The 144179-nt window shown below is 44.2% G+C and overlaps 2 protein-coding genes and 1 pseudogene across 5 annotated transcripts; all 3 read right to left on the bottom strand.

Annotated features, from left to right (window-relative positions):
• LOC139160055 (zinc finger protein 135-like) overlaps positions 1-1082 on the bottom strand; it is a 12938-nt pseudogene extending 11856 nt beyond the window's left edge.
• Positions 1083-26950: 25868 nt separating this feature from the next.
• On the bottom strand, positions 26951-102122 carry LOC139160059 (zinc finger protein 850-like). Its single transcript, XM_070737587.1, has 4 exons — positions 102044-102122; positions 93048-93989; positions 63598-64185; positions 26951-29160 (listed from the first exon to the last, which is right to left on the bottom strand). The coding sequence occupies exons 2-4, from the start codon at positions 93694-93696 to the stop codon at positions 27332-27334; spliced, it is 3066 nt and encodes a 1021-aa protein (XP_070593688.1). The 5' UTR covers positions 93697-93989; positions 102044-102122; the 3' UTR covers positions 26951-27331.
• Positions 102123-114851: 12729 nt separating this feature from the next.
• On the bottom strand, positions 114852-139651 carry LOC139160056 (zinc finger protein 135-like). Of its 4 annotated transcripts, none has more exons than XM_070737583.1 (3): positions 139574-139651; positions 128486-130285; positions 114852-115159 (listed from the first exon to the last, which is right to left on the bottom strand). In XM_070737583.1, exon 2 carries the CDS (start codon positions 130102-130104, stop codon positions 128971-128973), a length of 1134 nt encoding a protein of 377 aa, XP_070593684.1. In that variant the 5' UTR covers positions 130105-130285; positions 139574-139651; the 3' UTR covers positions 114852-115159; positions 128486-128970. The 4 variants fall into 4 exon arrangements, with proteins under 4 accessions (XP_070593684.1, XP_070593683.1, XP_070593686.1 ...); XM_070737582.1 differs by having other exon boundaries at positions 128486-130398; positions 139574-139648; XM_070737585.1 differs by lacking the exon at positions 139574-139651 and adding an exon at positions 139444-139508.
• Positions 139652-144179: the final 4528 nt, after the last annotated feature.

The following is a 144179-nucleotide window of genomic DNA, read 5'->3' as shown; positions in this document are numbered from 1 at the left end:
AGGGGTTTATCCTCTGTCCTGGTGCTCCTCGATCTCTCAGCGGCTTTCGATACCATCGAGCATGGTATCCTTCTGCACCGGCTGGAGGGGTTGGGAGTGGGAGGCACTGTTTTACAGTGGTTCTCCTCCTACCTCTCTGGCCGGTCGCAGTCAGTGTTAGTGGGAGGGGTCAGAGGTCGACCTCTAGGTTTGTCCCTTGTGGGGTTCCTCAGGGGTCGGTACTCTCCCCCCCTGCTATTCAATATCTATATGAAACCACTGGGTGAGTTCCTCCAAGGGCATGGTATTTCATAGATTCCTTGGTTTTCAAGTTGGATTTTGTCTTTTGGGTTTCTTAAGATATATATTAAAATGTAGTACAGTACATACTCTATAGAGTGCAGAGAAGTAGGGGGTGATTAGTGGGCTGGAGGCTAAAAGATATAAAGAAGGGTTGCAGGAATTGGATCTGTCTAGTCCAGTGAAAGAAAGGGCTAGCTATGACATGGGAGCCATCTTCCAACACTTGAGGGGTCAAGAACGGGGGTCAACATATTTTGCAATGCACCAGAAGGCAAGACAAGAAGCAGTGGATGGAAACTAATCCAGGAGAGAAGCAGCCCCACAACTAAGGAGAATTTTCCTGACACTGAGAACAATTAACTAGTTGTCTGAAATGGTATTGGGTCACCTGCTTGTGCAGGATGTTGGAATAGAAGTCTTGCAAGGTGCCTTCCAACTCTGTCAAAAACCCCCAGTGATGGAGCACCCACAACCTTTGGAGGAAAGCCATTCTCAAAGAATCAACCTTAACTTGAGACTTTTTCAATCTTCCCACCAGCAGAAAATTGCAGCCATCACTTTCACTGCGTGCAGCACCAGTGGGCTTAAATTTGGGCAGGAGGGGAACCTGCAGCAGCAGCAGAAACTGACAAGCTTCAGCCCGGCTGGTTCTCTGCTTCCAGGCCGTGGAGGAAACCAAACAGCCCGACTTGCTCCCAGACTCTCCTCCCACCTGCCCCAAACTCACCTTCTAGGTGCTGCTTCGATCCTTGCAAGAGCACAAGAGCCGCTCTGCACCCCACCTTCCTCCCATGAGTCTTTCGGAAGAGGAAGTTCCTCTGCGTTTCTTTTCTACACTGATCTTTTCTAGCAATTTAGCACTCGATGGTTTTAACCCCTCTATTATGCACGTTTCAGGCACAGATATTGCATATCTGGCAGCTATCTCTTGATAGCGGCAGAAAAACACTCTTACATTATTACTTGTCCCGTCTCTTGCTAAGGGGTTTGTAAGATGTTTTCACTGTATAAAGTCTGTCAAATCGTTTTTCATTTCTAGCAACTGACCTTTGCAAGTGAGCTTAGTGAAATAGTGAAATATGAGGCTACTAGACTTACCAAGTTTAGATGTATAATGAAACCTAAATTTATATTTGTAATGATTTTTATTGAATTTAAAACAAACCAACATACAAAATATACATATCAACCAGACCAACATACCAAAAAGGGGGGATGGGATGAAGGGGAAATATTTTCCTTTAAATTTATTTTTTAAATAAAATATTTTTATTTTATTTATTTGTCAAAAGGTGGACATGATGACAGGTATAAACATAAACAAAAGAAAAATTGTTATAGGTAAATTCGGACAATAGGACAGTAGGACAGGAACAGTAGGCAAGATGGTGCGCTTATGTACTCCCCTGACAGATCTCTTAGGTAAGGGGCGAGGTCGACTGTAGACAATCTAAGGTTAAAGTTTTTGGGGTTTAGGGAAGAACCACAGAGTCAGGTAGTGCATTCCAGGCATTGATCACTCTGTTGCTGAAGTTGTATTTTCAGCAGTCGAGTTTGAGCCATTTACATTGAGTTGGAATCTATTGTGCGCTTGTGTGTTGTTGTGATTGAAGTTGAGGTATGATAGATAAATTAGTGAGGATTGGACTTAATCCCTGGATAGTTCAGTGGATTTGCAACTGGCTGAAGTGTAGACATCAGAGAGTTGTTGTTAATGGTGAGTATTCTGAGCAGTGACAGGTTACAAGCGGTGTGCCACAAGGGTCTGTTCTGGGTCCTATTCTTTTTAATATGTTTGTGAGTGACATAGGGGAAGGTTTGATAGGGAAGGTTGCCTATTTGCCAATGACTCTAAAGTGTGCAATAGGGGTTGATATTCCTGGAGGCGTCTGTAATATGGTAAATGATTTAGCTTTACTAGATAAATGGTCAAAGCAATGGAAACTGCAGTTTAATGTTTCCAAATGTAAAATAATGCACTTGGGGAAAAGGAATCCTCAATCTGAGGTATTATATTGGCAGTTCTGTGTTAGCAAAACTTCAGAAGAGAAGGATTTAGAGGTAGTGATTTCTGACAGTCTCAAAATGGGTGAGCAGAGTGGTCAGGCAGTAGGAAAAGCAAGTAGGATGCTTGGGCTGCATAGCTAGAGGTATAACAAGCAGGAAGAGGGAGATTGTGATCCCGTTATATAGAGCGCTGGTGAGACCACAATTGGAATACTGTGTTCAGTTCTGGAGACCTCACCTACAAAAAGATATTGACAAAATTGAACGGGTCCAAAGACGGGCTACAAGAATGGTGGAAGGTCTTAAGCATAAAACGTAACAGGAAAGACTTAATGAACTCAATCTGTATAGTCTGGAGGACAGAAGGAAAACAGGGGATATGATCAAAACATTTAAATATGTCAAAGGGTTAAATAAGGTCCAGGAGGGAAGTGTTTTAAATAGGAAAATGAACACAAGAACAAGGGGACACAATCTGAAGTTAGTTGGGGGAAGGTTCAAAAGCAACATGAGAAAATATTATTTTACTGAAAGAGTATTAGATCGTTGGAACAAACGTCCAGCAGACGTGGCTGGTAAATCCACAGTAACTGAATTTTAAACATGCCTGGGATAAACATATATCCATCCTAAGATAAAATACAGGAAATAGTATAAGGGCAGACTAGATGGACCATGAGGTCTTTTTCTGCCGTCAGTCTTCTATGTTTCTATTCATTGACAGGTAAAACATTTTGGCAGATGATTTTATGAATTACATTTAGATCAGATTGAAGGCAACATAGCTCTAAATTTTCCAAGCCCAAAATTTCAAGTCTGGTGGAATTAGGCATTCTGTGAGTAGAGGAATCTTCTTGTGAAATATTTCTGGACTGTCTCAATTGTAAATGTTTTGTGATGCTTTAAAGAATGACACAATCATCTTTGTTAAGGGTCACTCTCAGTGGAAATCAAAACCTCTCTACATCCCTAAACTTCAAGACTGATTTCCCATGGCTCCCAAGGATTTATTACATGGTAGCACCATTAGACGAGACACTCTAAGAGAGCTAACTTCACTCCTGTGGGATGCATCCAAGAGCAACCAGCATGCCTGAAGGAGGAAATTTTATATCTGCTAGATACTAAGTGCTATGTTCCTCTATAAATTGACCTGCAAGGAAGTCTCTAGGGTTTAGAAAATGGGGTCCAGGAAAGAGGGAGTGATAGCCTATATGTATCTTGTTTCCCCGAAAATAAGACACTGTCTTATATTAATTTTTGCTCCAAAGTTGTGCTATGTCTTATTTTTTGGGGGGTGCCTTATATTTCTCAAATAAGACAAATTCACAGGCAGAAAAGCTGACACCCCCAAAGAAAGTGTACCATACGGTACACTGATTACGGTATGGTACCTGTCAGTATGGCACCCACACACACAAACGACGGCACTTATATGGTACAACAGTATACTCCCGCTATTGCAGCTTCCGGCCACCAGAGGAACTACAGTCTACGCACTGTAGTGGAGACTGTAATGGCGGTGAGACAGCAGCAGACTGTGTCTGCTGTACTGGATGGTACAAAGCGATGGAAGGGGCCAGCAGGGGATGCCACATTATTACAGTACCGCTATGAACAGTTTTGAATGGTACCATATGTTTTTCCACTGTACCGTATGTAAACCTGATTACGCCTTATTTTCGGGGGGTGCCTTATATTAGCAAATTCTGCAAAACCTCTGACATGCCTTACTTTCGGGGTACGTCTTATTTTCGGGGAAACAGGGTAGTAGAAGAAATGTTTCCAAAAGGATTTGTAAAAAACAAAAAGTAAAATAGAATACCCCATCCAACCATATGGCTAACTGACAACCAGGCTAATATTTAATAATAATAGTAATAGTCAGTGATTGGCCACCAACATTTTTATTACTACATTGTGGGCATGACTTATTTTGTGGGTGTTGCTTGATGGTCATGTGACGGGGTGGCTTGTTAACCTTGTGACTGGGTGGGAGTGGCTTGCCAGTCATATGACCAGGTGGGAGTGGCTTGACGATCATGTGACCAGAGGTTGGCTTAATGGCCATGTGACTGGCTTAAAAGTGGCCAACTTGACATCACTCATGTTAAGGGTTTGAGTTACGGAGCCTGGCCTCTCCTCGCCTCAAATAAATACAAGATATTTACTATTACTGAACATCCAAAATCCAAATTACGTCCGGGTCAAATAGACCCGAAACAGTATGAACAGTATATAAGTGTACAGTAAATGCGAACAGAACAGCAGAGCTAATCCTATATGTATATATGACATATGATATGTGTATATACATATTACACACAGGCACTGAAATATATATATATATGTACACACACACACTACTATATGTACGCACACACACACACACACGCACACATATGCACAGCTCTTCTAAAATTATACACATTCAACCTCATTTACTGCGATAGGAAAAATATACCATGTCTATTTTCTGCCACACATTTAACCATAACCTCTGTACATTAGAATATTACACGTGCCTTCAGATGTACTTCCCTAGCTTGCACCTCACTATTAGAGCTAGGAAATGTCATGGATTGAATAAAATATGGTGAATCTGACTCTTGAGAAGCAAGAGCAAGAATGATGGTCATAAGTTTTTTTTCTTGCTTGCTTGCTTTTTTCTTTCTTTCTCTTGCTTCCTTCCTTTCCTCCTTTCCTTTCCTTTGTTCCATTTCTTTCCTTCCTTTCTCCTCCCCTTTCCATTCTTTTCCTTTGTTCCATTCCTTTCCTCCTTTCCTTTCCTTCCTTTCTCCTCTCCTCCCCTTTCCTTTCCTTCCTTTCTCCTCCCCTCCCCTCCCCTGTCCTTTCCTCTGTTCCATTCCTTTCTCCCTTCCTTTCCTTTCCATTCCCGTTCCCTTCCTTTCCTCCTTCCCTTCCCTTCCCTCCTGGGTCACGATCATTTGGCACACAGCAAAGGCAGCTCCCTTCTCCTCGGCTGCTTGGACTACACACCCAAAGCCCCATGTGATCGATCACAGCCAGCAAAAGACGGCGGGACCCAAGGCAGACAGCTGCACGGAAGACCAGACGGGGCTCTCTGTCTCTTGCTCTTTGCATCCAGGGCGAGTCAGGGAATCTGGGACAGGGGGCAGGTGGCTGCTTGGCCATCGTTTTTAAAAAAAGAACAAACCTCTAATAGCTATCAATATTTCATTTTGACACACATCATTCTGTATCTCTGTCCCACAGCAACTCTTTAATACTTCAGTGAGAAAGACAGTAAAAGGTTTTTCCTAAAACCAGATCTAGAGATAAAATGCGATCATCCTTCAAACCTTCTTTTCCGAACTGATCTGAAGAGCTCAGGTTTTGGAGCCGGGGAAAGAAAGGGGAGGAAGCGTGGAGTGCCAGGAGCAAAGTCTGGACCTCCCCCAGCAGGAATCCTGCAACCAAACCCTTCCCAAAGCCTCTTCCTCCCTTCCCCAAGTTGTGCCGGCGCTGCTGCCCCACGGCCCTCTGGGAGACACTGAAGTAGACCCAGAGGCAGGGTTGGTTGAGAACGGTACGTTTATTCAGCTCAGAGTAGGTAAGTGACTTTCAGCTAGTACCGTCTGCTCTGCTTGGGAGAAACCGCTTCTTTTATACATTTGCGGTTCCCGCCAAAGCAAGAGCAGAACGCGTCTGAGCCAATCAGGAGCGACTTCCTGATTCCAGCTCAGACAGCGCTTTAGCAAGGAACAAACTATTTACAGAGATACAAGGTAGCCATTACAGGATACAACACCCCTCCCTCCTTAGTTGGATACATCCATCACGAAAGCCATGTGACGAAGTCGTCCAATCTGTTGGGTCGCCGCGAGGCTCGCTCCGACCTGCGCAGTTCAGTTGCGTCCTCGCTACCGACGGTGGAGGTTGGTTCGCTGTTGCTCCCCCGGCGCGGCTGGGGCCTGGTTGGGGCTCCGGCCTGTTGATTCGGCCTGGCAGGCACGACGCTGGCTTCGGAGGAGGACGATGGTTCGGCGTCGCTGGAGGATTCTCCCCTGACCCAATAAGTCCATTTGAATGTCTAGTAAATCGGGTTGCGAGTTATAGTCTGTTGAAATGGGAGAGTCTTTGTCAGCGGTTTGCTCCATGGGGTTTTCCATGCGTTTCCGAATGTGGTCAATGTGCCGCTTCCACATTCGACCATCCTCTAGTTTTACCATATATGTTTTTGGAGCATTCTGTTTAACAACAATTCTCTTCATCCAGTTTACACCCCCATCAAAAATTTTTACAAATACATTTTGTCCCAAATACATTTGTCTTTCCGGGTTTACATATATTGGGTTATTAGTACAAAACCTTGGGTGTAACCTATCCAGTGGGGACCTTAATTTCCTTCCCATTAGTAACTCAGCAGGACTCACGTGCGTGTGAGAGTTTGGGGTAATGTGCTGGGTTAACAAGAACTGGTCCAAATTCTGTTGTACATCTCCTGGGCCTGACCTGCGTAATGCTTCCTTAGCCACGCGAACATAACGTTCCGCCAATCCATTAGCCCAGGGCGAGTAAGGTGAGATGAGTGCATGTCTGACCCCTAGGTTATCTAAGAATAATTCAAACTGCCTGGCCGTTAATTGAGGCCCATTGTCAGACACTAGGATATCGGGGCAACCATGGGTAGCAAACAGCCTGCGCAAAACCTTGATGGTGGCACTTGTGGTTATGTTGTTCATTGCTATGATTTCCACCCATTTGGAAAATGCATCAACCACTATTAGGAAGTATTGTGACCCCACTGGCCCTGCAAAATCAATATGGACCCGGGACCAAGGCCCTGCAGGTTGCTCCCACTCTGCTGGAGTTGTTTTGGGGGGGGGGGTTAGGCCGTGATTCTTGGCATGGATCACATTTGGCTACCCAATTTTCAATATCAGCATCCAAACCTGGCCACTATAAATGCCCTCTAGCTAGGCCTTTCATCCTGACAATCCCAGGATGGCCCACATGTAACATTTCAAGTACCTTTTCCCTTAGGCTTTTAGGAATGATCACTCTATCCCCCCACAATAGACAACCTTTTACATATGACAATTCAAGTCTTTTGGTTTTGAAGTCACACAATTCAGGTTTCACAGAGTCATTTTGCCATCCCTTAAGTACACAGTTAACCACCTGTTTTAGGATTTGATCTTGCTGCGTATGTGCAGCCACCTCCTTTGCGGTAGTTAGTGGGTTGTCTTCGAGCTCTATCATTAAGACATCAGCAGAAGGGGCAGGGTCCTCCACTAACTCTGCCATGGGGCACCTACTGAGGCCATCTGCATGGTTGATGGTTTTACCCCCTTTATGGATGAGCTCGTACTGGTATCCTGAGAGGAAAAGGGCCCATCTGATTAATCTTGGGGACATAAATGGAGGAGTAGGCTTGTTGGGGGCTAAAAGGCCTAATAAGGGCTTGTGGTCGGTAACCAATTCGAAACTCCTCCCAAAAAGGTAATTATGAAACTTTTTAACTCCTGCCACTAGAGCTAGAGCCTCCTTATCTAGTTGGCTATAGTTCCTTTCAGTATTGGTCATCGTTCTGGAAAAGAAAGCAATTGGGGCCTCTGTTTTGTTAGGCAAAACGTGAGCCAAGACTCCTCCCACGCCGTACGGGGAAGCGTCTCACGTAAGCCTGATAGGTAGCGAAGTACTATACTGGACTACCACACTTTTAGAAGTCAATAATTGTTTTATTTGTACAAAGGCTTCGTGTTCAGTTCTCCCCCATGTCCAAGGGGTTTCTTTCTGTAGCAAACGGTGTAGAGTCTCTGCTGCTGTTGCCTTCTGTTTTAAAAAAACGGAGTAAAAATTAAGAAGGCCTAAAAAAGCTTGCAATTCAGTCTTATTTTGTGGCTCTGGGGCTTCTCTAATAGCTCTCAGTTTCTCAGTGGTGGGGTGGATACCTTCCTTGTCGATTTTATAACCTAGGAATTCTACACTGTTGGTTCCCCAGACGCATTTATCAGGCTTAATTCTCAACCCTTTGTCTTGAAGTCTCTGAAGTACTTCCCTTATCCTTTTGTTGAGCTGTTCTTGGTTTTCCCCTGCAATTAAGATGTCATCAAAATAGGGAATGGCCCCTTTAATCCCTGATAACAATCTTTCCATTATGCTTTGGAATATCCCTGGGGCTATGCTTACTCCAAACTGTAATCTGGTACATTTAAAGGCACCCCTGTGGGTCACAATCGTTTGCGCGTTTGCTGTCGCTTCATCGACAGGCAGCTGCTGATAAGCTTGGGCGAGATCGATCTTTGCAAACCTTTCCCCCTCCCCCCAGGGAGTGCAGGAGTTGTTGTACCACCGGAATAGGGTAAGGGTGGTGTTGGAGGGCCTTATTTAGCGTAGATTTATAGTCAGCGCAAACTCTTAAGGAGCCATCCGGTTTTAGAGGGGTGACTATGGGTGTTTCCCATGGTCCCTGCTCCACAGGAACTAAAATGCCTTGGCTTATGAGCTTATCCAGCTGCAGGTCAAGTTTGGGAAGTAGCGGAAGGGGTACCCTGCGAGGTTTGAGCCTGACAGGCGGGACCTTGGGGTCAATGGAAAACGAGATAGGGGGCCCTTTATACGACCCCAAGGTGGGGCTAAACACTTCAGGGAACTCTTGTAAAAAGTTAGGCATGCTATCACAGTTAACAGTACAAATACCAGAAATTTCAATTCCCAAAGGTTCCATCCAAGCCAACCCCAGGAGAGAGTGCTTAGCCCCTGTAACAACAATCATGGGTAGGGTACATTTAACATTGTTAAATACGATAGGTTACATTCACTTTGCCCAGAACAGAGATTATCCCCCCTTGAAAATCTCTAATTACCAACGAGGTTTGCAATAGCTCAGATTTAGACAGGCTAGGCATGTACAATTTAAGCTTTTCCCATGGCATAATGGTGTATTTAGACCCCGTGTCAAGCTCCATAGAACATGGCTTGTTATTTAAAAGTAATGAAATAACAATCTTGCCCCCATTTTTTGTTGCCGTGGTATTCACGGAAAATTGAGTGTTACCTCTTGAGTAGTCGCGGTTAGCGGCTGAGTAGTTCTTACGGCTCGAAAAACGGAAAGGTCGGTTTTCTCGCGGTTGAGGTGTTTGATTCTGGGGTCGTTGGTGGCGCGGCGTGGAGAAGGTTTCCTCCGGTGCAGATGCTCTGCAGGCTTCGGCGATGTGGCCGCGTCGGTTGCAGCGGCGGCATATGGCGTCCCGGAAGGGGCATAGTTGGCGCTGATGGTTTCCTCGGCAGCCGGCGCAGGGGGTGGCGGGGTGAGGAAGTCTGTGTTGTCTCGGCTGGTCTTGCAGCAGGAAACAGCTGTCCTCGTTGCGAGCTGGTGGGCTGCGGTCATCTGGGTCCTCGGTGCGGGAAAACATGGAGTCTATCTTGGCGATGACTTCTTTCTTTTCATGCTCCATCAGCTCTTTAGCAGCGGCGTCGGCGACCTCTGCGGTTTGCGCTAGCTTAATCACTGTTTGTAGGGTCGGTTCGTCTTCGGTGAGGAGTTTGTTCCTGACCGCGGCGTTTCTCATGCCAAAGACTAAGGCATCGGTGAGGCGAGCTTCCGGGTTGTCAAACTTGCATTTCGCAAGCACCGTTCGAAGTCGCGTTGCAAATTGGTTGATTGATTCCGCTTCGCGCTGAGCCATTCTAGAAAACTGGTGCCGGAAAACCATGGCTGGTTTTGTTGGCTTGAAATGGCTCGCGAGCTTGTCTTGTAGGACGTCCCAAGCGACGGATCTTGCTGGCAGCGGGGTCGGTGAGAGTCTGGGCGAGGGCGCGGATTTCTGGACCGCAGTAATTTAGGAAGATGGCCCGTCTTCGATTGGCGTCGGCGTCCCGTATTCCTGCTGCCTCGAGGAAGATCTCGAAGTTGGCTAGGTAGTCGTCCCAGGAAGTCTTTTCGGGGTCGAAGAACTCAGGAGCCCGGCCGATTTGGAGATTGTTCATGTTGCACGCGTAGTTTCTTTCGTCCGTCGTCGCCAGTGAAGTAGACCCAGAGGCAGGGTTGGTTGAGAACGGTACGTTTATTCAGCTCAGAGTAGGTAAGTGACTTTCAGCTAGTACCGTCTGCTCTGCTTGGGAGAAACCACTTTTTTTATACATTTGCAGTTCCCGCCAAAGCAAGAGCAGAGCGCCGTCTGAGCCAATCAGGAGCGACTTCCTGATTCCAGCTCAGACAGCGCTTTAGCAAGGAACAAACTATTTACAGAGATACAACGTAGCCATTACAGGATACAACAGACACACCCTGGGAAGAGCACTCACCTTTGCTGGCGTGCCTGGGCTGGGGGCCTGGAGTCTCCACCACCACCTTCTGCCGCACGAATCCCAGCGACCAGTTAGGTCTCACAGAGTGGGTCTTCTCCGGGTCCCGTCGACTAAACAATGTTGCTTGGCGGGACCCAGGGGAAGAGCCCTTCTCTGTGGCGGCTCCGACCCTCTGGAACCAACTCCCCCCCAGAGATTAGAATTGCCCCCACTCTCCTTCCCTTTCGTAAGCTACTTAAAACCCACCTCTGCCGCCAGGCATGGGGGAATTGAGATTTCTTCTCCCCCTAGGCCGTTACAATGGTATGCATGGTATGTATGTGTGTTTGGTTTTGTATATTAAGGGGTTTTAATTGCTTTTAGTATTGGATGATTATTGTGTACTGTCTATGATTGCTGTTAGCCGCCCCGAGTTTTCGCAGAGGGGCGGCATATAAATCCAATAAAACTTGAAACTTGAAACATTTGGCCTCGCCCCAAAAGCTGCTGATGGTGAGTTGGGCTCATGAAGCGGGTTGAAGGGAGGAGGCTGTGGCAGTGTTCCCTCTAATTTTTTTGGGGGGGCAGAAAAGTATAGTGTCTGAGCGGCAGTCCCTTCAGGACTGGGGGGCACAAAAATAAACAAACAAACAAATAAAAAAACCACCCTGTTTTGCCTCAGAGAATTTCAAAATAAAATTCTGTACTGTGTGTCTATAACAGTGAGCTCATAATAGGGCAACTCTATCAATATCAAAATGCCACTTAAATAGTTGAGCTAGTTTCAAACTAGATTTTGATTTTTTTTCTCTCTTCCTTACTCCCATTCTTTTTCTTTCTCTTTTCCTTCCTCTCTTTTTTCTATCTGTTTCTCTCTCTTCCTCTCTTCCTCTCTCTCTCGTTCCCTCTCACTCTTTCCCTCTCGACTTCTGGGCAGGTTTGGAAAACTCTGAGTTGATGATGATTTTTAAGTGAGCGATTGCTCACTGCTCAGCTTAGAGGGAAATATGGGCTGTGGTAGGTAGATGGGTTCCTTCCTTCACCTTCCCCCCTGCCGTGGGGCAATTTTTTCCATCAGCTTCAAAACAGGGGGGCTGCACTGAGGGGAAGGGTTGGCAAAGGCGGGTTTCATGCTCCAAACTGGGGAGACCCACCAGGTTTGCAGGTTGCGACACAGCTTGGCTGGCCAGTGGACGCTCAGGAGAAATGTCGCGGTCCCTTTGTGAGTTACCCCAGCGCTTGCTTCTCCCAATGCATGGTCACCCCGCTCACTCCGGCTGGGCCAGGTGGCACAAGATGAAACAGGACAGCTGCACCGGGGAGCGACGCCCAAGTTTTAGCCCCGCCAGGAGAGCTTCTCACCTCGCGGATAAGGGCCCAGGCTGCAGACGGAAGAAAGCAGCCCCGCGTCCCGGATTTTCCAAGTTGCCGCCCGCCTCCCTCCAGGCTTCTGTGTAGGGCAGTTTGAGTGAGGAGAAGGTTGAGAGCAGTGTTCCCTCTAATTTTTTTTGGGGGGGTGGACGGAAAAGTATAGTGTCTGAGCGGCAGTCCCTTCGGGAATGGGCGGCGCAGAAATAATAAATAAATAAATAAATAAACAAACAAACAAATAAATAAATAAACAAATAAACAAGCAAGCAAGCAAGCAAACAAACAAACAAATAAAAAACCTACCCTGTTTTGCCTCAGAGAATTTCAAAATAAAATACTGTACACAGTGAGCTCATAATAGGGCAACTCTATCAATATCAAAATGCCACTTAAATAGTTGAGCTAGTTTCAAACTAGATTTTGATTTTCTTTCTCTCTTCCTTACTCCCATTCTTTTTCTTTCTCTTTTCCTTCCTCTCTTTTTTCTATCTGTTTCCCTCTCTTCCTCTCTCTCTCCTTCCCTCTCACTCTTTCCCTCTCGGCTTCTGGGCAGGTTTGGAAAACTCTGAGTTGATGATGATTTTTAAGTGAGCGATTGCTCACTGCTCAGCTTAGAGGGAACTATGGTTGAGAGTCCACTCACATAGCTCAGCCTGTACCTCCTCCATTGTAGCAGGCCGCAGTTGAGGAGGTCCACTGAACTGAACTCCCAGGGCATGAGCAGATCAATTAAATTTTTATTTTAAAAAATATGTTTTAAAAGATGGTGGTAGCACCTGTCAGCTGAAGCTGCACACGCACCTTCATTTTCGCTACCGGAATCGGGTTTCCAACTTTACCGGCTGCTGCCCACCCCTGGTAATAGTAATAGTAACAACAACAACAACAACAAGTTGGAAGGGACCTCAGCTATACATCTCCACCCCATTGCCACTCAGTGAAGCAGTGAAAGTGATGTGCCAGTATCCAGAGGCTGTTAGGGTCTGGATGGGTGCTAACAGACTCAAGCTGAACCCTGACAATACAGAGTGGCTGTGGGTTCTGCCTCCCAAGGTCACTTCTACCTGTCCATCCACCACCCTGGGGGGGGATATTGACCCCCTCAGAGAGGGTCCGCAACTTGGGCGTCCTCCTCGATCCACAGCTGACTTTGGAACATCATTTGTCGGCTAGGGTGAGGGTTAGTGATGTGTCATTGTCTGGAGGCTGTTAGAGTCTGGATGGGTGCTAACAGACTCAAGTTGAACCCTGACAATACAGAGTGGCTGTGGGTTCTGCCTCCCAAGGTCACTTCTACCTGTCCATCCACCACCCTAGGGGGGGGATATTGACCACCTCAGAGAGGGTCCGCAACTTGGGCGTCCTCCTCGATCCACAGCTGACTTTGGAACATCATTTGTCAGCTATGGTGAGGGTTAGTGATGTGTCGGTGTCTGGAGGCTGTTAGGGTCTGGATGGGTGCTAACAGACTCAAGTTGAACCCTGACAAGATGGAGTGGCTGTGGGTTCTGCCCCCCACTTCCATCTGTCTGTCCACCACCCTAGAGGGGGGAATTCTGACCCCCCTCAGAGAGGGTTCACTACTTGGGCGTCCTCTTTGATCCACAGCTGACTTTAGAACATCATCTTTCGGCTGTGGCGGAGCGGGCGTTTGCCCAGGTTCACCAGGTGCACCAGTTGCGGCCCTATTTGGACAGGGAGTCTTTACTCACAGTCATTCATGCCCTCATCACCTGGAGGTTTGACTACTGCAATGCTCTCTACACGGGGCTACCTCTGAAGAATGTTTGGAAACTGCAAATTGTGCAGAATGCAGCCGCACGAGCAGTCATGGGCTTCCCCAGACATGTACATATCTCTCCAACACTCCATGGACTGTATTGGCTGCCAATTGGTTCTGGATGCAATTCAAAGTGTTGATTATGACCTATAAAGCCCTACATGGCATAGGGCCAAAATACCTATTGGACAGCCTTCTGCATGAATCCCAGCGACAGGTCAGTTCCCACAGAGTTAGCTTTCTCCAGGTCCCGTCAACTAGACAATGTTGGTTGACAGGTCCTAGGGGAAGAGCCTTCTCTTCCCCGGGGCCTGGCCTCTGGAATCAAATCCCCTGCAAATTCATACTGCCCTCACCCTCCTTGCCTTTCACAAGAGTCTTAAGATTCATTTATGCCACCAGGCTTGGGGCTATTAGATTCCTGCCTCTGGCCAATGAATATGCTGACAGAAAGTTGATTGAATAGGAATGAATGCTTTTTATGGCCTGGGTTTTTAGATTTTATATTTAATTAATGGGATCTAAAATGTTATACAGTGATACCTCGTCTTACGAACTTAATTGGTGAAAAGTTCGTAAGACGAAACAATGTTTCCCATAGGAAACAATGTAAAACGATTAATGCGTGCAAGCCAGAAAAAAAATATTGCAAAAATGGCGCTCCGCTGGGCAACGCCGCCCGGCTGTCACCTTCTGAAACAGCTGGGCGCTTCTCGGCGTTCTCCCAAACACTGAACCTGGAAGTTTGGCAAAAGTTCGGGTTTGGGTTCAGGAGGCCGCCAAGAAGCGTTGCCACCCGGCTGTTACCTTCCGAAACAGCCGGGGGACTTCTCGGTGTTCTCATGAAGGCCAAACCCGGAAGTTCGGCAAAAGTTCGGGTTCGGCGTTCGGGTTCGGGAGAACACCGAGAAGCACCACCACCCGGCTGTCACCTTCGCAGAAGAGCCGTGGAGCTGTCAACCGGTCGGGAGGCTGAAACGGAGGTGGGGAATCCCAATAGGGAATTCCAGGGGTGAAGCTTTGACGTCACGGAGACGTCCTTCCTGGCCGGCCGAAACGTGGACTCCAGGAAGGACGTCTCCGTGACGTCAAAGCTCCACCCCTGGAATTCCCTATTGAGATTCCCCACCTCCGTTTCAGCCTCCTGACCGGCCGACAGCTCCATGGCTCTTCTGCAAAGGTGACAGCCGGGCAGCGGCGCTTCTCGGCGTTCACCTGAACCCAAACGCTGAACCCAAACTTTTGCCGAACTTCTGGGTTCGGCATTCAGGAGAACGCCGAGAAGCCCCCCAGCTGTTTCAGAAGGTGACAGATGGGCAGCGGCGCTTCTCGGTGTTCTCCCGAACCTGAATGTTTGCCTAACTTCCGGGTTCGGTGTTCAGCGGCAGGATCATAAGGTGAAAAAAATTCGTAAGAAGATGCAAAAAAATTCCGAACCCCAGGTTCATATCTTGAAATGTTCATAAGACGAGGGGTTCGTATCACGAGGTACTACTGTACATTGTTTTATTATATGTTGTAAGCCGTCCCAAGTCTCAGAGAGGAGTGATATGAAAGTCCAATCAATCAATCAATCAATCAATCCGAAGTTTTTTTGGTGACACCAACCCTTTAACCAGTGGTTCACTTGTAGAATTCTTTGTTCTCTTGCTGGATGTTGTCCTCTTGTTGGTAATATAGACAAAAAAACTACTTGTGCACCTGTCTTTGACTTTCTTGGCTAGCTGGTCATAGTCCCTCATTAATGTTTTCAAATCCTTTTTGGTGTTGTTTCTTCCTACCAGGAGTCTGCGGAGAGGGGCGGCATACAAATCTAATCAATCAATCAATCAATCAATCAATAATAAATACATGCATGCATGCATGCATGCATGCATGCATAAATAAATAAATAAATAAATAAATAAATAAAAATAGTAGGAGGTAATAGTCTGTGGGTTTTATTATTTCGGTTGCTTTCTCTGCTATGTCTATGATTTTGGCTCCGGGGAGGCAGCATACCTCTCTGGATTGCTTGTGTGGTCTACAGATGGTGGGTTCAGTTCCTCTGAGGATTGAATCTCCTATTATGAGTTCTCTCCTTTTCTTTTTGCCTAGGGTTGTTTGGGGAGTTTCTGTCTTTGTTGTAATGATCTTTGGTGGCGCTGCTTTGTTGAGTGTTCTTTCTGATTTTCTTTTTTGTGTGTCTGTGCGTTATCCTCTATTGGAGGTTGGTGGTACAGTATTGGTTGCTTAGAGCCAGTGGAGTTGGATCTGGGTGGGTGGGTTTGGTCAGTGGTTTTGTATTTGGTTTGTGGTTTTATTTCTGTGAGCAACATGTTTTCATCTGTTTTCTTTCTTTAAGGGATTGTCTCTAATAGAAGTGGCTTGTTCATGTGTGCGTTCAATTTGTGTGTGTTCTTTTTGTAAAGTTTGGAGTTTCTCATTTTGTTGAGTTTCAAGGTGCTTAGAGTTTTCTCTGAGTTATTTATGTATTCATTTATTTGTTTATATTTGTATGCCGCCCACTCCCTAAGAACTCAGGGCATCTTACAGCAATTTAATATAAACAATATAAATAATCAGAGCAAAACATTTCATCATAATAAAAACCCTTCAATATAATCACTATACTCATACCGCAAACAACCCAATCAATTCTTGTCTCAGCTGGATTAAGAGATATCAATTCTCACGGCCTCCAGGCCAGCTGGCAAAGCCAGATTTTCAAGACCTTTCAGAAACCCAGTAGAGTAGGGGATGTGCGGAGCTTGGGGGGAAGTTGGCTCCAAAGAGCTGGGGCCACCACAGAGAAGGTCCTCCTCCAGGGCCCCACCAACCAACACTGTTTAGTCAATAGAACCTGGAGAAGGCCAACCATGTGGGCTCTAATCAGTCGCATGGAACTATGCAGCAGGAGACAGTCCCGTAAATAGTTATACTTTTTCTTATAGTAGTTTGATTAATTTGCATTTGGTGCATATGTAGTTTTGGTATTTGTGGGCATAAGCGTGTACCCGAAACAAGTTCTGCAGATCACAGTGGTGTCTGTGCCTTCTTCCATGTGTGATTTTAGTTGAGAGAGGGGTGTAGCGTGTTTTACCCTGTTTTCTAAGGTAGTCCAATTGGGGATTGAAGTGTTCCCCCAGTTCAGTTGAGATTTTGAATTTGAGGAATCCCAGCCTAGTTAAAGTTGAAAGTTTAAGTGACTAATGAGTGCCTAGTATCAGGTTTTCGAGTACCTGTCTAGTTTGAAACTTTGGTTTCTAGTTAATTCCTTATTTGCAGGTATTCAATATGTGGGGCAATCAATCAATTAGTTAACTGGTTGGATAGTTTTTCATCAATTGGAGTTATCTATTCAATTAATCTGGCTGTTAGTCTAGTAGATGATCCTCTATCAACTAAACAATCAAATCTTAATGAACTAATAATCGCTGGTCCAATGGCCTTCCCCAATCTTTCAATCAATTAAAATAGTAAATTAAACTGTGTGTGATTAGTTCCCATCTATTAGTCCCAATTTATCATAGAAACACAGAAACGTAGAACACTGACGGCAGAAAAAGACCTCATGGTCCATCTAGTCTGCCCTTATACTATTTCCTGTATTTTTATCTTAGGATGGATATATGTTTATCCCAGGCATGTTTAAATTCAGTTATTGTGGATTTACCAACCACGTCTGCTGGAAGTTTGTTCCAAGGATCTACTACTCTTTCAGTAAAATAATATTTTCTCATGTTGCTTTTGATCTTTCTCCCAACTAACTTCAGATTGTGTCCCCTTGTTCTTGTGTTCACTTTCCTATTAAAAACACTTCCCTCCTGGACCTTATTTAACCCTTTAACATATTTAAATGTTTCAATCATGTCCCCCCTTTTCCTTCTGTCCTTCAGACTATACAGATTGAGTTCATTAAGTCTTTCCTGATACGTTTTATGCTTAACACCTTCCACCATTATGTATAAAGCCCTACATGCCTTAGGACCAGAATATTTACAGGACCGTCTCCTGCCTCATAGAAACATAGAAGTCTGACGGCAGAAAAAGACCCCATGGTCCATCTAGTCTGCCCTTATACTATTTTCTGTATTTTATCTTAGGATGGATATATGTTCATCCCAGGCATGTTTAAATTCAGTTACTGTGGATTTACCAACCATGTCTGCTGGAAGTTTGTTCCAAGGATCTACTACTCTGTCAGTAAAATAATATTTTCTCATGTTGCTTTTGATCTTTCCCCCAACTAACTTCAGATTGTGTCCCCTTGTTCTTGTGTTCACTTTCCTATTAAAAACACTTCCTTCCTGAACCTTATTTAACCCTTTAACATATTTAAATGTTTCGATCATGTCCCCCATTTTCCTTCTGTCCTCCAGACTATACAGACTATACAGATTGAGGTCGCAAAGGCGCAATCCGGTCGAGAGCCTCCGCTGCGGCCTTGTTCCAGGCTTCCACAAGAGACTCTGCCGAACTGTGGACAAGTGCCTCTGGTATAACCCCAAGCGCCGTCTGAAAGCCCTCTGGGTCCATCAGGCGTCTGGGGCTTGCTTCCAGACTTGTGCAAATGCCAATCTTGCCGATATAAGTACAGTGGTACCTCATGATACGAACCCCTCGTCTTACGAACAACCTGAGATACGAACCCGGGGTTTAGAAATTTTTTGCCTCTTCTTACGAACTTTTTCCTTCTTACGAACCCCCCGCCACCGCCGCCACGAAGCCCCGCCGCCCGGCTGTCGCTTTTTGAAACAGCCGGGGGGCTTCTCAGCAACCTCCTGAACCCGAACATGGAAGTTCGGGTTTGGCGTTCGGGTTCGGGAGGATGCTGAGAAGCCCCCCGGCTGTTTTAAAAGGTGACAGCCGGGGCGGCGGGGATTCGTGGCGGCGGCTGTCACCTTTTGAAATAGCCGCCGCCTGGCTGTCACCTTTTGAAATAGCCGGGGGGCTTCTCAGCGTCCTCCTGAACCCGAATGCCAAACCCGAACTTCTGGGTTCGGCGTTCGGGAGGCCGCCGAGAAGCCCCAACACCCGGCTGTCACCTTTTAAAACAGCCAGGGGGCTTCTCGGCGGCCTCCCGAACGCCGAACCCAGAAGTTCGGGTTTGGCATTCGGGTTCAGGAGGACGCTGAGAAGCCCCCCGGCTATTTCAAAAGGTGACAGCCGGGCGGCGGCGTTTTTTGCGGGGGGTTTTTTGTTGCACGGATTAATTGATTTTACATTGTTTCCTATGGGAAACAATGTTTCGTCTTACAAACTTTTCATCTTATGAACCTTTCCCGGGAACCAATTAGGTTTGTAAGATGAGGTATTACTGTATATGATTTATTAAATAATAATTTTCTTTACTGTGTTGGCCTCTAATTATTCCTAATAAATACATTTCTGGTTTCGTCTCTAATTTGTAATCCAATATTTCTTCTAGCCAGGTCTGAATTTTGATCCAAAATTTTCTTGCTTCCGAACATAGCCACCAAATATGATAATATGTTCCTGCACCTTTTTTCCACTTCCAGCATTTGTTACTTATATTCGCATTTATTTTAGCTAAACGTGATGGAGCGTAGTGCCATCGGAAAAACATTTTATATAAATTTTCTTTATAGGGTATAGATAGAGTCATTTTATAATTTACTTTCCATAATTTTTCCCAGTCTTCCAATTGGATAGTATAGCCAAAATTAGTCATCCACGCTATCATATTTTGTTTGACTATTTCTTCTATATTTTCGTAATTTAATAGAAAGTTATACATTTTAGTAATGAATTTTTTATCTGGGCCTGTTAGAATTTTATCTATTTCATTTGGTTTTTTACATATTCCGAATTCTACTAGATCTTTTTTATATCTACTTTGTATTTGGTAGTATGGCAACCAATCTATTTCTATACCTTCATTCTTAAGTCTTTCCCTAGTTTTTATACCTCCCTTAGTATTTAAGAGGTCTTCATATGTTATTACAGTGATCCCTCGATTTTTGCGGTCTCGATTTTCGCGAAACGCTATACCATGGTTTTTCAAAAAATAATAATTTAAAAATAGTCCGTGTTTTTTTTCTACACCACGGTTTTTCCCGCCCGATGACATCATACGTCATCACCAAACTAACGTCTGCCATTGCTGAGTGGCTGAAATCTCGGCCAATCAGCTTTGCCATCGCAAAAAAAAAAAGCAAAAATTTTGCCCGACTGCTGATGGACAGAAATCTCGGCCAATCAGTGTTGTTTGCCCCGCGTGGTTTGGAACTTTTGGAACTTGTTAAGACTTGTTGGAAGATGGCTCCTAAACGTTGCACGCGGAGTGGAGGCGGCGACGCTAAAAAGAGCAGGAAGATGCTGACAATTAAGGAGAAAATTGAACTTTTGGATATGCTGAAAGTGGGACGCTCTTATGCAGATGTTGGTCGGCATTATGGGATCAACGAATCGAGTGTGCGATACATTCGGAAAGACGAAAAGAAGATAAGGCAAACTTCTCTGATGACATTCAACAAGGCTGCAAAAAGAATGGTGACGCCTAGAAACAAACGCCTTATGAAGATGGAAGCTGCTTTGTCCGTGTGGGTACAAGACTGCCGCAAAAAGAGCATTGCGTTGGATACCAGCACCATACGGACAAAGGCACAGCAACTGTACAACCGTCTTGCAAACACAGAAGGAGGCGATGCAGATGAGGGAAACGCAGGTGAGGGCTGGGGTTTTTTATTCTGTCATTATTTAAGTGCTTTTTAAGAAAGGAAGGAGGGAGGGAAGGAAGGAAGGAGGGAAGGAAGGAGGGAAGGAGGGAAGGAACGAGGGAAGGGAGGAAGGAGGGAGGGAAGGAAGGAGGGAAGGAAGGAGGGGGGAGGGAAGGAGGGAAGGAAGGAGGGAAGGAAGGAGGGAGGGAGGGAAGGAAGGAAGGAGGTGGGCATTTACCATACAGTACTGTATGCTTTCATTCAAGTCACTTCTCTCTCCCTTTCCTGTCATTCTCTGCAGATGCAGGTGCTGGTGAAGGTGCTGATGACTCTGAAGACCCCCAGCCATCAACATCTTCTGCTTCTTCAGCCCCATACACATTCACAGAAAGCAAAGGGTGGTTCGAGAAAGTTCAATGGCGGTATGGCCTGAAGAGTGTGTCCTTGCATGGAGAAGCTGCCTCAGCAGATACAGGTGCAGCCGAAAAGTACGTCCAGGGCACGTTTAAAGGCCTAATTGAAGAAGGGGGCTACCTTCCAGAACAGGTGTTCAACATGGACGAAACAGACTTGTTCTGGAAGAGGATGCCTTCACGGACTTTCTTGATGCAAGATGAAGCCAAAGCCCCTGGCTTTAAGGCCATGAAAGATCGGGTGACTTTGATCATGTGTGGGAATGCAGCAGGCTTTTTGATGAAGCCAGGGCTAATTTATAAGTCACGAAATCCAAGAGCCCTCAAGAACAGAAATAAGAATGCATTGCCCGTGTACTGGATGCATAATCCTAAAGCATGGATTACAAAACCCCTCACGCGGGACTGGTTTCATCAGTGCTTCATCCCACAGGTGAAGGATTATTTGGCTGGCAAAGGACTCAATTTCAAAGTGCTGCTCCTAATGGACAATGCTGAGGCCATGATGACCTGGCACATGAACATGCTGGGGTGCAAGTCGAATTCTTGCCACCAAACACCACATCGCTTATCCGAAGAAATTCAGGATGCTGCAGAACTCTGTGAAGCTGGCACAGGCACTGGGTGGAGAAGGCTTCGTTGACATGACACCAGATGAAGTCAATGGTTTGCTTGATGAGCATGGCCTACCGCTGACAGACAAAGATCTGGAGGAGCTGACCAGGTCAGCGAGTGAAGAAGAGGAGGAAGAGGAAGCTGAACAAGCTGAGGAAGAAGAAGATGTTGGCCTAACACTTGAGCGGCTTGCAGAACTGAACAGAGCTGCTGCACATGTACAACGCATGGTGGAACTTTGGGATCCAAACATGACTCGCTCTATACAGTTTAAGGCCTCCCTTGACAACACCTTTGCACCATACAGAGCCATGTTAGCCCAGAAAAAGAAACTGCGCCAACAACTGCCCATAACTATGTTTGTCACGAAAACCAAGAGGTCTGTCACACCATCACCTGCAGCGTCCATTGTAGAAGTGCCCGATGAAATGGTGATAGAAGAAGATCCCGAGTAATCCTAGTTATGCTAACACCCCCCCCCCCAAAAAAAATGTAAATAAACATTGTTATCATTTATAACTTAAGTGTCTTATTCAATGTGTACAGGTACAGGTAGAGGTAATGGGAAGGGGAAATGGTAATTAAGGGGATGGTAAATGGTAATTTATGGGTTAAAAGTGTTGGGACTGAGTGGCATACAGAAGAATGAATGAATGACTGAGTGAATGAAATTCAAACACAGGTGAGGGCTGGGGTTTTTTATTCTGTCATTATTTAAGTGCTTTTTAAGAAAGGAGGCAGGGAAGGAAGGAGGAAGGAGGGAAGGAAGGAGGGAAGGAAAAAAGGAGGGAAGGAAGGAGGGAATGAAGGAAGGAGGGAAGAAAGGAGGGAAGGAAGGAAGGAGGGAAGGAAGGAAGGAGGGAGGGAAGGAAGGAAGGAAGGAAGGAAGGAGGGAGGGAAGGAAGGAAGGAGGGAAGGAAGGAAGGAAGGAGGGAAGGAAGGAGGGAAGGAAGGAGAGAGGGAGGGAAGGAAGGAAGGAGGGAAAGAAGGAGGGAGGGAAGGAAGGAAGGAAGGAGGTGGGCATTTACCATACAGTACTGTATGCTTTCATTCAAGTCACTTCTCTCTCCCTTTCCTGTCATTCTCTGCAGATGCAGGTGCTGGTGCTGATGACTCTGAAGACCCCCAGCCATCAACATCTTCTGCTTCTTCAGCCCCATACACATTCACAGAAAGCAAAGGGTGGTTCGAGAAATTTCAATGGCGCTATGGCCTGAAGAGTGTGTCCTTGCATGGAGAAGCTGCCTCAGCAGATACAGGTGCAGCCGAAAAGTACGTCCAGGGCACGTTTAAAGACCTAATTGAAGAAGGGGGCTACCTTCCAGAACAGGTGTTCAACATGGACGAAACAGGCCTGTTCTGGAAGAGGATGCCTTCACGGACTTTCTTGATGCAAGATGAAGCCAAAGCCCCTGGCTTTAAGGCCATGAAAGATCGGGTGACTTTGATCATGTGTGGGAATGCAGCAGGCTTTTTGATGAAGCCAGGGCTAATTTATAAGTCACGAAATCCAAGAGCCCTCAAGAACAGAAATAAGAATGCATTGCCAGTGTACTGGATGCATAATCCTAAAGCATGGATTACAAAACCCCTCACGCGGGACTGGTTTCATCAGTGCTTCATCCCACAGGTGAAGGATTATTTGGCTGGCAAAGGACTCAATTTCAAAGTGCTGCTCCTAATGGACAATGCTGAGGCTATGATGACCTGGCACATGAACATGCTGGGGTGCAAGTCGAATTCTTGCCACCAAACACCACATCGCTTATCCGAAGAAATTCAGGATGCTGCAGAACTCTGTGAAGCTGGCACAGGCACTGGGTGGAGAAGGCTTCGTTGACATGACACCAGATGAAGTCAATGGTTTGCTTGATGAGCATGGCCTACTGCTGACAGACAAAGATCTGGAGGAGCTGACCAGGTCAGCGAGTGAAGAAGAGGAGGAAGAGGAAGCTGAACAAGCTGAGGAAGAAGAAGATGTTGGCCTAACACTTGAGCGGCTTGCAGAACTGAACAGAGCTGCTGCACATGTACAACGCATGGTGGAACTTTGGGATCCAAACATGACTCGCTCTATACAGTTTAAGGCCTCCCTTGACAACACCTTTGCACCATACAGAGCCATGTTAGGCCAGAAAAAGAAACTGCGCCAACAACTGCCCATAACTATGTTTGTCACGAAAACCAAGAGGTCTGTCACACCATCACCTGCAGCGTCCATTGTAGAAGTGCCCGATGAAATGGTGATAGAAGAAGATCCCGAGTTATCCTAGTTATGCTAACACCCCCCCCCCCCAAAATGTAAATAAACATTGTTATCATTTATAACTTAAGTGTCTTATTCAATGTGTACAGGTACAGGTAGAGGTAATGGGAAGGGGAAATGGTAATTAAGGGGATGGTAAATGGTAATTTATGGGTTAAAAGTGTTGGGACTGAGTGGCATACAGAAGAATGAATGAATGACTGAGTGAATGAAATTCAAACACAGGTGAGGGCTGGGGGTTTTTATTCTGTCATTATTTAAGTGCTTTTTAAGAAAGGAGGCAGGGAAGGAAGGAGGGAGGGAAGGAGGGAAGGAAGGAGGGAAGGAAGGAAGGAGGGAAGGAAGGAAGGAGGGAAGGAAGGAGGGAAGGAAGGAAGGAGGGAAGGAAGGAGGGAGGGAAGGAAGGAGGGAAGGAGGGAGGGAAGGAAGGAAGGAGGGAAGGAAGGAAGGAAGGAGGGAAGGAATGAAGGAGGGAAGGAAGGAGGGAAGGAAGGAGAGAGGGAGGGAAGGAAGGAAGGAGGGAAAGAAGGAGGGAGGGAAGGAAGGAAGGAGGGAATGAGGGAGGGAGGGAAGGAAGGAGGGAGGGAAGGAAGGAGGGAGGGAAGGAAGGAAGGAGGCGGGCATTCTAAAAGCCGAGAAGCCGTTGCCGCCAGCGCTGCTGCAGGAGGACTCGTGCCCCAAGAAAGCTGGTGAGAGGGGCGAATCGGGCGGGCGGGGGGTAGCGGCGAGGAGGCCGGAGGTGCTGGGGGGGTGGCCGACATTAAAAACAACCATTGCCAGCCTCCGAACTTTTGTCACTCCCCGCCTCCACCTGCAAGCCCTTGCACAGCCACGGAAAAGCTGCACGCATGCGCAGATGGTGTTTTTACTTCCGCGCCGCTACATCGCGGAAAATCAATTTTTGCGGGAGGTCTTGGAACGTAACCCCCACAAAAATCGAGGGATCACTGTATATTTTATAATCTACGTTTAGTAGATATATTGGTCTGTAATTTTTAATATAGTTTGCATCTGTTTCTTCTTTGTGTATCAATGTTATACTGGCTTCTTGCCATGATGGCGGCCATTCACCATTTTTAACATATTGTTGTAAATTTCTAATAATAATTCTCCCATTATGTGGAACGTTGCTTTATAAAATTCAATTGGGAGCCCATCTGGACCTGGTGTTTTATTGTTATTCTGTTTCATAATTATTTTTTCTAGTTCTTCTTTAGTTATTTCTTTATTCAACATTTCTTTATCTTCTTTACTTATAAATTTAATTTTACATGTCTCCAAGTAAGTTAATATATCTTCTTCTTTAATAATATCTATATTATATAATTCTTTATAATATTCTAGTGCTATCTCTTTCTTTTTTTCCAATTGATAATGTGTTATTTCATTCTTATCTGTTAATTGTTGGATCAGGTTTTTCCCCCCTTTCTTTCCTCAATTTATAGGATAACCACTCTACCAGGTTTGTTCGCATGCTCAAATTGATTTTGTTTTACTGCTCTTAATTTCCTCAATCATCCATTCTCTTTTGAGCTGTCCCAAATTCCATTACTTATATATTTTCCCTTTCCCCACTTCTTCTCTTAACTTTTTCTTTCTCTTGTTGCTATACCAATAATTCCTTTCCTTCCAAATTTCTTTCCTTCCTTCTATATAATTTCTTCCTTCCTCTATACCGCGGAGCTCCTAGGGAAGCTCCAGCTGGGCGGGGCGCTGCCGGTGCCGGTGCGGGCTTTCCTGAAACAGACGGAGAATGCCCTCTCTCGCAGCCCCCTGGCTGGGAGCGGTTTCGCTGCAAGAGAGGGCTTTCTCCGTCCGTTTTGGGCATGCCCGCCCCACCCCTCTCGCATGCGCGCCGCTCCCCTTTTCTCTCAGCTCTCCCTGGCTTTGCTTCTCAATCCCTCCCTCCTTCCGTCTTTCCTTCCCCTCAGCCGTTCTGTCTGGGGGTCTCCCGCTCTTCCCTTCCCCGCCTCCCAGGCTTTGCCTTCACCACCCCCACCCCCTTTTTGGTTGACAAGGAGTCCTTTGCCGCATCCTGCAGTTCGCACTCGGCTCGAGGCCGCTTTCCCTGGCTGCGCTCTTTCTTTCTCTCTCTCTCTCTCCCGTGAGGCGGGGGGAAGGAAAAAAACAAACAAACAAAAACTTCTTGCAGCGGGCCCACGCGCGCGCTCGTGCCCACGCTCGTCCCTTCAGCAGCGAGGGAGGGAAGTCAGAGGGCGAGGGAGCGAGCGAGCGCTCTTGTCCTCGGTGCCCTCTGCAGCCTGCCTTCCTTCTTCTTTGCCGCCGCTGAGGGACGGAGAGAAGGATAGAAAGGAAAGAGGGAGGGAGAGATAGAAAGAAAATAGATAGAAAGGAAAGAGGGAGGGAGAGATAGAAAGAGGGAGGGAGGAAAGAGGGAGGGAGAGATAGAAAGAAAATAGATAGAAAGGAAAGAGGGAGGGAGGAAAGAGGGAGGGAGAGATCGAAAGGAAAGAGGGAGGGAGGAAAGAGGGAGGGAGAAATAGAGTGAAATGGAGGAAGAGATATTTTTTGTCCAAACTTTTCTTTAGCCCCCCCGCCCCCCCCCCCGCCCGAGAGAGAGAGAGACATAGCAAGAGAGAGAAAAAGAAAGAAAGAGATAGCGAGAGAGAGATTGCAAGAGAGAGAGAAAGAGATAGCAAGAGCGACACAGAGACAGAGAAAGAGAGAAAGATAGAGAGCGAGAAAGACAGATAGCAAGAGACACAGAAAGAGAAAGAGAGATAGCAAGAGAGAGAAAGAGAGACAGAGAGAGAGAGAGAGATAGCAAGAGAGACAGAGAAAGAGAGAGAGAGAAAGAGATAGCAAGAGAGACAGAGACAGAGAAAGAGAGAGAGAGAAAGAGAAAGAAAGAGAATGAGAGATAGCAAGAGAGGCAGAGAGAGAGCAAGGGTGAGAGAAAGACATAGAGGGAGGGAAGGAGGGAGAGAGAAAGAGAGCAAAAAAGAGAGGAAGAAAGAAAGAGGGATGGAGAGAGAGAAAGAAGGGAAGGAAGGGAGAGAAAGAGGGAGGGAGAAATAGAGTGAAATGGAGGAAGAGATATTTTTTTTGTCCAAACTTTTCTTTAGCCCCCCCGCGCGCCCCCCGTCCCCCCGTTCAGTGTTCCCCAGGATTTTGAAAATATGAATAATGTGCCGTGGCTCAAAAAAGGTTGGGAAACACTGATCTATACTTACCTTTTCCTAATTTCTTCTCCCTATTACCCCTCTTATTTTTACATTGCTTCCACTGAACTCAATTATCCCCTCTTGCTCTTTTAATATCACTGTAAATGCCAATGTAATCATCAGTCTGTTTATTATTTTCAATTCTCTTTTCATTTTTCTTGTCGCTATAAATTCCAATGTTGTTATCAGTCTGTTCTTTGTTTTCTGTTTCCTTTTCATCCCTGGTTTTCTTTTTCTTCATCTTCTTTCCCCCTCATTATGTATTCTGTATAATCTTTATATGCCAACTTCATTTCCACTTTCTTTTCACCAGTAGTTTCCAGGAGATAATTTTTAATCCCTTCATAATTTTTTTAACATCTGTGGTGTATCAAGACATGTGAATTATGACTGAAACCTTTCCCACAACGAGGAGGTTCATTCTCTCCTGTATGAGTCCTCTGGTGTTTCACCAGGCTGGAATAATGACTAAAAGCTTTTCAACAATCAGGACATTAAAAGTGTTTCTCTCCTGTGTGAGTCCTCTGGTGTATCACGAGATGGGAATTCTGACTAAAACTTTCCCCACGGTTAAGACATTCATAGGGTTTCTCTCCTGTGTGAGTCCTCTGGTGTATCACGAGATGGGAATTATTATTAAAACTTTTCCCACAGTCAGGGCATTCAAAGGGTTTCTCTCCTGTGTGAGTCCTCTGGTGTTTCACCAGGTCAGAATTCTGACTAAAACTTTTCCCACAGTCAGGACATTCAAAGGGTTTCTCTCCTGTGTGAGTCCTCTGGTGTATCACGAGATGGGAATTATTATTAAAACTTTTCCCACAGTCAGGGCATTCAAAGGGTTTCTCTCCTGTGTGAGTCCTCTTGTGTTTCACCAGGTCAGAATTCTGACTAAAACCTTTCCCACAGTCAGGGCATTCAAAGGGTTTCTCTCCTGTGTGAGTCCTCTGGTGTTGCACCAGGCTGGAATTGTTACTGAAACGTTTCCCACAATAAGGACATTCATAGGGTTTCTCTCCTGTGTGAGTCCTCTGGTGTGTCACCAGGCTGGAATTATGACTAAAACTTTTCTCACAGTCAGGACATTCAAAGGGTTTCTCTCCTGTGTGAGTCCTCTGGTGTTGCACCAGGCTGGTATTATGACTAAAACTTTTCCCACAGTCAGGACATTCAAAGGGTTTCTCTCCTGTGTGAGTCCTCTGGTGTCGCACCAGGCTGGTATTATGACTAAAACTTTTCCCACAGTCAGGACATTCAAAGGGTTTCTCTCCTGTGTGTGTCCTCTGGTGTTGCACCAGCCTGGAATTCTGACTAAAACTTTTCCCACAGTAAGGACATTCATAGGGTTTCTCTCCTGTGTGAGTCCTCTGGTGTTTCACCAGGTTGAAATTATATCTAAAACTTTTCCCACAGTCAGGACATTCAAAGGGTTTCTCTTCTGTGTGAGTCCTCTGGTGTTGCACCAGGTGGGAATTCTGACGAAAACTTTTCCCACAGTCAATACATTCAAAGGGTTTCTCTCCTGTATGAGTCCTCTGGTGTTGCACCAGGTGGGAATTCTGACTAAAACTTTTCCCACAGTCAATACATTCAAAGGGTTTCTCACCTGTGTGAGTCCTCTGGTGTTGCACCAGGTGGGAATTCTGACTAAAACTTTCCCCACAGTTAAGACATTCAAAGGGTTTCTTGCCTGTGTGAATCCTCTGGTGTGTAACGAGGGTGGAATTATGTCTAAAACTTTTCCCACAGTCAGGACATTCAAAGGGTTTCTCTCCTGTATGAATCCTCTGGTGTTGCACCAGGTGGGAACGCTGACTAAAACTTTTTCCACAGCCAGGACATTCAAAGGGTTTCTCTCCTGTATGAATCCTCTGGTGTTGCACCAGGCTGGAATTATGGCTAAAACCCTTACCACAGTCAGGACATTCAAAGGGTTTCTCTCCTGTATGAATCCTCTGGTGTTGCACCAGGTTGGAATGATCGCTAAAACATTTCCCACAGTCAGGACATTCAAGGGGTTTCTCTCCTGTGTGAGTCCTCTGGTGTTGCACCAGGCTGGAATTATGGCTAAAACCCTTACCACAGTCAGGACATTCAAAGGGTTTCTCTCCTGTATGAATCCTCTGGTGTTGCACCAGGTTGGAATGATCGCTAAAACATTTCCCACAGTCAGGACATTCAAGGGGTTTCTCTCCTGTGTGAGTCCTCTGGTGTTGCACAAGGTTGGAATTATGACTGAAACATTTCCCACAGTCAGGACATTCAAAGGGCTTCTCTCCTGTGTGAGTCCTCTGGTGTTGTACCAGGTTGGATTTACCACTAAAACCTTTTCCACATTCAGGACATTCAAAGGGTTTCTCTCCTGTAGGAACACTCTGGTGTTTCATGACTGAAATTGTGACAGAATTTAAATGTCAGTACATTTAAATGTTTTCTCTTGTTTGCGAGCCTTGTTTAGTGATGCTTTCATTCAAGTCATTTTCTTCCTCCCAAGGAGACGCCTGCATTCCTGTTTGCTTTTCTCTCTCTTCTCTAACAGCTGCTGGAAGAGAATTGTATGGTTTTCTGAAAGAAATGGAAAATATTTTGATTTTTTTTTTTGCTTGATTTTCTTTCCTTTTCAATGTTGCTTGTTATTTACAATTGTCCCAAGTGTTCTTATTGCCATCCTCTTTGTCTCTGAGATTCAAAGAAAAGTAGAACTTTAATTGTTTATAAAATAGAGATGATGTGTGGGAAAAAGTACAGTGGAACCCCGACATACGAGCTGCTCTACTTACGAGCTACTCGAGATAAGAGCTGGGAGGGGAGAGACATTTTTGTTCGTCTCCCGAGCTCAAATCCGCGATACGAGCCGAGAAGAGCCGGGCTGGCTTACTTTCCTTCCTTCCCGCGCTGATGCAGAGCCACTCGAACAAAGCGTCACGCCCCTCTGACGCTTTCGGCGGCTTCCGAAGCGACGCTGGGCTCTTTTGCCGCCAAATGCGTCAGGGGGGCGTGATGCTTTGTTCGAGTGGCTCTGCATCAGCGCGGAAAGGAAGGAAAGTAAGCCAGCCCGGCTCTTCTCAGCTCGTATCCCGGCACTTGGTGAGTGGAGAGGCGGTCGCCTCCCTTGCCGCCCCACTCTGGGGGTCCTTGGCTTCGGCTGGGGGTTGGGGGATCCGAACGCTGTTTTGAATTTCACATTCCGAGTGGGCTAGCAGGGAGATAGGAAGCCCCCCATCCCGGCAGCGACCTTTTAAAACAGCCGCGCCGCTTCTGAAGCCAAACGCCAAAGGCGAACTTCCGCGCCTCAGGAGTTAGTTCGGAAGCGGCGCGGCTGTTTTAAAAGGTCGCTGCCGGGCTGGGGGGCTTCCTAGCCCCCCACCGAACCCGGGTTGGGGGTTGGGGGGGTTCTGGAAAGCCCCCCAGGCCGGCAGCGACCTTTTAAAACAGCCGCGCCGCTTCTGAAGCCAAACGCCAAAGGCGAACTTCCACACCTCAGGAGTTAGCTCGGAAGCGGCATGGCTGTTTTAAAAGGTCGCTGCCGGCCTGGGGGGCTTCCTAGCCCCCCACCGAACCCGGGTTGGGGGTTGGGGGGGTTCTGGAAAGCCCCCCAGGCCGGCAGCGACCTTTTAAAACAGCCGCGCCGCTTCTGAAGCCAAACGCCAAAGGCGAACTTCCGCGCCTCAGGAGTTAGCTCGGAAGCGGCGCGGCTGTTTTAAAAGGTCGCTGCCAGCCTGGGGGGCTTCCTAGCCCCCCACCGAACCCGGGTTGGGGAGGTTCTGCAAAGGCCCCCAGGCCGGCAGCGACCTTTTAAAACAGCCGCGCCGCTTCTGAAGCCAAACGCCAAAGGCGAACTTCCGCGCCTCAGGAGTTAGCGGCGAAGTAATGTGAAGGATTGGAAAGCTGAAACCGCCCGGTTTCAGCTCCCCAATCCTCCACGTTACTTCGCTCCTGTCCTGGCTAAATCGTGTGGCAGCAAACATGCTTTGGGGGTTTGGCTGGGGGGGAGGGAGTTAGGAAGGTGCTACTTCTCCCCCCCAGCCAAACCCCCAAAGCATGTTCGCTGCCACACGATTTAGCGGCGAAGTAACGTGAAGGATTGGAAAGCTGAAACCGCCCGGTTTCAGCTCCCCAATCCTCCACGTTGGTTCGCTCCTGTCCTGGCTAAATCGTGTGGCAGCAAACATGCTTTGGGGGTTTGGCTGGGGGGGAGGGAGTTAGGAAGGTGCTACTTCTCCCCCCCAGCCAAACCCCCAAAGCATGTTCGCTGCCACACGATTTAGCAGCGAAGTAACGTGAAGGATTGGAAAGCTGAAACCGCCCGGTTTCAGCTCCCCAATCCTCCACGTTACTTCGCTCCTGTCCTGGCTAAATCGTGTGGCAGCAAACATGCTTTGGGGGTTTGGCTGGGGGGGAGGGAGTTAGGAAGGTGCAAAGCATGTTTGCTCCCACGGGGAAGGGAAAAGGCGGCGGCTTAAGCCCTTCCCTGTGCTTCGGAAGCCGCTGACGCGCCCCTCTGACGGTGTTCGGCGGCTTCCGAAGCACAGGGAAGGGCATTGAAAAGGCGCGATGCTTTTCCGGGCAGCCGGCTTGCTGGCCGGAGAAGCAAGCGATCCGGGAGTCCAGGAGGGGGAGAGAAAGAGAAAGAGAGAGGGGGGGGGGAGAGAGAGAGAGAGGGATAGAAAGAGAGAGAGAGAGAGAGTGAGAGATGCTCAGTGAGCCTTTCTTTGAAGTTGCCTTTCTTTCTTTCTTGCTCTTTTTCTTTCTCTCTTTTACCTTCCCTTCCTCTATTTCTTCTTTTCTTTCTCCTTCCCACCTTCTTCCCTCCCTCCCTCCCTTCACTCATTCCTCTCTTACTATCCCCTTTCATAAGTTTCCTTGCTTCCTTCCTCTGTTCCTGTCCCTTCCCCCTTTCTTTCTTTCTTTCTTTCTTTCTTTCTTTCTTGCTCTTTTTCTTTCTCTTTTACCTTTCCTTCCTCTATTTCTTCTTTTCTTTCTCCTTCCCACCTTCTTCCCTCCCTCCCTCCCTTCACTCATTCCTCTCTTACTCTCCCCTTTCATAAGTTTCCTTGCTTCCTTCCTGTTCCTGTCCCTTCCCCCTTTCTTTCTTTCTTTCTTGCTCTTTTTCTTTCTCTCTTTTACCTTCCCTTCCTCTATTTCTTCTTTTCTTTCTCCTTCCCACCTTCTTCCCTCCCTCCCTCCCTTCACTCATTCCTCTCTTACTCTCCCCTTTCATAAGTTTCCTTGCTTCCTTCCTCTGTTCCTGTCCCTTCCCTCTTTCCTTCCTTCCCACCCTCTGTCCATTCATTCACCCATTCCTCTCTTGATCGCTTAAAGCCGGTCCCTGGTGCAAAAAGGGTTGGGGACCTCTGTTCTACAGGATTGGGTGGCAGAGAAGTTGAACATATGTAAATTTAAAAGTTTAAGAAAGTTTACAAGTTAAGTGAAAGAAACTTCATTATTCATTTATATGTACATGTACATTTCTTCATTAAAAACATGTCTTTCTGCATAATTTAGACTAACTTTGTGAGTTTTTTGAGGGCTGGAACCAATTAAAATTATTTACATTAATTCCTATGGGGAAAAGTCGTTCGAGATAAGAGCTGCTCGACTTAAGAGCCCAGGTCCGGAACGAATTAAACTCGTATCTCGAGGTACCACTGTATATATTACAATGAAGAAGCAAATATACCCTAATACTAATTGCTTACATTATTTATGATTCATAGAACCCTGCTGTTCAGTTAAAAAAAAACCCCATATCTTATGTTCCCGGGTCTATTTGACCCGGACTGCAAATTGATCATTTAGGTACTTATATTTGGTCTTTTTGAAAGCTTTTTTTCACCTGGAAACAAGTTTGAACATTTCTGCACACAATGGAATGAAAATTGAACTGAATAAATTAATGCTTATTGGTTTATTTTGCACATAAATGTGCCTCCCCCCACCGTTTTTGTAAATTTATTTTAGGTTTATTGATAATTTTGCCTGCAAAATGCATTGTATTTTACTAAATTGGTGTGGGACTGGTAGCTTGAACATTTCTGAACATAATGATATGAAACTTGAACTGGAAAAATTGATGCATATTCATTTATTTTGCAAATAAAAGTCTTTCCCGGCCTATTTCAATTGATATAAAAATTATGCTGTTAATTTCAAACTTACATACTTGGTTTTAGTAAAATGGATTTCTTTCATACCATTAGTTGTCTGGCTACAATATGCTTGCTTTTCAAAGGATATTCCAAATATTTCTAGCCAAATATATATAAAAAGTGAAAATAATGGCAAACAGCAAGGCCTGAGAGGGGGGTGGCCCTTTTGTGGCAAAAATAAATCAATAAGAATCATTTTTTTCAGTTCATTTCTATTTTTCTTAGGTTTAGGATTGTTCAATTTAGTATATCAAAACTTTTGGGGGAATATTCCTTAGAGATTTGTAGCCTAAAAAAATATAAATTGACAAAAAAAATTAATTGACAATGGGGGAGGGGCTTTTTGATCAAAATAAAAATATAAGCCTCAATTTTTTCAGTTCAACTTTCATATCATTATGTTCATAAATGTTCAAACTAGTTTTCCAGTAAAAAAGTTTTCAAAAAGACCAAATTCAAGTACCTAAAAAAAATCATTTTGGTCCGGGTCTATATGACCTGAAAAGAGTAAACGTGACTTTTTTTCCCCCCAGAAAAAAATCCCCCCCTACTCCCACAAATATTGTTATGATGATCAGCCATGTTAAAGTGAGTAAATGAATGCATAAGATATTAAAAATATTTCGGATTTGAAGCCTACGTAAATATAAAGTGAAAATGTTTGCAAGCAGCCAAGGGGGGGGAGGGCTTATTTATGATTGTAAACAACCAATAAGAAGCATTTCTTTCAGTTCATTTATATTTTTCTTATATTCAGAAATGTTCAAACTACCAATCCCACACCAACTTTAGTAAAATTGAACACATTTTGCAAGCAAAACTATCCATAAATTGAAAAATATTTCACAAAAACGGGGGGGCATGCATTCTATCAGCAAAATAAACCAATAAGAATTCCTTTTTTTCATTTCAATTTTCATATCATTGTGTGCAGAAATGTTCAGACTACCTTCCAAGTGAAAAAAGTTTTCAAATTGACCAAACATAAGCACTTCAAATGAAAAGTTTTCAGTCTGGGTCAGGGTGACCTGGGAACAGAAGAAGTGTGACTTTTTGTTTTTCAGCAAGAACCCCCCCCCCCCCAAAAAAAAAAAAATTCTCATAGAGAGAACCCCTGAAATGATGAAAAGTCATGAAATTTCAAGTTTCAGATATGCAGGGGAAATTTTTTACAGGGACTCAAACTTGGCTTCGGGTCACATACGCCCCGAACAGAACAGCAGGGGTTAATTGGGTCAATCAAGCATTCTTAGCAATGCAAAGGACTATCATCAAATATATATTGAAGTGCTGGGGATAGATTATATAATTGTAGATACTGTGCTTCCCCGAAAGTAAGACAAGGGCCCGTCTTGTGATGGGACCCAATTTGGGGGTGGCAGGGAGGGCGGAACAGAGCAGCGCAGGGGTGGGGTGAGAGACAGGTGTCTTAACGGTACTGGAGTTTGGCAGCTCTGTGTGTCTCTCAGCTGGTCTCTTTACAGAAAAAAACCTTGCATGGTACAGAAACTCTTCTCACTGCGAGAAGTTGTTAATTCCTTGCCCTCACGAGAAGAGTTTCTGTATTTTCAAGCTGTATATTTTTTTCCCCTAAAGAGACCAGCCGACAGACACACAGAGCTGCTAGACTCCAGTACCGGTAAGGATGCCCTGCATTTTATTTCAACATCCTTCAGTGCAAATTGGGTGCTCTGGGGTGGAGCTCCATTTTTGCTACCCCACTGCGTTTCCCCCCATTCGGGCAGTAGCCCATCCCTGGATGTGTAGCTCCATCACGTTCCTGGTGTTGCGTCCACTGACCCACCTCTGGAGGTAGGGGAAAGAAACTTTTGAGGGCTGCCTGAGGAAGCGCTGACAGCCAAATTTCTAGCCAAGCTCAGTGGCAAAAGTAGCTGGGTATGCAGTTAATAATAATAATAATAATAATAATAATAATAATAATAATAATAATAATAATAATTTTCTGTATTTTATCTTAGGATGGATATATGTTTATCCCAGGCATGTTTACATTCTGTTACTGTGGATTTATCAACCATGTCTGCTGGAAGTTTGTTCCAAGGATCTACTACTCTTTCAGTGAAATAATATTTTCTCACGTTGCTTTTGATCTTTCCCCCAACTAACTTCAGATTGTGTCCCCTTGTTCTTGTGTTCACTTTCCTATTAAAACACTTCCCTCCTGGACCTTATTTAACCCTTTAACATATTTAAATGTTTCGATCATGTCCCCCCTTTTCCTTCTGTCCTCCAGACTATACAGATTGAGTTCATTAAGTCTTTCCCGATACGTTTTATGTTTAAGACCTTCCACCATTCTTGTAGCCCGTCTTTGGACCCGTTCAATTTTGTCAATATCTTTTTGTAGGTGAAGTCTCCAGAACTGAACACAGTATTCCAAATGTGGTCTCACCAGCACTCTATATAGTGGGATCATAATCTCCCTCTTCCTGCTTCTTATACCTCTAGCTATGCAACCAAGCACCCTACTTGCTTTCCCTACCGCCTGACTGCACTGTTCACCCATTTTGAGACTGTCAGAAATCACTACCCCTAAATCCTTCTCTTCTGAAGTTTTTGCTAACACAGAACTGCCCATACAATACTCAGATTGAGGATTCATTTTCCCCAAGTGCATTATTTTACATTTGGAAACATTAAACTGCAGTTTCCATTGCTTTGCCCATTTATCTAGTAAAGCTAAATCATTTACCATATTACAGAAGCCTCCAGGAATATCAACCCTATTGCACACTTTAGAGTCATCAGCAAATAGGCAAACCTCCCCTACGAAACCTTCCCCCATGTCACTCACAAACATATTAAAAAGAATAGGACCCAGAACAGATCCTTGTGGCACACCGCTTGTAACCTGTCTCTGCTCACCATTAACAATAACTCTCTGATGTCTATGCTTCAGCCAGCTGCAAATTCACTGAACTATCCAGGGATTAAATCCAATCTTCACTAATTTATCTATCAGCTCATTATGTGGAACCGTATCAAAGGCTTTGCTGAAGTCCAGATAGGCAATATTCACGCACCATCTTCATCCAACACCTTTGGTGTTCAAGGTGTTGGTTATTACTTATAATGCCCTATATGGCTCAGGGCCAGACTATCTACGAGACTGTCTCTTGCCGCATATCTCCCAGAGGCCAATTAGAGTTGGCCTCCTCCAGGCATGTCGACTAAGCGATGCAGGTTGACAGGGCCACTGGCGAGGGCCTTCTCTGTTGCCGCCCAGGCTCTATGGAATTAACTCCCCCCCCATTTCCATACTGCTCCCATCCTACTGGCTTTCCATAAGGCAACAATGGCCTGGCTTTGCCAGCAGGACTGGGGACCTTGAATTAAAAACTAGCACGGCCAAGTGTATGCGTTTTAATTAGGGTTTTAGAGTTTGTAATTTTTTTGCTTCTTTTGATTTTGTTTTTGTATTTTATATTGTGGTAAACCGCCCTGACTCCTTCGGGGTTGGGCGGCATAGAAGTCAAATTAAATAATAAACAAATAAACAAACAAATAAAGAGGAAAGTAAGCAGTGAAGTACTCCAAGGTTCGATCTTACTCCAATATTCTTCAATATCTTAATAAACAATTTCAATGAATGACTAGAAGGGGAACTCATCAAATTTGCAGACAACACTAAGCTGACAGGAATAGCCAACGCCCCTTAAGAAAAACTCAAGATACAAAAGAATTTCTATAGATTTGAACACTGGGCCTATCCAACAAAAGGAAATTAAATAGAGGGGAAAAATAGGTTGTACACTTAGCCAATAAAAACCGAATGGCAAGGTTCAGACCTAGCTCAATAGCAGTAATTCAATAGCACTGTGGTAGGATCTTGAAGTCCTACTTAGTGAACAATCAACTAAAAGGAGCCAACAGTGTAATGCAGAAGCCACAAAAGCTAACGCAATCCTAGGCTACCTTAACAGAGGGCTAGAATGAAGATCATATGTGAAGTGTTAGTTTAATGCTTTGGCAAAATCACACTTGGATTACTGCAACTAGTTTTCATTGCCATATTTTTTTTAAAAAAAGTTTAGAGACACTATAAAGAGTGCAGAGAAGACAATACGGGGCTGAAAGCTAAAAAATATGAAGAAGGGTTACAGGAATGGAGTATGTCTACTTTAGTGAAAGGAAGGACTAGGGGTGACCTGATAGCAATGTTCCAATTGTTGAGGGGTCAAGAGGAAGGGATTCAATTTATTTTGCAATGCACCAGAAGCAGCAGCCTACAATTTAGGAGAATTTTCCTGATACTGAGAACAATTAACCAATTGTCTGAAATGATATTGGTTCTCCTGCTTGAGAAGGGTGTCCGAATTAAAAAAAAAAAAAGGCTTGCAAGGTCCTTTCCAGCTCTGTCAGAACCCTCCCCCCCCGTGATGGAGCACCACAACCTCTGGAGGGAAGCCATTCCCAAAGAATCAACCTTAACTTGAAAGAGACTTTTTTCAGTCTTCCCACCAGCAGAAAATTGCAGCCACCAGTTTCACAGCGTGCAGCACCAGTGGGTTTAAATATGGGCAGGAGAGGAACCCGCAGCAGCAGCAGCAGCAGCAGGTCACACGCTTCAGCCCAGTTGCTTTTCTGCTTCCAGGCCGTGGAGGAAAAACAAACAGCCCGACTTGCTCCCAGACTCTCCTCCCACCTACTCTCAACTCACCATCCAGCTGCTGCTTCGATCCTCGAAAGAGCACAAAAGCCGCTCTACAGGACACCTTCCTCCAACGTCTCTTCCAGAAGAGGAAGTTCCTTGCGTTTCTTCTCTAGCAATTCAGTACTCTATGGTTTTAACTCCTCTATTATGACGTTTCAGGCACAGATGTTGCATATCTGACAGCCATCTCTTGATAGCAGCAGAAAAACGCTCTTGTCCTATTTCTAAGGCGTTTGCAAGATGCTTTCACTGTATAAATGCTGTCACATCGTTTTTCACTTCTAGCAACTGACCTTTGCAAGTGAGCCTAGTGAAACAGTCAAATGTGATGCTACTTAGCTTACCAAGATTAGATATGTCCTGAGCCCTAATTTTATGTTTTTTTAAAAAAAATATATTTTTATTGAATTTAAAACAAACCAACAGACAAAATATACATATATACAAGACCAACATACAAAAAAAGGGGTAGAATGGGGAATTATTTCCCCCTAAAATTATTTTTTGAAGGAAATATTTTTATTTTATTTATTTGTCAAAACATGTACACGATGACAGGTATAAACATAAACTAAAGCAAAATAGGTATAGGTAAATTTGGACCATAGGACATGGCAGGAACGATGGTGCGCTTATGAAAGGGTTGAAGTCAACTGTAGACAGTCTAAGGTTAAAGTTTTTGGGGTTTGGGAAAGAAACACAGAATCAGGTAGTGGCCCCGGCCCTCTGGAATCATCTCCCCCCCCCCGGAGATCAGAACAGCCCCCACCCTCCTTGTCTTTCGCAAATTACTCAAGACCCACCTATATCGCCAGGCATGGGGGAACTGAGACACTTCCCCCAGGCTCTTATATTTTATGATTGGTACGTATGTGTTGTATGTTTTTTTTTAACTATTGGGGTTTTATATGTGTGTGTGTGTGTGTGTGTGTGTATTTCAATATTAGATTTGTCTTACTATTATGGTATTTTACTATTGTTGTGAGCCGCCCTGAGTCTTCGGAGAGGGGCGGCATACAAATCTAATAAATAATAATAATAACAACAACAACATTAATATTACTATTAATAATAATAATTCCAGGCACTGATCACTCTGTTACTGAAGTCGTATTTTCTGCAGTCATATTTGGAGCAGTTTGTATTTGAATCGATTGTGTGCTTGTGTATTGTTGCGGTTGAAGGTGAAGAAATCATTGACAGATTTTATGAATTACATTTAAGGTCATATCAAAGGTGACAAACTTCTAGGCTATCTGAGCTCAAACTTTCAAGTATCGTGGAATAAGGTATTGCATTGTGAGTAGAGTAGTAGAGAAGTGTATGAGCCAGGGTGGAGCAGTGGTTAAAGTGCACCACAGCAGGCTACTTCAGCTAACTGTTAGCTGTAGTTCAGCAGTTCAAATCTCACCATGGCTCAAGATTGACTTAGCCTTCCATCCTTTTGAGGTGGGTAAAATGAGAAACCAGATTTTTGGGGGAAATATGATTCTGTAAACCACTTAGAGAGGGCAGTAAAAGCGGAGGCACACTCCCAACATGGTATTCCTCTCAGAACACTTGAATAATGATGATAATAATAATAAAGAGGCTTAAAAACGGCAGTGGCGCAGGATCTTGAACAAATTGCGCCGTTGCAACCACTTTGTGGCAGTAGACTCTGGAGATCTCCTTGGTTCACTGAGGGGGATGAAATGCCAGAAGAGGTGTCAGAGAAGTGTTGGAGGAGAAGTAAATCCAAATCTAACCGAGCACTTGTAAGTGCTTATATTAAGACTTACTAAGTGGAGCTCAGGGCAACATACAATAAATAAATAAACAAGATGCGCGTATCATGTCACCCTGATTGCATCTGCATAAAACCATCCAGCCGCCCTGTTTAGAGTGACTCGCTCCCTCCTTAGCATATATATATATTGTTTGTTTATTTAATGCCGCCCTTCTCCTTAGACTCAGGGTGGCTTACAACATGTTAGCAATAGCACTTGTTAACAGAGCCAGCATATTGCCCCCACAATCCGGGTCCTCATTTTACCCACCTCGGAAGGATGGAAGGCTGAGTCAACCTTGAGCCAGTGATGAGATTTGAACCGCTGACCTGCAGATCTACAGTCAGCTTCAGTGGCCTGCAGTACAGCACTCTACCTGATGCGCCACCCTGGCTCTTACATATATATATATATACAGATATTTATATATATACAGATACAGTCAAAATTTCAAAAAGATAGTAAAATATATATATTTAATAAGAGTAAAAACTTTTTAGGTAGTTTATTAACTGCAAATAAAAAAATTAATAGGGAAAGCATATAAATATGTGATGGAATACAAAAATATAGATTTGACTCTCAAAGATAATATGATAAATTGGTGTAAAAATATTGGCAGAGAAATCGACGTAGAAACATGGGAGAAAGTATGGATTACAAATTGGAAAATGACAAAATCAGTTTCTTTAAAAGAAAACCAAATTAAGATGTTTTATAGGTAGCATCTCCCACCAAATAGAATTGCCAAAATGTTCCCAAATATATCCCCAAAGTGCTGGAAATGCAAAAAGGAAATAGGTTCTTATTACCATCAATGGTGGACCTGTAATAAAGTTAAGACATATTGGAAAATGATAGAAAAAATGTTAAAACAGATTGCACTACAAGAAATAGAAAAAAACCCCAGAATTTTATTTGTTAGGCATAACTAAGCGGAAATATAAAAAAGATATTTTTTTTATTTAGTTGTACATATTTTAACAGCGGCTAGGATAGTTTATGCACAAAATTGGAAGGGGGAAAATATCCCCATAAAAGAAGATGTAGTAAAAAAAAAAATTAGACTGTGCAGAGATGGATATGATGACAAGAAGGCTGAATGACCAAGAAGAATCTCAATTTTATACTTTGAAATAAAGTTTATAAGTGGATAGATAAAAAGAAAAAAAAAAGAATGTTATGAGAAATGTATGAATATATTAAAATGACTTTATAATTTTTTTTTAAATTAACTTAATTTTATGTTACTAGAATGTTTAAACAAAATTCTTATTTTCATCTATATTAATATGAATGAATTAAGAATATATTCTTTTTCTGTATTAAAAATTAACTTCTAAGAAGAGAGGGGCAATTATAACCCCTACTATGTGTTTAAATGTTTGTATGTTTGTGTGTTTTTTTATGAAAATCAATAAAGTTTTATATATAAAAAAAAGTAAGTGCTTATATTAAGACTTACTAAGTGGCGCTCAAGGCAACAAGATGTGCATATCAAGTCACCCTGGTTATATCTGCGGAATCCTGCCCAGCCGCCCTGTTTAGGGTGATTCGCTCTCTCCTTAAACAGGGGAGGGGTTTGACGAACCTTTGCAGTGTATTGCTGAGGATTTTAATACGTTTTTCACAGATAAAATCACCCAGATCCGGACGGACTTTGACTCCAACTGGAATGCAGTGTTGGTTGACAACGAGTCAGTGGAGGTGACACAGCCCTGCCTTAGTTCCGTTGTGTGGGAGTAGTTTGACTTGGTAACACCTGATGGACAAGGCCATGAGAGCTGTGAGCTCCGCCACCTGTTTGTTGGACCCATGTCCCTCCTGGCTGATCTCGGCCAGCAGGGAGGTGACATACAGCTGGGTCCAGGAGATTGTCAACGTTCCTTGGGGGAGGGGTCCTTTCCGGCTCCCTACAAGGAGGCACTTGTGTGCCCCCTCCTCAAGCTTTCCCTGGATCCAGCTGTATTCAATAACCATCGTTCGGTCTCCAACCTTCCCTTTATGGGGAAAGTTGTCGAAAGGTGGTATTGCTCCAGCTTCAACAGTTTTTGGATGAAGCCTCAACAGTCAAGGTTCAGGCCTGGCTACAGCACAGAAACTGCTTTGATTGCACTGATGCAGGAACGATGCACTGATGCCTGGTATAGGGGTTTATCCTGTGCTTCTCAACCTCTCAGCGGCTTTCGATACCATTGACTACGGTATCCTTCTATGGATAGTTGAAGGCATTGGGAGTGGGAGGCAACTTTTTATGGTGGTTCTCCTCCTACCTCTCCGGTCAGTCGCAGTCGGTGTTAGCACTGGGTCAGAGGTCGACTCCTAGATCCCTCCCTTGTGGGGTTCCTCAGGGATCGGTCCTCTCCCGCCTACTGTTTAATATTCATATGAAACCACTGCATGAGGTCAACCGAGGGCACAGGGTGTGTTACCATCAGTATGCTGATGATACTCAGCTATACATCGAATCCTTGGAGAGGGGCGGGATAAAAGTCCAATTAATAAATTAGTTTATTAGTTTATTTATTTATAATTTAGTTTATTTGTTAATTAGTAAATTAATAAATTAAATGAAGGACACATACATAACCAAGGCAGAATTTCAACAAACAGCCAGTATCTGCAAACAAAAAATAACAAAAGCCAAGCCCCAACATGAACAATACCTTGCAATGAAAGTCAACGACAATAAACAACAAGAAGTAAATCAAGGAAACAGTCGCTACACTAAAAAATGAAGACGGTAAAGAAATCACGGATAACAGAAATAAAGCACAGCTGCTCAATGCCTATTTTGCATCAGTTTTCACACAAAAAGAAACCACCAACCAACCTGCAACACAGCTGCAAAAAACAGCCTCGGAACTGAACTCAACATAAATAAAAACACAATAAGGGACCAGTTGTGGGAGGTCAATGAGTACAAATCGCCACTATGCTGCGTCTCATGTAAAGTCATGGAATCAATTATAAATCAATCAATTACTCTTCACTTAGAATCTAATAACCTACTCTCTAACAAACAATTTGGATTCAGAAGGAAATTATCCTGTAACCTACTTCACTGCAAAAACATATGGACTACCCACCTAGATCAAGGAAAATCCATTGATGCAACTTATATTGACTTCTGCAAAGCCTTTGGTTCAGTGGTCCATGACAAACTACTCCTAAAACCTAAATCCTATGGATGGCATCTCAGGATTCCTCCACAGCTGGATTACAGCATTCCTGTCAAACAGACAAGTTGTCAAAATTGGAAGCGCCATTTCCACCCTCGTCCCTGTTAAAAGTGGCGTTCCCCAAGGCAGCGTACTAGGATCTACTCTTTTCATTCTCTACATCAACGACATCTGCGACCATATCACAAGCAACTGTGTTCTTTTCGCCGACAATGTAAAACTCTTCAATACCACAGACAACACAGCTATTCTCCAAAAAGACCTTGACTTTGTCTCAGATTGGTCTAACACTTGGCAACTTCAAATATCAACTAGCAAATGTTCTGTCCTCCACATCGGCAAAAAGAATCCGAACCTTGTATACAAACTAAATAAACAAAATCTCATAAACAATCTCCATTCAGTAAAAGATCTTGGAATACTAATATCAAATTATTTAAGTGCCAAAGCCCACTGCAACAATATCGCCAAAAAGGCTTCTAGAATTGTTAACCTGATCCTACATAGCTTCTGTTGAAGCGTGGAACTCATTACCGGACTCCGTGGTGTCAACCCCCAACATTTTCCCCTTAGACTATCCACGACTGACCTCACCAGGTTCCTTAGATGTCAGTAAGGGGCGAGCATAAGTGCACTACGGTGCCTTCCGTCCCCTGTTCAATTGTCCCTCCTATATTTTATATATCTTTTCTCCCATTCATATATCTTTTCCTCTACTCTTCATTGACGTATTCTATTCTCATATCTTTTCTTCTATCCTTTCCCGGATATTTACTACTACATGTTTTTATCCTCTTTAACTTTCAATTTGTATTGGACAAAATAAATAAATAAATAGAAATAAATAAATAGAAATACTGGAAAAAATAATCAAAAAATAGCTTTGCCACTACCTAGAAACAAACAAGATAATAGCCAACAGCCAACATGGGTTTGTCAGAAACAAATCATGCCAAACCAATCTCATATCATTTTTCAACACCATAACCAAATCAGTAGACCAACACAACGCAGTAGACCTAATATACTTGGACTTCAGTAAAACTTTTGATAAACTAGATCACAGTCTCCTAATCCACAAATTAGAAAAAAAATGGGCTAGATTATAACACATGTAGGTGGATAAACAGCTGGCTGACAAACCGCACCCAACAAGTTGTCCTCAATTGCTCCAAATCCACATGGAAGGAGGTAGGCAGTGGAGTAGCACAGGGTTCATTCCTGGGCCCTGTTCTCTTCAACATTTTCATTAATGGCCTAGATGAGGGAATAGAGGGGGAACTAATCAAATTTGCAGACAACAGCAAGATGGCAGGGGTAGACAACACCCTAGAGGATAGGCTCAAAATACAGAAAGACCTAGATAGATTAACACTTGGGACCAAACTAACAAAATGATGTTCAATGTCGAGAAAAGTTAAGTCCTCCACCTAGGTAAAAAAAAAAACCCTAGACACAAATACAGATAGAAACATAGAAGATTGGCGGAAAAAGACTTCATGGTCCATCTAGTCTGTCGTTATACCATTTCCTGTATTTTATCCTGGTCACACTTGGAGTATTGCATTCAGTTCTAGTCCCCACACTTCAAAAGAGACATAGAAACTCTGGAAAAGGTGCAGAAAAGAACAACCAAAATGATAAGGAGACTAAAAACCAAGATATACAAAGAGAGGTTGCTGGAACTGGGCATGGATAGTCTAGTGAAAAGAAGGGCCAAGGGGGACATGATAGCCGCATACAGGTACTTGAAGGGTTGCCAAAGAGAGGAGGGGTCACACTATGCCGCCCCGAGTCTCCGGAGAGGGGTGGAATGCAAATCCAAGAGAGAGAGAGAGAGAGAGAGAGAGAAGAGAGAGAGAGAGAGAGAGAGAGAGAGGAGAGAGAGAGAGAGAGAGAGAGATAAAAATAATTTCCAGGGCCAGATGAAGAACAATGGAGGGAAGCTGACCAAGCAAAGATTCAACCTTGAAATGAGAAACTTCCTGGTGGTCAGAGAGATCAACCAGTGGAATGGCCTGCCAGCAGAGGTTATGAACGCCCCAACTTTCAACATATTCAAGAGGAGATTGGACTGCCATCTGACTGGGGTGGTGTAGGGTTTCCTGATTGAGCAGGGTGTTGGATTTGATGACCTGCACAGTCCCTTTCAAATCTAATAAATAGATAAATAGATAAATAAATAAATATTTATTAATTAGATTTGTATGCTGCCCTTCTCCGAAAACTCAGGTCGGCTCACAGAATAAGCATAAAAACACAGCGTACAAGACAAATCTAATATATTAAAAAGTACAACTAAACCCCCTATATGTTAGTCATACAATCCAATCACACAATGCATCACATTTATTGGCCTGAGGGGCTAAATCTAATAGCCTCAGGCCTGGCAACATAGGTGAGTCTTAAGACTCTTGTGGAAGGCGAGGAGGGTGGGGGCAGTACAAATCTCTGGGGGGAACTGATTCCAGATATAATAAATCTAATTTTAATAAATAATAAATCTAATTTTAAAAAATTATAAAATATCTCTTGACATATTTATTTATTTATTTATTTATTGGATTTGTATGCCGCCCCTTATGTTGATTAATTATACATACATATCTACACTAATATTGTTAACACAATTATAATAGCACAATTATTGTAATTCTAGGAAGGAAAAGAGAAATCTTATCAACGATCTGTCATACATTCTCTTTTGAACACTTCCAAATTCAATTTCTTATTTTATTTATTCCATTTATTCCATTTTTATGCCGCCCTTCTCCTTAGATTCCCTTCCTTTCCTTTACATTCCCGGTCCCTTCCTTTCCTCCTTCCCTTCCCTTCCCTCCTCGGTCAAGGCCATTTGGCAAACAGCAAAAGCAGCTCCCTTCTCCTCGGCTGCTTGGACTACACACCCTGTTGTATCTTGAAATGGCTACCTTGTATTTCCTGTAGATAGTTTGTTCCGTCTCCCAGCGCTGTCTGAGCTTAAGCAGGAAGTCGTTCCTGATTGGCTCAGACGCGGCTGGCTCTTGCTTTGGCGGGAGCCGCAAATGTATAAAAGAAGCGGTTTCTCCAAGCAGAGCCAGTCGGTACTAGCTGAATTGTCACTTGCCTTGCTGAGCTGTCACTTGTTCTCTGAGCGAAATAAAAGTACCGATTTTGTTTGAACCCTGCCTCTGGGTCTACTTCACTGACGACGAACGGACGGAAGAAACACCGCGTGCAACATGAGCAACGTCCAGATCGGCCGGGCTCCAGAATTCTTCGACCCCGAAAAAACGTCCTGGGACGAATACATGGCCACCTTCGAGATCTTCCTCGAGGCGGCAGGGATACAAGACGCCGAAGCCGATCGCAGACGGGCTATTTTTCTGAATTACTGCGGCCCAGAAATCCGTGGCCTTGCCCAGACTCTCACCGACCCGCAGCCAGCAAGAACCGTCGCTTGGGACGTCCTACAAGACAAGCTAGCGAGCCACTTCAAACCGACCAAACCAGCCATGGTTTTTCGGCATCAGTTCTCCATGATGGCTCAGAAGGAAACGGAATCAATCAACCAGTTTACAACGCGACTTCGGACGGTACTTGCACAATGCAAGTTTAAAGACCCGGAAGCTCGCCTCACCGATGCCTTGGTTTTCGGCATGAGAAGCGCCACGGTGAGGAACAAACTCCTCACCGAAGACGAGCCGACTCTACAAACCGTGATTAAACTAGCGCAAACCGCAGAAGCCGCCGACGCAGCAGCTAGAGAATTAAAAGAACACGGAAGGCGAGAACTCATCGCCAAGATTGACTCCGCGTCTCCCCGCGCCGTGGAATCAGACGACCCCAGCCAACCAGCTCACAATGGGGACAACTGTTTCCTGGTACAAGACCAGCCAAGACACCACAGAGCTACTCACCCCCCAGCCCCCTGCGCGGGCTGCCGAGGGAACCACCAGCGCCATCGATGCCCTTTCCGAGACGCCACATGCCGCCGCTGCAACCGTCGAGGCCACATCGCCATCGCATGCAGAGCAACGGCACCAGAGGAGACATTCTCCTCACCGCAACACCAACGACCACAAAACCAGACGCCCCAACCGCGAGAAAATCGACCGTTCCGCTATTCGGGTCAAAGGAACTACTCAACCACTAACCGCGACTACTCTAGAGGTAACACTCAATTTTCCGTGAATAACACGGCAACCAAAAAAGGGGCCAAAATTGTTATCTCGCTGTTACTAAATAACCAACCATGCTCGATGGAGCTTGATACAGGGTCTAGGTATACCATTATGCCTTGGGAGAAGTTTAAACTGTATATGCCTAATCTGTCTAAATCTGATCTAAAACAAACCTCTTTAGTGATCAGAGATTTTCAAGGGGGGGTAATCTCGGTCCTGGGAATAGCAAATGTACCTATTGTATTCAAGAATGTCAAATGTACCCTACCCATGCTTGTTGTAACGGGGGCTAAGCACTCCCTCCTGGGGTTGGCTTGGATGGAACCTTTGGGGATTGAAATTTCGGGTGTGTGTAATGTAAACTGTGATAATATGCCTAACTTTGTGCAAGAGTTCCCCGAAGTGTTCAGCCCCACTTTAGGATCGTATAGGGGGCCCCCTATATCATTTTCTATTGACCCCAAGGTCCCACCAGTCCGTCTCAAACCTCGCAGGGTACCCCTTCCGCTTCTCCCCAAACTAGACCTGCAGCTGGATAAACTTATTAACGAAGGTATTTTGGTCCCTGTGGAACAAGGGCCATGGGAAACGCCCATAGTTACGCCTCTTAAGCCAGATGGTTCTTTAAGGGTTTGCGCTGACTATAAATCTACCCTTAATAAGGCCCTCCAACATCACCCCTACCCCATCCCGGTGGTACAACAACTCCTGCATTCCCTGGGGGAAGGGAAAAGGTTTGCAAAAATCGACCTCGCGCAAGCTTACCAGCAGCTTCCGGTCGATGAACAAACAGCAAACGCACAAACAATTGTAACGCACAGGGGGGCTTTCAAATGCACGAGGTTACAGTTTGGGGTAAGCATAGCCCCAGGGATATTCCAGAGCATTATGGAACGCCTATTGTCAGGGGTAAATGGGGCCATCCCATATTTTGATGACATCTTAATTGCAGGGGAAAACCAGGAACAAGTAAACAAAAGAATAAGGGAAGTACTTAAGAGGTTACAGGATAAAGGCTTAAGAATCAAGCCTGACAAATGTGTCTGAGGAACCAACAGTATAGAATTCCTAGGATATAAAGTAGACAAAGAAGGTATCCACCCCACAACAGAGAAATTGAGGGCCATTAGGGAAGCCCCAGAGCCACGAGACAAGAATGAGCTGCAGGCATTTTTAGGCCTCCTTAATTTTTACTCCGTTTTTTTAAAGCAGAAGGCAACAGTAGCAGAGCCTCTACATCGTTTACTCCAGAAGGAAACCCGTTGGACCTGGGGGGAAACTGAACGTGAAGCCTTTTTCCAAATAAAGCAATTACTAACTTCTAAAAGTGTGGTAGTCCAATATAGTGCTTCACTACCCATTAGGCTCACGTGCGACGCTTCACCGTACGGCATAGGAGGAGTCCTAGCTCACGTTCTGCCTAATAAGACAGAGGCCCCAATCGCATTTTTCTCCAGAACCATGACCAGCACAGAGAGGAATTATAGCCAGTTAGATAAAGAGGCTCTAGCTTTAGTGGCAGGGGTGAAGAAATTTCACAATTACATTTTTGGAAGAAGTTTTGAATTAGTTACAGACCACAAGCCTTTACTGGGTCTGCTAGCCCCCAATAAGCCCACTCCGCCATTTATGTCTCCAAGACTGATCAGGTGGGCTCTTTTCCTCTCAGGGTACCAGTATGATCTCACCCACAAGGGGGGGAAGGAAATCAATCACGCAGATGGCCTCAGCAGGTGCCCCATAACAGACTTAGTGGAGGACCCTGCTCCTTCCACAGATGTACTAATGATAGAACTCGAGGATAACCCACTAACCACGGCCAAAGAGGTAGCTGCACACACGCAGCAAGATCAAATCCTTAAACAAGTGGTCAACTGTGTACTTAAGGGATGGCAAAATTATTCTGTGAAACCTGAATTGTGTGACTTCAAAACCAGAAGACTAGAGTTATCTTATGTAAAGGGTTGTCTGCTGTGGGGGGGATAGAGTGATCATCCCCAAAAGCCTAAGGGTAAAGGTACTCAAAATGTTACATGTGGGCCATCCTGGGATTGTCAGGATAAAGAGCCTAGCAAGAGGGCATTTATGGTGGCCAGGTCTGGATGCTGATATTGAGAGCTGGGTATCAAAGTGTGACCCATGCCAAGAATCACGGCCTAATCCCCCCAAAACAACTCCGGCTGAGTGGGAGCAGCCTGCTGGGCCTTGGTCAAGAATCCACATTGATTTTGCTGGTCCAGTGGGGTCCCAGTATTTCTTAATAGTGGTTGATGCGTTCTCCAAGTGGGTGGAAATAATAGCAATGAACAACATAACCACAAGTGCCACCATCAAGGTCTTGAGTAGACTGTTTGCCACCCATGGTTGCCCAGATATCTTAGTGTCTGACAATGGGCCACAGCTAACAGCCAGGCAATTTGAATTGTTCCTAGATGGCCTAGGGGTCAGGCATGCCCTCATCTCGCCTTACTCGCCTTGGGCTAATGGATTGGCAGAACGTTACGTTCGTGTGGCAAAGGAGGCATTGCGCAGGTCAGGCCCTGGGGATGTACAACAAAATCTGGACCAATTCTTGCTCACCCAACACATCACCCCTAACTCTCACACACATGTAAGCCCTGCAGAATTATTAATGGGAAGAAAATTAAGGTCACCACTAGATAGGTTGAACCCAAGATTCTGTATTAATAATAATCAAATGTGTGTAAAACCTGAAAGAGAAATGTATTTGGGTCAAAATGTATATGTAAAAAGTTTTGATGGAAATGTAAACTGGATGAAAGGAATTGTTGTTAAGCAAAATGCACCAAAGACTTATATAGTAAAACTAGAGGATGGTCGTATGTGGAAACGACACATCGACCACATTCGGAAACGAACAGAAAATCAGTTGCCACAACCCGCGGACATGGACTCTCCCCCTTCAACAGACTTTAACACATTGCCCGAATTAAGAGACACGCAAAGGGACTTATTGGGCCAGGGAGAGCCATCCAGCGACGCCGAACCATCCTCCTCTTCCGAAGCCTTCGTGGGGCCCGCCAGGCCAAGTCCACCGCACCGGGAGAACAGCGGCGACCCATCCTCCACAGTCAGTGTCGAAGGAGAAATTGAACTGCGCAGGTCAGAGCGAGCTTCACGGAGATCCCACCGATTGGACGACTTTGTCACGTGGCTTTCGTGATGGATGTGTCCAACTATGAGGGGAGGGGTGTTGTATCTTGAAATGGCTACCTTGTATTTCCTGTAGATAGTTTGTTCCGTCTCCCAGCGCTGTCTGAGCTTAAGCAGGAAGTCGTTCCTGATTGGCTCAGACGCGGCTGGCTCTTGCTTTGGCGGGAGCCGCAAATGTATAAAAGAAGCGGTTTCTCCAAGCAGAGCCAGTCGGTACTAGCTGAATTGTCACTTGCCTTGCTGAGCTGTCACTTGTTCTCTGAGCGAAATAAAAGTACCGATTTTGTTTGAACCCTGCCTCTGGGTCTACTTCACACCCAAAGCCCCATGTGATAGATCACAGCCAGCAAAAGATGGTGGGACCCAAGGTAGACAGCTGCACGGAAGACAAGACGGGGCTCTCTGTATCTCGCTCTTTGCATCCAGGCCAGTCCGGGAATCTGGGACAGGGGGCACGTGGCTGCTTGGCCATCGTTTTTTTTAAAGAACAAACCTCTAACCTTTTTTCTAAAGAACAAACTGAAACTCTGGAGAAGGTGCAGAAAAGAGCAACCAAAATGATCAGGGGTCTAGAAACCACGACTTATGAAGAGAGACTGAGGGAACTGGGCATGGATAGCCTAGAGGAAAGGAGGGCCAGAGCGGACATGATAGCAGTCTACAAGTATACGAGGGGTTGCCACAGAGTGGAGGGGTTCACTTTATTCTCCAAGGCACCGGAGGGCCGGACGAGGAACAACGGCTGGAAGCTGACCAAGGAGAGATTCAACATGGAAATAAGGAAGAACTTCTTGACGGTCAGAACGATTAACCAGTGGAACAACCTACCAGCGGATGTTGTGAACTCCAATAATCTGGACATTTTTAAGAGGAAATTGGACTGCCATTTGGCTAGGATGCTATAGGGTTCCTGCTTAGGCAGGGGGTTGGACTTGATGACCCGCATGGTCCCTTCCAACTCTAACAATAAATAAATAAATGAATGAATGAATGAATGAATGAATGAACGAACGAACAAACAAACAAACAAACAAACAAACAAACAATAGCTATCAATATTTCATTTCGACACACATCATTCTGTATCTCTGTCCCACAGCAGCTCTTTAATACTTCAGTGAGAAAGACAGTAAAAGGTTTTTCCTAAAACCAGATCTAGAGATAAAGTGCGATCATCCTTCATTCCTTCTTTTCCTAACTGATCTGAAGAGCTCAGGTTTTGGAGGCGGGGAAAGAAAGAAGAGGAAGCGCGAAGTGCCAGGAACGAAGTCTGGACCTCCACCAGCAGGAATCCCGCAACCAAACCCTTCCCAAAGCCCCTTCCTCCCTTCCCCAAGTTGTGCCGGCGCTGCTGCCCCGCGGCCCTCTGGGAGACACACCCTGGGAAGAGCACTCACCTTTGCTGGCATGCCTGGCTGGGGGCCTGGAGTCTCCACCACCGCCTTCTGCCGCACGAATCCCAGCGACCAGTTAGGTCCCACAGAGGGGGTCTTCTCCGGGTCTCATCAACTAAACAATGTCGCTTAGCAGGAACCAGGGGAAGAGCCTTCTCTGTGGTGGCCCCGGCCCTCTGGAACCAACTCCCCCCAGAGATTAGAATTGCCCCCACCCCCCTTGCCTTTCGTACGCTACTTAAAACCCACCTCTGCCGCCAGGCATGGGGGAATTGAGATTTCTTCTTCCCCTAGGCCGTTACAATGGTATCCATGGTATGTTTGTATGTGTGATTGGTTTTGTATATTAAAGGGTTTTAATTTGCTTTTAGTATGGGATGATTATTGTATACTGTCTATGATTGCTGTTAGCCGCCCCGAGTTTTCGGAGAGGGGCGGCATATGAATCCAATAAAACTTTAAACTTTAAACTTTTGTCCTCGCCCCAAAAGCTGCTGACAGTGAGTTGGGCTCATGAAGCGGGTTGAACGGAGGCGGTGGTGGTAGGTAGATGGGTTCCTTCCTTCGCCTTCCCCCCCTGCCGTGGGGCAATTTTTTCCATCGGCTTCAAAACAGGGGGGCTGCACTGAGGGGAAAGGTTGGCAAAAGCGGGTTTCATGCTCCAAACTGGGGAGACCCACCAGCTTTGCAGGTTGCGCAACATTTTTCTCCAGTGGAGGCTCAGGAGAAACATGTCGCGGTCCCTTTGTGAGTTACCCCAGCGCTTGCCTCTCCCAATCCATGGCCACCCCGCTCGCTCTGGCTGGGCCAGGTGGCACAAGATGAAACAGGCGCCCAAGTTTTAGCCCCGCCAGGAGAGCTTCTCACCTCGCGGATAAGGGCCCAGACTGCAGACGGAGGAAAGCAGCCCCGTGTCCCGGATTTTCCAAGTTGCCGCCCGCCTCCCTCCAGGCTTCTGTGCAGGGCAGTTTGAGTGAGGAGAAGGTTGAGAGCAGTGTTCCCTCTAATTTTTTTGGGGGGTGGACAGAAAAGTATAGTGTCTGAGCGGCAGTCCCTTCGGGAATGGGCGGCACAGAAAAAATAAATAAATAAATAAATAAATAAATAAGCAAGCAAGCAAACAAACAAACAAATAAAAAACCCACTCTGCTTTGCCTCAGAGAATTTCAAAATAAAATACTGTACTGTGTGTCTATAACAGTGAGCTCATAATAGGGCAACTCTATCAATATCAAAATGCCACTTAAATAGTTGAGCTAGTTTCAAACTAGATTTTGATTTTTTTTCTCTCTTCCTTACTCCCATTCTTTTTCTTTCTCTTTTCCTTCCTCTCTTTTTTCTATCTGTTTCCCTCTCTTCCTCTCTCTCTCCTTCCCTCTCACTCTTTCTTTCCCTCTCGGCTTCTGGGCAGGTTTGGAAAACTCTGAGTTGATGATGATTTTTAAGTGAGCGATTGCTCACTGCTCAGCTTAGAGGGAACTATGGTTGAGAGTCCACTCACATAGCTCAGCCTGTACCTCCTCCATTGTAGCAGGCCGCAGTTGAGGAGATCCACTGAACTGAACTCCCAGGGCATGAGCAGATCAATTAAATTTTTATTTAAAAAAATATTTTTTAAAAAGATGGTGGTAGCACCTGTCAGCTGAAGCTGCGCACGCACCTTCATTTTCGCTACCGGAATCGGGTTTCCAACTTTACCGGCTGCTGCCCACCCCTGGTAATAGTAATAGTAACAACAACAACAAGTTGGAAGGGACCTCAGCTATACATCTCCACCCCATGGCCACTCAGTGAAGCAGTGAAAGTGATGTGCCAGTATCCAGAGGCTTTTAGGGTCTGGATGGGTGCTAACAGACTCAAGTTGAACCCTGACAATACAGAGTGGCTGTGGGTTCTGCCTCCCAAGGTCACGTCTACCTGTCCGTCCACCACCTTAGAGGGGGCAATTCTGACCCCCCTCAGAGAGGGTTCACTACTTGGGCGTCCTCCTCGATCCACAGCTGATTTTAGAACATCGTTTATTGGCTATGGTGAGGGTTAGTGATGTGTCGGTGTCTGGAGGCTGTTAGGGTCTGGATGGGCACTAAGACTCAAGCTGAACCTTGACAAGATGGAGTGGCTGTGGGTTCTGCCTCCCACTTTCATCAGTCTGTCCACCACCCTAGAGGGGGGAATTCTGACCCCCCTCAGAGAGGGTTCACTACTTGGGCGTCCTCTTTGATCCACAGCTGACTTTAGAACATCATCTTTCGGCTGTGGCGAGGGGGCGTTTGCCCAGGTTCACCAGGTGCACCAGTTGCGGCCCTATTTGGACAGGGAGTCTTTACTCACAGTCATTCATGCCCTCATCACCTGGAGGTTTGACTACTGCAATGCTCTCTACATGAGGCTACCTCTGAAGAATGTTTGGAAACTGCAAATTGTGCAGAATGCAGCCGCACGAGCAGTCATGGGCTTCCCCAGACATGTACATATCTCTCCAACACTCCATGGACTGTATTGGCTGCCAATTGGTTTCTGGATGCAATTCAAAGTGTTGATTATGACCTATAAAGCCCTACATGGCATAGGGCCAAAATACCTATTGGACAGCCTTCTGCATGAATCCCAGCGACAGGTCAGTTCCCACAGAGTTAGCTTTCTCCAGGTCCCGTCAACTAGACAATGTTGGTTGACAGGTCCTAGGGGAAGAGCCTTCTCTTCCCCGGGGCCTGGCCTCTGGAATCAAATCCCCCTGCAAATTCATACTGCCCTCACCCTCCTTGCCTTTCACAAGGGTCTTAAGATTCATTTATGCCACCAGGCTTGGGGCTATTAGATTCCTGGCCTCTGGCCAATGAATATGCTGACAGAAAGTTGATTAAATAGGAATGAATGCTTTTTATGGCCTGGGTTTTTAGATTTTATATTTAATTAATGGGATCTAAAATGTTATACAGTGATACCTCGTCTTACGAACTTAATTGGTGAAAAGTTCGTAAGACGAAACAATGTTTCCCATAGGAAACAATGTAAAACCGATTAATGCGTGCAAGCCAGAAAAAAAATATTGCAAAAACGGCGCTCCGCTGGGCAACGCCGCCCGGCTTTCCCCTTCTGAAACAGCTGGGCGCTTCTCGGCGTTCTCCCAAACACTGAACCTGGAAGTTTGGCAAAAGTTCGGGTTCGGGTTCAGGAGGCCGCCAAGAAGCGTTGCCACCCAGCTGTTACCTTCCGAAACAGCCGGGGGACTTCTCGGTGTTCTCATGAAGGCCGAACCCGGAAGTTCGGCAAAAGTTCGGGTTCGGGTTCGGGAGAACGCCGAGAAGTACCACCACCCGGCTGTCACCTTCACAGAAGAGCCGTGGAGCTGTCAACCGGTCAGGAGGCTGAAACGGAGGTGGGGAATCCCAATAGGGAATTCCAGGGGTTGAGCTTTGACGTCACGGAGAAACGTGGACTCCAGGAAGGACGTCTCCGTGACGTCAAAGCTCCACCCCTGGAATTCCCTATTGAGATTCCCTACCTCCGTTTCAGCCTCCTGACCGGCCGACAGCTCCACGGCTCTTCTGCAAAGGTGACAGCCGGGCAGCGGCGCTTCTCGGCGTTCACCTGAACCCAAACGCTGAACCCAAACTTTTGCCGAACTTCTGGGTTCGGCGTTCAGGAGAATGCCGAGAAGCCCCCCAGCTGTTTCAGAAGGTGACAGATGGGCAGCGGCGCTTCTCAGTGTTCTCCCGAACCCGAATGTTTGCCTAACTTCCGGGTTCGGTGTTCAGCGGCAGGTTCATAAGGTGAAAAAAGTTCGTAAGAAGATGCAAAAAAATTCCGAACCCCAGGTTCGTGTCTTGAAATGTTCATAAGACGAGGGGTTCGTATCACGAGGTACTACTGTACATTGTTTTATTATATGTTGTAAGCCGTCCCAAGTCTCAGAGAGGAGTGGCATGAAAGTCCAATCAATCAATCAATCAATCCGAAGTTTTTTGGTGACACCAACCCTTTAACCAGTGGTTCACTTGTAGAATTCTTTGTTCTCTTGCTGGATGTTGTCCTCTTGTTGGTAATATAGACAAAAAAACTACTTGTGCACCTGTCTTTGACTTTCTTGGCTAGCTGGTCATAGTCCCTCATTAATGTTTTCAAATCATTTTTGGTGTCGTTTCTTCCTACGTGGAGTCTGCGGAGAGGGGCGGCATACAAATCTAATCAATCAATCAATAATAAATACATGCATGCATGCATGCATAAATAAATAAATAAATAAATAAAAATAGTAGGAGGTAATAGTCTGTGGGTTTTATTATTTCGGTTGCTTTCTCTGCTATGTCTATGATTTTGGCTCCGGGGAGGCAGCATACTTCTCTGATTGCTTGTGTGGTCTACAGATGGTGGGTTCGGCGTTCGGGAGGCCGCCGAGAAGCCCCACCGCTCAGCTGTCACCTTTTAAAACAGCCAGGGGGCTTCTCGGCGGCCTCCCGAACGCCGAACCCAGTTCGGGTTTGGCATTCGGGTTCAGGAGGACGCTGAGAAGCCCCCCGGCTGTTTCAAAAGGTGACAGCTGGGCGGCGGCGTTTTTTGCGGGGGTTTTTTTGTTGCACGGATTATTTGATTTTACATTGTTTCCTATGGGAAACAATGTTTCGTCTTACAAACTTTTCGTCTTATAAACCTTTCCTGGGAACCAATTAGGTGCGTAAGATGAGGTATTACTGTATATGATTTATTAAATAATAATTTTCTTTACTGTGTTGGCCTCTAATTATTCCTAATAAATACATTTCTGGTTTCGTCTCTAATTTGTAATCCAATATTTCTTCTAGCCAGGTCTGAATTTTGATCCAAAATGTTCTTGCTTCCGAACATAGCCACCAAATATGATAATATGTTCCTGCACCTTTTTTGCACTTCCAGCATTTGTTACTTATATTCGCATTTATTTTAGCTAAACATGCTGGAGCGTAGTGCCATCGGAAAAACATTTTATATAAATTTCCTTTATAGGGTATAGATAGAGTCATTTTATAATTTATTTTCCATAATTTTTCCCAGTCTTCCAATTGGATAGTATAGCCAAAATTAGTCATCCACGCTATCATATTTTGTTTGACTATTTCTTCTATATTTTCGTAATTTAATAGATAGTTATACATTTTAGTAATGAATTTTTTATCTGGGCCTGTTAGAATTTTATTGGTTTTTTACATATTCCGAATTCTACTAGATCTTTTTTATATCTACTTTGTATTTGGTAGTGTGGCAACCAATCTATTTCTATACCTTCATTCTTAAGTCTTTCCCTAGTTTTTATACCTCCCTTAGTATTTAAGAGATATTCATATGTTATTACAGTGATCCCTCGATTTTTGCGGTCTCGATTTTCGTGAAACGCTATACCACGGTTTTTCAAAAAATAATAATTTAAAAATAGTCCGCGGGTTTTTTTTCTACACCACGGTTTTTCCCGCCCGATGACGTCATACTTCATCACCAAACTAACGTCTGCCATTGCTGATTGGCCGAAATTTCGGCCAATCAGCTTTGCCATCGCAAAAAAAAAGGAAAAATTTTGCCCGACTGCTGATGGACTGAAATCTCGGCCAATCAGTTATGTTTGCCCCGCGTGGTTTGGAACTATTGGAACTTGTTAAGACTTGTTGGAAGATGACTCCTAAACGTTGCACGCGGAGCGGAGGTGGCGACGCTAAAAAGAGCAGGAAGATGCTGACAATTAAGGAGAAAATTGAACTTTTGGACATGCTGAAAGAGGGACGCTCTTATGTAGATGTTGGTCGGCATTATGGAATCAACGAATCGAGTGTGCGATACATTCGGAAAGACGAAAAGAAGATAAGGCAAACTTCTCTGATGACATTCAACAAGGCTGCAAAAAGAATGGTGACGCCTAGAAACAAACGCCTTATGAAGATGGAAGCTGCTTTGTCCGTGTGGGTACAAGACTGCCGCAAAAAGAGCATTGCTTTGGATACCAGCACCATACGGACAAAGGAACAGCAACTGTACAACCGTCTTGCAAACACAGAAGGAGGCGATGCAGATGAGGGAAACGCAGGTGAGGGCTGGGTTTTTTTATTCTGTCATTATTTAACTGCTTTTTAAGAAAGGAAGGAGGGAGGGAAGGAGGGAGGGAAGGAAGGAGGGAAGGAGGGAGAGAAGGAAGGAGGGAAGGAGGGAAGGAAGGAGGGAAGGAGTGAGGGAAGGAAGGAGGGAGGGAAGGAAGGAGGCGGGCATTTACCATACAGTACTGTATGCTTTCATTCAAGTCACTTCTCTCTCCCTTTCCTGTCATTCTCTGCAGATGCAGGTGCTGGTGAAGGTGCTGATGACTCTGAAGACCCCCAGCCATCAATATCTTCTGCTTCTTCAGCCCCATACACATTCACAGCAAGCAAAGGGTGGTTCGAGAAATTTCAACGGCGCTATGGCCTGAAGAGTGTGTCATTGCATGGAGAAGCTGCCTCAGCAGATACAGGTGCAGCCGAAAAGTACGTCCAGGGCACGTTTAAAGACCTAATTGAAGAAGGGGGCTACCTTCCAGAACAGGTGTTCAACATGGACGAAACAGGCCTGTTCTGGAAGAGGATGCCTTCACGGACTTTCTTGATGCAAGATGAAGCCAAAGCCCCTGGCTTTAAGGCCATGAAAGATCGGGTGACTTTGATCATGTGTGGGAATGCAGCAGGCTTTTTGATGAAGCCAGGGCTAATTTATAAGTCACGAAATCCAAGAGCCCTCAAGAACAGAAATAAGAATGCATTGCCAGTGTACTGGATGCATAATCCTAAAGCATGGATTACAAAACCCCTCACGTGGGACTGGTTTCATCAGTGCTTCATCCCACAGGTGAAGGATTATTTGGCTGGCAAAGGACTCAATTTCAAAGTGCTTCTCCTAATGGACAATGCTGGAGGCCATGATGACCTGGCACATGAACATGCTGTGGTGCAAGTCGAATTCTTGCCACCAAACACCACATCGCTTATCCAGCCGATGGATCAAGGTGTTATCCGCGCATTTAAGGCACTGTACACGTGCAATTCCCTTCGAAGCATCGTGGAAGCAATGGATGCTGATGAAAACTTCAGATTGAAGGCCTACTGGCGTCAGTACACGATTGCATCGTGTCTGAAGAACATTCAGAATGCCTTAATGGATATGAAGTCACAGACAATGAATGCCTGCTGGAAGAAATTGTGGCCAGCAGTGGTGCATGATTACAAGGGATTTGCTCCCGAAGAAATTCAAGATGCTGCAGTCCAGAACTCTGTGAAGCTGGCACAGGCACTGGGTGGAGAAGGCTTCGTTGACATGACACCAGATGAAGTCAATGGTTTGCTTGATGAGCATGGCCTACCGCTGACAGACAAAGATCTGGAGGAGCTGACCAGGTCAGCGAGTGAAGAAGAGGAGGAAGAGGAAGCTGAACAAGCTAAGGAAGAAGAAGATGTTGGCCTAACGCTTGAGCGGATTGCAGAATTGAACAGAGCTGCTGCACATGTACAACGCATGGTGGAACTTTGGGATCCCAACATGACTCGCTCTATACAGTTTAAGGCCTCCCTTGACAACACCTTTGCACCATACAGAGCCATGTTAGCCCAGAAAAAGAAACTGCGCCAACAACTGCCCATAACTATGTTTGTCACGAAAACCAAGAGGTCTGTCACACCATCACCTGCAGCGTCCCCCCCCCAAATGTAAATAAATACAGTGATCCCTCGAGTTTCGCGATCTCGATCTTCGTGAAACGCTATATCGCGATTTTTCCACCCGGTGACGTCACTCTCTTCCTTCTTTTCTCCTCTTTCTTTCTCTCTCTCTTTCTCTATCTTGCTTCTTCCTCTCTCACACTCTCTTCCTCCCACCCTCTCTCATCTCTTTCTTTTCTTCTCTCTCTTTCTCTATCTCTCCCCCTCTTGCTCTCGAGTGGCAAGCGAGCAGCCGGGCGGGCGGGTGAACGGGCAAGCGGAGCGGCCGGGCGGGCGGGTGAACGGGCAAGCGGAGCGGCCGGGCGGGCGGGTGAATGGGCAAGCGGAGCGGCCGGGCGGGCGGGTGAATGGGCAAGCGAGCAGCCGGGCGGGCGGGTGAACGGGCAAGCGGCAAGCGATCTTGGGGTTTCCCCTTTGCCTGGGCGGCGGGAAGACCCAGGGAAGGTTCCTTCGGCCGCCCAACAGCTGATCTGCTCCACAGCGCGGCAGAAGCGAGGAGCCGAAGATGGGGTTTCCCCGTTGCCTGGGCAACGGGGAAACCCCATCTTTCGCTCCTCGCTGCTGCCGCGCTGCGGAGCAGATCAGCTGTTGGGCGGCCGAAGGAACCTTCCCTGGGTCTTCCCCGCCGCCCACACGCAAACTCCACCATCTGCGCATGTGCGGCCATGAAAAAAGGGTGCGCATGCGCAGATGGTGTTTTTACTTCCGCACCGCTATATCGCGAAAAATCGAGTTTCGCGAGGGGTCTTGGAACGGAACCCTCGCGAAACTCGAGGGATCACTGTATTGTTATCATTTATAACTTAAGTGTCTTATTCAATGTGTACAGGTACAGGTAGAGGTAATGGGAATGGGAAATGGTAATTAAGGGGATGGTAAATGGTAATTTATGGGTTAAAAGTGTTGGGACTGAGTGGCATACAGAAGAATGAATGAATGACTGAGTGAATGAAATTCAAACACAGGTGAGGGCTGGGTTTTTTTATTCTGTCATTATTTAAGTGCTTTTTAAGAAAGGAGGGAGGGAAGGAGGGAAGGAAGGAGGGAGGGAAGGAAGGAAGGAGGGAAGGAAGGAGGGAAGGAGGGAGGGAAGGAAGGAGGGAGGGAAGGAAGGAGGGAGGGAAGGAAGGAGGGAAGGAGGGAGGGAAGGAAGGAGGGAGGGAAGGAGGGAGGGAAGGAGCGAGGGAAGGAAGGAGGGAAGGAAGGAGGGAAGGAAGGAAGGAGGGAGGGAGGGAAGGAGGGAGGGAAGGAAGGAGGGAACGAGGGAGGGAAGGAAGGAAGGAAGGAGGCGGGCATTCTAAAAACCGAGAAGCCGTTGCCGCCAGCGCTGCTGCAGGAGGACTCGTGCCCCAAGAAAGCCGGTGAGAGGGGCGAATTGGGCGGGCGTGGGGTAGCGTCGAGGAGGCCGGAGGCGCTGGGGGGGGGGTGGCCGACATTAAAAACAACCATTGCCAGCCTCCGAACTTTCGTTGCTCCCCGCCTCCACCTGCAAGCCCTTGCGCGGCCATGGAAAAGTGGCGCACATGCGCAGATGGTGTTTTTACTTCTGCGCCGCTACATCGCGGAAAATTGATTTTCGCGGGAGGTATTGGAACGTAACCCCCACAAAAATCTAGGGATCACTGTATATTTTATAATCTACGTTTAGTAGATATATTGGTCTGTAATTTTTAATATAGTTTGCATCTGTTTCTTCTTTCTGTATCAATGTTATATTGGCTTCTTGCCATGATGGCAGCCATTCACCATTTTTAACATATTGTTGTAAATTTCTAATAATAATTGTCCCATTATGTGGAACGTTGCTTTATAAAATTCAATTGGGAGCCCATCTGGACCTGGTGCTTTATTGTTATTCAGTTTCATAATTATTTTTTTCTAGTTCTTCTTTAGTTATTTCTTTATTCAACATTTCTTTATCTTCTTTACTTATAAATTTAATTTTACATGTCTCCAAGTAAGTTAATATATCTTCTTCTTTAATAATATCTATATTATATAATTCTTTATAATATTTTAGTGCTATGTTTTTCTTTTTTTCTAATTGATGTGTTATTTCATTCTTATCTGTTAATTGTTGGATCAGGTTTTCCCCCCCTTTCTTTCCTCAATTTATAGGATAACCACTCTACCAGGTTTGTTCGCATGCTCAAATTGATTTTGTTTTACTGCTCTTAATTTCCTCAACCATCCATTCTCTTTTGAGCTGTCCCAAATTCCATTACTTATATATTTTCCCTTTCCCCACTTCTTCTCTTAACTTTTTCTTTCTCTTGTTGCTATACCAATAATTCCTTTCCTTTCAAATTTCGTTCCTTCCTTTTATGTAAATTGTTTGCATAATCTATACCAGCGTTTCCCAACCGGTGTGCCGTGGAGCTCCTAGGGAAGCTCCAGCTGGGCGGGGCGCTGCCGGTGCCGGTGCGGGCTTTCCCGAAACGGATGAAGAATGCCCTCTCTCGCAGCCCCCTGGCTGGGAGCGCTTTCTCTGCGAGAGAGGGCTTTCTCCGTCCGTTTCGGGAATGCCCGCCCCGCCCCTCTCGCGCGCGCGCTGCTCCCCTTTTCTCTCAGCCCTCCCTGGCTTTGCTTCTCAATCCCTCCCTCCTTCCGTCTTTCCTTCCCCTCAGCCGTTCTGTCTGGGGGTCTCCCGCTCTTCCCTTCCCCGCCTCCCAGGCTTTGCCTTCACCACCCCCACCCCCTTTTTGGTTGGCAAGGAGTCCTTTGCCGCATCCTGCAGTTCGCACTCGGCTCGAGGCCGCTTTCCCTGGCTGCGCTCTTTCTTTCTCTCTCTCTCTCTCCCGTGAGGCGGGGGAAGGAAAAAAACAAACAAAAACTTCTTGCAGCGGGCCCGCGCGCGTGCTCGTGCCCGCGCTCATCCCTTCAGCAGCGAGGGAGGGAAGTCAGAGGGCGAGGGAGCGAGCGCTCTTGTCCTCGGTGCCCTCTGCAGCCTGCCTTCCTTTTTCTTTGCCGCCGCTGAGGGACGGAGAGAAGGATAGAAAGGAAAGAGGGAGGGAGAGATAGAAAGGAAAGAGGGAGGGAGGAAAGAGGGAGGGAGAGATAGAAAGAAAATAGATAAAAAGGAAAGAGGGAGGGAGGGAGAGATAGAAAGGAAAGAGGGAGGGAGAGATAGAAAGGAAAGAGGGAGGGAGGAAAGAGGGAGGGAGAGATAGAAAGGAAAGAGGGAGGGAGGAAAGAGGGAGGGAGAAATAGAGTGAAATGGAGGAAGAGATATTTTTTTGTCCAAACTTTTCTTTAACCCCCCCGCACCCGCCCCCCCGCCCGAGAGAGAGAGAAAGAGAGACATAGCAAGAGAGAGAAAAAGAAAGAAAGAGATAGCAAGAGAGAGAGAAAGAGATAGCAAGAGAGAGAGAGAGAAAGAGATAGCAAGAGAGACGGAGAGAGAGACAGAGAGAAAGATAGAGAGCGAGAAAGAGAGATAGCAAGAGACACAGAAAGAGAGAGAAAGAGAGATAGCAAGAGAGAGAAAGAGAGACAGAGAGAGAAAGAGATAGCAAGAGACAGAGAAAGAGAGAGAGAGAAAGCAAGAGAGACAGAGAGAGAGACAGAAAGAGAGAGAGAGAAAGAGAAAGAAAGAGAATGAAAGAGAGATAGCAAGAGAGGCAGAGAGAGAGAAAGGGAGAAAGACATAGAGGGAGGGAAGGAGGGAGAGAGAAAGAGAGCAAAAAAGAGAGGAAGAAAGAAAGAGGGATGGAGAGAGAGAAAGAAGGGAAGGAAGGAAGAGAAAGAGGGAGGAAGAAATAGAGTGAAATGGAGGAAGAGATATTTTTTTTGTCCAAACTTTTCTTTAGCCCCCCCGCACCACCACCACCCCGTTCAGTGTTCCCCAGGATTTTGAAAATATGAATAATGTGCCGAGGCTCAAAAAAGGTTGGGAAACACTGATCTATACTTACCTTTTCCTAATTTCTTCTCCCTATTACCCCTCTTATTTTTACATTGCTTCCACTGAACTCAATTATCCCCTCTTGCTCTTTTCATATCACTGTAAATGCCAGTGTGATCATCAGTCTGTTTATTATTTTCAATTCTCTTTTCATTTTTCTTGTCGCTATAAATTCCAATGTTGTTATCAGTCTGTTCTTTGTTTTCTGTTTCCTTTTCATCCCTGGTTTTCTTTTTCTTCATCTTCTTTTCCCCTCATTATGTATTCTGTATAATCTTTATATGCCAACTTCATTTCCACTTTCTTTTCACCAGTAGTTTCCAGGAGATAATTGTTAATCCCTTCATAATTTTTTTAACATCTCTGCTGTATCAAGACATGTGAATTATGACTGAAGCCTTTCCCACAACGAGGAGGTTCATTCTCTCCTGTATGAGTCCTCTGGTGTTTCACCAGGCTGGAATAATGACTAAAAGCTTTTCAACAATCAGGACATTAAAAGTGTTTCTCCCCTGTGTGAGTCCTCTGGTGTATCACGAGATGGGAATTACGACTGAAACCCTTACCACAATCAGGACATTCGAAGGGTTTATCTCCTGTATGAGTCCTTTGGTGTCTCACCAGGTGGGAATTCTGACTAAAACTTTTCCCACAGTCAGGACATTCAAAGGGTTTCTCTCCTGTGTGAGTCCTTTGGTGTCTCACCAGGCTGGAACTATGACTAAAACCTTTCCCACAGTCAGTACATTCAAAGGGTTGCTCTCCTGTGTGAGTCCTCTGGTGTATCACGAGATGGGAATTATTATTAAAACATTTCCCACAGTCAGGGCATTCAAAGGGTTTCTCTCCTGTATGAGTCCTGTGGTGTGTAACCAGGCTGGAAATCTGACTGAAACTTTTTCCACAGTTAAGACATTTAAAGGGTTTCTCTCCTGTGTGAATCCTCTGGTGTGTCATCAGGATGGAATTCTGACTAAAACTTTTCCCACAGTCAGGACATTCAAAGGGTTTCTCTCCTGTGTGAGTCCTCTGGTGTTGCACCAGGTGGGAATTATGACTGAAACATTTCCCACACTCAGGACATTCGAAGGGTTTCTCTCCTGTGTGAGTCCTCTGGTGTTGCACCAGGTAGGAATTCTGACTAAAACTTTTCCCACAGTCAAGACATTCAAAGGGTTTCTCTCCTGTGTGAGTCCTCTGGTGTTGCACCAGGTGGGAATTCTGACTAAAACCTTTCCCACAGTCAAGACATTCAAAGGGTTTCTCTCCTGTGTGAGTCCTGTGGTGTTCCAGCAGGCTGCTATTATGACTAAAACTTTTCCCACAATCAGGACATTCAAAGGGTTTCTCTCCTGTGTGAGTCCTCTGGTGTTGCACCAGGTGGGAATTCTGACTAAAACTTTTCCCACAGTCAGGACATTCAAAGGGTTTCTCTCCTGTGTGAGTCCTGTGGTGTTGCACCAGGTGGGAATTCTGACTAAAACTTTTCCCACAGTCAGGACATTCAAAGGGTTTCCCTCCTGTGTGAATCCTCTGGTGTTGCACCAGGCGGGAATTCTGACTAAAACTTTTCCCACAGTCAAGACATTCAAAGGGTTTCTCTCCTGTAGGAATACTCTGGTGTTTCATGACTGAAATTGTGTCAGAATTTAAATGTTAGTACATTTAAATGTTTTCTCTTGTTTTCGAGCCTTGTTTAGTGATGCTTTCATTCAAGTCATTTTCTTCCTCCCAAGGAGACGCCTGCATTCCTGTCTGCTTTTCTCTCTCTTCTCTAACAGCTGCTGGAAGAGGAGAATTGTATGGTTTTCTGAAAGAAATGGAAAATATTTTGATTTTTTTTTTTGCTTGATTTTCTTTCCTTTTCAATGTTGCTTGTTATTTACAATTGTCCCAAGTGTTCTTATTGCCATCCTCTTTGTCTCTGAGATTCAAAGAAAAGTAGAACTTTAATTGTTTATAAAATAGAGATGATGTGTGGGAAAAAGTATATATTACAATGAAGAAGCAAATATACCCTAATACTAATTGCTTACATTATTTATGATTCATAGAAAACAACTGAGATCCATGTTCAAATATCCATTCAAATTAATTAACCCAGCTGTTCAGTTCGGAAAAAAACCCATATCTTATGTTCCCGGGTCTATTTGACCCGGAATGCAAATTGATCATTTAGGTACTTATATTTGGTCTTTTTGAAAGCTTTTTTCACCTGGAAACAAGTTTGAACATTTCTGCACACAATGGAATGAAAATTGAACTGAAAAAAATTAATCCTTATTGGTTTATTTTGCACATAAATGTGCCTCCCCCCGCCGTTTTTGTGAATTTTTTTTAGGTTTATTGATAATTTTGCCTGCAAAATGCATTATATTTTACTAAATTGGTGTGGGACTGGTAGCTTGAACATTTCTGAACATAATGATATGAAACTTGAACTGGAAAAATTGATGCATATTCATTTATTTTGCAAATAAAAGTCTCTCCCGGACTATTTCAATTGATATAAAAATTATGCTGTTAATTTCAAACTTACATACTTGGTTTTAGTGAAATGGATTTCTTTCATACGATTAGTTGTCTGGCTACACAATATGCTTGCTTTTCAAAAGCATATTCCAAATATTTCTAGCCAAATATATATAAAAAGTGAAAATAATGGCACACAGCAAGGCCTGGGAGTGGGGTGGCCCTTTTGTGGCAAAAATAAACCAATAAGAATCATTTTTTTCAGTTCATTTCTATTTTTCTTATGTTTAGGATTGTTCAATTTAGTATATCAAAACTTTTGGGGGAATATTCCTTAGAGATTTGTAGCCTAAAAAAATATAAATTGACAAAAAAAATAAATTGACATGGCGGAGGGGCTTTTTGATCAAAATAAAAATATAAGCCTCAATTTTTTCAGTTCAACTTTCATATCATTATGTTCATAAATGTTCAAACTAGTTTTCCAGTCAAAAAGGTTTTCAAAAAAACCAAATTCAAGTACCTTAAAAAAATCATTTTGGTCCGGGTCTATATGACCTGAAACAGAGTAAACGTGACTTTTTTTTTCCCAGAAAAAAATCCCTCCCCACCCCCACAAATATTGTTATGATGATCAGCCATGTTAAAATGAGTAAATGAATGCATAAGATATTAAAAATATTTCGGATTTGAAGCCTACGTAAATATAAAGTGAAAATGTTTGCAAGCAGCCAAGGGGGGGGTGCTTATTTATGATTGTAAACAACCAATAAGAAGCATTTCTTTCAGTTCATTTATATTTTTCTTATATTCAGAAATGTGCAAACTACCAATCCCACACCAACTTTAGTAAAATTGAACACATTTTGCAAGCAAAACTATCCATAAATTGAAAAATATTTCACAAAAACGGGGGGGGGATGCATTCTATCAGCAAAATAATCCAATAAGAATTACTTTTTTCATTTCAATTTTCATATCATTGTGTGCAGAAATGTTCAGACTACTTTGCAAGTGAAAAAAGTTTTCAAATTGACCAAACATAAGCACTTCAAATGAAGAGTTTTCGGTCCGGGTCAGGGTGACCTGGGAACAGAAGAAGTGTGACTTTTTGTTTTTCAGCAAGAAAGAACCCCCCCCCCCCCAAAAAAAAAAATTCTCATAGAGAGAACCCCTGAAATGATGAAAAGTCATGAAATTTCAAGTTTCAGATATGCAGGGGAAATTTTTTACAGGGACTCAAACTTGGCTTCGGGTCACATACGCCCCGAACAGAACTGCAGGGGTTAATTGGGTCAATCAAGCATTCTTAGCAATGCAAAGGACTATCATCAAATATATATTGAAGTGCTGGGGATAGATTATATAATTGTAGATAATGTGCTTCCTCGAAAGTAAGACAAGGGCCCGTCTTGTGGTGGGACCCAATTTGGGGGTGGCAGGGAGGGCAGAACAGAGCAGCGCAGGGGTGGGGTGAGAGACAGGGGTCTTAACGGTACTGGAGTTTGGCAGCTCTGTGTGTCTCTCAGCTGGTCTCTTTACAGAAAAAAACCTTGCATGGCAAAGAAACTCTTCTCACTGCGAGAAGTTGTTAATTCCTTGCCCTCACGAGAAGAGTTTCTGTATTTTCAAGCTGTATATTTTTTCCCCCTAAAGAGACCAGCCGACAGACACACAGAGCTGCTAGACTCCAGTACCGGTAAGGATGCCCTGCATTTTATTTCAACATCCTTCAGTGCAAATTGGGTGCTCTGGGGTGGAGCTCCATTTTTGCTACCCCTCTGCGTTTCCCCCCATTCGGGCAGTAGCCCACCCCTGGATGTGTAGCTCCATCACGTTCCTGGTGTTGTGTCCACTGACCCACCTCTGGAGGTAGGGGAAAGAAACTTTTGAGGGCTGCCTGAGGAAGCGCTGACAGCCAAATTTCTAGCCAAGCTCAGTGGCAAAAGTAGCTGGGTATGCAGTTAATAATAATAATAATAATAATAATAATAATAATAATAATAATAATAATAATTATTATTATTATTATTATTATTATTATTATTATTATTATTATTCATTGGACTTGCATGCCGCCCCTCTCCGAAGACTCGGGGCGGCTCACAACAATAATAAAACAATTTAGCAGTAAAACAAATCCAATATTAAAAAACATATATAAAACCCCAGCAATTAAAACCATACAGCACATACATACCAAACATAAAATATAAAAGCCTGGGGGAGGATGTCTTAGTTCCCCCATGCCTGGCGATATAGGTGGGTCTTAAGTAATTTGCGAAAGACAAGGAGGGTGGGGGCCGTTCTAATCTCTGGGGGGAGTTGATTCCAGAGGGCCGGGGCCGCCACAGAGAAGGCTCTTCCCTGGGGCCCGCCAAACGACATTGTTTGTTCCTTGTCCCTTCTCTCTTGCATGCCCCCCTCTCTCTTGGCATTAAGGAGCGGGGAAGAGTCCACCTAAGACAAAGCACCAGAAGGAACCTTTGGGCTGAACGTAAGAAATCTTTCCCCTTTTGATCCAGGAATCTCACGAACACCCATTTCTGCCCGAGTTTTGAAGAGGGAAAGATTTCTTACGTTCAGCATGTTTGGAAAAGACAAGGAAGCGCAGTTCAGCCCAGCTAGAGGTTTGGCTGTCAGCTCGGCTTTTTAAAATTATTATTATTTATTGGATTTGTATGCCGCCCCTCTCCGCAGACTCGGGGCGGCTAACAACAATGATTAAAAAAACAGCATGTAACAATCCAATTAATAAAACAACTAAAAACCCTTATAGTAAAACCAAACATACACACAAACATACCATGCATAACTTGTAATGGCCTAGGGGGAAAGAATATCTTAACTCCCCCATGCTTGGCGATAAAGGTGGGTCTTGAGTAATTTGCGCAAGACAAGGAGGGTGGGGGCCGTTCTAATTTCTGGGGGGAGTTGATTCCAGAGGGTCAGGGCCGCCACAGAGAAGGCTCTTCCCCTGGGGCCCGCCAAACGACATTATTTGGTCGACGGGACCCGGAGAATGCCAACTCTGTGGGAACCTTATTGGCCGCTGGGATTCGTGCGGTAGAAGGCGGTTCCGGAGGCTTTCTTATGCAGCCTGCGAGAATGTCTTCTCCTCCAGTTTTGCTCAAGAGCCGGAGGCGGAGGAGGATCCATGTCTTGCAGGGCATTCAAGTGTTCCGCCATTGCCTGCATCCCGTCTGAAGGGAGGGAGGTGGAGGATGAAGAGGCCCAAGCCAGCGAGTGAGCAGGAGGTGTTGCAAACTGATGTAGGCAGATCCCAGGTGAGCAGAGAGCCTGAGAAGCAGACGTTCCTGTCACCATAGTTCCCTCTAAGCTGCGCAGTGTGCTATAGCGCAGAGGTTTTTACCTCTGAGCCCGGGGAATTTCAAATTTAGCACGGAGGACCGACCTCCGCGCTGAAATTTGAAATGAGAACTGCTGCTGCTCTACAACATAGGACAGCAACAGTTCCTTAAGGAAAGGCGGGAAAGAAAGGGGCCAGCCAATTGTAGGCCCACTTTCTTCCCCGCCCCTTAAATTCCGGATTTTCTCCTCCCCGGCCTGGCCACGCCCCTCGGCAGCCAAACAGTTGTTTAGCTGCCGGCTGGGTAAGGTAAAGTAATCCTCCATGGGGGGGGGGTGTTTGCCGACGAAGAGGACTGGCGGCTGTCCTGCCGCTAGGCCTCTAAGCCTCTGTGTGTGGGGGTTTGCCAACGAAGAGGGCTGGCGGCCGTCCTGCCGCTAGGCCTCTAAGCCTCCATGGGGGGTGTTGCCAATGAAGAGGACTGGTGGCACGGCCCGCCGCTAGGACTCTAAGCCTCCATGGGGGGGACGACGAGCGGGCCTCTTACTTCTCCGCAGGGGCCCTCGTGTCAGGTGTGCCGCGAGCCCGGCCCGGCGGTGACAGCAGCCATCCACCCCATCGCCCTCCCAGGCGTCCATGGCGCCCGGCCACGCGCCGCCTCCACCTCCCGGTAGCCCGGCCGACTTTTACCTGCTGCCGGAGCCGTTTTGTTTTCATGTCGCAAAGCCACACAGTCCCGGACTCCCAAATCGCTGCCTTCTCCGGTCAGCAAACCCATCTGCCCAGGAAAGCGCCGTGCATTGAAAAAGCGCGATGCTTTCCCGGGCAGCCGGCTTGCTGGCTGGAGAAGCGAGCGATCCGGGAGTCCGGGACTGTGTGGCTTTGCGCCATAAAGACAAAACGGCTCCGGCAGCAGGTAAAAGTCGGCCGGGCTACCAGGAGGCAGCTGCGCCGCGTGGCCGGGCGCCCGGGACGCCTGGGAGGGTGAGGGGGTGCATGGCTGCTGCCTCTTAGCTGGAGAGCCGGGCGTAGGCGAAGACAACGGCGCCCTCCACTCTCTCTCCATCTCTCTCTCTCTCTTTTTCTCTCTGTTGCCGGCGTGGTGAACGAGAGAGAGAGAAAAAGGAGGGGAGAGAGAATGAGAGCCAGACTTTTTTGACTTATTAAATACATTTATGAATACATTGGATATTGATAATGTTTTTAATCTGAGACTGACAGACTAAACCTAAAGTTCTCAAATACATCTTGGTATTTCTAGAAGGAAAGATTTATAATTTGCAATGGCTGTTGTGAGAGGCTAATCTTAGGTAGTTTGGAGTGTTGAATGATTACTGTGTATTTGAAAATAAACTATTGAAAATATAGAATTATGGATGCAAGAACTCGCTCATGTGTGATAGCGCACACCCATACTTTATTTGTTTGTTTGTTTGTTTATTCTTATATGCCACCCAGTCCCGAAGGGACTGCCGCTCAGACACTATACTTTTCCGCCCACCCCGAAAAAAAATTAGAGGGAACACTGCCTGTCACCATCCCTTTTGCCTTTGCCTCTTGCCGCTGCCTCCCTTAGTTGCTGGACTGGCTCAGCTGCTCTTGGCTGCCTTTGGCAGCATTTTGAAACATGCTCCTTGTTCTTCATAGGCGGAAGCACCTTTCAAACTGACTTAGGCAGAGTCCAGATGAGCTTATCTAGTCCCATAGTGTGTGTGTGTGTGCACCTGCCCCTCGCTTGCTATCGTTCTCCTGGTCAAGAGTGCCCACCGGAGAAAGAACAGCTCTCGACATGTCCCCTCCTTTCCCCAGAAAAGGGGAGGGGGGGTATTTGGGGGCAGGGCTTATTTCAAAGTATGTCCTGAAAAGCCCTGTTGGGCTTATTTTCAGGATATGTCTTATTTTGGGGGAAATTCAGTACAGTGGAACCCCGACATAAGAGCTGCTCTACTTAAGAGCAACTCGAGATAAGAGCTGGGAGGGGAGAGATATTTTTGTTCTACTTACAAGCCCAAATTCGAGATACAAGCGCCAAGGAGCTGTCTCCTGAAGCCAAACGCTAACTTCCGCGTTCGGCTTCAGGAGACAGCTGCGAAGCGGCGCGCGTGTTTTAAAAGGTTGCAGCCGGCCTGGGGGGCTCGTGGGGGTGCTTGCAGCTTTCTTTCTTGCTCTTTTTCTTTCTCTCTTTTACCTTCCCTTCCTCTATTTCTTCTTTTCTTTCTCCTTCCCACCTCCTTCCCTCCCTCCCTCCCTTCACTCATTCCTCTCTTACTCTCCCCTTTCATAAGTTTCCTTCCTTCCTTCCTCTGTTCCTGTCCCTTCCCTCTTCCCTCTTTCCTTCCTTCCTTCCCACCCTCCGTCCATTCATTCACCCATTCCTCTCTTGATCGCTTAAAGCCGGTCCCTGGTGCAAAAAGGGTTGGGGACCTCTGTCCTACAGGATTGGGTGGCAGAGAAGTTGAACATATGTAAATTTAAAAGTTTAAGAAAGTTTACAAGTTAAGTGAAAGAAACTTCATTATTCATTTATATGTACATGTACATTTCTTCATTAAAAACATGTCTTTCTGCATAATTTAGACTAACTTTGTGAGTTTTTTGAGGGCTGGAACCAATTAAAATTATTTACATTAATTCCTATGGGGAAAAGTCGTTCGAGATAAGAGCTGCTCGACTTAAGAGCCCAGGTCCGGAACGAATTAAACTCGTATCTCGAGGTACCACTGTATATGCATTGATAGAAAAACAGATACACCCACCTAAACATACACACACAGAGAGAATCTGTGTCTTCCAAGCTTGACAAAATGTCACAAAATGGTTAATGAGAAAACCTTTGAGCTAAGTTAAGAGATGTGGGGGCTTTAACTGATTTTCCTGCTAAGTACTTGTATTTCAATACATTGTTAAGATGACTGGCTTGGTGCAGTGTAACATTTGTTTGGCTGTTGTCTTCCGTAGTACCTTCTGGAACTTGGGGTACTGCCCTCTTTGCATAAGGACATCTAGGTTAGATGGCGAGATCTCTAGACTGCAGTCCTTAGTTTGTAGCTTGCAGTCAGAAGTGGAAAGATTGTCCCAGCCACGTGCTGTAATGCAGCCATGTGTCCAGCCTCCACTTCCACAGCGCCCCCCGAGGAGGAGGGCTGTGTGGACAACTGTCGGTTCAGGAAGATTGCGTGCAGTTGAGCAAAAACATAGCAATTTTGGTCTCTCTGTATCGAATTCCTATAGTGTTCTTGCGGATTTAAATAGTAAGGATGTTGGAGATATTAGCAAGGTCCCTCAGGCAGAGAATGAGGGGATGTTCAAAGGGGAAGTTGTCGTAAATGTCACCAAACCATCAAGTACAGTTAGTAGAAATAAAAAGAGGACACATTTTCTTGTGGGTGATTCGACCGTTAGAGGTGTTGATTTGGGACAGAGCAAGGATGTGGTTAAGGTGCTGAGGTGTCTCCCAGGGGCCACTGCCAGCAGGGACAGGAGGCGGATTACAAACATTGTTAAGACTGTGAGTAAAGGTAATAACGTTGATGTGGTGGTGCATCTTGGCACAAATTATTTGTCCCAGAGAAATGTTAATGTAGTAAAAAGAGATTTTCAATGTCTAAGTGTGGAGCTGGGTAAAATAACTGATTCAGTGACTTTCTCAGAGGTGTTACCGGTTTGTTGCCAAGAGGATAAAACAACGTGTATCAGAGAGTTTAATGTGTGGTTAAGGCAGTGGTGTAAAGCTGAAGGTTTTGGCTATGTAAGTCATGATGTCAGTAGGTGGTCTAATAGGGAGTTGTTTAAGAGGGATGGTTTGCATCCATCATACAGAGGTACCCAGGTGCTCGGTGAGGAATTCAGAACTTTTTTGGACAGGCATTTAAACTAGGTAAAGGGGACAGAGATGTAACTGATGTGGGTGATTTCTGTCCCCGACCAATGAGGATAAAGCAGTTTTTGGAAGCTTATGAAAAGGGAGCTGCAAATAATATAGATGTAGTTGTTGATGATAAGGGGCAAACTAATAACGAAAATAATGTTCTTCGGGTAATGTGCACAAATGCTCGAAGCTTGAGCAACAAGCTCTGTGAATTAATGGCCATAATATCTAGAGACAATTTGGACCTGGTTGCCATAACTGAGACATGGTTTAAGGATTCTAATGAATGGGAAATATCCATACCAGGATATACACTGTATAGGAAGGATAGAATAGAGAGAAGGGGAGGTGGAGTAGCCATTTATATTAAAGAAAGTCTAAAAACAACACTAATTCAAAATACGTGTCAAGATCTAGAGACTCTCTGGATTTGCATGCAAAATAAAGAAGGTTCTGTCATTAGAATTGGGGTGATCTATAGGCCTCCAGGGCAATCCGAGGAATATGACAACAAGATGGTGGATGAAATTACCCAAATGGCAGTAAAGGGAGATATTGTGGTTATGGGTGATTTCAACATGCCTGATGTTGTCTGGAATATCCCCAGTGCCCTTACATGCAAAAGTAAGAATATAGTAGAGGCCTTTACAGGAGCAGCTCTGGCACAGCTGGTTAAGACACCAACTAGAGGGGAGAATATTCTAGATTTAGTTTTTACGAATGGGAATTGGGTTTCAGATGTCAAGGTGGGAGAAAATTTAGGTTGCAGTGACCATCTATGTTTGTGGTTTGATGTAAAAACTCATTGTGAGCAATCCTATAATGCAACCAAAGTATTGGATTTCAGAAAAACAAATTTTAATGCAATGGGAGAATATTTAGATAATGAATTAAAGGGGAGGGATAAAATGGCAGGAGCGAGCATCCAGTGGACTGTATTAAAAAAGGCCATCTTAAAAGCCACTGGACTGTATGTAAGACAAATAACTAAAGGTAAAAGGAAGAAGAAACCGCTATGGTTTAGCAATGATGTAAGGGCTATAGTCAATGAAAAAAAGGCTGCCTATAGGAGGTATAAAGAGTCTGGAAGTATAGCTGATAGGGAGGTTTATAAAATGAGACAGAAGGAGGCGAAACAGATAATATATGCTGCTAAAGCCTCAAAAGAGGAAGAAATTGCCAAATCTGTAAAGAAGGGGGATAAAACCTTCTTCAGATATATTAATGATAAGAAGAAGAAAAACTGCGGCATCACGAAGCTTAGTACCGGGAATAATACATGCATTAATGGGAATAAGGAGATCGCTGACCATTTCAATAGCTACTTCTGTTCAGTTTTCTCAAAAGACACCTTACAAAATAATACTATAGAGAGATATAGCATTGCTTCCAGCTGTACGGATTCAGCTCCAGTGATCTTAGAAGCCGATGTCTTAGAAGAACTTGAACGATTAAAGATAAATAAGGCAATGGGTCCAGATGGCATCCACCCGAGTTCTTAAAGAACTCAGATCTGTCCTTGCTACCCCCCTGACTGATTTGTTTAACCAATCCTTGTTAACAGGAGAAGTTCCTGAGGATTGGAGAATGGCCAGTGTTGTGCCTATTCACAAGAAGGGCAGTAGAGAAGAAGCTGGTAACTACAGGCCAGTTAGCTTGACATCAGTTGTAGTTAAAATGATGGAGACTCTACTCAAAAAGAGGATAAATCAGCACCTAAAAAACAATAACTTATTAGACCCAAATCAGCATGGCTTTACTGAAGGCAAATCATGTCAGACTAATCTCATTGATTTCTTTGACTATGTCACAAAGGTGTTGGATGAAGGTGGTGCCGTGGATATTGCCTACCTGGACTTCAGCAAAGCCTTTGATACGGTTCCACATAAAGAGCTGATAGATAAATTAGTGAAGATTGGACTTAATCCCTGGATAGTTCAATGGATTTGCAGCTGGCTGAAGCGTAGACATCAGAGAGTTATTGTTAATGGCGAGTATTCTGAGCAGAGTCAGGTTACAAGCAGTGTGCCACAAGGATCTGTTCTGGTTCCTATTCTTTTTAATATATTTGTGAGTGACATAGGGGAAGGTTTGGTAGGGAAGGTTTGCCTATTTGCCGATGACTCTAAAGTGTGCAATAGGGTTGATATTCCTGGAGGCGTCTGTAATATGGTAAATGATTTAGCTTTACTAGATAAATGGTCTAAGCAATGGAAACTGCAGTTTAATGTTTCCAAATGTAAAATAATGCACTTGGGGAAAAGGAATCCTCAATCTGAGTATTGTATTGGCAGTTCAGTGTTGGCAAATACTTCAAAAGAAAAGGATTTAGGGGTAGTGATTTCTGACAGTCTCAAAATGGGTGAACAGTGCAGTCAGGCGGTAGGGAAAGCAAGTAGGATGCTTGGCTGCATAGCTAGAGGTATAACAAGCAGGAAGAGGGAGATTATGATCCCACTATATAGAATGCTAGTGAGACCACATTTGGAATACTGTGTTCAGTTCTGGAGACCTCACCTACAAAAAGATATTGACAAAATTGAACGGGTCCAAAGACGGGCTACAAGAATGGTGGAAGGTCTTAAGCATAAAACATATCAGGAAAGACTTAATGAACTCAATCTGTATAGTCTGGAGGACAGAAGGAAAAGGGGGGACATGATCGAAACATTTAAATATATTAAAGGGTTAAATAAGGTCCAGGAGGGAAGTGTTTTTAATAGGAAAGTGAACACAAGAACAAGGGGACACAATCTGAAGTTAGTTGGGGGAAAGATCAAAAGAAACATGAGAAAATATTATTTTACTGAAAGAGTAGTAGATCCTTGGAACAAACTTCCAGCAGATGTGGTAGATAAATCCACAGTAACTGAATTTAAACATGCCTGGGATAAACATATATCCATCCTAAGATAAAATACAGAAAATAGTATAAGGGCAGACTAGATAGACCATGAGGTCTTTTTCTGCCGTCAGTCTTCTATGTTTCTATGTCCCTTTCAAATCTAATAAATAGATAAACAGATAAATAAATATTTATTAATTAGATTTGTAAACTGCCCTTCTCCGAAAAATCAGGTGGGCTCACAGAATAAGCATAAAAACACAGCGTACAAGACTAATCTAATATGTTAAAAATTACAACTAAAAACCTTATATGTTAGTCATACAATCCAATCACACAATGCATCACATTTATTGGCCTGAGGGCCAAATCTAATAGCCTCAGGCCTGGCAACATAGGTGAGTCTTAAGACTCTTGTGGAAGGCGAGGAGGTTGGGTGCAGTACGAATCTCTGGGGGGAGCTGATTCCAGATATAATAAATCTAATTTTAAGAAATAATAAATCTAATTTTTAGAAATTATAAAATATCTCTTGACATATTTATTTATTCATTTATTTATTTATTTATTTATTTATTGGATTTGTATGCCGCCCCTTATGTTGATTAATTATACATACATATCTACACTAATATTGTTAACACAATTGTAATAGCACAATTATTGTAATTCTAGGAAGGAAAAGAGAAATCTTATCAACGATCTGTCATCCATTCTCTTTTGAACACTTCCAAATTCAATTTCTTATTTTATTTATTCCATTTATTCCATTTTTATGCCGCCCTTCTCCTTAGACTCCCTTCCTTCCTTCCCTCCTTCCCTCCCCTTCCCTCCTCGGTCAAGGCCATTTGGCAAACAGCAAAAGCAGCTCCCTTCTCCTCGGCTGCTTGGACTACACACCCAAAGCCCCATGTGATAGATCACAGCCAGCAAAAGATGGAGGGACCCGAGGCAGACAGCTGCACGGAAGACCAGACGGGGCTCTCTGTCTCTCGCTCTTTGCATCCAGGCCAGTCCGGGAATCTGGGACAGGGGGCACGTGGCTGCTTGGCCATCATTTTTTTAAAGAACAAACCTCTAACCTTTTTTCTAAAGAACAAACTGAAACTCTGGAGAAGGTGCAGAAAAGAGCAACCAAAATGATCAGGGGTCTAGAAACCAAGACTTATGAAGAGAGACTGAGGGAGCTGGGCATGGATAGCCTAGAGGAAAGGAGGGCCAGAGCGGACATGATAGCAGTCTACAAGTATACGAGGGGATGTCACAGAGAGGAGGGGATCACTTTATTCTCCAGGGCACCGGAGGGCCGGACGAGGAACAACGGCTGGAAGCTGACCAAGGAGAGATTCAACATGGAAATAAGGAAGAACTTCTTGACGGTCAGAACGATTAACCAGTGGAACAACCTACCAGCGGATGTTGTGAACTCCAATAATCTGGACATTTTTAAGAGGAAATTGGACTGCTATTTGGCTAGGATGCTATAGGGTTCCTGCTTAGGCAGGGGGTTGGACTTGATGACCCGCATGGTCCCTTCCAACTCTAACAATAAATAAATGAATGAATGAATGAACGAACGAACAAACAAACAAACAAACAAATAATAGCTATCAATATTTCATTTCGACACAAATCATTCTGTATCTCTGTCCCACAGCAACTCTTTAATACTTCAGTGAGAAAGACAGTAAAAGGTTTTTCCTAAAACAAGATCTAGAGATAAAGTGCGATCATCCTTCATTCCTTCTTTTCCTAACTGATCTGAAGAGCTCAGGTTTTGGAGGCAGGGAAAGAAAGAGGATGAAGCGCGAAGTGCCAGGAACGAAGTCTGGACCTCCACCAGCAGGAATCCCGCAACCAAACCCTTCCCAAAGCCCCTTCCTCCCTTCCCCAAGTTGTGCCGGCGCTGCTGCCCCGCGGCCCTCTGGGAGACACACCCTGGGAAGAGCACTCACCTTTGCTGGCATGCCTGGCTGGGGGCCTGGAGTCTCCACCACCGCCTTCTGCCGCACGAATCCCAGCGACCAGTTAGGTCCCACAGAGTGGGTCTTCTCCGGGTCTCATCAACTAAACAATGTCGCTTAGCAGGAACCAGGGGAAGAGCCTTCTCTGTGGTGGCCCCGGCCCTCTGGAACCAACTCCCCCCAGAGATTAGAATTGCCCCCACCCCTCTTGCCTTTCGTACGCTACTTAAAACCCACCTCTGCCGCCAGGCATGGGGGAATTGAGATTTCTTCTTCCCCTAGGCCGTTACAATGGTATCCATGGTATGTTTGTATGTGTGATTGGTTTTGTATATTAAAGGTTTTTAATTTGCTTTTAGTATTGGATGATTATTGTGTACTGTCTATGATTGCTGTTAGCCGCCCCGAGTTTTCGGAGAGGGGCGGCATATGAATCCCATAAAACTTGAAACTTTAAACTTTTGTCCTCGCCCCAAAAGCTGCTGACAGTGAGTTGGGCTCATGAAGCGGGTTGAACGGAGGCGGCGGTGGTAGGTAGATGGGTTCCTTCCTTCGCCTTCCCCCCCTGCCGTGGGGCAATTTTTTCCATCGGCTTCCAAACAGGGGGGCTGCACTGAGGGGAAGGGTTGGCAAAAGTGGATTTCATGCTCCAAACTGGGGAGACCCACCAGCTTTGCCGGTTGCGCAACATGTTTCTCCAGTGGAGGCTCAGGAGAAACATGTCGCGGTCCCTTTGTGAGTTACCCCAGCACTTGCCTCTCCCAATCCATGGCCACCCCGCTCGCTCTGGCTGGGCCAGGTGGCACAAGATGAAACAGGCGCCCAAGTTTTAGCCCCGCCAGGAGAGCTTCTCGCCCCGCGGATAAGGGCCCAGACTGCAGACGGAGGAAAGCAGCCCCGTGTCCCGGATTTTCCAAGTTGCCGCCCGCCTCCCTCCAGGCTTCTGTGCAGGGCAGTTTGAGTGAGGAGAAGGTTGAGAGCAGTGTTCCCTCTAATTTTTTTGGGGGGTGGACAGAAAAGTATAGTGTCTGAGCGGCAGTCCCTTCGGGAATGGGCGGCACAGAAATAATAAATAAACAAACAAACAAACAAACAAACAAATAAAAAACCCACCCTGTTTTGCCTCAGAGAATTTCAAAATAAAATACTGTACTGTGTGTCTATAACAGTGAGCTCATAATAGGGCAACTCTATCAATATCAAAATGCCACTTAAATAGTTGAGCTAGTTTCAAACTAGATTTTGATTTTCTTTCTCTCTTCCTTACTCCCATTCTTTTTCTTCCTCTCTTCCTTCCTCTCTTTTTTCTATCTGTTTCTCTCTCTTCCTCTCTCTCTCCTTCCCTCTCACTCTTTCCCTCTCGGCTTCTGGGCAGGTTTGGAAAACTCTGAGTTGATGATGATTTTTAAGTGAGCGATTGCTCACTGCTCAGCTTAGAGGGAACTATGGTTGAGAGTCCACTCACATAGCTCAGCCTGTACCTCCTCCATTGTAGCAGGCCGCAGTTGAGGAGGTCCACTGAACTGAACTCCCAGGGCATGCGGAGATCAATTAAATTTTTATTTAAAAAAATATTTTTTTAAAAGATGGTGGTAGCACCTGTCAGCTGAAGCTGCGCACGCAGCTTCATTTTCGCTACCGGAATCGGGTTTCCAACTTTACCGGCTGCAGCCCACCCCTGGTAATAGTAATAGTAACAACAACAACAACAACAACAACAAGTTGGAAGGGACCTCCGCTATACATCTCCACCCCATGGCCACTCAGTGAAGCAGTGAAAGTGATGTGCCAGTATCCAGAGGCTGTTAGGGTCTGGATGGGTGCTAAAAAACTCAAGTTGAACCCGGACAAGACAGAGTGGCTGTGAGTTCTGCCTCCCAAGGTCACTTCTACCTGTCCATCCACCACCCTGGGGTGGGGGAATATTGACCCCCTCAGAGAGGGTCCGCAACTTGGGCGTCCTCCTCAATCCACAGCTGACTTTGGAACATCATTTATTGGCTATGGTGAGGGTTAGTGATGTGTCGTTGTCTGGAGGCTGTTAGGGTCTGGATGGGCATTAACAGACTCAAGCTGAACCTTGACAAGATGGAGTGGCTGTGGGTTCTGCCCCCCACTTCCATCTGTCTGTCCACCACCCTAGAGGGGGGAATTACTGACCCCCTCAGAGAGGGTTCACTACTTGGGCGTCCTCCTTGATCCACAGCTGACTTTAGAACATCATCTTTCGGCTGTGGCGAGGGGGCGTTTGCCCAGGTTCACCAGGTGCACCAGTTGCGGCCCTATTTGGACAGGGAGTCTTTACTCACAGTCATTCATGCCCTCATCACCTGGAGGTTTGACTACTGCAATGCTCTCTACACGGGGCTACCTCTGAAGAATGTTTGGAAACTGCAAATTGTGCAGAATGCAGCCGCACGAGCAGTCATGGGCTTCCCCAGACATGTACATATCTCTCCAACACTCCATGGACTGTATTGGCTGCCAATTGGTTTCTGGATGCAATTCAAAGTGTTGATTATGGCCTATAAAGCCCTACATGGCATAAGGCCAAAATACATATTGGACAGCCTTCTGCTGCATGAATCCCAGCAACTGGTCAGTTCTCACAGAGTTAGCATTCTCCAGGTCCCGTCAACTAGACAATGTCGGTTGACAGGACCTAGGGGAAGAGCCTTCTCTTCCCTGGGGCTTGGCCTCTGGAATCAAATCCCCCTGCAAATTCATGCTGCCCTCACCCTCCTTGCCTTTCACAAGAGTCTTAAGATTCATTTATGCCACCAGGCTTGGGGCTATTAGATTCCTGGCCTCTGGCCAATGAATATGCTGACAGAAAGTTGATTAAATAGGAATGAATGCTTTTTATGGCCTGGGTTTTTAGATTTTATATTTAATTAATGGGATCTAAAATGTTATACAGTGATACCTCGTCTTACGAACTTAATTGGTTCCGGGAGGAGGTTCGTAAGGTGAAAAGTTCGTAAGATGAAACAATGTTTCCCATAGGAAACAATGTAAAACCAATTAATGCGTGCAAGCCGGAAAAAAAAATTGCAAAAACGGCGCTCCGCTGGGCAACGCCGCCCGGCTTTCCCCTTCTGAAACAGCTGGGCGCTTCTCGGCGTTCTCCCAAACACTGAACCTGGAAGTTTGGCAAAAGTTCGGGTTCGGGTTCAGGAGGCCGCCAAGAAGCGTTGCCACCCCGGCTGTTACCTTCCGTAACAGCAGGGGGACTTCTCGGTGTTCTCATGAAGGCCGAACCCGGAAGTTCGGCAAAAGTTCGGGTTCGGCGTTCGGGTTCGGGAGAACGCCAAGAAGCACCACCACCCGGCTGTCACCTTCGCAGAAGAGCCGTGGAGCTGTCAACCAGTCAGGAGGCTGAAATGGAGGTGGGGAATCCCAATAGGGAATTCCAGGGGTGGAGCTTTGACGTCACGGAGACATCCTTCCTGGCCGGCCGAAACGTGGACTCCAGGAAGGACGTCTCCGTGACGTCAAAGCTCCACCCCTGGAATTCCCTATTGAGATTCCCCACCTCCGTTTCAGCCTCCTGACCGGCTGACAGCTCCACGGCTCTTCTGCAAAGGTGACAGCCGGGCAGCGGCGCTTCTCGGCGTTCACCTGAACCCAAACGCTGAACCCAAACTTTTGCCGAACTTCTGGGTTCGGCATTCAGGAGAACGCCGAGAAGCCCCCCAGCTGTTTCAGAAGGTGACAGATGGGCAGCGGCGCTTCTCGGTGTTCTCCCGAACCTGAATGTTTGCCTAACTTCCGGGTTCGGTGTTCAGCGGCAGGTTCATAAGGTGAAAAAAATTCATAAGAAGATGCAAAAAAATTCCGAACCCCAGGTTTGTATCTTGAAATGTTCATAAGACGAGGGGTTCATATCACGAGGTACTACTGTACATTGTTTTATTATATGTTGTAAGCCGTCCCAAGTCTCAGAGAGGAGGTGACATGAAAGTCCAATCAATCAATCAATCAATCCGAAGTTTTTTGGTGACACCAAACCTTTAACCAGTGGTTCACTTGTAGAATTCTTTGTTCTCTTGCTGGATGTTGTGCTCTTGTTGGTAATATAGACAAAAAAACTACTTGTGCACCTGTCTTTGACTTTCTTGGCTAGCTGGTCATAGTCCCTCATTAATGTTTTCAAATCCTTTTTGGTGTCGTTTCTTCCTACGTGGAGTCTGCGGAGAGGGGCGGCATACAAATCTAATAAATCAATCAATCAATAAATCAATAAATAAATAATAAATACATGTATGCATGCATAAATAAATAAATAAATAAATAAATAAATAAAAATAATAGGAGGTAATAGTCTGTGGGTTTTATTATTTCGGTTGCTTTCTCTGCTATGTCTATGATTTTGGCTCCGGGGAGGCAGCATACCTCTCTGGATTGCTTGTGTGGTCTACAGATGGTGGGTTCAGTTCCTCTGAGGATTGAATCTCCTATTATGAGTTCTCTCCTTTTCTTTTTGCCTGGGGTTGTTTGGGGAGTTTCTGTCTTTGTTGTAATGATCTTTGGTGGCGCTGCTTTGTTGAGTGTTCTTTCTGATTTTCTTTTTTGTGTGTCTGTGCGTTATCCTCTATTGGAGGTTGGTGGTATTGGTTGCTTAGAGCCAGTGGAGTTGGATCTGGGTGGGTGGGTTTGGTCAGTGGTTTTGTATTTGGTTTGTGGTTTTATTTCTGTGAGCAACATGTTTTCATCTGTTTTCTTTCTCTAAGGGATTGTCTCTAATAGAAGTGGCTTGTTCATGTGTGTGTTCAATTTGTGTGTGTTCTTTTTGTGAAGTTTGGAGTTTCTCATTTTGTTGAGTTTCAAGGTGCTTAGAGTTTTCTCTGAGTTATTTATTTATTCATTTATTTGTTTATATTTGTATGCCACCCACTCCCTAAGAACTCAGGGCATCTTACAGCAATTTAATATAAACAATATAAATAATCAGAGCAAAACATTTCATCATAATAAAAACCCTTCAATATAATCACTATACTCATACAGCAAACAACCCAATCAATTCTTGTCTCAGCTGGATTAAGAGATGTCAATTCTCACGGCCTCCAGGCCAGCTGGCAAAGCCAGATTTTCAAGACCTTTCAGAAACCCAGTAGAGTAGGGGATGTGCGGAGCTTGGGGGGAAGTTGGCTCCAAAGAGCTGGGGCCACCACAGAGGTCCTCCTCCGGGGCCCCACCAACCAACACTGTTTAGTCAATGGAACCTGGAGAAGGCCAACCATGTGGGCTCTAATCAGTCGCATGGAACTATGCAGCAGGAGACAGTCCCGTAAATAGTTATACTTTTTCTTATAGTAGTTTGATTAATTTGCATTTGGTGCATATGTAGTTTTGGTATTTGTGGGCATAAGCGTGTACCCGAAACAAGTTCTGCAGATCACAGTGGTGTCTGTGCCTTCTTCCATGTGTGATTTTAGTTGAGAGTGGGGTGTAGCGTGTTTTACCCTGTTTTCTAAGGTAGTCCAATTGGGGATTGAAGTGTTCCCCCAGTTCAGTTGAGATTTTGAATTTGAGGAATCCCAGCCTAGTTAAAGTTGAAAGTTTAAGTGACTAATGAGTGCCTAGTATCAGGTTTTCGAGTACCTGTCTAGTTTGAAACTTTGGTTTCTACTTAATTCCTTATTTGCAGGTATTCAATATGTGGGGCAATCAATCAATTAGTTAATTGGTTGGATAGTTTTTCATCAATTGGAGTTATCTATTCAATTAATCTGGCTGTTAGTCTAGTAGATGATCCTCTATCAACTAAACAATCAAATCTTAATGAACTAATAATCGCTGGTCCAATGGCCTTCCCCAATCTTTCAATCAATTAAAATAGTAAATTAAACTGTGTGTGATTAGTTCCCATCTATTAGTCCCAATTTATTATAGAAACACAGAAACGTAGAACACTGACGGCAGAAAAAGACCTCATGGTCAATCTAGTCTGCCCTTATACTATTTCCTGTATTTTTATCTTAGGATGGATATATGTTTATCCCAGGCATGTTTAAATTCAGTTATTGTGGATTTACCAACCACGTCTGCTGGAAGTTTGTTCCAAGGATCTACTACTCTTTCAGTAAAATAATATTTTCTCATGTTGCTTTTGATCTTTCTCCCAACTAACTTCAGATTGTGTCCCCTTGTTCTTGTGTTCACTTTCCTAAACACTTCCCTCCTGGACCTTATTTAACCCTTTAACATATTTAAATGTTTCGATCATGTCCCCCCTTTTCCTTTTGTCCTTCAGACTATACAGATTGAGTTCATTAAGTCTTTCCTGATACATTTTATGCTTAATACCTTCCACCATTATGTATAAAGCCCTACATGCCTTAGGACCAGAATACTGTACTTACAGGACCGTCTCCTGCCTCATAGAAACATAGAAGTCTGACGGCAGAAAAAGACCCCATGGTCCATCTAGTCTGCCCTTATACTATTTTCTGTATTTTATCTTAGGATGGATATATGTTCATCCCAGGCATGTTTAAATTCAGTTACTGTGGATTTACCAACCACGTCTGCTGGAAGTTTGTTCCAAGGATCTACTACTCTGTCAGTAAAATAATATTTTCTCATGTTGCTTTTGATCTTTCCCCCAACTAACTTCAGATTGTGTCCCCTTGTTCTTGTGTTCACTTTCCTATTAAAAACACTTCCTTCCTGAACCTTATTTAACCCTTTAACATATTTAAATGTTTCGATCATGTCCCCCATTTTCCTTCTGTCCTCCAGACTATACAGACTATACAGATTGAGGTCGCAAAGGCGCAATCCGGTCGAGAGCCTCCGCTGCAGCCTTGTTCCAGGCTTCCACAAGAGACTCTGCCGAACTGTGGACAAGTGCCTCTGGTATAACCCCAAGCGCCGTCTGAAAGCCCTCTGGGTCCATCAGGCGTCTGGGGCTTGCTTCCAGACTTGTGCAAATGCCAATCTTGCCGATATAAGTACAGTGGTACCTCATGATACGAACCCCTCGTCTTACGAACAACCTGAGATACGAACCCGGGGTTTAGAGATTTTTTGCCTCTTCTTACGAACTTTTTCCTTCTTACGAACCCCCCGCCACCGCCGCCACGAAGCCCCGCTGCCCGGCTGTCGCTTTTTGAAACAGCCGGGGGGCTTCTCAGCAACCTCCTGAACCCGAACATGGAAGTTCGGGTTTGGCGTTCGGGTTCGGGAGGATGCTGAGAAGCCCCCCGGCTGTTTTAAAAGGTGACAGCCGGGCGGCGGAGATTCGTGGCGGCGGCTGTCACCTTTTGAAATAGCCGCCGCCTGGCTGTCACCTTTTGAAATAGCCGGGGGGCTTCTCAGCGTCCTCCTGAACCCGAATGCCAAACTTGAACTTCTGGGTTCGGCGTTCGGGAGGCCGCCGAGAAGCCCCACCACCCGGCTGTCACCTTTTAAAACAGCCAGGGGGCTTCTCGGCGGCTTCCCGAACGCCGAACCCAGAAGTTCGGGTTTGGCATTCGGGTTCAGGAGGACGCTGAGAAGCCCCCCGGCTATTTCAAAAGGTGACAGCCGGGTGGCGGCGTTTTTTGCGGGGGGGGTTTTGTTGCACGGATTAATTGATTTTACATTGTTTCCTATGGGAAACAATGTTTCGTCTTACAAACTTTTCATCTTATGAACCTTTCCCGGGAACCAATTAGGTTCGTAAGATGAGGTATTACTGTATATGATTTATTAAATAATAATTTTCTTTACTGTGTTGGCCTCTAATTATTCCTAATAAATACATTTCTGGTTTCGTCTCTAATTTGTAATCCAATATTTCTTCTAGCCAGGTCTGAATTTTGATCCAAAATTTTCTTGCTTCCGAACATAGCCACCAAATATGATAATATGTTCCTGCACCTTTTTATCACTTCCAGCATTTGTTACTTATATTCGCATTTATTTTAGCTAAACGTGATGGAGCGTAGTGCCATCGGAAAAACATTTTATATAAATTTTCTTTATAGGGTATAGATAGAGTCATTTTATAATTTACTTTCCATAATTTTTCCCAGTCTTCCAATTGGATAGTATAGCCAAAATTAGTCATCCACGCTATCATATTTTGTTTGACTATTTCTTCTATATTTTCGTAATTTAATAGAAAGTTATACATTTTAGTAATGAATTTTTTATCTGGGCCTGTTAGAATTTTATCTATTTCATTTGGTTTTTTACATATTCCGAATTCTACTAGATCTTTTTTATATCTACTTTGTATTTGGTAGTATGGCAACCAATCTATTTCTATAACTTCATTCTTAAGTCTTTCCCTAGTTTTTATACCTCCCTTAGTATTTAAGAGGTCTTCATATGTTATTACAGTGATCCCTCGATTTTTGCGGTCTCGATTTTCGCGAAACGCTATACCATGGTTTTTCAAAAAATAATTTAAAAATAGTCCGCGTTTTTTTTCTACACCACGGTTTTTCCCGCCCGATGACGTCATACGTCATCACCAAACTAACCTCTGCCATTGCTGAGTGGCTGAAATCTCGGCCAATCAGCTTTGCCATCGCAAAAAAAAAAAGCAAAAATTTTGCCCGACTGCTGATGGACAGAAATCTCGGCCAATCAGTGTTGTTTGCCCCGCGTGGTTTGGAACTTTTGGAACTTGTTAAGACTTGTTGGAAGATGGCTCCTAAACGTTGCACGCGGAGTGGAGGCGGCGACGCTAAAAAGAGCAGGAAGATGCTGACAATTAAGGAGAAAATTGAACTTTTGGACATGCTGAAAGTGGGACGCTCTTATGCAGATGTTGGTCGGCATTATGGGATCAACGAATCGAGTGTGTGATACATTCGGAAAGACGAAAAGAAGATAAGGCAAACTTCTCTGATGACATTCAACAAGGCTGCAAAAAGAATGGTGACGCCTAGAAACAAACGCCTTATGAAGATGGAAGCTGCTTTGTCCGTGTGGGTACAAGACTGCCGCAAAAAGAGCATTGCGTTGGATACCAGCACCATACGGACAAAGGCACAGCAACTGTACAACCGTCTTGCAAACACAGAAGGAGGCGATGCAGATGAGGGAAACGCAGGTGAGGGCTGGGGTTTTTTATTCTGTCATTATTTAAGTGCTTTTTAAGAAAGGAAGGAGGGAGGGAAGGAAGGAAGGAGGGAAGGAAGGAGGGAAGGGAGGAAGGAGGGAATGAAGGAAGGAGGGAAGGAGGGGGGAGGGAAGGAAGGAGGGAAGGAAGGAGGGAGGGAGGGAAGGAAGGAAGGAAGGAGGTGGGCATTTACCATACAGTACTGTATGCTTTCATTCAAGTCACTTCTCTCTCCCTTTCCTGTCATTCTCTGCAGATGCAGGTGCTGGTGAAGGTGCTGATGACTCTGAAGACCCCCAGCCATCAACATCTTCTGCTTCTTCAGCCCCATACACATTCACAGAAAGCAAAGGGTGGTTCGAGAAATTTCAATGGCGCTATGGCCTGAAGAGTGTGTCCTTGCATGGAGAAGCTGCCTCAGCAGATACAGGTGCAGCCGAAAAGTACGTCCAGGGCACGTTTAAAGACCTAACTGAAGAAGGGGGCTACCTTCCAGAACAGGTGTTCAACATGGACGAAACAGGCCTGTTCTGGAAGAGGATGCCTTCACGGACTTTCTTGATGCAAGATGAAGCCAAAGCCCCTGGCTTTAAGGCCATGAAAGATCGGGTGACTTTGATCATGTGTGGGAATGCAGCAGGCTTTTTGATGAAGCCAGGGCTAATTTATAAGTCACGAAATCCAAGAGACCTCAAGAACAGAAATAAGAATGCATTGCCAGTGTACTGGATGCATAATCCTAAAGCATGGATTACAAAACCCCTCACGCGGGACTGGTTTCATCAGTGCTTCATCCCACAGGTGAAGGATTATTTGGCTGGCAAAGGACTCAATTTCAAAGTGCTGCTCCTAATGGACAATGCTGAGGCCATGATGACCTGGCACATGAACATGCTGGGGTGCAAGTCGAATTCTTGCCACCAAACACCACATCGCTTATCCGAAGAAATTCAAGATGCTGCAGAACTCTGTGAAGCTGGCACAGGCACTGGGTGGAGAAGGCTTCGTTGACATGACACCAGATGAAGTCAATGGTTTGCTTGATGAGCATGGCCTACCGCTGACAGACAAAGATCTGGAGGAGCTGACCAGGTCAGCGAGTGAAGAAGAGGAGGAAGAGGAAGCTGAACAAGCTGAGGAAGAAGAAGATGTTAGCCTAACACTTGAGCGGCTTGCAGAACTGAACAGAGCTGCTGCACATGTACAACGCATGGTGGAACTTTGGGATCCCAACATGACTCGCTCTATACAGTTTAAGGCCTCCCTTGACAACACCTTTGCACCATACAGAGCCATGTTAGCCCAGAAAAAGAAACTGCGCCAACAACTGCCCATAACTATGTTTGTCACGAAAACCAAGAGGTCTGTCACACCATCACCTGCAGCGTCCATTGTAGAAGTGCCCGATGAAATGGTGATAGAAGAAGATCCCGAGTTATCCTAGTTATGCTAACACCCCCCCCCAAAATGTAAACAAACATTGTTATCATTTATAACTTAAGTGTCTTATTCAATGTGTACAGGTACAGGTAGAGGTAATGGGAAGGGGAAATGGTAATTAAGGGGATGGTAAATGGTAATTTATGGGTAAAAGTGTTGGGACTGAGTGGCATACAGAAGAATGAAAGAATGACTGAGTGAATGAAATTCAAACACAGGTGAGGGTTGGGGGTTTTTATTCTGTCATTATTTAAGTGCTTTTTAAGAAAGGAGGCAGGGAAGGAAGGAGGGAGGGAAGGAGGGAAGGAAGGAGGGAAGGAAGGAAGGAGGGAAGGAAGGAAGGAAGGAAGGAGGGAAGGAAGGAGGGAAGGAAGGAAGGAGGGAAGGAGGGAGGGAAGGAAGGAGGGAAGGAGGGAGGGAAGGAAGGAGAGAGGGAGGGAAGGAAGGAAGGAGGGAAAGAAGGAGGGAGGGAAGGAAGGAAGGAGGGAAGGAGGGAGGGAAGGAAGGAAGGAGGGAGGGAAGGAAGGAAGGAGGCGGGCATTCTAAAAGCCGAGAAGCCGTTGCCGCCAGCACTGCTGCAGGAGGACTCGTGCCCCAAGAAAGCTGGTGAGAGGGGCGAATCGGGCGGGCGGGGGGTAGCGGCGAGGAGGCCGGAGGCGCTGGGGGGGTGGCCGACATTAAAAACAACCATTGCCAGCCTCCGAACTTTTGTCACTCCCCGCCTCCACCTGCAAGCCCTTGCGCGGCCATGGAAAAGCGGCGCGCATGCGCAGATGGTGTTTTTACTTCCGCGCCGCTACATCGCGGAAAATCGATTTTCGCGGGAGGTCTTGGAACGTAACCCCCGTGAAAATCGAGGGATCACTGTATTTGTTTTTGGTTAATTATATTTGGGTGGATTTGGGCTTCCAGTGTGGATAGCCATCTAGGTATTTCACTATAGTGTTTTTTCCTAACTTTCCACCAATGTTCCAGCAAGGTGTTCTGTATGTGATGTTATTTGAAATGTGAGTGCTTTATATCTTCTTTTTCCCATAAATGTGCATGCCAGCCTTCATTGATATTATGGCCTTCTATTGTTAATATTCTAGAGTTTTCTAGATTAACCCATTCTTTGATCCATAGTAATTTGGCAGCCTGATGGTATAATTCTAGATTAGGCAGGCCAAATCCTCCTCTTATTCTCAAATCTTGTAAAGCTTTCATATTTATTCTTGGTTTTTTATTACGCCAAATAACTTTTGAAATTATTCTATTTATTTTTGTAAAAAATGATTTGTCTAATTGTATTGGGGCTGTTTGAAAGAGGTAAAGCCACCTTGGGAGTATATACTGGTTTTTATGGTGTTGATTCTTCCCATTAGCGAATAAATAAATATTGTTATCATTTATAACTTAAGTGTCTTATTCAATGTGTACAGGTACAGGTAGAGGTAATGGGAAGGGGAAATGGTAATTAAGGGGATGGTAAATGGTAATTTATGGGTTAAAAGTGTTGGGACTGAGTGGCATACAGAAGAATGAATGAATGACTGAGTGAATGAAATTCAAACACAGGTGAGGGGTGGGGTTTTTTATTCTGTCATTATTTAAGTGCTTTTTAAGAAAGGAGGGAGGAAGGGAGGGAAGGAGGGAAGGAAGGAGGGAAGGAAGGAGGGAAGGAAGGAGGGAAGGAAGGAGTGAAGGAAGGAGGGAGGGAGGGAAGGAAGGAGGGAGGGAGGGAAGGAAGGAAGGAGGGAAGGAAGGAAGGAAGGAAGGAGGCGGGCATTCTAAAAGCCGAGAAGCCGTTGCCGCCAGCGCTGCTGCAGGAGGACTCGTGCCCCAAGAAAGCTGGTGAGAGGGGTGAATCGGGCGGGCGGGGGCAGCAGCGAGGAGGCCGGAGGCGCTGGGGGGGTGGCCGACATTAAAAACAACCATTGCCAGCCTCCGAACTTTCGTCGCTCCCCGCCTCCACCTGCAAGCCCTTGCGCGGCCATGGAAAAACTGCACGCATGCGCAGATGGTGTTTTTACTTCCACGCCGCTACATCGCAGAAAATCGATTTTCGCGGGTGGTCTTGGAACGTAACCCCCACGAAAATCGAGGGATCACTGTATATTTTATAATCTACGCTTAGTAGATATATTGGTCTGTAATTTTTAATATAGTTTGCATCTGTTTCTTCTTTGTGTATCAATGTTATATTGGCTTCTTGCCATGATGGCGGCCATTCACCATTTTTAACATATTGTTGTAAATTTCTAATAATAATTCTCCCATTATGTGGAACATTGCTTTATAAAATTCAATTGGGAGCCCATCTGGACCTGGTGTTTTATTGTTATTCTGTTTCATAATTATTTTTTCTAGTTCTTCTTTAGTTATTTCTTTATTCAACATTTCTTTATCTTCTTTACTTATAAATTTAATTTTACATGTCTCCAAGTAAGTTAATATATCTTCTTCTTTAATAATATCTATATTATATAATTCTTTATAATATTCTAGTGCTATCTCTTTCTTTTTTTCTAATTGATAATGTGTTATTTCATTCTTATCTGTTAATTGTTGGATCAGATTTTTTCCCCTTTCTTTCCTCAATTTATAGGATAACCACTCTACCAGGTTTGTTCGCATGCTCAAATTGATTTTGTTTTACTGCTCTTAATTTCCTCAATCATCCATTCTCTTTTGAGCTGTCCCAAATTCCATTACTTATATATTTTCCCTTTCCCCACTTCTTCTCTTAACTTTTTCTTTCTCTTGTTGCTATACCAATAATTCCTTTCCTTCCAAATTTCTTTCCTTCCTTCTATATAATTTCTTCCTTCCTCTATACCGCGGAGCTCCTAGGGAAGCTCCAGCTGGGCGGGGCGCTGCCGGTGCCGGTGCGGGCTTTCCTGAAACAGACGGAGAATGCCCTCTCTCGCAGCCCCTTGACTGGGAGCGGTTTCGCTGCAAGAGAGGGCTTTCTCCGTCCGTTTCGGGCATGCCCGCCCCGCCCCTCTCGCACGCGCGCCTCTCCCCTTTTCTCTCAGCTCTCCCTGGCTTTGCTTCTCAATCCCTCCCTCCTTCCGTCTTTCCTTCCCCTCAGCCGTTCTGTCTGGGGGTCTCCCGCTCTTCCCTTCCCCGCCTCCCAGGCTTTGCCTTCACCCCCCCCACCCCCTTTTTGGTTGACAAGGAGTCCTTTGCCGCATGGTGCAGTTCGCACTCGGCTCGAGGCCGCTTTCCCTGGCTGCGCTCTTTCTTTCTCTCTCTCTCCCGTGAGGCGGGGGGAAGGAAAAAAACAAACAAACGAAAACTTCTTGCAGCGGGCCCACGCGCGCGCTCGTGCCCACGCTCGTCCCTTCAGCAGCGTGGGAGGGAAGTCAGAGGGCGAGGGAGCGAGCGAGCGCTCTTGTCCTCGGTGCCCTCTGCAGCCTGCCTTCCTTCTTCTTTGCCGCCGCTGAGGGACGGAGAGAAGGATAGAAAGGAAAGAGGGAGGGAGAGATAGAAAGAAAATAGATAGAAAGGAAAGAGGGAGGGAGAGATAGAAAGGAAAGAGGGAGGGAGGAAAGAGGGAGGGAGAGATAGAAAGAAAATAGATAGAAAGGAAAGAGGGAGGGAGGAAAGAGGGAGGGAGAGATAGAAAGGAAAGAGGGAGGGAGGAAAGAGGGAGGGAGAAATAGAGTGAAATGGAGGAAGAGATATTTTTTGTCCAAACTTTTCTTTAGCCCCCCCGCGCCCACCCCGCCCGAGAGAGAGAGAGACATAGCAAGAGAGAGAAAAAGAAAGAGATAGCGAGAGAGAGATAGCAAGAGAGAGAGAAAGAGATAGCAAGAGAGACACAGAGAGAGACAGAGAAAGAGAGAAAGATAGAGAGCGAGAAAGACAGATAGCAAGAGACACAGAAAGAGAAAGAGAGATAGCAAGAGAGAGAAAGAGAGACAGAGAGAGAGAGAGAGAGAGATAGCAAGAGAGACAGAGAAAGAGAGAGAGAGAAAGAGATAGCAAGAGAGACAGAGACAGAGAAAGAGAGAGAGAGAAAGAGAAAGAAAGAGAATGAGAGATAGCAAGAGAGGCAGAGAGAGAGCAAGGGTGAGAGAAAGACATAGAGGGAGGGAAGGAGGGAGAGAGAAAGAGAGCAAAAAAGAGAGGAAGAAAGAAAGAGGGATGGAGAGAGAGAAAGAAGGGAAGGAAGGGAGAGAAAGAGGGAGGGAGAAATAGAGTGAAATGGAGGAAGAGATATTTTTTTTGTCCAAACTTTTCTTTAGCCCCCCCGCGCACCCCCCGTTCAGTGTTCCCCAGGATTTTGAAAATATGAATAATGTGCCGTGGCTCAAAAAAGGTTGGGAAACACTGATCTATACTTACCTTTTCCTAATTTCTTCTCCCTATTACCCCTCTTATTTTTACATTGCTTCCACTGAACTCAATTATCCCCTCTTGCTCTTTTAATATCACTGTAAATGCCAATGTAATCATCAGTCTGTTTATTATTTTCAATTCTCTTTTCATTTTTCTTGTCGCTATCAATTCCAATGTTGTTATCAGTCTGTTCTTTGTTTTCTGTTTCCTTTTCATCCCTGGTTTTCTTTTTCTTCATCTTCTTTCCCCCTCATTATGTATTCTGTATAATCTTTATATGCCAACTTCATTTCCACTTTCTTTTCACCAGTAGTTTCCAGGAGATAATTTTTAATCCCTTCATAATTTTTTTAACATCTCTGCTGTATCAAGACATGTGAATTATGACTGAAACCTTTCCCACAATGAGGAGGTTCATTCTCTCCTGTATGAGTCCTCTGGTGTTTCACCAGGCTGGAATAATGACTAAAAGCTTTTCAACAATCAGGACATTAAAAGTGTTTCTCCCCTGTGTGAGTCCTCTGGTGTATCACGAGATGGGAATTACGACTGAAACCCTTACCACAATCAGGACATTCAAAGGGTTTCTCTCCTGTATGAGTCCTTTGATGACTCACCAGGTGGGAATTCTGACTAAAACTTTTCCCACAGTCAGGACATTCAAAGGGTTTCTCTCCTGTGTGAGTCCTTTGGTGTCTCACCAGGCTGGAACTATGACTAAAACCTTTCCCACAGTGAGTACATTCAAAGGGTTGCTCTCCTGTGTGAGTCCTCTGGTGTATCACGAGATGGGAATTATTATTAAAACATTTCCCACAGTCAGGGCATTCAAAGGGTTTCTCTCCTGTATGAGTCCTTTGATGTCTCACCAGGTCAAAATTCTGACTAAAACCTTTCCCACAGTCAGGGCATTCAAAGGGTTTCTCTCCTGTGTGAGTCCTCTGGTGTTTCATCAGGCCGGAATTCTGACTAAAACTTTTCTCACAGTCAGGACATTCAAAGGGTTTCTCGCCTGTGTGAATCCTCTGGTGTGTAACGAGGGTGGAATTATGTCTAAAACTTTTCCCACAGTCAGGACATTCAAAGGGTTTCTCTCCTGTATGAATCCTCTGGTGTTGCACCAGGTTGAAATGATCGCTAAAACATTTCCCACAGTCAGGACATTCAAGGGGTTTCTCTCCTGTGTGAGTCCTCTGGTGTTGCACAAGGTTGGAATTCTGACTGAAACATTTCCCACAGTCAGGACATTCAAAGGGCTTCTCTCCTGTGTGAGTCCTCTGGTGTTGCACCAGGCTGGAATTCTGACTAAAACTTTTCCCACACTCAGGACATTCAAAGGGTTTCTCTCCTGTGTGAGTCCTCTGGTGTTGTACCAGGTTGGATTTACCACTAAAACCTTTTCCACATTCAGGACATTCAAAGGGTTTCTCTCCTGTAGGAACACTCTGGTGTTTCATGACTGAAATTGTGACAGAATTTAAATGTCAGTACATTTAAATGTTTTCTCTTGTTTGCGAGCCTTGTTTAGTGATGCTTTCATTCAAGTCATTTTCTTCCTCCCAAGGAGACGCCTGCATTCCTGTTTGCTTTTCTCTCTCTTCTCTAACAGCTGCTGGAAGAGAATTGTATGGTTTTCTGAAAGAAATGGAAAATATTTTGATTTTTTTTTTTTGCTTGATTTTCTTTCCTTTTCAATGTTGCTTGTTATTTACAATTGTCCCAAGTGTTCTTATTGCCATCCTCTTTGTCTCTGAGATTCAAAGAAAAGTAGAACTTTAATTGTTTATAAAATAGAGATGATGTGTGGGAAAAAGTACAGTGGAACCCCGACATACGAGCTGCTCTACTTACGAGCTACTCGAGATAAGAGCTGGGAGGGGAGAGACATTTTTGTTCGTCTCCCGAGCTCAAATCCGCAATACGAGCCGAGAAGAGCCGGGCTGGCTTACTTTCCTTCCTTCCCGCGCTGATGCAGAGCCACTCGAACAAAGCGTCACGCCCCTCTGATGCTTTCGGCGGCTTCCGAAGCGACGCTGGGCTCTTTTGCCGCCAAATGCGTCAGGGGGGCGTGACGCTTTGTTCGAGTGGCTCTGCATCAGCGCGGAAAGGAAGGAAAGTAAGCCAGCCCGGCTCTTCTCAGCTCGTATCCCGGCACTTGGTGAGTGGAGAGGCGGTCGCCTCCCCTGCCGCCCCACTCTGGGGGTCCTTGGCTTCTGCTGGGGGTGGGGGGATCCGAACGCTGTTTTGAATTTCACATTCCGAGTGGGCTAGCAGGGAGATAGGAAGCCCCCCAGCCCGGCAGCGACCTTTTAAAACAGCCGCGCCGCTTCCGAGCTAACTCCTGAGGCGCGGAAGTTCGCCTTTGGCGTTTGGCTTCAGAAGCGGCGCGGCTGTTTTAAAAGGTTGCTGCTGGCCTGGGGGGCTTTCCAGAATCCCCAACCCCCAACCCGGGTTCGGTGGGGGGCTAGGAAGCCCCCCAGCCCGGCAGCGACCTTTTAAAACAGCCGCGCCGCTTCTGAAGCCAAACACCAAAGGCGAACTTCCGCGCCTCAGGAGTTAGCTCGGAAGCGGCGCGGCTGTTTTAAAAGGTCGCTGCCGGGCTAGGGGGCTTCCTAGCCCCCCACCGAACCCGGGTTGGGGGTTGGGGGGGTTCTGGAAAGCCCCCCAGGCCGGCAGCGACCTTTTAAAACAGCCACGCCGCTTCTGAAGCCAAACGCCAAAGGTGAACTTCCGCACCTCAGGAGTTAGCTCGGAAGCGGCGTGGCTGTTTTAAAAGGTCGCTGCCGGCCTGGGGGGTTTCCTAGCCCCCCACCGAACCCGGGTTGGGGGTTGGGGGGGGTCTGGAAAGCCCCCCAGGCCGGCAGCGACCTTTTAAAACAGCCGCGCCGCTTCTGAAGCCAAACGCCAAAGGCGAACTTCCGCGCCTCAGGAGTTAGCTCGGAAGCGGCGCGGCTGTTTTAAAAGGTCGCTGCCGGCCTGGGGGGCTTCCTAGCCCCCCACCAAACCCGGGTTGGGGGTTGGGGAGGTTCTGGAAAGGCCCCCAGCCCGGCAGCGACCTTTTAAAACAGCCGCGCCGCTTCTGAAGCCAAACGCCAAAGGCGAACTTCCGCGCCTCAGGAGTTAGCGACGAAGTAATGTGAAGGATTGGAAAGCTGAAACCGCCCGGTTTCAGCTCCCCAATCCTCCACGTTACTTCGCTTCTGTCCTGGCTAAATCGTGTGGCAGCAAACATGCTTTGGGGGTTTGGCTGGGGGGGAGGGAGTTAGGAAGGTGCTACTTCTCCCCCCCAGCCAAACCCCCAAAGCATGTTCGCTGCCACACGATTTAGCGGCGAAGTAACGTGAAGGATTGGAAAGCTGAAACCGCCCTGTTTCAGCTCCCCAATCCTCCACGTTGCTTCGCTCCTGTCCTGGCTAAATCGTGTGGCAGCAAACATGCTTTGGGGGTTTGGCTGGGGGGGAGGGAGTTAGGAAGGTGCAAAGCATGTTTGCTCCCACGGGGAAGGGAAAAGGCGGCGGCTTAAGCCCTTCCCTGTGCTTCGGAAGCCGCTGACGCGCCCCTCTGACGGTATTCGGCGGCTTCCGAAGCACAGGGAAGGGCATTGAAAAGGCGCGATGCTTTTCCGGGCAGCCGGCTTGCTGGCCGGAGAAGCAAGCGATCCGGGAGTCCAGGAGGGGGAGAGAAAGAGAAAGAGAGAGGGGGGAGAGAGAGAGAGGGATAGAAAGAGAGAGAGAGAGAGTGAGAGATGCTCAGTGAGCCTTTCTTTGAAGTTGCCTTTCTTTCTTTCTTTCTTTCTTTCTTGCTCTTTTTCTTTCTCTCTTTTACCTTCCCTTCCTCTATTTCTTCTTTTCTTTCTCCTTCCCACCTTCTTCCCTCCCTCCCTCCCTTCACTCATTCCTCTCTTACTCTCCCCTTTCATAAGTTTCCTTGCTTCCTTCCTCTGTTCCTGTCCCTTCCCCCTTTCTTTCTTTCTTTCTTGCTCTTTTTCTTTCTCTCTTTAACCTTCCCTTCCTCTATTTCTTCTTTTCTTTCTCCTTCCCACCTTCTTCCCTCCCTCCCTCCCTTCACTCATTCCTCTCTTACTCTCCCCTTTCATAAGTTTCCTTGCTTCCTTCCTCTGTTCCTGTCCCTTCCCTCTTTCTTTCCTTCCTTCCCACCCTCTGTCCATTCATTCACCCATTCCTCTCTTGATCGCTTAAAGCCGGTCCCTGGTGCAAAAAGGGTTGGGGACCTCTGTTCTACAGGATTGGGTGGCAGAGAAGTTGAACATATGTAAATTTAAAAGTTTAAGAAAGTTTACAAGTTAAGTGAAAGAAACTTCATTATTCATTTATATGTACATGTACATTTCTTCATTAAAAACATGTCTTTCTGCATAATTTAGACTAACTTTGTGAGTTTTTTGAGGGCTGGAACCAATTAAAATTATTTACATTAATTCCTATGGGGAAAAGTTGTTCGAGATAAGAGTTGCTCGACTTAATAGCCCAGGTCCTGAACGAATTAAACTCGTATCTCGAGGTACCACTGTATATATTACAATGAAGAAGCAAATATACCCTAATACTAATTGCTTACATTATTTATGATTCATAGAACCCTGCTATTCAGTTCAAAAAAAACCCCATATCTTATGTTCCCGGGTCTATTTGACCCGGACTGCAAATTGATCATTTAGGTACTTATATTTGGTCTTTTTGAAAGCTTTTTTTCACCTGGAAACAAGTTTGAACATTTCTGCACACAATGGAATGAAAATTGAACTGAATAAATTAATGCTTATTGGTTTATTTTGCACATAAATGTGCCTCCCCCCACCGTTTTTGTAAATTTATTTTAGGTTTATTGATAATTTTGCCTGCAAAATGCATTGTATTTTACTAAATTGGTGTGGGACTGGTAGCTTGAACATTTCTGAACATAATGATATGAAACTTGAACTGGAAAAATTGATGCATATTCATTTATTTTGCAAATGAAAGTCTCTCCCGGCCTATTTCAATTGATATAAAAATTATGCTGTTAATTTCAAACTTACATACTTGGTTTTAGTAAAATGGATTTCTTTCATACCATTAGTTGTCTGGCTACAATATGCTTGCTTTTCAAAGGATATTCCAAATATTTCTAGCCAAATATATATAAAAAGTGAAAATAATGGCACACAGCAAGGCCTGAGAGGGGGGTGGCCCTTTTGTGGCAAAAATAAATCAATAAGAATCATTTTTTTCAGTTCATTTCTATTTTTCTTAGGTTTAGGATTGTTCAATTTAGTATATCAAAACTTTTGGGGGAATATTCCTTAGAGATTTGTAGCCTAAAAAAATATAAATTGACAAAAAAAATTAATTGACAATGGGGGAGGGGCTTTTTGATCAAAATAAAAATATAAGCCTCAATTTTTTCAGTTCAACTTTCATATCATTATGTTCATAAATGTTCAAACTAGTTTTCCAGTAAAAAAGTTTTCAAAAAGACCAAATTCAAGTACCTAAAAAAAATCATTTTGGTCCGGGTCTATATGACCTGAAAAGAGTAAACGTGACTTTTTTTCCCCCCAGAAAAAAATCCCCCCCTACCCCCACAAATATTGTTATGATGATCAGCCATGTTAAAATGAGTAAATGAATGCATAAGATATTAAAAATATTTCGGATTTGAAGCCTACGTAAATATAAAGTGAAAATGTTTGCAAGCAGCCAAGGGGGGGGGGAGGGCTTATTTATGATTGTAAACAACCAATAAGAAGCATTTCTTTCAGTTCATTTATATTTTTCTTATATTCAGAAATGTTCAAACTACCAATCCCACACCAACTTTAGTAAAATTGAACACATTTTGCAAGCAAAACTATCCATAAATTGAAAAATATTTCACAAAAACGGGGGGGCATGCATTCTATCAGCAAAATAAACCAATAAGAATTACTTTTTTTCATTTCAATTTTCATATCATTGTGTGCAGAAATGTTCAGACTACTTTCCAAGTGAAAAAAGTTTTCAAATTGACCAAACATAAGCACTTCAAATGAAAAGTTTTCAGTCTGGGTCAGGGTGACCTGGGAACAGAAGAAGTGTGACTTTTTGTTTTTCAGCAAGAAAGAACCCCCCCCCCCCAAAAAAAAATTCTCATAGAGAGAACCCCTGAAATGATGAAAAGTCATGAAATTTCAAGTTTCAGATATGCAGGGGAAATTTTTTACAGGGACTCAAACTTGGCTTCGGGTCACATACGCCCCGAACAGAACAGCAGGGGTTAATTGGGTCAATCAAGCATTCTTAGCAATGCAAAGGACTATCATCAAATATATATTGAAGTGCTGGGGATAGATTATATAATTGTAGATACTGTGCTTCCCCGAAAGTAAGACAAGGGCCCGTCTTGTGGTGGGACCCAATTTGGGGGCGGCAGGGAGGGCGGAACAGAGCAGCGCAGGGGTGGGGTGAGAGACAGGTGTCTTAACGGTACTGGAGTTTGGCAGCTCTGTGTGTCTCTCAGCTGGTCTCTTTACAGAAAAAAACCTTGCATGGTACAGAAACTCTTCTCACTGCGAGAAGTTGTTAATTCCTTGCCCTCACGAGAAGAGTTTCTGTATTTTCAAGCTGTATATTTTTTTCCCCTAAAGAGACCAGCCGACAGACACACAGAGCTGCTAGACTCCAGTACCGGTAAGGATGCCCTGCATTTTATTTCAACATCCTTCAGTGCAAATTGGGTGCTCTGGGGTGGAGCTCCATTTTTGCTACCCCACTGCGTTTCCCCCCATTCGGGCAGTAGCCCACCCCTGGATGTGTAGCTCCATCACGTTCCTGGTGTTGTGTCCACTGACCCACCTCTGGAGGTAGGGGAAAGAAACTTTTGAGGGCTGCCTGAGGAAGCGCTGACAGCCAAATTTCTAGCCAAGCTCAGTGGCAAAAGTAGCTGGGTATGCAGTTAATAATAATAATAATAATAATAATAATAATAATAATAATAATAATAATAATAATAATAATTTTCTGTATTTTATCTTAGGATGGATATATGTTTATCCCAGGCATGTTTACATTCTGTTACTGTGGATTTATCAACCATGTCTGCTGGAAGTTTGTTCCAAGGATCTACTACTCTTTCAGTGAAATAATATTTTCTCACGTTGCTTTTGATCTTTCCCCCAACTAACTTCAGATTGTGTCCCCTTGTTCTTGTGTTCACTTTCCTATTAAAACACTTCCCTCCTGGACCTTATTTAACCCTTTAACATATTTAAATGTTTCGATCATGTCCCCCCTTTTCCTTCTGTCCTCCAGACTATACAGATTGAGTTCATTAAGTCTTTCCCGATACGTTTTATGTTTAAGACCTTCCACCATTCTTGTAGCCCGTCTTTGGACCCGTTCAATTTTGTCAATATCTTTTTGTAGGTGAAGTCTCCAGAACTGAACACAGTATTCCAAATGTGGTCTCACCAGCACTCTATATAGCGGGATCATAATCTCCCTCTTCCTGCTTCTTATACCTCTAGCTATGCAACCAAGCATCCTACTTGCTTTCCCTACCGCCTGACTGCACTGTTCACCCATTTTGAGACTGTCAGAAATCACTACCCCTAAATCCTTCTCTTCTGAAGTTTTTGCTAACACAGAACTGCCCATACAATACTCAGATTGAGGATTCATTTTCCCCAAGTGCATTATTTTACATTTGGAAACATTAAACTGCAGTTTCCATTGCTTTGCCCATTTATCTAGTAAAGCTAAATCATTTACCATATTACAGAAGCCTCCAGGAATATCAACCCTATTGCACACTTTAGAGTCATCAGCAAATAGGCAAACCTCCCCTACGAAACCTTCCCCCATGTCACTCACAAACATATTAAAAAGAATAGGACCCAGAACAGATCCTTGTGGCACACCGCTTGTAACCTGTCTCTGCTCACCATTAACAATAACTCTCTGATGTCTATGCTTCAGTCAGCTGCAAATCCACTGAACTATCCAGGGATTAAATCCAATCTTCACTAATTTATCTATCAGCTCATTATGTGGAACCGTATCAAAGGCTTTGCTGAAGTCCAGATAGGCAATATTCACGCACCATCTTCATCCAACACCTTTGGTGTTCAAGGTGTTGGTTATTACTTATAATGCCCTATATGGCTCAGGGCCAGACTATCTACGAGACTGTCTCTTGCCGCATATCTCCCACAGGCCAATTAGAGTTGGCCTCCTCCAGGCATGTCGACTAAGTGATGCAGGTTGACAGGGCCACTGGGGAGGGCCTTCTCTGTTGCCGCCCAGGCTCTATGGAATTAACTCCCCCCCCATTTCCATACTGCTCCCATCCTACTGGCTTTCCATAAGGCAACAATGGCCTGGCTTTGCCAGCAGGACTGGGGACCTTGAATTAAAAACTAGCACGGCCAAGTGTATGCGTTTTAATTAGGGTTTTAGAGTTTGTAATTTTTTTGCTTCTTTTGATTTTGTTTTTGTATTTTATATTGTGGTAAACCGCCCTGACTCCTTCGGGGTTGGGCGGCATAGAAGTCAAATTAAATAATAAACAAATAAACAAACAAATAAAGAGGAAAGTAAGCAGTGAAGTACTCCAAGGTTCGATCTTACTCCAATATTCTTCAATATCTTAATAAACAATTTCAATGAATGACTAGAAGGGGAACTCATCAAATTTGCAGACAACACTAAGCTGACAGGAATAGCCAACGCCCCTTAAGAAAAACTCAAGATACAAAAGAATTTCTATAGATTTGAACACTGGGCCTATCCAACAAAAGGAAATTAAATAGAGGGGAAAAATAGGTTGTACACTTAGCCAATAAAAACCGAATGGCAAGGTTCAGACCTAGCTCAATAGCAGTAATTCAATAGCACTGTGGTAGGATCTTGAAGTCCTACTTAGTGAACAATCAACTAAAAGGAGCCAACAGTGTAATGCAGAAGCCACAAAAGCTAACGCAATCCTAGGCTACCTTAACAGAGGGCTAGAATGAAGATCATATGTGAAGTGTTAGTTTAATGCTTTGGTAAAATCACACTTGGATTACTGCAACTAGTTTTCATTGCCATATTTTTTTTAAAAAAAGTTTAGAGACACTATAAAGAGTGCAGAGAAGACAATACGGGGCTGAAAGCTAAAAAATATGAAGAAGGGTTACAGGAATGGAGTATGTCTACTTTAGTGAAAGGAAGGACTAGGGGTGACCTGATAGCAATGTTCCAATTGTTGAGGGGTCAAGAGGAAGGGATTCAATTTATTTTGCAATGCACCAGAAGGAGCAGCCTACAATTTAGGAGAATTTTCCTGATACTGAGAACAATTAACCAATTGTCTGAAATGATATTGGTTCTCCTGCTTGAGAAGGGTGTCCGAATTAAAAAAAAAAAAAGGCTTGCAAGGTCCTTTCCAGCTCTGTCAGAACCCCCCCCCCCCCCCCGTGATGGAGCACCACAACCTCTGGAGGGAAGCCATTCCCAAAGAATCAACCTTAACTTGAAAGAGACTTTTTTCAGTCTTCCCACCAGCAGAAAATTGCAGCCACCAGTTTCACAGCGTGCAGCACCAGTGGGTTTAAATATGGGCAGGAGAGGAACCCGCAGCAGCAGCAGCAGCAGCAGCAGCAGCAGCAGCAGCAGCAGCAGCAGCAGCAGCAGCAGCAGCAGCAGCAGCAGCAGCAGCAGCAGCAGCAGCAGCAGCAGCAGGTCACACGCTTCAGCCCAGTTGCTTTTCTGCTTCCAGGCCGTGGAGGAAAAACAAACAGCCCGACTTGCTCCCAGACTCTCCTCCCACCTACTCTCAACTCACCATCCAGCTGCTGCTTCGATCCTCGAAAGAGCACAAAAGCCGCTCTACAGGACACCTTCCTCCAACGTCTCTTCCAGAAGAGGAAGTTCCTTGCGTTTCTTCTCTAGCAATTCAGTACTCTATGGTTTTAACTCCTCTATTATGACGTTTCAGGCACAGATGTTGCATATCTGACAGCCATCTCTTGATAGCAGCAGAAAAACGCTCTTGTCCTATTTCTAAGGCGTTTGCAAGATGCTTTCACTGTATAAATGCTGTCACATCGTTTTTCACTTCTAGCAACTGACCTTTGCAAGTGAGCCTAGTGAAACAGTCAAATGTGATGCTACTTAGCTTACCAAGATTAGATATGTCCTGAGCCCTAATTTTATGTTTTTTTAAAAAATATATATTTTTATTGAATTTAAAACAAACCAACAGACAAAATATACATATATACAAGACCAACATACAAAAAAAGGGGTAGAATGGGGAATTATTTCCCCCTAAAATTATTTTTTGAAGGAAATATTTTTATTTTATTTATTTGTCAAAACATGTACACGATGACAGGTATAAACATAAACTAAAGCAAAATAGGTATAGGTAAATTTGGACCATAGGACATGGCAGGAACGATGGTGCGCTTATGAAAGGGTTGAAGTCAACTGTAGACAGTCTAAGGTTAAAGTTTTTGGGGTTTGGGAAAGAAACACAGAATCAGGTAGTGGCCCCGGCCCTCTGGAATCATCTCCCCCCCCCCGGAGATCAGAACAGCCCCCACCCTCCTTGTCTTTCGCAAATTACTCAAGACCCACCTATATCGCCAGGCATGGGGGAACTGAGACACTTCCCCCAGGCTCTTATATTTTATGATTGGTACGTATGTGTTGTATGTTTTTTTTTAACTATTGGGGTTTTATGTGTGTGTGTGTGTGTGTGTGTGTGTGTATTTCAATATTAGATTTGTCTTACTATTATGGTATTTTACTATTGTTGTGAGCCGCCCTGAGTCTTCGGAGAGGGGCGGCATACAAATCTAATAAATAATAATAACAACAACAACATTAATATTACTATTAATAATAATAATTCCAGGCACTGATCACTCTGTTACTGAAGTCGTATTTTCTGCAGTCATATTTGGAGCAGTTTGTATTTGAATCGATTGTGTGCTTGTGTATTGTTGCGGTTGAAGGTGAAGAAATCATTGACAGATTTTATGAATTACATTTAAGGTCATATCAAAGGTGACAAACTTCTAGGCTATCTGAGCTCAAACTTTCAAGTATCGTGGAATAAGGTATTGCATTGTGAGTAGAGTAGTAGAGAAGTGTATGAGCCAGGGTGGAGCAGTGGTTAAAGTGCACCACAGCAGGCTACTTCAGCTAACTGTTAGCTGTAGTTCAGCAGTTCAAATCTCACCATGGCTCAAGATTGACTTAGCCTTCCATCCTTTTGAGGTGGGTAAAATGAGAAACCAGATTTTTGGGGGAAATATGATTCTGTAAACCACTTAGAGAGGGCAGTAAAAGCGGAGGCACACTCCCAACATGGTATTCCTCTCAGAACACTTGAATAATGATGATAATAATAATAAAGAGGCTTAAAAACGGCAGTGGCGCAGGATCTTGAACAAATTGCGCCGTTGCAACCACTTTGTGGCAGTAGACTCTGGAGATCTCCTTGGTTCACTGAGGGGGATGAAATGCCAGAAGAGGTGTCAGAGAAGTGTTGGAGGAGAAGTAAATCCAAATCTAACCGAGCACTTGTAAGTGCTTATATTAAGACTTACTAAGTGGAGCTCAGGGCAACATACAATAAATAAATAAACAAGATGCGCGTATCATGTCACCCTGATTGCATCTGCATAAAACCATCCAGCCGCCCTGTTTAGAGTGACTCGCTCCCTCCTTAGCATATATATATATTGTTTGTTTATTTAATGCCGCCCTTCTCCTTAGACTCAGGGTGGCTTACAACATGTTAGCAATAGCACTTGTTAACAGAGCCAGCATATTGCCCCCACAATCCGGGTCCTCATTTTACCCACCTCGGAAGGATGGAAGGCTGAGTCAACCTTGAGCCAGTGATGAGATTTGAACCGCTGACCTGCAGATCTACAGTCAGCTTCAGTGGCCTGCAGTACAGCACTCTACCTGATGCGCCACCCTGGCTCTTACATATATATATATATATATACAGATATTTATATATATACAGATACAGTCAAAATTTCAAAAAGATAGTAAAATATATATATTTAATAAGAGTAAAAACTTTTTAGGTAGTTTATTAACTGCAAATAAAAAAATTAATAGGGAAAGCATATAAATATGTGATGGAATACAAAAATATAGATTTGACTCTCAAAGATAATATGATAAATTGGTGTAAAAATATTGGCAGAGAAATCGACGTAGAAACATGGGAGAAAGTATGGATTACAAATTGGAAAATGACAAAATCAGTTTCTTTAAAAGAAAACCAAATTAAGATGTTTTATAGGTAGCATCTCCCACCAAATAGAATTGCCAAAATGTTCCCAAATATATCCCCAAAGTGCTGGAAATGCAAAAAGGAAATAGGTTCTTATTACCATCAATGGTAATCAATAAAGTTAAGACATATTGGAAAATGATAGAAAAAATGTTAAAACAGATTGCACTACAAGAAATAGAAAAAACCCCCAGAATTTTATTTGTTAGGCATAACTAAGCGGAAATATAAAAAAGATATTTTTTTATTTAGTTGTACATATTTTAACAGCGGCTAGGATAGTTTATGCACAAAATTGGAAGGGGGAAAATATCCCCATAAAAGAAGATGTAGTAAAAAAAAAATTAGACTGTGCAGAGATGGATATGATGACAAGAAGGCTGAATGACCAAGAAGAATCTCAATTTTATACTTTGAAATAAAGTTTATAAGTGGATAGATAAAAAGAAAAAAAAAGAATGTTATGAGAAATGTATGAATATATTAAAATGACTTTATAATTTTTTTTAATTAACTTAATTTTATGTTACTAGAATGTTTAAACAAAATTCTTATTTTCATCTATATTAATATGAATGAATTAAGAATATATTCTTTTTCTGTATTAAAAATTAACTTCTAAGAAGAGAGGGGCAATTGTAACCCCTACTATGTGTTTAAATGTTTGTATGTTTGTGTGTTTTTTTATGAAAATCAATAAAGTTTTATATATAAAAAAAAGTAAGTGCTTATATTAAGACTTACTAAGTGGCGCTCAAGGCAACAAGATGCGCATATCAAGTCACCCTGGTTATATCTGCGGAATCCTGCCCAGCCGCCCTGTTTAGGGTGATTCGATCTCTCCTTAAACAGGGGAGGGGTTTGACAAACCTTTGCAGTGTATTGCTGAGGATTTTAATACGTTTTTCACAGATAAAATCACCCAGATCCGGACGGACTTTGACTCCAACTGGAATGCAGTGTTGGTTGACAACGAGTCAGTGGAGGTGACACAGCCCTGCCTTAGTTCCGTTGTGTGGGAGTAGTTTGACTTGGTAACACCTGATGGACAAGGCCATGAGAGCTGTGAGGTCTGCCACCTGTTTGTTGGTCCCATGTCCCTCCTGGCTGATCTCGGCCAGCAGGGAGGTGACATACAGCTGGGTCCAGGAGATTGTCAACGTTCCTTGGGGGAGGGGTCCTTTCCGGCTCCCTACAAGGAGGCACTTGTGTGCCCCCTCCTCAAGCTTTCCCTGGATCCAGCTGTATTCAATAACCATCGTTCGGTCTCCAACCTTCCCTTTATGGGGAAAGTTGTCGAAAGGTGGTATTGCTCCAGCTTCAACAGTTTTTGGATGAAGCCTCAACAGTCAAGGTTCAGGCCTGGCTACAGCACAGAAACTGCTTTGATTGCACTGATGCAGGAACGATGCACTGATGCCTGGTATAGGGGTTTATCCTGTGCTTCTCAACCTCTCAGCGGCTTTCGATACCATTGACTACGGTATCCTTCTATGGATAGTTGAAGGCATTGGGAGTGGGAGGCAACTTTTTATGGTTGTTCTCCTCCTACCTCTCCGGTCAGTCGCAGTCGGTGTTAGCACTGGGTCAGAGGTCGACTCCTAGATCCCTCCCTTGTGGGGTTCCTCAGGGATCGGTCCTCTCCCGCCTACTGTTTAATATTCATATGAAACCACTGCATGAGGTCAACCGAGGGCACAGGGTGTGTTACCATCAGTATGCTGATGATACTCAGCTATACATCGAATCCTTGGAGAGGGGCGGGATAAAAGTCCAATTAATAAATTAGTTTATTAGTTTATTTATTTATAATTTAGTTTATTTGTTAATTAGTAAATTAATAAATTAAATGAAGGACACATACATAACCAAGGCAGAATTTCAACAAACAGCCAGTATCTGCAACAAAAAATAACAAAAGCCAAGCCCCAACATGAACAATACCTTGCAATGAAAGTCAACGACAATAAACAACAAGAAGTAAATCAAGGAAACAGTCGCTACACTAAAAAATGAAGACGGTAAAGAAATCACGGATAACAGAAATAAAGCACAGCTGCTCAATGCCTATTTTGCATCAGTTTTCACACAAAAAGAAACCACCAACCAACCTGCAAAACAGCTGCAAAAAACAGCCTCGGAACTGAACTCAACATAAATAAAAACACAATAAGGGACCAGTTGTGGGAGGTCAATGAGTACAAATCGCCACTATGCTGCGTCTCATGTAAAGTCATGGAATCAATTATAAATCAATCAATTACTCTTCACTTAGAATCTAATAACCTACTCTCTAACAAACAATTTGGATTCAGAAGGAAATTATCCTGCAACCTACTTCACTGCAAAAACATATGGACTACCCGCCTAGATCAAGGAAAATCCATTGATGCAACTTATATTGACTTCTGCAAAGCCTTTGGTTCAGTGGTCCATGACAAACTACTCCTAAAACCTAAATCCTATGGATGGCATCTCAGGATTCCTCCACAGCTGGATTACAGCATTCCTGTCAAACAGACAAGTTGTCAAAATTGGAAGCGCCATTTCCACCCTCGTCCCTGTTAAAAGTGGCGTTCCCCAAGGCAGCGTACTAGGACCTACTCTTTTCATTCTCTACATCAACGACATCTGCGACCATATCACAAGCAACTGTGTTCTTTTCGCCGACAATGTAAAACTCTTCAATACCACAGACAACACAGCTATTCTCCAAAAAGACCTTGACTTTGTCTCAGATTGGTCTAACACTTGGCAACTTCAAATATCAACTAGCAAATGTTCTGTCCTCCACATCGGCAAAAAGAATCCGAACCTTGTATACAAACTAAATAAACAAAATCTCATAAACAATCTCCATTCAGTAAAAGATCTTGGAATACTAATATCAAATTATTTAAGTGCCAAAGCCCACTGCAACAATATCGCCAAAAAGGCTTCTAGAATTGTTAACCTGATCCTACATAGCTTCTGTTGAAGCGTGGAACTCATTACCGGACTCCGTGGTGTCAACCCCCAACATTTTCCCCTTAGACTATCCACGACTGACCTCACCAGGTTCCTTAGATGTCAGTAAGGGGCGAGCATAAGTGCACTACGGTGCCTTCCGTCCCCTGTTCAATTGTCCCTCCTATATTTTATATATCTTTTCTCCCATTCATATATCTTTTCCTCTATTCTTCATTGACGTATTCTATTCTCATATCTTTTCTTCTATCCTTTCCCGGATATTTACTACTACATGTTTTTATCCTCTTTAACTTTCAATTTGTATTGGACAAAATAAATAAATAAATAGAAATAAATAAATAGAAATACTGGAAAAAATAATCAAAAAATAGCTTTGCCACTACCTAGAAACAAACAAGATAATAGCCAACAGCCAACATGGGTTTGTCAGAAACAAATCATGCCAAACCAATCTCATATCATTTTTCAACACCATAACCAAATCAGTAGACCAACACAACGCAGTAGACCTAATATACTTGGACTTCAGTAAAACTTTTGATAAACTAGATCACAGTCTCCTAATCCACAAATTAGAAAAAAAATGGGCTAGATTATAACACATGTAGGTGGATAAACAGCTGGCTGACAAACCGCACCCAACAAGTTGTCCTCAATTGCTCCAAATCCACATGGAAGGAGGTAGGCAGTGGAGTAGCACAGGGTTCATTCCTGGGCCCTGTTCTTTTCAACATTTTCATTAATGGCCTAGATGAGGGAATAGAGGGGGAACTAATCAAATTTGCAGACAACAGCAAGATGGCAGGGGTAGACAACACCCTAGAGGATAGGCTCAAAATACAGAAAGACCTAGATAGATTAACACTTGGGACCAAACTAACAAAATGATGTTCAATGTCGAGAAAAGTTAAGTCCTCCACCTAGGTAAAAAAAAAACCTAGACACAAATACAGATAGAAACATAGAAGATTGGCGGAAAAAGACTTCATGATCCATCTAGTCTGTCGTTATACCATTTCCTGTATTTTATCCTGGTCACACTTGGATTATTGCATTCGGTTCTGGTCCCCACACTTCAAAAGAGACATAGAAACTCTGGAAAAGGTGCAGAAAAGAACAACCAAAATGATAAGGAGACTAAAAACCAAGATATACAAAGAGAGGTTGCTGGAACTGGGCATGGATAGTCTAGTGAAAAGAAGGGCCAAGGGGGACATGATAGCAGTATACAGGTACTTGAAGGGTTGCCAAAGAGAGAAGGGGTCACACTATGCTGCCCCGAGTCTCCGGAGAGGGGTGGAATGCAAATCCAATAGAGAGAGAGAGAGAGAGAGAGAGAGAGATAAAAATAATTTCCAGAGCACCAGAAGGCCAGATGAAGAACAATGGAGGGAAGCTGACCAAGCAAATATTCAACCTTGAAATGAGAAACTTCCTGATGGTCAGAGAGATCAACCAGTGGAATGGCCTGCCAGTAGAGGTTATGAACGCCCCAACTTTCAACATATTCAAGAGGAGATTGGACTGCCATCTGACTGGGGTGGTGTAGGGTTTCCTGATTGAGCAGGGTGTTGGATTTGATGACCTGCACAGTCCCTTTCAAATCTAATAAATAGATAAATAAATAAATATTTATTAATTAGATTTGTATGCTGCCCTTCTCCGAAAACTCAGGTCGGCTCACAGAATAAGCATAAAAACACAGCGTACAAGACAAATCTAATATATTAAAAAGTACAACTAAAACCCTTATATGTTAGTCATACAATCCAATCACACAATGCATCACATTTATTGGCCTGAGGGGCTAAATCTATTAGCCTCAGGCCTGGCAACATAGGTGAGTCTTAAGACTCTTGTGGAAGGCGAGGAGGGTGGGTGCAGTACAAATCTCTGGGGGGAGCTGATTCCAGATATAATAAATCTAATTTTAATAAATAATAAATCTAATTTTACAAAATTATAAAATATCTCTTGACATATTTATTTATTTATTTATTTATTTATTTATTTATTTATTTATTGGATTTGTATGCCGCCCCTTATGTTGATTAATTATACATACATATCTACACTAATATTGTTAACACAATTGTAATAGCACAATTATTGTAATTCTAGGAAGGAAAAGAGAAATCTTATCAACGATCTGTCATCCATTCTCTTTTGAACACTTCCAAATTCAATTTCTTATTTTATTTATTCCATTTATTCCATTTTTATGCCGCCCTTCTCCTTAGACTCCCTTCCTTCCTTCCCTCCTTCCCTTCCCTTCCCTCCTCGGTCAAGGCCATTTGGCAAACAGCAAAAGCAGCTCCCTTCTCCTCGGCTGCTTGGACTACACACCCAAAGCCCCATGTGATAGATCACAGCCAGCAAAAGATGGTGGGACCCAAGGTAGACAGCTGCACGGAAGACCAGACGGGGCTCTCTGTCTCTCGCTCTTTGCATCCAGGCCAGTCCGGGAATCTGGGACAGGGGGCACGTGGCTGCTTGGCCATCGTTTTTTTAAAGAAAAAACCTCTAACCTTTTTTCTAAAGAACAAACTGAAACTCTGGAGAAGGTGCAGAAAAGAGCCACCAAAATGATCAGGGTCTAGAAACCACGACTTTTGAAGAGAGACTGAGGGAACTGGGCATGGATAGCCTAGAGAAAAGGAGGGCCAGAGCGGACATGATAGCAGTCTACAAGTATACGAGGGGATGTCACAGAGAGGAGGGGATCACTTTATTCTCCAGGGCACCGGAGGGCCGGACGAGGAACAACGGCTGGAAGCTGACCAAGGAGAGATTCAACATGGAAATAAGGAAGAACTTCTTGACGGTCAGAACGATTAACCAGTGGAACAACCTACCGGCGGATGTTGTGAACTCCAATAATCTGGACATTTTTAAGAGGAAATTGGACTGCTATTTGGCTAGGATGCTATAGGGTTCCTGCTTAGGCAGGGGGTTGGACTTGATGACCCGCATGGTCCCTTCCAACTCTAACAATAAATAAATGAATGAATGAATGAATGAATGAATGAATGAATGAATGAATGAACGAACGTACAAACAAATAAATAAATAATAGCTATCAATATTTCATTTCGACACACATCATTCTGTATCTCTGTCCCACAGCAGCTCTTTAATACTTCAGTGAGAAAGACAGTAAAAGATTTTTCTTAAAACCAGATCTAGAGATAAAGTGCGATCATCCTTCATTCCTTCTTTTCCTAACTGATCTGAAGAGCTCAGGTTTTGGAGGCAGGGAAAGAAAGAGGATGAAGCGCGAAGTGCCAGGAGCGAAGTCTGGACCTCCACCAGCAGGAATCCCGCAACCAAACCCTTCCCAAAGCCCCTTCCTCCCTTCCCCAAGTTGTGCCGGCGCTGCTGCCCCGCGGCCCTCTGGGAGACACACCCTGGGAAGAGCACTCACCTTTGCTGGCATGCCTGGCTGGGGGCCTGGAGTCTCCACCACCGCCTTCTGCCGCACGAATCCCAGTGACCAGTTAGGTCCCACAGAGGGGGTCTTCTCCGGGTCTCATCAACTAAACAATGTCGCTTAGCAGGAACCAGGGGAAGAGCCTTCTCTGTGGTGGCCCCGGCCCTCTGGAACCAACTCCCCCCAGAGATTAGAATTGCCCCCACCCTCCTTGCCTTTCGTACGCTACTTAAAACCCACCTCTGCCGCCAGGCATGGGGGAATTAAGATTTCCTCTTCCCCTAGGCCGTTACAATGGTACGCATGGTATGTTTGTATGTGTGATTGGTTTTGTATATTAAAGGTTTTTAATTTGCTTTTAGTATTGGATGATTATTGTGTACTGTCTATGATTGCTGTTAGCCGCCCCGAGTTTTCGGAGAGGGGCGGCATATGAATCCCATAAAACTTGAAACTTTAAACTTTTGTCCTCGCCCCAAAAGCTGCTGACAGTGAGTTGGGCTCATGAAGCAGGTTGAACGGAGGCGGTGGTGGTAGGTAGATGGGTTCCTTCCTTCGCCTTCCCCCTGCCGTGGGGCAATTTTTTCCATCAGCTTCAAAACAGGGGGGCTGCACTGAGGGGAAAGGTTGGCAAAAGCGGGTTTCATGCTCCAAACTGGAGAGACCCACCAGCTTTGCAGGTTGCGCAACATGTTTCTCCAGTGGAGGCTCAGGAGAAACATGTCGCGGTCCCTTTGTGAGTTACCCCAGCGCTTGCCTCTCCCAATCCATGGCCACCCCGCTCGCTCTGGCTGGGCCAGGTGGCACAAGATGAAACAGGCACCCAAGTTTTAGCCCCGCCAGGAGAGCTTCTCGCCCCGCGGATAAGGGCCCAGACTGCAGACGGAGGAAAGCAGCCCCGTGTCCCGGATTTTCCAAGTTGCCGCCCGCCTCCCTCCAGGCTTCTGTGCAGGGCAGTTCGAGTGAGGAGAAGGTTGAGAGCAGTGTTCTCTCTAATTTTTTGGGGGGGTGGGTGGGCAGAAAAGTATAGTGTCTGAGCGGCAGTCCCTTCGGGAAGGGGCGGCACAGAAATAATAAATAAATAAACAAACAAATAAACAAACAAGCAAGCAAGCAAGCAAGCAAGCAAGCAAGCAAGCAAGCAAGCAAGCAAGCAAGCAAGCAAACAAACAAACAAACAAAAAACCCACCCTGCTTTGCCTCAGAGAATTTCAAAATAAAATACTGTACCGTGTGTCTATAACAGTGAGCTCATAATAGGGCAACTCTATCAATATCAAAATGCCACTTAAATAGTTGAGCTAGTTTCAAACTAGATTTTGATTTTCTTTCTCTCTTCCTTACTCCCATTCTTTTTTTTTCTCTTTTCCTTCCTCTCTTTTTTCTATCTGTTTCCCTCTCTTCCTCTCTTCCTCTCTCTCTCCTTCCCTCTCACTCTTTCCCTCTCGGCTTCTGGGCAGGTTTGGAAAACTCTGAGTTGATGATGATTTTTAAGTGAGCGATTGCTCACTGCTCAGCTTAGAGGGAACTATGGTTGAGAGTCCACTCACATAGCTCAGCCTGTACCTCCTCCATTGTAGCAGGCCGCAGTTGAGGAGGTCCACTGAACTGAACTCCCAGGGCATGCGCAGATCAATTAAATTTTTATTTTAAAAAATATGTTTTAAAAAGATGGTGGTAGCACCTGTCAGCTGAAGATGCGCACGCACCTTCATTTTCGCTACCGGAATCGGGTTTCCAACTTTACCGGCTGCAGCCCACCCCTGGTAATAGTAATAGTAACAACAACAACAAGTTGGAAGGGACCTCAGCTATACATCTCCACCCCATTGCCACTCAGTGAAGCAGTGAAAGTGATGTGTCGGTGTCTGGAGGCTGTTAGGGTCTGGATGGGCACTAAGACTCAAGCTGAACCCTGACAAGATGGAGTGGCTGTGGGTTCTGCCTCCCAAGGTCACTTCTACCTGTCCATCCACCACCCTAGCGGGGGGGATATTGACCCCCTCAGAGAGGGTCCGCAACTTGGGCGTCCTCCTCGATCCACAGCTGACTTTGGAACATCATTTGTCGGCTATGGTGAGGGTTACTGATGTGTCGTTGTCTGGAGGCTGTTAGGGTCTGGATGGGTGCTAACAGACTCAAGTTGAACCCTGACAATACAGAGTGGCTGTGGGTTCTGCCTCCCAAGGTCACGTCTACCTGTCCGTCCACCACCTTAGAGGGGGGAATTCTGACCCCCCTCAGAGAGGGTTCACTACTTGGGCGTCCTCCTTGATCCACAGCTGACTTTAGAACATCATCTTTCGGCTGTGGCGAGCGGGCGTTTGCCCAGGTTCACCAGGTGCACCAGTTGCGGCCCTATTTGGACAGGGAGTCTTTACTCACAGTCATTCATGCCCTTATCACCTGGAGGTTTGACTACTGCAATGCTCTCTACACGGGGCTACCTCTGAAGAATGTTTGGAAACTGCAAATTGTGCAGAATGCAGCCGCACGAGCAGTCATGGGCTTCCCCAGACATGTACATATCTCTCCAACACTCCATGGACTGTATTGGCTGCCAATTGGTTTCTGGATGCAATTCAAAGTGTTGATTATGACCTATAAAGCCCTACATGGCATAGGGCCAAAATACCTATTGGACAGCCTTCTGCATGAATCCCAGCGACAGGTCAGTTCCCACAGAGTTAGCTTTCTCCAGGTCCCGTCAACTAGACAATGTTGGTTGACAGGTCCTAGGGAAAGAGCCTTCTCTTCCCCGGGGCCTGGCCTCTGGAATCAAATCCCCCTGCAAATTCATACTGCCCTCACCCTCCTTGCCTTTCGCAAGGGTCTTAAGATTCATTTATGCCACCAGGCTTTGGGCTATTAGATTCCTGGCCTCTGGCCAATGAATATGCTGACAGAAAGTTGATTGAATAGGAATGAATGCTTTTTATGGCCTGGGTTTTTAGATTTTATATTTAATTAATGGGATCTAAAATGTTATACAGTGATACCTCGTCTTACGAACTTAATTGGTGAAAAGTTCGTAAGACGAAACAATGTTTCCCATAGGAAACAATGTAAAACCGATTAATGCGTGCAAGCCAGAAAAAAAATATTGCAAAAATGGCGCTCCGCTGGGCAACGCCGCCCGGCTTTCCCCTTCTGAAACAGCTGGGCGCTTCTCGGCGTTCTCCCAAACACTGAACCTGGAAGTTTGGCAAAAGTTCGGGTTCGGGTTCAGGAGGCCGCCAAGAAGCGTTGCCACCCGGCTGTTACCTTCCGAAACAGCCGGGGGACTTCTCGGTGTTCTCATGAAGGCCGAACCCGGAAGTTCGGCAAAAGTTCGGGTTCGGCGTTCGGGTGAACGCCGAGAAGTACCACCACCCGGCTGTCACCTTCACAGAAGAGCCGTGGAGCTGTCAACCGGTCGGGAGGCTGAAACGGAGGTGGGGAATCCCAATAGGGAATTCCAGGGGTTGAGCTTTGACGTCACGGAGACGTCCTTCCTGGCCGGCCGAAACGTGGACTCCAGGAAGGACGTCTCCGTGACGTCAAAGCTCCACCCCTGGAATTCCCTATTGAGATTCCCTACCTCCGTTTCAGCCTCCTGACCGGCCGACAGCTCCACGGCTCTTCTGCAAAGGTGACAGCCGGGCAGCGGCGCTTCTCGGCGTTCACCTGAACCCAAACGCTGAACCCAAACTTTTGCCGAACTTCTGGGTTCGGCGTTCAGGAGAATGCCGAAAAGCCCCCCAGCTGTTTCAGAAGGTGACAGATGGGCAGCGGCGCTTCTCAGTGTTCTCCCGAACCCGAATGTTTGCCTAACTTCCGGGTTCGGTGTTCAGCGGCAGGTTCATAAGGTGAAAAAAGTTCGTAAGAAGATGCAAAAAAATTCCGAACCCCAGGTTCGTGTCTTGAAATGTTCATAAGACGAGGGGTTCGTATCACGAGGTACTACTGTACATTGTTTTATTATATGTTGTAAGCCGTCCCAAGTCTCAGAGAGGAGTGGCATGAAAGTCCAATCAATCAATCAATCAATCAATCCGAAGTTTTTTGGTGACACCAACCCTTTAACCAGTGGTTCACTTGTAGAATTCTTTGTTCTCTTGCTGGATGTTGTCCTCTTGTTGGTAATATAGACAAAAAAACTACTTGTGCACCTGTCTTTGACTTTCTTGGCTAGCTGGTCATAGTCCCTCATTAATGTTTTCAAATCATTTTTGGTGTCGTTTCTTCCTACGTGGAGTCTGCGGAGAGGGGCGGCATACAAATCTAATCAATCAATCAATCAATCAATAATAAATACATGCATGCATGCATAAATAAATAAATAAATAAATAAAAATAGTAGGAGGTAATAGTCTGTGGGTTTTATTATTTCGGTTGCTTTCTCTGCTATGTCTATGATTTTGGCTCCGGGGAGGCAGCATACCTCTCTGATTGCTTGTGTGGTCTACAGATGGTGGGTTCGGCGTTCGGGAGGCCGCCGAGAAGCCCCACCGCTCAGCTGTCACCTTTTAAAACAGCCAGGGGGCTTCTCGGCGGCCTCCCGAACGCCGAACCCAGTTCGGGTTTGGCATTCGGGTTCAGGAGGACGCTGAGAAGTCCCCTGGCTGTTTCAAAAGGTGACAGCCGGGCGGCGGCGTTTTTTGCGGGGGGGGGGTTTTGTTGCACGGATTAATTGATTTTACATTGTTTCCTATGGGAAACAATGTTTCATCTTACAAACTTTTCGTCTTATAAACCTTTCCTGGGAACCAATTAGGTGCGTAAGATGAGGTATTACTGTATATGATTTATTAAATAATAATTTTCTTTACTGTGTTGGCCTCTAATTATTCCTAATAAATACATTTCTGGTTTCGTCTCTAATTTGTAATCCAATATTTCTTCTAGCCAGGTCTGAATTTTGATCCAAAATGTTCTTGCTTCCGAACATAGCCACCAAATATGATAATATGTTCCTGCACCTTTTTTGCACTTCCAGCATTTGTTATTTATATTCGCATTTATTTTAGCTAAACATGCTGGAGCGTAGCGCCATCGGAAAAACATTTTATATAAATTTCCTTTATAGGGTATAGATAGAGTCATTTTATAATTTATTTTCCATAATTTTTCCCAGTCTTCCAATTGGATAGTATAGCCAAAATTAGTCATCCACGCTATCATATTTTGTTTGACTATTTCTTCTATATTTTCGTAATTTAATAGATAGTTATACATTTTAGTAATGAATTTTTTATCTGGGCCTGTTAGAATTTTATTGGTTGTTAGTAAACCTTGGTTCCCTGCTCTATTCTAATTATTTGAATTGAAATATTTCCCCCCCTTTTTCCTTTTTTTCTCTCTCCTTTTACTGCTTTATTAAGTCTTTTCTCCTTTCCTCCTTTTCCTTACCTCCCTAGAATCTCCCTTTTTAAAATAGTTATTATTCCTTTTTTGCTGTTACTTACTTTGTTTTTTTATTAGACCACTTATTTTTAATCTTTATTTGTTTCTTATTTCTAAAGGTTTTACTTTTGTTCTCTGTGTTATTATATTTTTAAATTTTTTTAATAACAGCAATAGTAATAACAACATATATTGGATTTTGAAATTTGAATTTTTTATTTTTCTTTTGACAACTGAATAGTTATAATTTAAGGTTAATTGTTAATAAAATAGATTGAATAGATTTGGAATTTACAGAAATTTTTTCCCTTTCACCACATACAAATTTAGATTGATTTAAATTAATTCGAATTTTAAACAGTGGATTCAAATTTGATAATGTCAACTTCTTCAACGGTTGTTAAAACGGTTAAAAAACAAACCACAGCAACAATCTCTTCTCCACAAGTGTCCCCGCGTCCTTCCCCGACGCACCAGGCGTCAGCTATGTCTTCCAAGGATAAAGAAAAAGACAAAACAACGCAGCCCAACTTTGCAACATTACAAGAAACTTTAAACAATATGCAGGACCTCATTCTTAAATCTCAAGAGAATGCTACCCAACAAAGAGAGGCTATAAAAGAGGATGCAACACAACAAAGGGAAGCTATAAAAGCAGACCTGGCAGAATTTAAAAAGGAGATGGCCCAATTGAAAGCTGATATGGGCGAGGTGAAAGACCAGATAAAGGTGATCCAACAAACACTACAAGAAAGTGATGATCGAGTGAAAAACGTTGAAGAGAAATCTGACAAAAATGCAAAAAGAATTGATTATCTTGAAGGGAGAGCTGATGCAAGACACAGAAGACATGATGAATCAATTATTCAGCTGGAGATGCAACGTGCTTCGTATGGACTACGATTTCAGAACATGAAAGAGGAAAAAGATGAAGATTTAAAAATGACTATGGCGGAAACGATTGGAGGAATACTCCAGGAGGATCCTGCTGCGTTAGTGAAAGAAATCAATGAAGTTTACAGGACTTCGAATAGTTACATCCGTCGCCACAATCTCCCAAGAGAGATTCATATCAAATTCACCAGGAAAACTTTGCGAGATGACATACTTCATTGGGCAAGAAATTCCAAACTCCAACATCAAGGAGTGGAAATAAAAATATTAAAACAAGTTCCAAGAAGTGTCAGAGAGAGCAGAAGAGATTACCAGTTTCTTACCAGAATTTTGATCAAAGAAAATATAACCTATCGTTGGTTAATCCCACAAGGTCTTTCTCTGACATGGCGTTCTACAAGATACAAGCTGGAAAATGTAGAACAAGCTAGGTATTTCTTTGAAAATAGTGGCATCAGCCACATGGACTTTTCAGATAAACAACAAGAGGCTCAACAACAACCAGCACAACAGCAATCAGGGGAGATACTAGCAATCCAACAAGAAGAACTTTTGGGGGCCACTGCTCAAGTAATAGAGCAGGACCAAGGTGCTATAAGAAGAGTTCAGCCTCAGCGAGAAACCAAAAAACCTACTAAATGACAACAACTAAAGATCTAAAGATCTTTTCGGTAAATGTTAATGGACTTAATGAACCAAGGAAAAGGAAACAAATCTTCTCTAAAATCAGAAATCAAAATGCTCAAATTGCAATATTACAAGAAGTACATATCAAAAAAGATAACCAAAAATTATTGTTGAATCCCAAAATTGGAAAAATGTATGCTGCATTAGCAGATCAAAAAAAAAGAGGTGTGGTGATGTATGTAGAGAACTCTATAAATTCCAAACAAATATATAAGGATAATGATGGTAGAATATTGATTGTACAAGTTGATATTGAACCTAGACCTATAGTGGTTGTTTCTATTTATGCTCCCAACGAAGACCAAATGACATTTTATAAAAATTTACATCAAATAATAATAGATTTAGCTATTGAGAATGTATTAATAATAGGTGATTTTAATGCTATTGTGAATAGGCAATTAGACCATTCAGGGGGAGGGAGTCACAATAAAAGGAAAAAAACAAAAAGAAATCTACTACCTAGTACTTTCCAAAAAATGAAAACAGAATTATTGTTAAATGATATATGGAGGGAAAGACACCCCCATAAAAGACAATTTACGTTTTATTCTAATCCTCACAAAATCTGGACAAGAATAGACATGGTATGGACACCAAAAATGCTTGCAGAACAAATAAGGGAAGTAGAGATAGATGTTAACACATGGGCTGACCACAACCCAATAGTGGTCTATATAAGAAGGAACAACAAACAGAATATTTGGCGGATGAATAGAAATATATTAAATGATAAGAAATATAAGGATTGGATCGAAAAGGAATTAAAAATATTTCTTGAAATTAATAAAACCCCAGACACCACTCCACAGAATATATGGGATACACTCAAAGCTTATATAAGAGGGTTAACAATATCTTATACAGCAAAATACAATAAGGAAAATAAATTAAAGTATGTACAATTAATAAATGAATTAAAACAATTGGAATTTGCATCGCAGCAACACACCAAGAACAGAGACTTTAAAACAGAAATAAATGTAATTAAACATAAAATTAGAATTATAGAACAAAATCAAATAACTGAAAAAATTAAAAGAGCAAAACAACATTATTTTGAACATGCAAATAAACCAGGCAGATGGTTAGCATATAAACTTAGAAAGCAGAGTCAATCCAAATTGATAAAAAAATTAGAAGACAAAGATGGTACAATAAAATATGATACAGAAGGAAAGGCAGATATTGTTTATAATTTTTATAAAGATCTTTATGCCAAAGACACTGTTAGTGAAGATGAGGTTTTTAATTACTTATAGGCTTCAAAATTACCACAAATAACAGAAGATCAACAGACTATGTTGGATGGACCAATAACAATGGAAGAACTCCTAACTATAATTAAAAAACAGAAAAACAATAAGGCCACTGGTCCAGATGCTATACCAGCAGAATGGTATAAGATAGACAATGAAATAGTAAGAAATTATATGTTAGAAACTTTTAACTTATGTAGACTTGAGGGTAAAATTCCGAAATCTTGGTCAGAATCGTTGACAACTTTAATACACAAATCCGGCACTGACCCAGTAAAAATCAAAAATTATAGACCCATATCTTTATTAAATGTAGATTATAAAATATTTATTGCCATTTATGCAGATAGACTTAAAAGAATTATAAATGGAATAATACATCAAGACCAAAATGGATTTCTACCAGGGCGACAAATTAAAAATAATCTTAGAACAGTAATAAACACATTAGAATACTATGAACAACACCCAGATAAGACAGCATCCTTAATGTTCCTAGATGCTCAAAAGGCCTTCGACAACGTTAACTGGACATTTATAAAAATGCAATTAAATAAAATGAGATTTGGCTCAAAATTTGTTAATTTAATAGATACTATATATTCAAAACAAACGACTAAGATAATATTAAATAATAATCAACTACAAGCACTTGATATAAATAAGGGAGTTCGTCAAGGATGTCCTATATCACCATTGTTATTTATTATGACACTTGAAACTCTATTAATTAAAATAAGAGCGGATTCCGAAATAAAAGGTTTAACTATAGGAGATGAAACTTACAAACTCCAAGCTTTTGCAGATGACTTAACGTTTATAATTGAAGAACCGATAACAACTGTTCCTTCTTTATTGCAAACTATTGAACAATACGGAAAGGTAGCAGGTTTAAAGATAAATAAAAGCAAAACTTCTTTCTTAACTAAAAATATGAATAAAATACAAGAAACTAAATTAGAAAATATTTCTGGAATAAAAACCGTAAAGAAAGTAAAATATTTAGGAATAAATTTAACAGCGAAAACAATAACATTAAAAAATGATAATTACATAAAATTATTATCAGAAATTAAAAAAGATTTAGAAACATGGAATAACCTGAAAATATCATTTTTAGGAAGAATTGCCACAATTAAGATGAATATTCTGCCCAAGGTTCTATTTCTCTTTCAGGTAATTCCAATAAACCCAGGGGGAACTTTTTTTAAAACTTTGACAAACTTAGTTAAAAAATTTATATGGCAAGGGAAAAAAGCAAGGATAAAAATAAACTGTTTGGAAGACATTAAAGAAAGAGGAGGATTTGGTCTTCCAAACTGGAAATTATATTACCAGGCCGCCGCCTTAACATGGATTAAAGATTGGATAACTTTAGAGAATAAAAGAATATTAAATTTAGAAGGACATGATCTTATGCTGGGTTGGCATGCATTTATATGGTATGACAAGGAAAAAAATCACTCATATTTTAAAAGACACACATTAAGGAAGTATTTACTAGAGGTTTGGAAGGACATAAGGAAAAACCACTTCTTAAATGTTCCAGAATGGATAGCCCCCCTAGAAGCAATAACACATCCAAAATCCATAAAAAACACGAAAATATTTTATAGATATAAAGAATTATTAAATGATCAGATGAAGCTAAAGCCTAGGAATAAACTACAAGAAGGGATAATAATAGATTGGTGGCATTATGCCCAGATTCGATCCAGATATCAGAAGGATATAACTCTTTACACTTTTAATAAAAGTAAGAATCTGCTAAGTCATTTAATTATTAACAATTCAGTAAAAATGATAGGGAAAATATATAAATTTCTTATCGCTCATAAAAATATAGAGTTGACTCTAAAAGATACCATGATAAGATGGTGCAGAAATATAGGTAAGGAAATAGATATAGATACTTGGGAAAAAGTCTGGATTAATAATTGGAAAATGACCAAGTCAGTTTCATTAAAAGAAAACCAAATTAAAATGTTTTATAGATGGCACCTTCCACCAAACAGGATTGCAAAAATGTTTCCTAAAACATCCCCACTGTGTTGGAAATGCAAGAAAGATATAGGAACTTATTACCATCAATGGTGGACATGTGGTAAAGCTAAAATTTATTGGAAGATGATTGAGAAGATATTAAAAGAAGTATTAAAACATGACATAGATAACACCCCGGAATTTTACTTATTAGGAATTACTAATCAGACTTATAAGAAGGAAACTCTTTATTTAATCATACACATATTAACTGCGGCTAGAATAATATATGCGCAAAACTGGAAGGGGGAGGAAATCCCCAAGAAAGAAGAAGTTATAGCTAAAATATTAGATTGCGCTGAAATGGATATGATGACAAGACGATTAAACGATCAAGAAGATACAAAATTTTATGAAACATGGAACAACATATATAAATGGTTAGATAAGAAAAAATAAGAGATAGATCTGTTTTTATTTAGGTAATAACAATATTAGATGTATTTGTTGATGATTTTGATATAGTAGTTTACCCATAAGCGATATATTAAAAATTTTGTTTTATGTATGTTTAGTAATTGAGATTTGTTTAAATGTTTGATTAGATGAATATATTACACATAAACAACATATTAAGCATTTTTACTTATACCGTACTAATATTATATTTAAGATTTGAAAATTTTTTACTAGACTTTTTAACATTTAACAAATGTTTGATTATGTATTCTTTTTTCTATTTGAATGTATACTTTCAAAAGAAGCGGGGAAATACATCCCCATTTTATGTTTAATGTTTGTATGTCTGTATGTCTGTTTTATGAAAAATAATAAAAAAATTGAAAAAAAATAAATAAAAAAAAAAAATAGAATTTTATTGGTTTTTTACATATTCCGAATTCTACTAGATCTTTTTTATATCTACTTTGTATTTGGTAGTATGGCAACCAGTCTATTTCTATACCTTCATTCTTAAGTCTTTCCCTAGTTTTTATACCTCCCTTAGTATTTAAGAGATATTCATATGTTATTACAGAGATCCCTCGATTTTCGCGGTCTCAATTTTCGTGAAACGCTATACCACGGTTTTTCAAAAAATAATAGTTTAAAAATAGTCCGCGGGTTTTTTTTCTACACCACGGTTTTTCCCGCCCGATGACGTCATACTTCATCACCAAACTAACGTCTGCCATTGCTGATTGGCCGAAATTTCGGCCAATCAGCTTTGCCATCGCAAAAAAAAAAGCAAAAATTTTGCCCGACTGCTGATGGACTGAAATCTCGGCCAATCAGTTATGTTTGCCCCGCGTGGTTTGGAACTATTGGAACTTGTTAAGACTTGTTGGAAGATGGCTCCTAAACGTTGCACGCGGAGCGGAGGTGGCGACGCTAAAAAGAGCAGGAAGATGCTGACAATTAAGGAGAAAATTGAACTTTTGGACATGCTGAAAGAGGGACGCTCTTATGTAGATGTTGGTCGGCATTATGGAATCAACAAATCGAGTGTGCGATACATTCGGAAAGACGAAAAGAAGATAAGGCAAACTTCTCTGATGACATTCAACAAGGCTGCAAAAAGAATGGTGACGCCTAGAAACAAACGCCTTATGAAGATGGAAGCTGCTTTGTCCGTGTGGGTACAAGACTGCCGCAAAAAGAGCATTGCTTTGGATACCAGCACCATACGGACAAAGGCACAGCAACTGTACAACCGTCTTGCAAACACAGAAGGAGGCGATGCAGATGAGGGAAACGCAGGTGAGGGCTGGGTTTTTTTATTCTGTCATTATTTAAGTGCTTTTTAAGAAAGGAAGGAGGGAGGGAAGGAGGGAGGGAGGGAAGGAAGGAGGGAGAGAAGGAAGGAGGGAAGGAGGGAAGGAAGGAGGGAAGGAGTGAGGGAAGGAAGGAGGGAGGGAAGGAAGGAGGGAAGGAAGGAGGGGGGAGGGAAGGAGGGAAGGAAGGAGGGAGGGAAGGAAGGAGGCGGGCATTTACCATACAGTACTGTATGCTTTCATTCAAGTCACTTCTCTCTCCCTTTCCTGTCATTCTCTGCAGATGCAGGTGCTGGTGAAGGTGCTGATGACTCTGAAGACCCCCAGCCATCAACATCTTCTGCTTCTTCAGCCCCATACACATTCACAGCAAGCAAAGGGTGGTTCGAGAAATTTCAACGGCGCTATGGCCTGAAGAGTGTGTCATTGCATGGAGAAGCTGCCTCAGTAGATACAGGTGCAGCCGAAAAGTACGTCCAGGGCACGTTTAAAGACCTAATTGAAGAAGGGGGCTACCTTCCAGAACAGGTGTTCAACATGGACGAAACAGGCCTGTTCTGGAAGAGGATGCCTTCACGGACTTTCTTGATGCAAGATGAAGCCAAAGCCCCTGGCTTTAAGGCCATGAAAGATCGGGTGACTTTGATCATGTGTGGGAATGCAGCAGGCTTTTTGATGAAGCCAGGGCTAATTTATAAGTCACGAAATCCAAGAGCCCTCAAGAACAGAAATAAGAATGCATTGCCAGTGTACTGGATGCATAATCCTAAAGCATGGATTACAAAACCCCTCACGTGGGACTGGTTTCATCAGTGCTTCATCCCACAGGTGAAGGATTATTTGGCTGGCAAAGGACTCAATTTCAAAGTGCTTCTCCTAATGGACAATGCTGGAGGCCATGATGACCTGGCACATGAACATGCTGTGGTGCAAGTCGAATTCTTGCCACCAAACACCACATCGCTTATCCAGCCGATGGATCAAGGTGTTATCCGCGCATTTAAGGCACTGTACACGTGCAATTCCCTTCGAAGCATCGTGGAAGCAATGGATGCTGATGAAAACTTCAGATTGAAGGCCTACTGGCGTCAGTACACGATTGCATCGTGTCTGAAGAACATTCAGAATGCCTTAATGGATATGAAGTCACAGACAATGAATGCCTGCTGGAAGAAATTGTGGCCAGAAGTGGTGCATGATTACAAGGGATTTGTTCCCGAAGAAATTCAAGATGCTGCAGTCCAGAACTCTGTGAAGCTGGCACAGGCACTGGGTGGAGAAGGCTTCGTTGACATGACACCAGATGAAGTCAATGGTTTGCTTGATGAGCATGGCCTACCGCTGACAGACAAAGATCTGGAGGAGCTGACCAGGTCAGCGAGTGAAGAAGAGGAGGAAGAGGAAGCTGAACAAGCTAAGGAAGAAGAAGATGTTGGCCTAACGCTTGAGCGGATTGCAGAATTGAACAGAGCTGCTGCACATGTACAACGCATGGTGGAACTTTGGGATCCCAACATGACTCGCTCTATACAGTTTAAGGCCTCCCTTGACAACACCTTTGCACCATACAGAGCCATGTTAGCCCAGAAAAAGAAACTGCGCCAACAACTGCCCATAACTATGTTTGTCACGAAAACCAAGAGGTCTGTCACACCATCACCTGCAGCGTCCCCCCCCCAAATGTAAATAAATACAGTGATCCCTCGAGTTTCGCGATCTCGATCTTCGCGAAACGCTATATCGCGATTTTTCCACCCGGTGACGTCACTCTCTTCCTTCTTTTCTCATCTTTCTTTCTCTCTCTCTTTCTCTATCTTGCTTCTTCCTCTCTCACACTCTCTTCCTCCCACCCTCTCTCATCTCTTTCTTTTCTTCTCTCTCTTTCTCTATCTCTCCCCCTCTTGCTCTCGAGTGGCAAGCGAGCAGCCGGGCGGGCGGGTGAACGGGCAAGCGGAGCGGCCGGGCGGGCGGGTGAACGGGCAAGCGGAGCGGCCGGGCGGGCGGGTGAACGGGCAAGCGGAGCGGCCGGGCGGCCGGGCAAGCGAGCAGCCGGGCGGGCGGGTGAACGGGCAAGCGGCAAGCGATCTTGGGGTTTCCCCTTTGCCTAGGCGGCGGGAAGACCCAGGGAAGGTTCCTTCGGCCGCCCAACAGCTGATCTGCTCCGCAGCGCAGCAGAAGCGAGGAGCCGAAGATGGGGTTTCCCCGTTGCCTGGGCAACGGGGAAACCCCATCTTTCGCTCCTCACTGCTGCCGCGCTGCGGAGCAGATCAGCTGTTGGGCGGCCGAAGGAACCTTCCCTGGGTCTTCCCCGCCGCCCACACGCAAACTCCACCATCTGCGCATGTGCGGCCATGAAAAAAGGGTGCGCATGCGCAGATGGTGTTTTTACTTCCGCACCGCTATATCGCGAAAAATCGAGTTTCGCAAGGGGTCTTGGAACGGAACCCTCGCGAAACCCGAGGGATCACTGTATTGTTATCATTTATAACTTAAGTGTCTTATTCAATGTGTACAGGTACAGGTAGAGGTAATGGGAAGGGGAAATGGTAATTAAGGGGATGGTAAATGGTAATTTATGGGTTAAAAGTGTTGGGACTGAGTGGCATACAGAAGAATGAATGAATGACTGAGTGAATGAAATTCAAACACAGGTGAGGGCTGGGGGTTTTTATTCTGTCATTATTTAAGTGCTTTTTAAGAAAGGAGGGAGGGAAGGAGGGAAGGAAGGAGGGAGGGAAGGAAGGAAGGAGGGAAGGAAGGAGGGAAGGAAGGAGGGAAGGAGGGAGGGAAGGAAGGAGGGAGGGAAGGAAGGAGGGAAGGAAGGAGGGAAGGAGGGAGGGAAGGAAGGAGGGAGGGAAGGAAGGAGCGAGGGAAGGAGCGAGGGAAGGAAGGAGGGAAGGAAGGAGGGAAGGAAGGAAGGAGGGAGGGAAGGAGGGAGGGAAGGAAGGAGGGAACGAGGGAGGGAAGGAAGGAAGGAGGCGGGCATTCTAAAAACCGAGAAGCCGTTGCCGCCAGCGCTGCTGCAGGAGGACTCGTGCCCCAAGAAAGCCGGTGAGAGGGGCGAATTGGGCGGGCGTGGGGTAGCGTCGAGGAGGCCGGAGGCGCTGGGGGGGGTGGCCGACATTGAAAACAACCATTGCCAGCCTCCGAACTTTCGTTGCTCCCCACCTCCACCTGCAAGCCCTTGCGCGGCCATGGAAAAGTGGCGCGCATGCGCAGATGGTGTTTTTACTTCTGCGCCGCTACATCGCGGAAAATTGATTTTCGCGGGAGGTCTTGGAACGTAACCCCCACAAAAATCGAGGGATCACTGTATATTTTATAATCTACGATAAGTAGATATATTGGTCTGTAATTTTTAATATAGTTTGCATCTGTTTCTTCTTTCTGTATCAATGTTATATTGGCTTCTTGCCATGATGGCAGCAATTCACCATTTTTAACATATTGTTGTAAATTTCTAATAATAATTGTCCCATTATGTGGAACGTTGCTTTATAAAATTCAATTGGGAGCCCATCTGGACCTGGTGTTTTATTGTTATTCAGTTTCATAATTATTTTTTTCTAGTTCTTCTTTAGTTATTTCTTTATTCAACATTTCTTTATCTTCTTTACTTATAAATTTAATTTTACATGTCTCCAAGTAAGTTAATATATCTTCTTCTTTAATAATATCTATATTATATAATTCTTTATAATATTTTAGTGCTATGTTTTTCTTTTTTTCTAATTGATGTGTTATTTCATTCTTATCTGTTAATTGTTGGATCAGGTTTTTCCCCCCTTTCTTTCCTCAATTTATAGGATAACCACTCTACCAGGTTTGTTCGCATGCTCAAATTGATTTTGTTTTACTGCTCTTAATTTCCTCAACCATCCATTCTCTTTTGAGCTGTCCCAAATTCCATTACTTATATATTTTCCCTTTCCCCACTTCTTCTCTTAACTTTTTCTTTCTCTTGTTGCTATACCAATAATTCCTTTCCTTTCAAATTTCGTTCCTTCCTTTTATGTAAATTGTTTGCATAATCTATACCAGCGTTTCCCAACCGGTGTGCCGTGGAGCTCCTAGGGAAGCTCCAGCTGGGCGGGGCGCTGCCGGTGCCGGTGCGGGCTTTCCCGAAACGGATGAAGAATGCCCTCTCTCGCAGCCCCCTGGCTGGGAGCGCTTTCGCTGCGAGAGAGGGCTTTCTCCGTCCGTTTCGGGAATGCCCGCCCCGCCCCTCTCGCGCGCGCGCTGCTCCCCTTTTCTCTCAGCCCTCCCTGGCTTTGCTTCTCAATCCCTCCCTCCTTCCGTCTTTCCTTCCCCTCAGCCGTTCTGTCTGGGGGTCTCCCGCTCTTCCCTTCCCCGCCTCCCAGGCTTTGCCTTCACCACCCCCACCCCCTTTTTGGTTGGCAAGGAGTCCTTTGCCGCATCCTGCAGTTCGCACTCGGCTCGAGGCCGCTTTCCCTGGCTGCGCTCTTTCTTTCTCTCTCTCTCTCTCCCGTGAGGCGGGGGAAGGAAAAAAACAAACAAAAACTTCTTGCAGCGGGCCCGCGCGCGTGCTCGTGCCCGCGCTCATCCCTTCAGCAGCGAGGGAGGGAAGTCAGAGGGCGAGGGAGCGAGCGCTCTTGTCCTCGGTGCCCTCTGCAGCCTGCCTTCCTTTTTCTTTGCCGCCGCTGAGGGACGGAGAGAAGGATAGAAAGGAAAGAGGGAGGGAGAGATAGAAAGGAAAGAGGGAGGGAGGAAAGAGGGAGGGAGAGATAGAAAGAAAATAGATAAAAAGGAAAGAGGGAGGGAGGGAGAGATAGAAAGGAAAGAGGGAGGGAGAGATAGAAAGGAAAGAGGGAGGGAGGAAAGAGGGAGGGAGAGATAGAAAGGAAAGAGGGAGGGAGGAAAGAGGGAGGGAGAAATAGAGTGAAATGGAGGAAGAGATATTTTTTTGTCCAAACTTTTCTTTAACCCCCCCGCACCCGCCCCCCCACCCGAGAGAGAGAGAAAGAGAGACATAGCAAGAGAGAGAAAAAGAAAGAAAGAGATAGCAAGAGAGACAGAAAGAGATAGCAAGAGAGAGAGAGAGAAAGAGATAGCAAGAGAGACGGAGAGAGAGACAGAGAGAAAGATAGAGAGCGAGAAAGAGAGATAGCAAGAGACACAGAAAGAGAGAGAAAGAGAGATAGCAAGAGAGAGAAAGAGAGACAGAGAGAGAAAGAGATAGCAAGAGACAGAGAAAGAGAGAGAGAGAAAGCAAGAGAGACAGAGAGAGAGACAGAAAGAGAGAGAGAGAAAGAGAAAGAAAGAGAATGAAAGAGAGATAGCAAGAGAGGCAGAGAGAGAGAAAGGGAGAAAGACATAGAGGGAGGGAAGGAGGGAGAGAAAGAGAGCAAAAAAGAGAGGAAGAAAGACAGAGGGATGGAGAGAGAGAAAGAAGGGAAGGAAGGAAGAGAAAGAGGGAGGAAGAAATAGAGTGAAATGGAGGAAGAGATATTTTTTTTGTCCAAACTTTTCTTTAGCCCCCCCGTTCAGTGTTCCCCAGGATTTTGAAAATATGAATAATGTGCCGTGGCTCAAAAAAGGTTGGGAAACACTGATCTATACTTACCTTTTCCTAATTTCTTCTCCCTATTACCCCTCTTATTTTTACATTGCTTCCACTGAACTCAATTATCCCCTCTTACTCTTTTCATATCACTGTAAATGCCAGTGTGATCATCAGTCTGTTTATTATTTTCAATTCTCTTTTCATTTTTCTTGTCGCTATAAATTCCAATGTTGTTATCAGTCTGTTCTTTGTTTTCTGTTTCCTTTTCATCCCTGGTTTTCTTTTTCTTCATCTTCTTTCCCCCTCATTATGTATTCTGTATAATCTTTATATGCCAACTTCATTTCCACTTTCTTTTCACCAGTAGTTTCCAGGAGATAATTTTTAATCCCTTCATAATTTTTTTAACATCTCTGGTGTATCAAGACATGTGAATTATGGCTGAAACCTTTCCCACAATGAGGAGGTTCATTCTCTCCTGTATGAGTCCTCTGGTGTTTCACCAGGCTGGAATAATGACTAAAAGCTTTTCAACAATCAGGACATTAAAAGTGTTTCTCCCCTGTGTGAGTCCTCTGGTGTATCACGAGATGGGAATTACGACTGAAACCCTTACCACAATCAGGACATTCGAAGGGTTTATCTCCTGTATGAGTCCTTTGGTGTCTCACCAGGTGGGAATTCTGACTAAAACTTTTCCCACAGTCAGGACATTCAAAGGGTTTCTCTCCTGTGTGAGTCCTTTGGTGTCTCACCAGGCTGGAACTATGACTAAAACCTTTCCCACAGTCAGTACATTCAAAGGGTTGCTCTCCTGTGTGAGTCCTCTGGTGTATCACGAGATGGGAATTATTATTAAAACATTTCCCACAGTCAGGGCATTCAAAGGGTTTCTCTCCTGTATGAGTCCTGTGGTGTGTAACCAGGCTGGAAATCTGACTGAAACTTTTTCCACAGTTAAGACATTTAAAGGGTTTCTCTCCTGTGTGAATCCTCTGGTGTGTCATCAGGCCGGAATTCTGACTAAAACTTTTCCCACAGTCAGGACATTCAAAGGGTTTCTCTCCTGTGTGAGTCCTCTGGTGTTGCACCAGGTGGGAATTATGACTGAAACATTTCCCACACTCAGGACATTCGAAGGGTTTCTCTCCTGTGTGAGTCCTCTGGTGTTGCACCAGGTAGGAATTCTGACTAAAACTTTTCCCACAGTCAAGACATTCAAAGGGTTTCTCTCCTGTGTGAGTCCTCTGGTGTTGCACCAGGTGGGAATTCTGACTAAAACTTTTCCCACAGTCAAGACATTCAAAGGGTTTCTCTCCTGTGTGAGTCCTGTGGTGTTCCAGCAGGCTGCTATTATGACTAAAACTTTTCCCACAATCAGGACATTCAAAGGGTTTCTCTCCTGTGTGAGTCCTCTGGTGTTGCACCAGGTGGGAATTCTGACTAAAACTTTTCCCACAGTCAGGACATTCAAAGGGTTTCTCTCCTGTGTGAATCCTGTGGTGTTGCACCAGGTGGGAATTCTGACTAAAACTTTTCCCACAGTCAGGACATTCAAAGGGTTTCTCTCCTGTGTGAGTCCTCTGGTGTTGCACCAGGCGGGAATTCTGACTAAAACTTTTCCCACAGTCAAGACATTCAAAGGGTTTCTCTCCTGTAGGAATACTCTGGTGTTTCATGACTGAAATTGTGTCAGAATTTAAATGTTAGTACATTTAAATGTTTTCTCTTGTTTGTGAGCCTTGTTTAGTGATGCTTTCATTCAAGTCATTTTCTTCCTCCCAAGGAGACGCCTGCATTCCTGTCTGCTTTTCTCTCTCTTCTCTAACAGCTGCTGGAAGAGGAGAATTGTATGGTTTTCTGAAAGAAATGGAAAATATTTTGATTTTTTTTTTGCTTGATTTTCTTTCCTTTTCAATGTTGCTTGTTATTTACAATTGTCCCAAGTGTTCTTATTGCCATCCTCTTTGTCTCTGAGATTCAAAGAAAAGTAGAACTTTAATTGTTTATAAAATAGAGATGATGTGTGGGAAAAAGTATATATTACAATTGCTTACATTATTTATGATTCATGGAAAACAACTGAGATCCATGTTCAAATATCCATTCAAATTAATTAACCCTGCTGTTCAGTTCGAAAAAAACCCCCATATCTTATGTTCCCGTGTCTATTTGACCCGGAATGCAAATTGATCATTTAGGTACTTATATTTGGTCTTTTTGAAAGCTTTTTTCACCTGGAAACAAGTTTGAACATTTCTGCACACAATGGAATGAAAATTGAACTGAAAAAATTAATCCTTATTGGTTTATTTTGCACATAAATGTGCCTCCCCGCACCGTTTTTGTGAATTTTTTTTAGGTTTATTGATAATTTTGCCTGCAAAATGCATTATATTTTACTAAATTGGTGTGGGACTGGTAGCTTGAACATTTCTGAACATAATGATATGAGACTTGAACTGGAAAAATTGATGCATATTCATTTATTTTGCAAATAAAAGTCTCTCCCGGACTATTTCAATTGATATAAAAATTATGCTGTTAATTTCAAACTTACATACTTGGTTTTAGTGAAATGGATTTCTTTCATACGATTAGTTGTCTGGCTACACAATATGCTTGCTTTTCAAAAGCATATTCCAAATATTTCTAGCCAAATATATATAAAAAGTGAAAATAATGGCACACAGCAAGGCCTGGGAGTGGGGTGGCCCTTTTGTGGCAAAAATAAACCAATAAGAATCATTTTTTTCAGTTCATTTCTATTTTTCTTATGTTTAGGATTGTTCAGTTTAGTATATCAAAACTTTTGGGGGAATATTCCTTAGAGATTTGTAGCCTAAAAAAAAATAAATTGACAAAAAAAATAAATTGACATGGGGGGAGGGGCTTTTTGATCAAAATAAAAATATAAGCCTCAATTTTTTCAGTTCAACTTTCATATCATTATGTTCATAAATGTTCAAACTAGTTTTCCAGTCAAAAAGGTTTTCAAAAAAACCAAATTCAAGTACCTAAAAAAAATCATTTTGGTCCGGGTCTATATGCCCTGAAACAGAGTAAACGTGACTTTTTTTTTCCCCAGAAAAAAATCCCTCCCCACCCCCACAAATATTGTTATGATGATCAGCCATGTTAAAATGAGTAAATGAATGCATAAGATATTAAAAATATTTCGGATTTGAAGCCTACGTAAATATAAAATGAAAATGTTTGCAAGCAGCCAAGGGGGGGGGGCTTATTTATGATTGTAAACAACCAATAAGAAGCATTTCTTTCAGTTCATTTATATTTTTCTTATATTCAGAAATGTGCAAACTACCAACCCCACACCAACTTTAGTAAAATTGAACACATTTTGCAAGCAAAACTATCCATAAATTGAAAAATATTTCACAAAAACGGGGGGGGGGGGGATGCATTCTATCAGCAAAATAAACCAATAAGAATTACTTTTTTCATTTCAATTTTCATATCATTGTGTGCAGAAATGTTCAGACTACTTTCCAAGTGAAAAAGGTTTTCAAATTGACCAAACATAAGCACTTCAAATGAAGAGTTTTCGGTCCGGGTCAGGGTGACCTGGGAACAGAAGAAGTGTGAATTTTTGTTTTTCAGCAAGAAAGAAACCCCCCACCCCCCAAAAAAAATTCTCATAGAGAGAACCCCTGAAATGATGAAAAGTCATGAAATTTCAAGTTTCAGATATGCAGGGGAAATTTTTTACAGAGACTCAAACTTGGCTTCGGGTCACATACGACCCGAACAGAACTGCAGGGGTTAATTGGGTCAATCAAGCATTCTTAGCAATGCAAAGGACTATCATCAAATATATACTGAAGTGCTGGGGATAGATTATATAATTGTAGATACTGTGCTTCCCCGAAAGTAAGACAAGGGCCCGTCTTGTGGTGGGACCCAATTTGGGGGTGGCAGGGAGGGCGGAACAGAGCAGCGCAGGGGTGGGGTGAGAGACAGGGGTCTTAACGGTACTGGAGTTTGGCAGCTCTGTGTGTCTCTCAGCTGGTCTCTTTACAGAAAAAAACCTTGCATGGTACAGAAACTCTTCTCACTGCAAGAAGTTGTTAATTCCTTGCCCTCACGAGAAGAGTTTCTGTATTTTCAAGCTGTATATTTTTCCCCCCTAAAGAGACCAGCCGACAGACACACAGAGCTGCTAGACTCCAGTACCGGTAAGGATGCCCTGCGTTTTCTTTCAACATCCTTCAGTGCAAATTGGGTGCTCTGGGGTGGAGCTCCATTTTTGCTACCCCTCTGCGTTTCCCCCCATTCGGGCAGTAGCCCACCCCTGGATGTGTAGCTCCATCACGTTCCTGGTGTTGTGTCCACTGACCCACCTCTGGAGGTAGGGGAAAGAAACTTTTGAGGGCTGCCTGAGGAAGCGCTGACAGCCAAATTTCTAGCCAAGCTCAGTGGCAAAAGTAGCTGGGTATGCAGTTAATAATAATAATAATAATTATTATTATTATTATTATTATTATTATTATTATTATTATTATTATTAATTGGACTTGCATGCCGCCCCTCTCCGAAGACTCGGGGCGGCTCACAACAATAATAAAACAATTTAGCAGTAAAACAAATCCAATACTATTAAAAAACATATATAAAACCCCAGCAATTAAAACAATACAGCACATACATACCAAACATAAAATATAAAAACCTGGGGGAGGATGTCTTAGTTCCCCCATGCCTGGCGATATAGGTGGGTCTTAAGTAATTTGTGAACGACAAGGAGGGTGGGGGCCGTTCTAATCTCTGGGGGGAGTTGATTCCAGAGGGCCGGGGCCGCCACAGAGAAGGCTCTTCCCCTGGGGCCCGCCAAACGACATTGTTTGTTCCTTGTCCCTTTTCTCTTGTATGCCCCCCTCTCTCTTGGCATTAAGGAGTGGGGAAGAGTCCACCTAAGACAAAGCACCAGAAGGAACCTTTTGGCTGAACGTAAGAAATCTTTCCCCTTTTGATCCAGGAATCTCATGAACACCCATTTCTGCCCGAGTTTTGAAGAGGGAAAGATTTCTTACGTTCAGCATGTTTGGAAAAGACAAGGAAGCGCAGTTCAGCCCAGCTAGAGGTTTGGCTGTCAGCTCGGCTTTTTAAAATTATTATTATTTATTGGATTTGTATGCCGCCCCTCTCCGCAGACTCGGGGCGGCTAACAACAATGATTAAAAAAACAGCATGTAACAATCCAATTAATAAAACAACTAAAAACCCTTATAGTAAAACCAAACATACACACAAACATACCATGCATAACTTGTAATGGCCTAGGGGGAAAGAATATCTTAACTCCCCCATGCTTGGCGATAAAGGTGGGTTTTGAGTAATTTGCGAAAGACAAGGAGGGTGGGGGCCGTTCTAATCTCTGGGGGGAGTTGATTCCAGAGGGTCAGGGCCGCCACAGAGAAGGCTCTTCCCCTGGGGCCCGCCAAACGACATTGTTTGGTCGACGGGACCCGGAGAAGGCCAACTCTGTGGGAACCTTATTGGCCGCTGGGATTCGTGCGGTAGAAGGCGGTTCCGGAGGCTTTCTTATGCAGCCTGCGAGAGTGTCTTCTCCTCCAGTTTTGCTCAAGAGCCGGAGGCGGAGGAGGATCCATGTCTTGCAGGGCATTCCAGTGTTCCGCCATTGCCTGCATCCCGTCTGAAGGGAGGGAGGTGGAGGATGAAGAGGCCCAAGCCAGCGAGTGAGCAGGAGGTGTTGCAAACTGATGTAGGCAGATCCCAGGTGAGCAGAGAGCCTGAGAAGCAGATGTTCCTGTCACCATAGTTCCCTCTAAGCTGCGCAGTGTGCTATAGCGCAGAGGTTTTTACCTCTCAGCCCGGGGAATTTCAAATTTAGCACGGAGGACCGACCTCCGCGCTGAAATTTGAAATAAGAACTGCTGCTGCTCTACAACATAGGACAGCAACAATTCCTTAAGGAAAGGCGGGAAAGAAAGGGGCCAGCCAATTGTAGGCCCGTTTTCTTCCCCGCCCCTTAAATTCCGGATTTTCTCCTCCCCGGCCTGGCCCCGCCCCTCGGCAGCCAAACAGTTGTTTAGCTGCCGGCTGGGTAAGGTAAAGTAATCCTCCATGGGGGGGGGGGGGGTTGCCGACGAAGAGGACTGGCGGCTGTCTTGCCGCTAGGCCTCTAAGCCTGTGTGTGGGGGGGTTTGCCAACGAAGAGGGCTGGCGGCCGTCCTGCCGCTAGGCCTCTAAGCCTCCATGGGGGGTGTTGCCAATGAAGAGGACTGGTGGCACGGCCCACCGCTAGGACTCTAAGCCTCCGTGGGGGGGACGACGAACAGTCCTCTTACTTCTCCGCGGGGGCCCTCATGTCAGGTGTGCCGCGAGCCCGGCCCGGCGGTGACAGCAGCCATCCAACCCCTCGCCCGCCCAGGCGTCCACGGCGCTCAGCCACGCGCCGCCTCCACCTCCCGGTAGCCCGGCCGACTTTTACCTGCTGCCGGAGCCGTTTTGTTTTCATGTCGCAAAACCACACAGTCCCGGACTCCCAAATCGCTGCCTTCTCCGGTGAGCAAATCCATCTGCCCAGGAAAGCGCCGCGCGTTGAAAAAGCGCGATGCTTTCCCGGGCAGCCGGCTTGCTGGCTGGAGAAGCGAGCTATCCGGGAGTCCGGGACTGTGTGGCTTTGCGCCATGAAGACAAAACGGCTCCGGCAGCAGGTAAAAGTCGGCCGGGCTACCAGGAGGCGGCTGCGTCGCGTGGCCGGGCGCCCGGGACGCCTGGGAGGGTGAGGGGGTGCATGGCTGCTGCCTCTTAGCTGGAGAGCCGGGCGGAGGCGAAGACAACGGCGCCCTCCACTCTCTCTCCGTCTCTCTCTCTTCCTCTCTTTTTCTCTCTATTGCCGGCGTGGTGAACGAGAGAGAAAAAGGAGGGGAGAGAGAATGAGAGCCAGACTTTTTTGACTTATTAAATACATTTATGAATATATTGGATATTGATAATGTTTTTAATCTGAGACTGACAGACTAAACCTAAAGTTCTCAAATACATCTTGGTATTTCTAGAGGGAAAGATTTATAATTTGCAATGGCTGTTGTGAGAGGCTAATCTTAGGTAGTTTGGAGTGTTGAATGATTACTGTGTATTTGAAAATAAACTACTGAAAATATAGAATTATGGATGCAAGAACTCGCTCATGTGTGATAGCGCACACCCATACTTTATTTATTTATTTGTTTGTTTGTTTGTTTATTCTTATATGCCACCCAGTCCCGAAGGGACTGCCGCTCAGACACTATACTTTTCCGCCCACCCCGAAAAAAAATTAGAGGGAACACTGCCTGTCACCATCCCTTTTGCCTTTGCCTCTTGCCGCTGCCTCCCTTAGTTGCTGGACTGGCTCAGCTGCTCTTGGCTGCCTTTGGCAGCATTTTGAAACATGCTCCTTGTTCTTCATAGGCGGAAGCACCTTTCAAACTGACTTAGGCAGAGTCCAGATGAGCTTATCTAGTCCCATAGTGTGTCTGTGTGCACCTACCTCTTGCTTGCTATCGTTCTCCTGGTCAAGAGTGCCCACCAGAGAAAGAACAGCTCTCGACATGTCCCCTCCTTTCCCCAGAAAAGGAGAGGGGGGGTATTTGGGGGCAGGGCTTATTTCAAAGTATGTCCTGAAAAGCCCTATTGGGCTTATTTTCAGGATATGTCTTATTTTGGGGGAAATTCAGTATATGCATTGATAGAAAAACAGATACACCCACCTAAACACACACACACACACACACACACACACACACACACAATTGACCCGTTCAATTTTGTCAATATCTTTTTGTAGGTGAGGTCTCCAGAACTGAACACAGTATTCCAAATGTGGTCTCACTAGCATTCTATATAGTGGGATCATAATCTCCCTCTTCCTGCTTTTTATACCTCTAGCTATGCAACCAAGCATCCTACTTGCTTTCCCTACCGCCTGACTGCACTGTTCACCCATTTTGAGACTGTCAGAAATCACTACTCTTAAATCCTTTTCTTCTGAATTTTTTGCTAACACAGAACTGCCAATACAATACTCAGATTGAGGATTCCTTTTCCCTAAGTGTATTATTTTACATTTGGAAACATTAAACTGCAGTTTCCATTGCTTAGACCATTTATCTAGTAAAGCTAAATCATTTACCATATTACAGACGCCTCCAGGAATATCAACCCTATTGCACACTTTAGAGTCATCGGCAAATAGGCAAACCTTCCCTACCAGACCTTCCCCTATGTCACTCACAAACATATTAAAAAGAATAGGACCCAGAACAGACCCTTGTGGCACACCGCTTGTAACCTGACTCTGCTCAGAATACTCGCCATTAACAATAACTCTCTGATGTCTATGCTTCAACCAGCTGCAAATCCACTGAACTATCCAGGGATTAAGTCCAATCTTCACTAATTTATCTATCAGCTCTTTATGTGGAACCGTATCAAAGGCTTTGCTGAAGTCCAGATAGGCAATATTCACGCACCACCTTCATCCAACACCTATGGTGTTCAATGTGCTGGTTATTACCTACCGTGTTTCCCCGATAGTAAGACCCCCCTGATTGTAAGACATATGGGGGGTTTCAGGGGGGTCGGCTAATATAAGCCATACCCCGAAAGTAAGACATATGTCTTACTTTCGGGGAAACACGGTACTAAAAGCGAGGGAGGCGTCCGCTGCTCCCGCCGCCGCCTTTGGTCTCCCCGCCGCGCCTGGGGCTGCCTGCCTGCCTGCTGCCGTAGCCGGGCTGGGCGCGGGGCATCCTCGGCGTTGGGCAGCAGCGGGAAGAGCCGCAGCCTCCGGAGCCGGCCAGCCGGGCGCCCCCAGGACGCGCATCGCGGACCGGCCCCGCCACGGCGCAGGAGGGATGGAGGCCGGGCCCGACGGGCAGCCGCGCCTGCCGCGCAACGCCGCGTAACGCCGCCCGCCCGGAGGAGAACAGGCCTCGCCCGGGCCGAAGCCCGAAGACGAGCCGGCCCCGGTGCCCGGGACAATATAACACATACCCCCAAAGTAAGACACAGTGGGGCTTTTGGGGGTAAAAAGATAGTAAGACACTGCCTTACTATCGGGGAAACACGGTATAATGCCCTATATGGCTCAGGGCCAGACTATCAACGAGACTGTCTCTTGCCGCATATCTCCCAGAGGCCAATTAGAGTTGGCCTCCTCCGGGCATGTCGACTAAGCACTGCAGGTTGACAGGGCCACTGGGGAGGGCCTTCTCTGTTGCTGCCCAGGCTCTATGGAATTAACTCCACCCCCCCACCCCCCGATGTCCGTACTTCTCCCATCCTACTGGCTTTCCATAAGGCCACAATGACCTATTTTTTTTTGCTTCTTTTGATTTTGTATTTGTATTTCATATTGTTTTTTATTTTATTTATTTATTTATTAGATTTGTATGCCGCCCCTCTCCGAAGACTTGGGGTGGCTAACAACAATGAAAAGACAATGAAAACAAATCTAATATTAAAAATAATCTTAAAAAACCCAATTTAAAGAACCACTCATATATACAAGCACACCATGTATAAATTCTATAAGCCTAGAGGGAAGTGAAATTTCAATTCCCCCATGCCTGACGACAGAGGTGGGTTTTAAGGAGCTTGTGAAAGGCAAGGGGGGGGGGCAAATCTGATATCTGGGGGGAGTTGGTTCCAGAGGGTCGGGGCCACCACAGAGAAGGCTCTTCTCCTGGGTCCCACCAAATGACATTGCTTAGTCGATGGGACCCGGAGAAGGCCAACTCTGTGGGACCTAACCGGTCGCTGGGATTCGTGCGGCAGAACGCAGTCCCGGAGATATTCTGGTCTGATGCCATATAGGGCATTATAGGTAATAACCAACCTATTGCAAACCACCCTGACTCCTTCAGAATTGGGAGGCATAGAAGTCAAATTAAATAAAATAATAAACAAATAAACAAACAAATAAATAAAGAGGAAAGTAAGCAGTGAAGTACTCCAAGGTTCGATCTTAGTTCCAATATTCTTCAATATCTTCATAAACAATTTCAATGAATGACTAGAAGGGGAACTCATCAAATTTGCAGACAACACTAAGCTGACAGGAATAGCCAACGCCCCTTAAGAAAAACTCAAGATACAAAAGAATTTCTATAGATTTGAACACTGGGCCTATCCAACAAAAGGAAATTAAATAGAGGGGAAAAATAGGTTGTACACTTAGCCAATTAAAAACCGAATGGCAAGGTTCAGACCTAGCTCAATAGCAGTAATTCAATAGCACTGTGGTAGGATCTTGAAGTCCTACTTAGTGAACAATCAACTAAAAAGAGCCAACAGTGTAATGCAGTAGCCACAAAAGCTAATGCAATCCTAGGCTACCTTAACAGAGGGCTAGAATGAAGATCATGTGAAGTGTTAGTTTAATGCTTTGGTAAAATCACACTTGGATTACTGCAACTAGTTTTCATTGCCATATTTTTTTTAAAAAAAAGTTTAGAGACAGTATAAAGAGGGCAGAGAAGACAATACGGGGCCGAAAGCTAAAACATATGAAGAAGGGTTACAGGAAGGAATGTATGTCTACTTTAGTGAAAGGAAGGACTAGGGGTGACATGATAGCAATGTTCCAATTGTTGAGGGGTCAAGAAGAAGGGAGTCAATTTATTTTGCAATCCACCACAAGGCAAGACAAGATGCAGTGGATAGAAACTAATCCATGAGAGAAGCAGCCTACAATTTAGGAATATTTTCCTAATACTGAGAACAATTAACCAATTGTCTGAAATGATATTGGGTCCCCTGCTTGAGAATGGTGTCTGAATTTAAAAAAGGCTTGCAAGGTCCCTTCCAGCTCTGTCACAAACCCCCAGTGATGGAGCACCCACAATACCCGGGGGGAGGGGGAGCCATTCCCAAAGAATCAACCTTAATTTGAAAGCGACTTTTTTCAATCTTCCCACCAGCATAAAATTGCAGCAACCAGTTTCACAGCGTGCAGCACCAGTGGGTTTAAATTTGGACAGGAGAGAAACCTGCAGCACCAGCAGCAGCAGCAGAAGCTGACACGCTTCAGCCCAGTTGCTTCTCTGCTTCCAGGCCGTGGAGGAAAAACAAACAGCCCGACTTGCTCCCGGATTCTCCTCCCACCTACTCTCAACTCACCATCCAGCTGCTGCTTCGATTCTCGAAAGAGCACAAGAGCCGCTCTACAGGACACCTTCCTCCAACGTCTCTTCCAGAACAGGAAGTTCTTCTGCGTTTCTTCTCTAGCAATTCAGTACTCGATGGTTTTAACTCCTCTATTGTGACGTTTCAGGCACAGATGTTGCATATCTGACAGCCATCTCTTGATAGCAGCAGAAAAACGCTCTTGTCCTATTTCTAAGGCGTTTGCAAGGTGGTTTCACTGTATAAATGCTGTCACATCGTTTTTCACTTCTAGCAACTGACCTTTGCAAGTGAGCCTAGTGAAATGTGATACTACTTCGCTTACCAAGATTAAATACGTTCTGAGCCCTAATTTTATTTTAGTTTTTTTAAAAAATATATTTTTACTGAATTTAAAACAAACCAACAGACAAAATATACATATGTACAAGACCAACATACAAAAAAAGGGGTAGAATGGGGAATTATTTCCCCCTAAATTTATTTTTTAAAGGAAATATATTTATTTCATTTATTTGTCAAAACATGTACACGATGACAGGTATAAAGATAAACAAAAGCAAAATAGGTATAGGTAAATTTGGACCATAGGACACGGCAGGAACGATGGTGTGCTTATGAAAGGGTTGAAGTCAACTGTGGACAGTCTAAGGTTAAAGTTTTTGGGGTTTGGGAAAGAAACCACAGAATCAGGTAGTGGCCCCGGCCCTTTGGAATCAACTCCCCCCCCCCCGGAGATCAGAACAGCCCCCACCCTCCTTGTCTTTCGCAAATTACTCAAGACCCACCTATATCGCCAAGCATGGGGGAACTGAGACACCTCCCCCAGGCTCTTATATTTTATGATTGGTATGTATGTGTTGTATGGTGTTTTTTTAAACTATTGGGGTTTTATATGTATGTGTAAAATATTATGGTATTTTACTATTGTTATGAGCCGCCCTGAGTCTTCAGAGAGGGGCAGCATACAAATCTAATAAATAATAATAATAACATTAATATTAATATTAATAATAATAATCCAGGCACTGATCACTCTGTTACTGAAGTCGTATTTTCTGTAGTCGTATTTGGAACAGTTTGTATTTGAATCGATTGTGTGCTTGTGTATTGTTGCGGTTGAAGCTGAAGAAATCATTGACAGATAGGACATTGTGGTAGATGATTTTATGAATTGCATTTAGGTCATATCAAAGGTGACAAAGTTCTAGGCTATCTGAGCCCAAACTTTCCAAGTCTCATGGAATAAGTGAGTAGAGTAGTAGAGAAGTGTATGAGCCAGGGTGGAGCAGTGGTTAAAGTGCAGCACAGCAGGCTACTTCAGCTAACTGTTAGCTGTAGTTCAGCAGTTCAAATCTCACCATTGGCTCAAGATTGACTTAGCCTTCCATCCTTTCGAGGTGGGCAAAATGAGAAACCAGATTTTTGGGGGCCATATGATACTGTAAACCACTTAGAGAGGGCTGTAAAAGCGGGGACACACTCCCAACATAGTATTCCTCTCAGAACACTTGAATAATGATCTGAAATAAAGGGGCTTAAAAACGGCAGTGGCGCGGGATCTTGCACAAATTATGCAACCACTCTGGAGATCTCCTTGGTTCACTGAGGGGGATGAAATGCCAGAAGAGGTGTCAGAGAAGTGTTGGAGGAGAAGTAAATCTGAATCTGACTGAACACTTGTAAGTGCTTATATTAAGATTTATTAAGTGGCGCTCAGGGCAACAAGTTGCGCGTATCATGTCACCCTGATTGCATCTGCATAATACCACCCAGCCGCCCTGTTTAGAGTGACTCGCTCCCTCCTTAACCAGTGTTGGAGGAGAAGTAAGTCTGAATCTGACTGAACACTTGTAAGTGCTTATATTAAGACTTACTAAGTGGCGCTCAATTGTCTCTCCTATATTTTATATATCTTTTCTCCCATTCATATATCTTTTCCTCTACTCTTCATTGACGTATTCTATTCTCATATCTTTTCTTCTATCCTTTCCCGGATATTTACTACTACATGTTTTTATCCTCTTTAACTTTCAATTTGTATTGGACAAAATAAATAAATAAATAGAAATAAATAAATAGAAATACTGGAAAAAATAATCAAAAAATAGCTTTGCCACTACCTAGAAACAAACAAGATAACAGCCAACAGCCAACATGGGTTTGTCAGAAACAAATCATGCCAAACCAATCAGATATCATTTTTCAACACCATAACCAAATCAGTAGACCAACACAACGCAGTAGACCTAATATACTTGGACTTCAGTAAAACTTTTGATAAACTAGATCACAGTCTCCTAATCCACAAATTAGAAAAAAAATGGGGTAGATTATAACACATGTAGATGGATAAACAGCTGGCTGACAAACCGCACCCAACGAGTTGTCCTCAATGGCTCCAATTCCACATGGAAGGAGGTAGGCAGTGGAGTAGCATAGGGTTCAGTCCTGGGCCCTGTTCTTTTCAACATTTTCATTAATGACCTAGATGAGGGAATAGAGGGGGAACTAATCAAATTTGCAGACAACAGCAAGATGGCAGGGGTACACAACACCCTAGAGGATAGGCTCAAAATACAGAAAGACCTAGATAGATTAACACTGTGGGTCCAAACTAACAAAATGATGTTCAATGTCGAGAAAAGTTAAGTCCTCCACCTAGGCAAAAAAAAACACCTAGACACAAATACAGATAGAAACATAGAAGATTGGCGGAAAAAGACTTCATGGTCCATCTAGTCTGTCGTTATACTATTTCCTGTATTTTATCCTGGTCACACTTGGAGTATTGCATTCGGTTCTGGTCCCCACACTTCAAAAGAGACATAGAAACTCTGGAAAAGGTGCAGAAAAGAACAACCAAAATGATAAGGAGACTAAAAACCAAGATATACAAAGAGAGGTTGCTGGAACTGGGCATGGATAGTCTAGTGAAAAGAAGGGCCAAGGGGGACATGATAGCAGTATACAGGTACTTGAAGGGTTGCCAAAGAGAGGAGGGGTCACACTATGCTGCCACGAGGAGATTGGACTGCCATCTGACTGGGGTGGTGCAGGGTTTCCTGATTGAGCATGGGGTTGGACTTGATGACCACATTTGGAGTACTGTGTTCAGTTCTGGAGACCTCACCTACAAAAAGATATTGACAAAATTGAACGGGTCCAAAGACGGGCTACAAGAATGGTGGAAGGTCTTAAGCATAAAACGTATCAGGAAAGACTTAATGTACTCAATCTGTATAGTCTGGAGGACAGAAGGAAAAGGGGGGACATGATCAAAACATTTAAATATATTAAAGGGTTAAATAAGGTCCAGGAGGGAAGTGTTTTTAATAGGAAAGTGAACACAAGAACAAGGGGACACAATCTGAAGTTAGTTGGGGGAAAGATCAAAGGCAACATGAGAAAATATTATTTTACTGAACGAGTAGTAGATCCTTGGAACAAACTTCCAGCAGACATGGTTGGTAAATCCACAGTAACTGAATTTAAACATGCCTGGGATAAACACATATCCATCCTAAGATAAAATACAGAAAATAGTATAAGGGCAGACTAGATGGACCATGAGGTCTTTTTCTGCCATCAGTCTTCTATGTTTCTATGTCCCTTTTAAATCTAATAAATAGATAAAAAGATAAATAAATATTTATTAATTAGATTTGTAGGCTGCCCTTCTCCGAAAACTCAGGTCGGCTCACAGAATAAGCATAAAAACACAGCGTACAAGACAAATCTAATATATTAAAAAGTACAACTAAAAACCTTATATGTTAGTCATACAATCCAATCACACAATGCATCACATTTATTGGCCTGAGGGGCTAAATCTAATAGCCTCAGACCTGGCAACATAGGTGAGTCTTAAGACTCTTGTGGAAGGCGAGGAGGGTGGGCGCAGTACGAATCTCTGGGGGGAGCTGATTCCAGATATAATAAATCTAATTTTAATAAATAATAAATCTAATTTTTAAAAATTATAAAATATCTCTTGACATATTTATTTATTTATTTATTTATTGGATTTGTATGCCGCCCCTTATGTTAATTAATTATACATACATATCTACACTAATATTATTAACACAATTGTAATAGCACAATTATTGTAATTCTAGGAAGGAAAAGAGAAATCTTATCAACAATCAGTCATCCATTCTCTTTTGAACACTTCCAAATTCAATTTCTTATTTTATTTATTCCATTTATTCCATTTTTATGCTGCCCTTCTCCTTAGACTCAGGGCGGCTTACAACATGTTAGCAATAGCATTTTTTAACAGAGCCAGCCCACATTCCAGGTCCTCATTTTACCCATCTCGGAAGGAGGGAAGTCTGAGTCAACCTTGAGCCGGTGATGAGATTTGAACTGCTGACCTACAGATCTACAGTCAACTTTGGTGGCCTGCAGTACAGCACTCTACCTGCCGCACCACCACGGCTGGTATATATTTTCCCTTCTCCCCTTCTCTTAACTTTTTCTTTTGATTTCTATTGTTGCTATACTAATAATTCCTTTTCTTCCAAATTTCTTGCCTTCCTTTTATGTAAGTTGTTTGCATAAATCTATTCTTAGTTTTTCCTAATCTCGTCTGCCT

This window comes from Erythrolamprus reginae, chromosome 2, assembly GCF_031021105.1.
Source record: "Erythrolamprus reginae isolate rEryReg1 chromosome 2, rEryReg1.hap1, whole genome shotgun sequence".
NCBI classification, from domain to species: Eukaryota; Metazoa; Chordata; class Lepidosauria; order Squamata; family Dipsadidae; genus Erythrolamprus; species Erythrolamprus reginae.
The sequence above is the reverse complement of the archived record's forward strand: the minus strand, read 5'-3'. Positions and strand labels throughout refer to the sequence as shown.

Excerpts from the sequence above, each read along its gene's own strand:
- LOC139160059 (XM_070737587.1), bottom strand. The coding sequence starts at position 93,696 with ATGAAACACCAGAGTGTTCCTACAGGAGAGAAACCCTTTGAATGTCCT. Across the intron at positions 64,186-93,047 it reads ATGCCCTGACTGTGGGAAAT|GTTTTAGTCAGAATTCCCAC; the intron begins GTTTTAATAATA and ends ACTGTGGGAAAG. Across the intron at positions 29,161-63,597 it reads ATGTCCTGACTGTGGGAAAA|GTTTTAGTGGTAAATCCAAC; the intron begins GTTTTAGTCAGA and ends AATGTGGAAAAG.
- LOC139160056 (XM_070737583.1), bottom strand. The coding sequence starts at position 130,104 with ATGAAACACCAGAGTATTCCTACAGGAGAGAAACCCTTTGAATGTCTT.